The sequence below is a fragment of the Argopecten irradians genome, chromosome 9 (assembly GCF_041381155.1).
Source record: "Argopecten irradians isolate NY chromosome 9, Ai_NY, whole genome shotgun sequence".
NCBI classification, from domain to species: Eukaryota; Metazoa; Mollusca; class Bivalvia; order Pectinida; family Pectinidae; genus Argopecten; species Argopecten irradians.
Window position 1 is genome coordinate 25556065 of NC_091142.1, and position 130423 is coordinate 25686487.

General features: G+C 36.2%; 2 protein-coding genes across 4 annotated transcripts; one reads left to right on the forward strand and one right to left on the reverse strand.

The window, feature by feature from the left end:
• Positions 1-7392: 7392 nt before the first annotated feature.
• On the reverse strand, positions 7393-76648 carry LOC138331878 (uncharacterized). 3 transcript variants are annotated; one of them, XM_069279716.1, is made up of 33 exons: positions 76471-76648; positions 75071-75097; positions 71115-71213; positions 59780-59979; positions 56202-56248; positions 55500-55678; positions 54887-55003; positions 54046-54207; positions 53606-53665; positions 52913-53016; positions 51980-52027; positions 49378-49514; positions 48837-49086; positions 47927-48019; positions 46985-47108; positions 43242-43318; positions 42860-42971; positions 39137-39229; positions 37907-37990; positions 37093-37162; positions 33857-33933; positions 31872-31996; positions 31606-31724; positions 22002-22066; positions 19762-19806; positions 19089-19236; positions 18079-18248; positions 14318-14400; positions 13418-13484; positions 12439-12609; positions 10682-10948; positions 9569-9754; positions 7393-9102 (listed from the first exon to the last, which is right to left on the reverse strand). In XM_069279716.1, the coding sequence occupies exons 1-33, from the start codon at positions 76510-76512 to the stop codon at positions 8875-8877; spliced, it is 3876 nt and encodes a 1291-aa protein (XP_069135817.1). In that variant the 5' UTR covers positions 76513-76648; the 3' UTR covers positions 7393-8874. The 3 variants fall into 3 exon arrangements, with proteins under 3 accessions (XP_069135817.1, XP_069135819.1, XP_069135820.1); XM_069279718.1 differs by lacking the exon at positions 75071-75097; XM_069279719.1 differs by lacking the exon at positions 51980-52027.
• A 307-nt stretch (positions 76649-76955) lies between these two features.
• Positions 76956-108231, forward strand: LOC138331879 (uncharacterized). Its single transcript, XM_069279720.1, has 24 exons — positions 76956-77126; positions 80228-80337; positions 81802-81951; positions 82373-82572; positions 83477-83523; positions 83895-84073; positions 84420-84536; positions 85076-85234; positions 85437-85496; positions 87689-87789; positions 91065-91210; positions 92857-93046; positions 93660-93758; positions 94579-94702; positions 95453-95529; positions 95630-95741; positions 97307-97399; positions 98545-98622; positions 99788-99860; positions 100756-100832; positions 101650-101774; positions 103216-103334; positions 103678-103787; positions 107862-108231. Exons 2-24 carry the CDS (start codon positions 80296-80298, stop codon positions 108042-108044), a joined length of 2661 nt encoding a protein of 886 aa, XP_069135821.1. The 5' UTR covers positions 76956-77126; positions 80228-80295; the 3' UTR covers positions 108045-108231.
• The last annotated feature ends 22192 nt before the right edge of the window (positions 108232-130423 follow it).

Below are 130423 nucleotides of genomic sequence, written 5' to 3' on the forward strand. Positions count from 1 at the left end.
AAGGAGAGAGGTAAGGGTCAGGTTTTCTGTGTACTACAAACCTACTACTCCCACAAAGGAGAGAGGTAAGGACCAGGTTTTCTGTGTACTACACAAACTTCCCTACTTACACAAAGGAGAGAGGTAAGGGTCAGGTTTTCTGTGTACTACAAACCTCCCTACTCCCACAAAGGAGAGAGGTAAGGGTCAGGTTTTCTGTGTACTACAAACCTCCTACTCCCACAAAGGAGAGAGGTAAGGGTCAGGTTTTTCTGTGTGTACTACAAACCTCCCTACTCCCACAAAGGAGAGAGGTAAGGGTCAGGTTTTCTGTGTACTACAAACCTCCCTACTCCCACAAAGGAGAGAGGTAAGGGTCAGGTTTTCTGTGTACTACAAACCTCCCTACTCCCACAAAGGAGAGAGGTAAGGGTCAGGTTTTCTGTGTACTACAAACCTCCCTACTCCCACAAAGGAGAGAGGTAAGGGTCAGGTTTTCTGTGTACTACAAATCTCCCTACTCCCACAAAGGAGAGAGGTAAGGGTCAGGTTTTCTGTGTACTACAAACCTCACTACTCCCACAAAAGGAGAGAGGTAAGGGTCAGGTTTTCTGTGTACTACAAACCTCACTACTCCCACAAAGGAGAGAGGTAAGGGTCAGGTTTTCTGTGTACTACAAACCTCACTACTCCCACAAAGGAGAGAGGTAAGGGTCAGGTTTTCTGTGTACTACAAACCTCCCTACTCCCACAAAGGAGAGAGGTAAGGGTCAGGTTTTCTGTGTACTACAAACCTCCCTACTCCCACAAAGGAGAGAGGTAAGGGTCAGGTTTTCTGTGTACTACAAACCTCCCTACTCCACAAAGGAGAGAGGTAAGGGTCAGGTTTTCTGTGTACTACAAACCTCCCTACTCCCACAAAGGAGAGAGGTAAGGGTCAGGTTTTCTGTGTACTACAAACCTCCACTACTCCCACAAAGGAGAGAGGTAAGGGTCAGGTTTTCTGTGTACTACAAACCTCCCTACTCCCACAAAGGAGAGAGGTATGAGAGGTACCTCCCTACTCCCACAAAGGAGAGGTAAGGGTCAGGTTTTCTGTGTACTACAAACCTCCCTACTCCCACAAAGGAGAGAGGTAAGGGTCAGGTTTTCTGTGTACTACAAACCTCACTACTCCCACAAAGGAGAGAGGTAAGGGTCAGGTTTTCTGTGTACTACAAACCTCACTACTCCCACAAAGGAGAGAGGTAAGGGTCAGGTTTTCTGTGTACTACAAACCTCCCTACTCCCACAAAGGAGAGAGGTAAGGGTCAGGTTTTCTGTGTACTACAAACCTCCCTACTCCCACAAAGGAGAGAGGTATTACCCAGGTTTTCTGTGTACTACAAACCTCCCTACTCCCACAAAGGAGAGAGGTAAGGGCCAGGTTTTCTGTGTACTACAAACCTCCCTACTCCCACAAAGGAGAGAGGTAAGGGTCAGGTTTTCTGTGTACTACAAACCTCCCTACTCCCACAAAGGAGAGAGGTAAGGGTCAGGTTTTCTGTGTACTACAAACCTCCCTACTCACACAAAGGAGAGAGGTAAGGGTCAGGTTTTCTGTGTACTACAAACCTCCCTACTCCCACAAAGGAGAGAGGTAAGGGTCAGGTTTTCTGTGTACTACAAACCTCCCTACTCCCACAAAGGAGAGAGGTAAGGGTCAGGTTTTCTGTGTACTACAAACCTCCCTACTCCCACAAAGGAGAGAGGTAAGGGTCAGGTTTTCTGTGTACTACAAACCTCCCTACTCCCACAAAGGAGAGAGGTAAGGGTCAGGTTTTCTGTGTACTACAAACCTCCCTACTCCCACAAAGGAGAGAGGTAAGGGCCAGGTTTTCTGTGTACTACAAACCTCCCTACTCCCACAAAGGAGAGAGGTAAGGGTCAGGTTTTGTGTGTGTACTACAACCTCCTACCAGTTTTCTGTGTACTACAAACCTCCCTACTCCCACAAAGGAGAGAGGTAAGGGTCAGGTTTTCTGTGTACTACAAACCTCCCTACTCCCACAAAGGAGAGAGGTAAGGGTCAGGTTTTCTGTGTACTAAAACCTCCCTACTCCCACAAAGGAGAGAGGTAAGGGTCAGGTTTTCTGTGTACTACAAACCTCTCCCTACTCCCACAAAGGAGAGAGGTAAGGGTCAGGTTTTCTGTGTACTACAAACCTCCCTACTCCCACAAAGGAGAGAGGTAAGGGTCAGGTTTTCTGTGTACTACAAACCTCCCTACTCCCACAAAGGAGAGAGGTAAGGGTCAGGTTTTCTGTGTACTACAAACCTCCCTACTCCCACAAAGGAGAGAGGTAAGGGTCAGGTTTTCTGTGTACTACAAACCTCACTACTCCCACAAAGGAGAGAGGTAAGGGTCAGGTTTTCTGTGTACTACAAACCTCCCTACTCCCACAAAGGAGAGAGGTAAGGGTCAGGTTTTCTGTGTACTACAAACCTCCCTACTCCCACAAAGGAGAGAGGTAAGGGTCAGGTTTTCTGTGTACTACAAACCTCACTACTCCCACAAAGGAGAGAGGTAAGGGTCAGGTTTTCTGTGTAGTACAAACTACAAACCTCCCTACTCCACAAAGGAGAGAGGTAAGGGTCAGGTTTTCTGTGTACTACAAACCTCCCTACTCCCACAAAGGAGAGAGGTAAGGGCCAGGTTTTCTGTGTACTACAAACCTCCCTACTCCCACAAAGGAGAGAGGTAAGGGTCAGGTTTTCTGTGTAGTACAAAACTTACACTCCCTACTACTTACACAAAGGAGAGAGGTAAGGGTCAGGTTTTCTGTGTACTACAAACCTCCCTACTCCCACAAAGGAGAGAGGTAAGGGTCAGGTTTTCTGTGTACTACAAACCTCCCTACTCCCACAAAGGAGAGAGGTAAGGGTCAGGTTTTCTGTGTACTACAAACCTCCCTACTCCCACAAAGGAGAGAGGTAAGGGTCAGGTTTTCTGTGTACTACAAACCTCCCTACTCCCACAAAGGAGAGAGGTAAGGGTCAGGTTTTCTGTGTACTACAAACCTCCCTACTCTACCACATCCACAAAGGAGAGAGGTAAGGGCCAGGTTTTCTGTGTACTACAAACCTCACTACTCACACAAAGGAGAGAGGTAAGGGTCAGGTTTTCTGTGTACTACAAACCTCACTACTCCCACAAAGGAGAGAGGTAAGGGTCAGGTTTTCTGTGTACTACAAACCTCCCTACTCCCACAAAGGAGAGAGGTAAGGGCCAGGTTTTCTGTGTACTACAAACCTCCCTACTCCCACAAAGGAGAGAGGTAAGGGTCAGGTTTTCTGTGTAGTACAACTACTTACACAAAGGAGAGAGGTAAGGGTCAGGTTTTCTGTGTACTACAAACCTCCCTACTCCCACAAAGGAGAGAGGTAAGGGTCAGGTTTTCTGTGTACTACAAACCTCACTACTCCCACAAAGGAGAGAGGTAAGGGTCAGGTTTTCTGTGTACTACAAACCTCCCTACTCCCACAAAGGAGAGAGGTAAGGGTCAGGTTTTCTGTGTACTACAACTACTCCCACAAAGGAGGAGAGAGGTAAGGGTCAGGTTTTCTGTGTACTACAAACCTCCCTACTCCCACAAAGGAGAGAGGTAAGGGTCAGGTTTTCTGTGTACTACAAACCTCCCTACTCCCACAAAGGAGAGAGGTAAGGGTCAGGTTTTCTGTGTACTACAAACCTCCCTACTCCCACAAAGGAGAGAGGTAAGGGTCAGAAATTGCATGGCTATTTGATACCCTATAAAAGTGGTCTTATTAAGCAGGTGGTCTGTATACAGAGGTGCTTTGCTTTGACAGGCAGGTTTTAATGTACATGTATAATGTCACTAAATCTACTTGCCATGTAAGATAATAACTGGTAATGAACACAACATTTACTTAGGGCTGTTCCAGCAAAACATATATGGTACCCAGGGAAGGCACTTTAAAAATAGTATGTGCCATGGTGTGTTTAAAATAAAATCACTTCTGTGGCAGGGTGGCATTTCAATAAAATCACTTGAGTGGGTGGGTCTCTCTGAAGCACTTTTTGAAATACAAGAGGCCCATGGGCCTTAACCGTCACCTGAGTTAGAATATATAATGAAACAAATAATGAAACAAATTAAAGACATATATACACTATATGCTGGGCCTTGAAGTTGGTCAGTGATTTATAAATTTGACTCTTTAGACTATGAAGAGTATTTGCTTCCATCAGACCTGTGAACTTAGAGGTATTTTTTGAAATTTTAATCATTTTGACCCTGTTTGATCCTGCTCCTCTGGTCCCCCAGGGAGTCATCGAGGATGGATATGGATGTTAAAATGCTATATCTTCGGCTAATAATTCTAATCAAGCTTGACTAATTTCCTACGAAAATTGGGCAAATAATGTTCACAAATATGTTTTTCCTATATAAACTAAAGGAAACTCGACCCCTCCCCAGGGGGTAATGTGAGACCCCAAGGTCATATAATTCACAATTTTTATAAAACACCTTAAGACCTTTCCATCTATAGTTATTTGATTCTACTATATCCAGAATTTTAGAAGATTTTTGAAGTTTTAGCCTATTTGACCCTTTTTTAGCCCCGCCCCTCTGCCCCCAGGGGGTCGGCCAGGACTAATGTGGATATGATATTAAAATGCTATCTCAGGCTAATAATTCTAACCAAGTTTGACTCATTTCCCACGAAAATTGAGCAAAAAATGCTCATTTTCTTTTTCCTATATAAACTATAGTAAACTTGACCCCCTCCCCAAGCGGAAACAGGAGACCCCAGGGTCATATAATTTACGATTTCTTTAAACAAACTTTAAGACCTTTTCATCTTTAAAGTGTATTTGATTACACCATTTCCAGAATTTTAAAAGAATATTTTTGAAGTTTTAGCCTATTTGACCAATTTTTGGCCCCGCCCCTCTGCCCCCAGGGGGTCGGCCAGGACCAATGTGGATATGATATTAAAATATCGGGCTAATAATTCTAACCAAATTTGACTCGTTTCCAATAAAAATTGAGCAAAACATGCTCATAAATGTGTTTTCCCTATATAAACTATAGTAAACTTGACCCCCTCCCCAAGGGGAAACGTGAGACCCCAGGGTCATATAATTCACAATTTTTGTATAGGACCTTAAGACCTTTCTATTTATGAAAAGTATTTGATTCTACCATTTCCAGAATTTCAGCAGAAGATTTTTGAAGTTTTAGCCTATTTGACCCCTTTCGACCCCACCAGAAGGCCCCTGGGGGTCAGTCATAGAAAATTTGTTAAAAGGATTAAATGGCCATCTCATACTGATAATTCTGACAACATTTGACTCATTTCCTATTACAAATGACCAAATAATGCGCAAAAATGTGTTTTCCCAATATAAACTATGGTAAACTTAACCCCCTCCCCAGGGGGAAATTAGAGACCCCAGGGTCATATAATTCACAATTTTTGTAAAGGACCTTAAGACCTTTCTATCTATGAAGAGTATTTGATTCTACCACATCTGTGAGTAGAGAAGAAGATTTTTGAAATTTTACTCAATTTTACCCCTTTTGGCCCCTCCCACAGCCCCCTGGGGGGTGGGGACCACATAATTCACAATTTTGATTGGCCTTATGCCTTAGAAGGTTTGTGCAAAATTTCATTGAAATTGCTTAAGCAGTTTTGGAGAAGAAGTCGAAAATGTAAATTGTTTACGGACATACGACGCACGACGGACGACGCACGACGGACGACGACGGACAAAAGGCGATTAGAATAGGTCACTTGAGACTTCGTCTCAGGTGACCTAAAAATGCTAAATTTGTGTTTTATAATGTTGCTGTCAGTCCTCCTGACTACAAAAATAACTGTTGAGAAAAAACTTAATTTCTAACAATATTAATGTGTTGTTTATCTTCAATAAAAAAATATTTTATTTTCTGGGTGTTTTAATATAATAATGGCCAAATATTTATCTAAAACATATTATATTAAATCAATAGTCATTCAGATCCCCCGCCAATGGAGATATCAAAGCTGAAGTAAGTTTGATTGTGGAGACTTATGTGTATGAAAAAAAAACAGGAAAAAGGAAGTTGAGCTAAAGAAAGATGGAGTATAATTCAAGTAGAGCGGGGCTGCAATTGTTGAATCAGGTATACAGCCTTGACATTTATATTAGACTATATACACAGAGATGGGTGGAGTTTTGCAAAGTAACATTTACCATTTACCATGATATTTTCAGCAATTTTTCCATGGTAACGGAAAAAGTGCAAAAAATGAAAACCTAAAAATAGCAAAAGGTACTACTAAACCATAAAAAGAATGTGTCTATGAAGTTTCGTGGAAATATCTCTGCTGGTTTTAGAGTTGTGCTCCGGAAACGATTCTTACACAAAAATCTGCTATTTTCAGCAATGTTTCCATGGTTACAGAAAAAAGTACAAAAAGTGAAAACCTTAAAATAGCAAAAGGCACTACTAGACCATAAGACAATGTGCTATGAAGTTTCATGAAATATCTCTGCTGGTTTTGAGTTGTGCTCGGAAACGATTCTTACACAAAAATCTGTATTTTCAGCAATGTTTCCATGGTTACAGAAAAAAGTACAAAAAGTGAAAACCTTAAAAATAGCAAAAGGCACTACTAGACCATAAAGACAATGTGTCTATGAAGTTTCGTGGAAATATCTCTGCTGGTTTTAGAGTTGTGCTGCGGAAACGAACCTGGTACAAAAATATGATATTTTTAGCAATGTTTCCATGGTTACGGAAAAAATGCAAAAAATAAAAACCTAAAAATAGCAAAAGGCACTACTAGGCCATAAGAACAATGTTTCTATGAAGTTTCATGGAAATATCTCTACTGGTTTAAGAGTTACGGTATGCTCCGGAAACCATTCGTACGGACGGACAGACGGACGGACGGAACCCATTTGTATATCCCTGATCTTATATCCCTGATCCCCGGATATCCATGATAAAAATTGATTCTATCGATGGGTCTCCCTATTTCAAAGTGCCTTCCCCCCCTACCATATATGTTTTTTCTAGAACAGCCCTTATTCTCTCATACAAAAGCATTGAAATATTGTAAAACAGGTAACAGATATAGGATTCAACCATATTGGATTCACACAGCCAGAATGGAAATGAAGGAAAGACCCAAGATTTTAGTATCATGATACAGGTATTATATTACTTAAGTGATGCAAATACTTTAATAAGTTACCAAGTGGTACAGATATACATATAATGTTTATAGTTAATTCACCATACTTTAGACATTTTTAGTTTTATTCTTAAAAGTTCAATGACCAACATGTAAAAGTTATTGCATGGCTTTCTAGTAATAAGGGATTTATTACCCCCGAGCGAAGCGAGGGGGTAATAAGTCCCGAGTGACGAGAAATCATGCAATAACTGACTTACTGCATACTTCTTAACCTCGAACAAAAAGACAGGTTGATTGAAAAAATACACACCTTTGCACCCCTATACCCCTACTCTCCAATTGTTCTCTGTTTTAATTTACCTGTACCTTTTATGCTTGTGAGCACTTTTCAGTATTAGAGGTTCATTGCTCAATATTGATATATCAGTTTGTCATTGTCCATCGTAAGGAGCACAGGGAGTTTTGCCATGTGTAGAGATAAAAACTTTGATTCTGCAAAATGCTGCATCAAAATGTTTTAAGAAGATATGTACAGTATAAGCAATTGGATTTTTATCAACCTCTGTTCAGCGATTGCAAGAAAAATCAGTAAATGAAAAAAGAAATTGTTGGAAACTTTAAATGTAAGTGAATTTTATTTGAAATTAATTCCATATCTGTGCTTTCAATTGATTAAATGCATTACTAAGGCATCATTTGTTGATAAAAAGGTTCATGAGGAGTGAAAACTTTTCCTTACAATACGAAGTTGCTATTATATGATAATTAATTGGAATGATAATTAATGAAGCGTTTTGATGTACATTTAAATAAATGTGATTTTCTTATTGCATTGTATATTAAAAAAAAATTGTCAGCATTAGTTAGTTGGTCTATTGATTAATCTAATCATTAGAACAAGGTGATAAATGATTATCTCCCCTCTCTTACAACATTTGTTACCATGGTTGACTGCACACATGTTCAGCCCCTTTCATGGTCCTGATTCGCCATGAAAGGGGGATTCAGCCCCTTTCATGGTCAAGTAATCCTAATTAATTCTGGTATTGTGGAGTAAACTGTGGTAACAAGACATTTGTTGGCCACACTTTTCCTTTGTGAGAGGTTGGAAGTATGCAGTAAATATAATGTACAAGCATCCTCATAAACTAACCCATTACATGAACAGTACTGGCTGGTGACCAGTTCTCATCAAATACTACTCAATTCTCTCCAGTGCTTTTTGGGTGACTGTATGCAATCTTTTGGATTGTTTTGTTCGAAACCTTTTTAGTACATGTAGCATCTTATATCAGATCAGTAGATTACTTTTTTGCATCAAAGCTTATTTCAAATCATAAGTCACATACATAAAATGTATATTGATGAGAAATGGTACTTTGAGAAAATTGGTCACCAGTTGATTTACTCCGGTAATAGCTGGAATATAGAGGATGGTGTTCATTATTAATCAATAGCACCAAAGTCAATTATGTTCTCTGTAACAAAAAAGAAATGGTTTGAAAAAAAATATATCAAAATATTTGTTCTGTTATCTCGAAAGTACATTCCAACCTAGCTATGTGGCTACATTTAACAGTACATGCATGTGTATTCCTACACTCCAAGACAACTCGACATGTATTTCATAAGTAAGATAAATAAAATAATGTACCTAACCAAGAAAAGGTTATCATGACCTTGAGTAAAAGACCTTCACTTTCATTCTAGAATAGTGTTCATGGCTTGAGGAGCAAGACTACGTCTGTACATGTTTGGGTCATTCAGGGTCATTGAGGCTACGGAACTTGGCCTTAATTCCTCCATATCTGGTAGTTCAATCTTTTCCATGACTTCCTTAGCTATAGGACTAGCCTCGTGCACGTCATTGGCAATGCTGTCCTGGAGTAGACGTAACATGTGTTTTATCTCCTCCAATCTGAAGAGTGTCTGAAAAAGGGAGATAATTATTTTAAAATGATACAACAACACATGATGAAAGCCTTATCACACTTATCAGCCACCAGCCTTGATCTTAGACTAATGAGTGTATATATAATAACAGGCTGAATGTCAAATGATTTAAAATTTCAGCATCTAAAAACTTAAGACAATATGTTTGCCTAAAGCTAACTAATAGCCCCCTTCCTGTTTCCCCTTATTTCAGCCCATGGCTACCCACTGTTCCTCCATTATGGTTCCATGGTAACAGTTATTGATTAAGCATGTAAAATGTGTCAAATCATAGACATCGACATTTTACACGAATTCACGAGTTTTGAACAAAATTGTTAAACAAGCTAATATGTTATTGACCAAATTTCATTGATATAATTTCTATGGAAGTTTATTTTCATGGAGGTTATGACAGGATTACAAACTTCCAATACCGCTGATTTTATATAAAGCTATGTACCTGATCCTCATATGCAAGGTAAGAGTTGTCCAGATACGGATCCTCCTCAATGGCCGTCCTCAGCTTGGAATCCAGGAAGTTAGCTATCTCCGTACCAGCCATTGTGATTCGAGCTTTACACACTTCGTTAAGTTTTTGTTGAAACACCATTATCATTTTCCCCAGCTGTGCTTCATTAATAGGGCCCTGTAAACATGGTGACTGGGGTATAAATCTACCTTGTGATAAATCTAATTATCAAATATGAACTTTTGGACAACTAACCCAATTTATAAAGATGAAAAAATATTCAAGGGGAAAATATACACGTATTATGCTCAATTATATGGTTACTTTTGATATTATATCACTTGCCAAGAATTTAACCTGTTATCTTAAAATTATTTGCAATTGGTAAAATTTCCTAACAAGATTAAACGGAAATAAAGAAATTAATTTGAAGTTTGAAATAATAACAAAAATGAAATTTATCTAAATTATATTTGAACACCTGAAACTGTTAATAAAATTAACACAGTAGAAACAACAAGAGCTTTTTTAAGAACAGCAAAGCCTGTCTCTGGAATTTTGTTTATTTAATTCAGGTTCCTTGTATTATATAAAATTTATTATAAAAATCATTATGAAATATAGCAATGTCGTTACATATTTTAAATTTTCAGCCCAATGGGCCTCTTGAATTTCTCAAATCCAGCATTTCCCTCTTAAGTAGTTGTCCATACCCATCACAACAATTATAATCCAAAATCATCGTACAAATCAAAATTATTTGTGGTAGATAATATAGTATTACAACACTTGCACCAAAACCTTAACCTGGCTATTTCGGCCCATGGGCCTCTTGAAATTCTGACTATCCAGCATTTGGCTTCCTTTAAATGATAGTCCACACCCATTGTAACAATTATAATCCAAAATGATTGTAGAAATCAATGTCAATTGTGACAGCTAAGAGTATTACAACACTTGCACGAAAACCTTAACCTGGGAGTTCCAACGCCGAAACCAACACCAAAGTGATTCCATTACCCCCTATCTTCGAGAAGCGACCTAAAAATTCTAGATTAATTTTTTTTAATAAAATCTGAAAAATTACCATATTGTATGCCTTACCTCTAACTCCTCTGTAGAACTAAGAGAAGCGGCAGTTACTGGGGTCGCCTGACTACGCTGTGACCTTCTGGTGCCCTTTGACCCCCGACTCGGCTGCTGGGAGGGAGGTGGAGGTTGGCGGTTCCTAAATCTCTCCTGGTTATGACCTATGAACTCCATCATGAGCTGAACAAGGTCCTGTAATGTTTCCACCATGAAGGTGACATACTCTATCTGGGCCGCCATACTGTGTAACATACGCCAACTCTCTGCTATGTGGTTCAGGTCCTTTTCACAGAAAATAAGTAATAAAGATCTTAATTTATTGTCTTAATGACATTTAGTTTCCCCTAGTCATTTCTAATTTCAGACCATAGAGTTAGGCCTCTCTCTCTCTATGTATATATCTATATACACATTCATTTGTCATCATCAATATATAAATTAACCAAGCCCAAGTGAAGTCTACTGTATTGTTAAATTTTGTAGGTGTAAAATTTAATTTCAAGCTACTGTTTGAAACTGATCGGTATTCACAAGGGTCTGTTTTCACTAATCATCCTTTGGCTTCAATCAAAGAAAGTCTAATGCTTTAATATTCAGCTTGTCATCATGTACTAACATTGTGTTCTTGTAATTTCTGTATCAGGATTGAACTAGGTTGATCATCGGCAACTAGGTAGCTTAATCGATTGAGCATCTTGCTTGTGTTTGGAGATTCTCGGATCAAACAACAATCTGACTGTTACATTTTTTCCTTTCCTGTTACAATTTGTAAATTTGGGACAGCAAAAAAAATTGCCTACTTCATATAAGGGTCTCATGAAAATAAGGTAGGAGGAGAGTTGAGGGAAAAATCTTGTCGACTATACTTGAAGACTGGGAAGTGGGAGGGTAAAATCTTGTCGACTATACTTGAAGACTGGGAAGTGGGAGGGTAAAATCTTGTCGACTATACAGTGGAACTTGGTTGATACGAACTCGGATAATTCGACAACCAGGCTTAATACGAAGTACTTTTCCGGTCCCGGCCGAATTCCCTCTTTACTTTGTTTAAATAACTCGGATAGTGGGAGGGAAAAACTAGAAAAACTCGGATAATACGAAATAAATTTTGGTCCGAATCACAAAAATCATACATAAAATGGTCTTGCAACTGGAAGTGAGATTATTTGGATAACAAGATCGCCGAAATGCGATTTCTTTTTCATAAATCTGCTTTAGAACGACATTTCAAAATATCTATCGAAGTTTTCTTGTTATAATTTTGCAACTACCATCGGCGATTTTGACATCTCTCTTGTTCACATTGTTTTACGACATGGAAACTAGTCCATATATACCAAGTAAAGAGATAGTCAGTAGACACACAAACTCGCTTAATTCGAACACTCGGATAACTCGAAGTTTTATCCGGTCCTTCGAGTTCGTATTCGAGTCACTTACTTGAAGACTGGGAAGTGGGAGGGTAAAATCTTGTCGACTATACTTGAAGACTGGGAAGTGGGAGGGTAAAATCTTGTCGACTATACTTGAAGACTGGGAAGTGGGAGGGTAAAATCTTGTCGACTATACTTGAAGACTGGGAAGTGGGAGGGTAAAATCTTGTCGACTATACTTGAAGACTGGGAAGTGGGAGGGTAAAATCTTGTCGACTATACTTGAAGACTGGGAAGTGGGAGGGTAAAATCTTGTCGACTATACTTGAAGACTGGGAAGTGGGAGGGTAAAATCTTGTCAAGTAAAGTTGACAATGGTACGGAAATAGTTAATCCTACCTGATTAAGAAGACTCCTGAGAAGAAGTCCACGATGGACCGTCAGCCAATCACAGTGGAGTTTAGCGTCTCCTAACATCCGATTGAGAAACTGGTGGGCAGTTCGTGTGTTGGCTCCGTTCATAGGATCACCACCATTTCTAGAACCACCATTTTGATAATGGAATGCTGCCTGTTGAAACAAACAAGATTTACTATGTTTCTCTTGTCCAGAAATTAATTAAATTATTAATATAACATTTCAGGGTAGTATGTTAAAGATGCTCCATCGCTGACAAATGGTATTTTTTCACTATCAAAAACAGGAGCAGACGATTTAGTATTTTCTTCATTACAAAAGTTACTTACTTTACACCATTACCACCATTAAAAAGTTTGAGTTTCTAATTTCACTTTTAGCTAATAAAAATATGAAAAATAATTAATTGCATCCCAAAACAATTTGATGGCACTATATCCTATATGGAATGAAGTACTGATTGCTCATGCACCAAAGGCAAATTTTTTATATTTTTTTTTTGTTAATTAGACAATAAACAACAATCATTGTTCAAATGATAAATATCGAATATCATTTATGCTCTGTCGGCAGTGGAGCATCTTTAAAAGCTCTAGAATTCATTTACATATTTTTAATGACACAATGCCAAGCAAAAATGTAAAATTACTTGCTATGAAAAATTCTTATTCAGTGAACTCCCTCCAATATGATAACCTAGCTGCACTGAGAGTGATTGTTTCCAAATTAAAATTATCCTTAAATGTATTCTTCAAATACAATGACAAATGATCCGGTTTTTAAATTCTGTAAGACATGTAATAATAGCTGCTATCAGTAAACAAATAAACACATTTTAAAAACTTTTACTTCATCTAATGAGACAAATCTGACTCTTACTCAAACCAGAGACAAAATTGATACTTATAATTTAAATGATTATAATTAAATTAATTTTAGACTAAACCGATATCATACATACCCGATCTTGAGACAAAAATATAGACTGGTAAAATGCCACTGGATTGTCAGGGTAAAACACCTCAGCCCTAAACGAAACAGGAACAATGTGATTCAATACATCGTCAGTAGACTGACAAGTGACATGGACATCTTTTTCAGCTTCTTATTTCTACCATAGCCAAACCTAATACTATTTGATAATATTAATTACAGATTGCAGTCAGTAGTGGCTGCATGTGCGGCTGGTATAACAGTGCGACTTACATATGAACAAAAGCCTTCTTCTATGTAGGTCAAAACATAGATCACAGTGACCTACATTTGGTACATTGTACCTACTGGTAATGTAAACCACTTCGAGTTATTTTCCTGCACATAAATAATAACTGGCATCTTCATTATTTTCAACATACGTGGATTTGCGAACACAGTGTACATATCAAATTCATAATATTAAGGACTCTTACTGACACATAACAGTGAAGTATTCATGTTTTACTTATTAATTATTTACATAATATTTGAATTCACGTTCAAGCTCACTCATGAATTTCAAAGATAAACACTTAACCTCCTGACAAAGGTGACAATAAGTTAGGAAATTCTCCCTGAATGTGGGCATAAAGCCAGTCTGCATATCCATATTGGATCATAAACAAAATTGATATGTTTGGTTTAAGTAGTTCAACATCCTATTAACAGCTAGGGTCAATAAAGGATAAGCCAGCTAAGTTAAGCTAGTGGAGAAAAGCTGGAGTACCCGGTAAAAAGACCACTGACCAGCGGTCAGTACCTGGCAACTGCCCCACATGGGATTTGAACATATATGACTCAGAGCTCGAGGCGAATATACGTGGGGACATCTCAGCCATCGCACCCAAACAAGCAATTCATAATGGGTAAAGAATCAAGTACTCACTCTACATCATCGTCGGTGAGGAAATGAAACAGGAAGTATTTCCGAACTGGTACATAGCGCCACTGGTCTAGGAACACATATGCCTGTAAAAGAAAAGACAACTTCAATTTTGGTATTTTTTGACAAATCATAACAAGAGGCCCAAAGGGCCTTAACGGTCATCTGACTACCTTGGCAATAATAAAATTAATTTCATATGGTGTCACTTTGTCAGGACCATGTCAGGATCATTTTCCATTTCCTTCAACAAATTTTATTTCAAACAAGAGGCTCAAGGGCCTTAACATGTAGGAAATTAATCAGATATAGTGTCATGGTAGCCTTCTTCTATTTGGGATCAACCAGAGATGTAACAATACTTTGTCGAACCATGTCAGGATCATCTCATGCAGATGAAGTTGCAGCCAAATCACATAGGTAGAACTTGAGAAGAAGTTCAAAATGTGTTTTCAAGATGGCGGCTGTGGCGGCCATCTTGGATTTTGGATCGACCCGAAAAATAACAACACTTTGTCGGGACCATGTCAGGATCATTTCATGCAAGTTTCAGCCAAATCCCATAGGTAGAAATTGAGAAGAAGTTCAAAATGTGTTTTCAAGATGGCTGTGGGCCATCTTGGATTTCGGATCGACCCGAAAAATAACAACACTTTGTCGGGACCATGTCAGGATCATTTCATGCAAGTTTCAGCCAAATCACACTGGTAGAACTTGAGAAGAAGTTCAAAATGTGTTTTCAAGGTGGCGGCCATCTTGGATTTCGGATCGGCCCGAAAAATAACAACACTTTGTCGGGACCATGTCAGGATCATTTCATGCAAGTTTCAGCCAAATCGCACTGGTAGAACTTGAGAAGAAGTTCAAAATGTGTTTTCAAGATGGCGGCCATCTTGGATTTCAGATCGACCCGAAAAATAACAACACTTTGTCGGGACCATGTCAGGATCATTTCATGCAAGTTTCAGCCAAATCACACTGGGCAAACTTGAGAAGAAGTTCAAAATGTGTTTTCAAGATGCGGCTGTGGCGGCCATCTTGGATTTCAGATCGACACTGAAAAATAACAACACTTTGTCGGAACCATGTCAGGATCATTTCATGCAAGTTTCAGCCAAATCACACTTGTAGAACTTGAGAAGAAGTTCAAAATGTGTTTTCAAGATGGCGGCTGTGGCGGGCCATCTTGGATTTTGGATCGACCCGAAAAATAACAACACTTTGTCGGGACCATGTCAGGATCCATTTCATGCAAGTTTCAGCCAAATTCGCAATGGTAGAACTTGAGAAGAAGTTCAAAATGTGTTTTCAAGATGGCGGCTGTGGCGGCCATCTTGGATTTCAGATCGACCCGAAAAATAACAACACTTTGTCGGAACCATGTCAGGATCATTTCATGCAAGTATCAGCCAAATCACACTGGTAGAACTTGAGAAGAAGTTCAAAATGTGTTTTCAAGGTGGCGGCCATCTTGTATTTTGGATCGGCTCGGAAAATAACAACACTTTGTCGGGACCATGTCAGGATCCTTTCATGCAAGTTTCAGCCAAATCGCACCGGTAGAACTTGAGAAGAAGTTCAAAATGTGTTTTCAAGTTGGCGGCTGTGGCGGCCATCTTGGATTTCGGATCGACCCGAAAAATAACAACACTTTGTCAGAACCATGTCAGGATCATTTCATGCAAGTTTCAGCCAAATCGCACCGGTAGAACTTGAGAAGAAGTTCAAAATGTGTTTTTCAAGGTGGCGGCCATCTTGGATTTTGGATCGGCCCGAAAAATAACAACACTTTGTCGGGACCATGTCAGGATCCTTTCATGCAAGTTTCAGCCAAATCGCACAGGTAGAACTAGAGAAGAAGTTCAAAATGTGTTTTCAAGATGGCGGCCATCTTGGATTTCAGTTTGACCCAAAAATAACAACACTTTGTCGGGACCATGTCAGGATCATTTCATGCAAGTTTCAGTGAAATCGCACCAGGCAAACTTGAGAAGAAGTTCAAAATGTGTTTTCAAGATGGCGGCTGTGGCGGCCATCTTGGATTTCAAATCGACCCGAAAAATAACAACACTTTCTTAAAATACTTTAACTAAGTAATTTTCTTTTTAAAAATCAAAATAAGTCACAGAATATATAATGATAGGCTTTATAAGTTTTTTTCCACTTACTCCACTCTTTAAATCCAAAATTTCCTTTTTTCCTTTTCCAATTGTCAGTATAGAAAAAAGCCTGTAAGCTGTTTCAAAACTTTTGTAGTAATGAGCTGTACCCAATACATTTCCCATAAATATGTTTATGCTTACTCAGGAATATATAGGAACCGGGATTTATATATATATTTTTGTCCAAATCAGTATCATTTCAAATCATCATATATCAAGTTCCCATTTTTCTTTTTAACTAGATGGTGTTTTGTTATTTTTCATAAGCTATTATGGTAAAAATCTTTGAGCGTAGGATCACTCGAAAAATGATTTCTAAATTTTGATGGTATCTAGTGACATCATAAGACAATTCTATTTCTTCCTCAAATCCAAACCTGATCTAATGGTCTAGATGTAAAGTCCGAGCTATTGATTCTGGTATTTCTGTGAGGAATTCATTTTGATTGTTAACCAATGGTATTCCCAAACTGACTCTTTTTTCTCCTTCATGGTCATGACAGTTTTTTAAGTTTTACAAATAATTACAATTTTAGCGAGCAAATAAAAGTGTCCAATATTTATCAATTTCAAGCCTCCATTCATTCGATCTCTCTTGATTTTAACTGAAGTAGATTTTTTAGGAAAATGATGTTTTAATTTATAGACTATAAGTATTAATAAATTATTTTTAGTCAGAGTTTTCAACTTTGGAAATTCAATTGAGGATTCTTTTGAACTTTTTGCGACCTATCCAAACTACTTGAATTGTGTTTTTTTTGAATGTTTTTTCAACCTGAATTTTTGAATATTGACCAATTCAATATTGCCCACCAAAGATTTTTCGGATCCATCAAATATCAGTGATGTGTTCGTCTGCAACTGTGATTACTAGTATTGGACAATATCAATATCAATACCTGTAAAAATATCATTATTCTTAATCTAATAGCCAAAATTTTTGCACAAGTATAAAACATATTAAGGAGCGATGGATTCTCCTGACTACAGCCTCGTTTTATATTAAGAGAAGAAGATAAATTACCAATCGTTATCTTCAATTATCCAAAACACTTCTAATGTATGATGTATAATTTCGCCTATAAAAACTGCTTACTTCTCTAAAATGTCATCCTGTTTGTTATAACACCATTATCTGTAAACAACTTAGGTTATAATTTTGGACGTAAAATTTCTGTTCATCTAGGCTAAAAAATAGTTGTACGGCTTTCCCCTTCTACTACCCATCGTGCTCTAGACGAATTACCACATTCCTTTGATGCATCAGTATAGTAATAAACACTTAAGGCAATACGAGGAACTCTTGTATTAGTAGAAAAAATAAGTTTATGATATATTTGAGGAATTTGACCTTGAATGAAGGTCATGGTCATGATTTAAAATTACTGATGAGAAGTTTTTAAAGATTTAAACTTATTTGAGTTTGAAATGAAAATTTTATGCACAATGTATGATGCATGATGGATGTCTCACGGCGGATGGCGGACGGCACACGACAAAAGAGATGGAACATGATGACTATAGGACTTTAGGTCAGATAACCCAAAAATACAAAATTCCAAAATTCAGCAGTCTACACATATTTCATTTTGTGATACTTACCTTCATAAATATGGTTTCTTTGCTGGAACAGATAGCCACACATTCTGAGATGAAGCCACTTTTCTTGGTCATTATATCAGCCCAGGTCCAGCGGGTCTGACCGTCACCGAAGTAAGCTCCCATTACAGGGATTTCCTCTTGTCTGATCAGATCACTCAGGTGGTTGTGTACTATATATAGACACATGGTATTTATTATGTACACTTACAAAGGACGCTCAAGTATAAGTAACACACTTCCTAACAACCTCCTCCTTCTCCAGCGTTCAGGTATCAAGACGCGATAAAATAGAATACTATAATAGCTGCTTAGTTTCGCAAGCCAAAATTTTCAAGCTTTGGACATAAAGTTAGAAAATAGAATCTTAATGAATCAAAATTTCACAAAAATATATCATTCCTGTAAAAATAGCCAGCATGCAAACTGTGAAATCATTTAATTTTGTTTGGGTCTATTTTCTTGGGAGACAATATTTTACAATTTCACTGGGATTGAAATTCGTGGAGACTGTACACAGTATTTATGTGTTCTTGTGTTGACACTGCGATTTTAAGCTTTATCTAAGGCATTAGATAAAACAGCAATTATTTCAAGTTTGGCTTTAACTACTATCAAAATAGAGATGATTATAATTGTTTTGAAAATAGGTTTGCTTTTACTTTTTTACAGATCTAATACTGTAATCAAAGTTTTGTCCCTTAAAACAGATAAAAAATTATGGGGACATATTTTTCGTTGCTTCAAAATAAAAACAAAAACCATGAAAATGCAACCCCCATGAAACATAATGATTTCACAATACTGGGCATTTCTTAATCAACACAAGACCTCTACGGCCTTTTTCAGATGTTGAGAGACTGACAATGTTTTCTTATTATAGTAACAGTGACTTTGACCAAGGCAAAATAATGATGAAACCAATTTGATGAGCAACACACATAATTATCAGGTAAATCCCAATTAGTTTGATGGACAATTCACAGATTTTATGAAGTTTCTGATATAATTACCTATCAGAGCGAACAGCTGCATTGCCTCCCCTTGACAGCCGGGGGGTCCCTGGATGTAGATGTGCTCGTGAAGTTCTATCTCATTGAGATAGGGCTGCATTTTCCCGTACAGAATGCTTGGTCCACACATCGCCATACAGATAGCTACCTATATCATTTATCAGTACACTGGCGATGAATTGGAACTTTTATGCATAGCTAAACATCTTATAGCTTGTTATTGTAAACAATTAATTTAAATATTTTGGTGCAAATTAATTTTAGCGAAAAACTTGATTTTGAATAAGTAAGCGAAATACAACTGTAATAATACATGTAATAGCTCTATCATAGATATCGCAATTAGTTCATTTATATTTTAGGGCAGAGTTTCTTGTATGAAATGTGCTAATATGTGATAACCAATAAAATATGTATATTTACAGTACACTTCTATTACAAACGTAGGTTAACATATTCTGGTTTTCACAAATGCAATGAAGTGGTGGAAATAAGTTCTTCAAATTGACTTCCGTCTTGCTAAAAATGTACTTGTGCTTGTTCATTATTTTCAGCACTGACTGTATTTCTTTATATATCTATAGGTCAGTCTTGATAGCCATTAACAGTTTGAGTATGTATTTAATGAATTATTTGATCACTGACTTCTACACATAGATTGATAAAGACTTACCCGGTAGGAGCCCTTTCTCTGTATATAGCTCTGTTGTTCAAATATCTGCAAAATGAAACTATAGATTAAACTACTGACTTATCTCCCTTTATGAATATTCTGTCATGAAAAGGTCATATGGGTCTGTTAAGATCATAACAAAATAGATAAGGATACATAAACACATTAGGAGTTGGGTATCTAGATCTAGTGCTTTTATTCCCCTTCAAACTGCTTACATGCATCTTTATAAGAGATTCTGTAAGAGGCTCTCTTTTGATTAGGCCAAAAGAAAATGTCTGTTTAGGGTTACATTGGCAAAAAAAATAAGGTCGATAGGTAGGGATTTCTCTTTTTTTAAATAATTTTTAATTGATGTAATAGGGAGCTGTTTACTAAACAGGTATATGGCTCATATTCATCAATAAAATTATCAAACATTATTGTCTTTCATTATTGACTCTTTATTTAACAATGAATAAATGGAAATTTGACTAAGAATTAAAGAAGGTATTAACAGCTCAGATTGGCTTAGAGTAAAACTATTAATAGGAGTATCCTTTAAGGGAAAGAGAAAAATTAGGGTCAGGGGTAAAGTAAAAAATTAAGGTCGGTCGGGTAACCCTAAACAAACATTTTTTTTGGCCTTACCTTGAGAAATTCTGTGAGGGGCTCCTTTAGGATGCTTATATTTAGAGATTTTGTGAGGGGCTCCTTAAGTATGCTTACCTTTAGAGATTCTGTGAGGGGCTCCTTTAGTAAACTTACTTTTAGAGATTCTTTGAGGAGCTCCTATAAAATAAGTATACTTACCTTTAGAGATTTTGTGAGGGGCTCCTTTAGTATACTTACCTTTAGAGATTCTGTGAGGGGCTCCTTTAGTATACTTACCTTTAGAGAATCTGTGAGGGGCTCCTTTAGTAAACTTACTTTTAGAGATTCTGTGAGGGGCTCCTATAAAATAAGTATACTTACCTTTAGAGATTCTGTGAGGGGCTCCTTTAGTATACTTACCTTTAGAGATTCTGTGAGGGGCTCCTTTAGTATGCTTACCTTTAGAAATTCTGTGAGCGGCTCCTTTAGTATACTTACCTTTAGAGATTCTGTGAGGGGCTCCTTTAGTATGCTTACCTTTAGAAATTCTGTGAGCGGCTCCTTTAGTATGCTTACCTTTAGAAATTCTGTGAGGGGCTCCTTTAGTATACTTACCTTTAGAAATTCTGTGAGGGGCTCCTTTAGTATGCTTACCTTTAGAAATTCTGTGAGCGGCTCCTTTAGTAAAAATATCTTTAGAGATTTTGTGAGGCGTTCTGTAAGCATGCTTTCCTTTAGAGATTCTGGGAGGGGCTCCTTTAGTATGCTTACTTTTAGAGATTCTGTGAGGGACTTCTTTAGTATGCTTACCTTTAGAAATTATGTGAGGAGCTCCTTTAGTAAAATTTCCTTTAGAAATGCTGTGAGGGGCTCCTTTAGTATACTTACCTTTAGATATTCTGTGTGGGGCTCCTTTAGTATGCCTACCTTTAGATATTATGTGAGAAGCTCCTTTAGCAAACTTATCTTTAGAGATTCTGTGAGGGGCTCCTTTATAATTATCTTTAGAGATTCTGTGTGGGGCCCCTTTACTTACTTACCTTTAATGATTCTGTGAGGGACTTCTTCTTTAGAGATTTTGTGAGGCGCTCTTTAAGCATGCTTTCCTTTAGAGATTCTGTGAGAGGCTCCTTTAGTATACTTACTTTTAGAGATTCTGTGAGGGACTCCTTTAATATGCTTACCTTTAGAGATTTTTTGAAGGTCTCCTTTAGTATACTTACCTTTAGAGATTCAGTGAGGGGCTCCTTTAGTATGCTTACCTTTAGAGATTATGTGAGAAGCTCCTTTAGTATAATTACCTTTAGAGATTCTCTAAGGGGCTCCTTTAGTAAAATTACCTTTAGAGATTCTGTGAGGGGCTCCTTTAGTATTCTGACCTTTAGCAATTCTGTGAGGGGCTCCTTTATTATGCTAACCTTTAGAGATTTTTTGAAGGTCTCCTTTAGTATACTTACCTTTAGAAATTCTGTGAGCGGCTCCTTTAGTAAGATTATCTTTAGAGATTTTGTGAGGGTCTATTTTGTGAGGTGCTCCTTAAGCATGCTTTCCTTTAGAGATTCTGGGAGGGGCTCCTTTAGTATGCTTACCTTTAGAGATTTTTTGAGGGTCTCCTTTAGTATGCTAACCTTTAGAGATTTTTTGAAGGTCTCATTTAATATGCTTACCTTTAGAGTTTCTGTGAGGGGTACATATGCTCCTGTATCCAGTATGGCTAAAGCACTCGGTGTACCTGTAAAATTTTAAACAAAAGCTATTAATTGTTGACTGTTACATCCATTTACATTGTAATAAATAAATAAATGTAAACAATTCTAGACCTAAAGGTGAAGATATATTACTATAATAATTCAAAATACAGTTAAGACCATTTAATTTCACATCAGATAATATAAAAATTACGGAGGGTAAGAAATTCACAAGTGGCCCAGGGGACCTGTATTGCTTACCTGGTTTATTCAGTAATTATCATAAAAAACTAATAAAATTTGAAATAGCAAACTTGAAAAATGGCCCCACCATTTGTACAATTTTGAATCCCCTTTCCATAAGGATGTTTCGGATGCAATATGAGTGCTATCCATGCAATGCTTAGTTTATGGGAAGAAGTCAATTTTATGGGAATAACCAAATAGCCACTTTTGGCCCCGCCCCTCAGGCTCCCGGCTGTCAGCCCCACACTTTGTACAATTCAAAATCCCTTCCACATAAGGATGCTAACAATGCAATATGAGTGCTGTACAATGCTTAGTTTCAGAAGAGATGTTGTTTGTCATAATAGAGAAATAGCTAAATTGACACTTTTGGCCATGCCCCTCAGGCCCACAGGGGGTCAGCCCACTATTTGTTGATTTTGAATCCCCACTACATAAGGATATTGCCAATGCAATATATGAGTGCTATATCCAATGCTTAGTTTCAGAGACGATTGAGTTGTTTTTATGAAAACAGCCAAATTGGCTCCTTTCGGTCCCGCCCCTTGGGCCCCTGGGGGGGGGGGGGGTCAGTCCAATAATTTATACAATTTTCAGTTAGTGCCCCATAAGGATGCTACTAGTCAAATTTTGTTAAATTTCGACCAGCAGTTGTGAAGAAGTCAATTGTTGACAGATCTACAGACGGACACCAGAGGCCGGACACTGTGGTATTGCATAAGCTCACCATGTGAGCTAATAAAACCAAATTCACTAATTTTTTTAATATGATTTAGAGGTTAAACAGAAACCACAAAACAAAGAATGTTTCCACACAGAGAATCAGTAAATGCTATATAGAATATAGCCAGATGTTTTCAGAGAACATATTATTTGCTATATTTCTCACAACACTGACATGGTTATATATAAGAATTGATCACTGAAAAGATCAGAACTGAGGTAATCATGTTAAATATAATGGTAATTTTTTGTTTTAATTTTTCTCATTTTCTCATTTAAGTGAATATTACCTCAACTTCTGACACACTGACCACAAAGTAACTAAATCAGTAAACCCAATCATTTACTACTTTCAGATGGCCATGTGGTTTTGGTGATCATTAACAGATTCATAAGATATAAACACCTATAAATCTATAAATATTGGGCTGTTTTAGTGTTCCTAAGGTTTCTTCTCTCCAGATTACTCAAATCATAAACTTTTAAGTTGTTTATTTATTTCTTTATTTTTTTTTGTAGTTTTATATTTGAAAAGAGCAAGACACTAACTGTACCATTATCAACATCATAGATATAAAGCATACATTTCCTAAAGACAAGATTGTCATGGCTCCATAAGAAATCCTGGACATGAGAATAGGTTACTGACTGCCTATATAGATATACACACCTTCCCTATACACCCCACTCCCCATTGTTCTCCCTCTACCTATTGTGTCTGTGAGGACTTTTCAGTACCTGGGTTCTAGGCCCAGTAAAGGACTTACCTGTAGCTCTGTACTTGTGAGTACTTTTCTGTGTTAGTCTGCCATTACCCATCGTAAGAAGTACAAGGATTTTTGTTATGGAAAAGATACTATGACTGTATGACCCAATTATGAAGCTCTGTTCAATGATTGGAAGTGTAAAAGTCAGCCAAAGGGTAAGCAAATATGCAAAGAATTTGACTGAAACTTAATTACCACCACCCCCGTCTCATTGCCTCCATCCTACCCCCTGCCCAACCACCATCTCCGGCATACCCACTGCCCCATCCTCGTTCCTCTGCATCAACATCCCCCACATGTACAGTCATTCTATAGCTATAAGTATTATACTCCATACAACTTCCTGGCCGTAATGGGGTAGGGTAGAGGCGGTGGTGTGGAGTTTTGTTTCACTTTATGTTGACAGTCTACAAAACCTCATTAATTTCCAACTGTCATTTGTTGATATATTCCTGAAGAATTAAAACTTTTCCTTACATTATTTTTAAGTTGCTTTTCAGCTATCATATGATATTTTAACCAAATGAACATTAAATAATGAAGCTTTTTGATGTTCATTGATACAAATGTATTTCTTTTTATTGCATTGCCTTTTTTAAACAAGAGGTCCAAGGAGCCTTAACAATAACCCTTGGGTATCAACAAGAAGTTAATTAAAGATTTTAACTTATTTGACCCCTGTGACGTTGAATGAAGGTCAAGGTCATTCATTTGAACAAACTTGGTAGCCCTTCATCCTAGTCTACCAGTGCAGACACCACAGAAACCGTAAACAATGTGACGTCATCGAAATGTGCCACATTGAACATTGTACAAGACATATGTGTGTAAATTACATGAATATTAGTACTGTAAAAATAAACCTTGGGACGATAATATCACGATATAAACTACACGGTTTGGTTCACAGTATTTTTTCCTATCACGGTATGCCCCACCAATTTCCGGATCGGGCAAAATTTGGATTTATGAGCAGTTATGAGTATCTCCCCACAAACAAACATGGCAGAGCTTTAAAGACCCGGAGACATTACAGAATTAAAAGAACTTCCTGCAACTTTAAGATCACACATATGGAAGTATTTTGCATTCCGTATTATTGAAAAAGATGGGGTAAAATTGACAGTGAAAGAGTAGAATTTTTTTACTTTTTGACAGATTAATTTTATTTAATACATATCGTGATACTTATCATATCATGTGACAAGAATTCAATACATATTGTACTGTGGGGGAAGCGTATTGTTGCAATACATATAAATGAATATACCAATAAGCAATAAAATGAAACCTAACAACCCTTATGCAAAGTCACTGACAAACCATTTCCATATTCAAACTCATCCAAAATATTATAGATTTTAGGCAGCAAACAGTTCTGACTAGAACTGGGACTAGAGAGGGAGGTGGGGAGGGTATCATTATTATCGATTGATTGACTTGATAGGCAAAATTAGGTATATTGCAATACTGTTGCTATTCTTATCAGTCATGAAATCCTGATTGGCCATCAAAGGGGAATTAAACCTTATTTAGGGTCACATAATCCCAATTGGCTAAGCTAATACAGATAGTATTACATTCTGAATTCTACTTATTTCCAGTCTATGAATTGGACATGTCGTACATCTGGTGCAGTGTTAGTTTAGAGTTACTTCCCTTTGCTGTGTCAGTGACAATTCATCATCAAACACACTGACAATTGCGACTAAGAACAATGTCAGTGTTAGTTTTTGATTGAATAGCTTGGAGAAAAGGTGACTGTTGATAATGACTGTTAGTCTGTTATCATATTAAACTTCTGCGTGTACTTCATTTTAGTCCACTTCAGTCCGTTTCAGGTAATTCTAACTAGTGTTCTATGGTAGGAGGACTATCCCCTAAAATTTTAACTATTGCAATACTATTGTGTAACAGCATGCAGGATTTATAATAAATTCAATAACTGCCTCTGCCAGGGATCGAACACAGGACCTCTGGATTACTAGTCAGATGCTCAACCGATCGAACTAAAGAGAAGTTCTCTCTAGCGGAGTGTATATTGTTGCTAGTATTGACCAGGGTTACAACTGCTATTGCGAGGGGGAGAGAACACTCTTGGGATAGTTTAACTAATGCAGACTTCAATTGCAATTATAGTATTTCATTCTGAATTCTATTTGATTCAGTCTATGAATTGGATGTCATGTCGTACATCTGGTGCAGTGTCCGTTTAGAGTTACTTCCCTTTGCTAGTGTCAGTGACAATGGGACTAATTCACATACCACGTGATACCTGATAATGGCGTTGAAATGACATTCCCAAGAGAAAATATGACCAGGAATCTCAGCAGGATCCCACTGGGATATTTTCCCAGGACTCCGGTCAATCCCCGTGGGATTCCGGTCATATCCTGGCAGGATCCCGGTCATATCCCGGTCATATCCCCGCGGGATCCTGGGACAAAATCCCGGACAAAATCCCGGTGAGATCCTGGGGAAATATGCAAGTGAATCCTATCTTTTGCAATATTGATCATAAATAATTTTGCTTTGTCAATGAACATTTTTTTTAACTTTTATGCAATTCCAAGAATTAATACTTTTCATCAAATAAAACTTGAGATGTGTTACAATAGCTAGACAATTAACAAAAAGATTCATAAGAACTCAAGCCATTCCTTGACCTTCAAATGTTATTGAATTAAAGCTTTGTTCTTTTCATAATTTTGTAAACTTATAATGCTACACACAAACAAAATATTATTTGATTTTAATTTGAAACTTATAAATAATAATAATTGCCACCACTATATGCCTAATTGTAACTTATTTATCAATAAAAGACTTTCATCACTCAGAAAGATCATGCTTCAAGGTTACTGGTCATTTTTATTAAAACAAAAAAATAAAATCACTGAGAATGCAATGTATGTCGAATTTCTTGTCTTTTTGACTTTTGTAACATTCTGTAGCTTAATACCCAAAATGCTGATATCCTAAAATTCACAAATAAATGCACAAAACTTTGATAACCCTACCGCAGGTAGCCCCATCTTAATTTTGAACAGCCAAAACACAAAAGACTTCCAAAAAGGGGAGAAACTCTTCTGTGACCAGCCCGGATCCCGGTCATGTGAAATCCCGGTTAAATTTTCTCCTGGCGTTAGCACAGGTTATCATCTTTTGATATCATTCCATCTCCAATAGAAACAATAGTCCCGCACACACCTATGTTTGTCTGGTATCACATGGTACATGAATTTAAAAGTCCCATTCATGATCAAACACACTGACATTGAGAACAATGTCAGTGTTTGTTTTTGATTGAATAGCAAGGGGGAAAAAGTGACATTAAATCGATAGTCTGTTATCGTATCAAACCTCTGCAAGTACATGTCTATGAATTGGACTTTATGTCGTACATCTGGAGCAGTTTTGATTTATAGTTACTTCCCTTTGCTAGTGTCAGTGACAATGGAACTAATTCACGTACCATGCGATACTTGTTAACATTTGTGCGGGACTAGTATCTCTAGTGATAATTGTTGTACGTAACTCTTTGTAATATTCCTGCTAAAATGACCTTAGCGTGGGATATCATATCTTTTCACATCATTCCACCACCAATAGAAACATAAGTCCCAACAAACATTATCAGGTATCACATGGTATGTGAATTAGTCCCATTCATGATCAAACACACTGACATTGAGAACAATGTCAGTGTTTGTTTTTGATTGAATAGCATGGGGAAAAGTGACTTTTGATAACAACTGTCAGTCTGTTATCGTATCAAACCTCTGCGAGTATTTCATTTTAGTCCAGTTCCTAGAATTTTAACTATTGCAATACTATTTCTATTGGGGGAAACACTGTTGGGATAGTTTAACTAATGCAGACTACTATTGCAATAGTATTGCATTCTGAATTCTATTAAATTCAGTCTATGAATTGGACTTTATGTCGTACATCTGGAGCAGTTTTGATTTATAGTTACTTCCCTTTGCTAGTGTCAGTGACAATGGAACTAATTCACGTACCATGTGATACTTGTTAACATTTGTGCGGGACTTGTATCTCTAGTGATAATTGAACGTAACTCTTTGTAATATTCCTGCTAAAATGACCTTAGCGTGGTATATCATATCTTTTGACGTCATTCCACCACCAATAGAAACTAAGTCCCCCACAAACCTTATCAGGTATCACATGGTATGTGAATTAGTCCCATTCATGATCAAACACACTGACATTGAGAACAATGTCAGTGTTTGTTTTTGATTGAATAGCATGGGGAAAAGTGACTTTTGATAACAACTGTTTGTCTGTTATTGTATGAAACCTCTGCGAGTATTTCATTTTAGTCCAGTTCCTAGAATTTTAACTATTGCAATACTATTTCTATTGGGGGAAACACTACTGGGATAGTTTAACTAATGCAGACTACTATTGCAATAGTATTGCATTCTGAATTCTATTAAATTCAGTCTATGAATTGGACTTTGTTGTACATCTGGAGCAGTTTTGATTTATAGTTACTTCCCTTTGCTAGTGTCAGTGACAATGGAACTAATTCACGTACCATGCGATACTTGTTAACATTTGTACGGGACTTGTATCTCTAGTGATAATTGAACGTAACTCTTTGTAATATTCCTGCTAAAATGACCTTAGCGTGGTATATCATATCTTTTGACGTCATTCCACCACCAATAGAAACTAAGTCCCCCACAAACCTTATCAGGTATCACATGGTATGTGAATTAGTCCCATTCATGATCAAACACACTGACATTGAGAACAATGTCAGTGTTTGTTTTTGATTGAATAGCATGGGGGAAAAGTGACTTTTGATAACAACTGTTTGTCTGTTATTGTATGAAACCTCTGCGAGTATTTCATTTTAGTCCAGTTCCTAGAATTTTAACTATTGCAATACTATTTCTATTGGGGGAAACACTACTGGGATAGTTTAACTAATGCAGACTACTATTGCAATAGTATTGCATTCTGAATTCTATTAAATTCAGTCTATGAATTGGACTTTGTTGTACATCTGGAGCAGTTTTGATTTATAGTTACTTCCCTTTGCTAGTGTCAGTGACAATGGAACTAATTCACGTACCATGCGATACTTGTTAACATTTGTGCGGGACTAGTATCTCTAGTGATAATTGAACGTAACTCTTTGTAAACTTTCTGCTAAAATAACGTTAGCATGGGATATCATCTTTTGACTTCATTCCATCACCAATAGAAACTAAGTCCCCCACAAATGTTATCAGGTATCACGTGGTATGTGAATTAGTCCCATTCATGATCAAACACACTGACATTGAGAACAATGTCAGTGTTTGTTTTTGATTGAATAGCATGGGGGAAAAGTGACTTTTGATAACAACTGTTTGTCTGTTATCGTATCAAACCTCTGCGAGTATTTCATTTTAGTCCAGTTCCTAGAATTTTAACTATTGCAATACTATTTCTATTGGGGGAAACACTACTGGGATAGTTTAACTAATGCAGACTACTATTGCAATAGTATTGCATTCTGAATTCTATTAAATTCAGTCTATGAATTGGACTTTGTTGTACATCTGGAGCAGTTTTGATTTATAGTTACTTCCCTTTGCTAGTGTCAGTGACAATGGAACTAATTCACGTACCATGCGATACTTGTTAACATTTGTGCGGGACTAGTATCTCTAGTGATAATTGAACGTAACTCTTTGTAAACTTTCTGCTAAAATAACGTTAGCATGGGATATCATCTTTTGACTTCATTCCACCACCAATAGAAACATAAGTCCCAACAAACATTATCAGGTATCACTTGGTATGTAAATTAGTCCCATTCATGATCAAACACACTGACATTGAGAACAATGTCAGTGTTTGTTTTTGATTGAATAGCATGGGGGAAAAGTGACTTTTGATAACAACTGTCAGTCTGTTGTCGTGTCAAACCTCTGCAAGTATTTCATTTTAGTCCAGTTCCTACAATTTTAACTATTGCAATACTATTTCTATTGGGGGGAAACACTATTGGGATAGTTAAAATATGCAGACTGCAATTGCAACAGTATTGTAATGGTATTGCATTCTGAATTCTATTCAATTCCAGTATAAGAATCTTTGAAACTTTGTACACATGAGCCTAGTAGTAGAATAACAAACGAGTTCAAAAATCAGAATTATCGAACAGTAAACTTTGAGATATATATAATCAACTATGAATGCTATCTAGTACATAGTTTCAGAGAGGAAGTAGTTTATCTGAAAATAGTAGCATAATTGACCTTTTTGGCCCTGTGCATCAGGCCCCGGGGGGTCAGCCCCATCATTTGTACCATTTTGAATCCCCTGCCTATAAGAATGCTACCATGGCATTATAAGTGCTATTCCATGCTTACTTTCGGAGAAGTTGTTTATAAGGAAATAGCCAAATTGACACTTTTGGCCCTGCCTTTCAGGCCCAGGCCCTACCATTTGTACAATTTTCAGTCAATACCCCATAAGGATGCTACCAGTCAAATTTTGTTCAATTCCGACCAGTGGTTATGGAGAAGAAGTTGATTGACGGACGGACTGACACCGGATGCCAGATGCTGGACGCCACAGCATTGCACTCACCTTGAACCTTCGAACCTGATGAGCTAATAATTCACTCCTGGCCAATTAACACTCTAATGGTCTTGGGTTCCTACCTGTGTTCAAACTAGTTAATATGCACATCTAAGCCATTCTCTTAGGATTTAAATTCAAGTCGGAAGTATTGAAGGAGGAAAGCTGGAGTACCAAAGAAAAAACACCAACCATTGGTAAATATCAGGCAACTGCCTCACACGGGATTCAAACTGATAACCAAGAGATGTTGGAACATAAAACCACTCAGTTATCATGGCCCCATGTTACAAGAAATCACAAAAAATACATGTCCATCTACCCCAGGGATATATACCGACCGTGTCCATCTACCCCAGGGATATATACCAACCGTGTCCATCCACCCCAGGGATATATACCCACCATGTCCATCTACCCCAGGGATATATACCGACCGTGTCCATCCACCCCAGGGATATATACCCACCGTGTCCATCTACCCCAGGGATATATACCGACTGTGTCCATCCACCCCAGGGATATATACCAACCGTGTCCATCCAGCCCAGGCATATATATCCACCGTGTCCATCTACCCCAAGGATATATACCCACTGCGTCCATCCACCCCAGGGATATTTACCCACTATGTTCATCCACCCAGGGGATATATGTACTCAACATGTCCATCCACCCCAGGAATATATACCCACCATGTCCATCCACCCCAGGGATATATACCCACCATGTCCATCTACCCCAGGGATATATACCCACCATGTCCATCCACCCCAGGGATATATACCAACCGTGTCCATCTACCCGAGGGATATATACCCACCATGTCCATCCAACCGAGGGATATATACCCACCATGTCCATCCACCCCAGGGATATATACCAATCGTGTCCATCCACCCCAGGGATATATACCCACCGTGTCCATCCACCCCAGGGATATATAACTACTGTGTCCATCTACCTCAGGTATATATACCCACCGTGTCCATCCACCCCAGGGATATATATACCAACCATGTCCATCCACCCCAGGGATATATACCCATCGTGTCCATCTACCCCAGGGATATATACCCACCGTGTCCATTCACCCCAGGGATATATACCCACCGTGTCCATCCACCCCAGGGATATATATCCACCGTGTCCATCCACCCCAGGGATATATAACCACTATGTCCATCTACCCCAGGTATATATACCCACCGTGTCCATCCATCCCAGGGATATATACCCACCATGTCCATCTACCCCAGGGATGTGGTAGACAAAGTTGTCCGGGTCCTCCAGCTGCATGTTTTCAGCACTCCACATTCTCTCTGTAATGGTGTCGGACCGCTCAAACCACAAATCCATTCTGGTGTGAGAGAAACAACTCTAACTCAATATAACATTAAAGAGTTTGTTATTAGTATAAGTCTGAGCTTTTCACAGAATTTGATTTACCTCTAGTAAGAATAAATGAACCAAGATGTCAAGGGATGAAGTAAACGCAAAATCTTACCTCATGGCACACTGACGGAGGATACTGACAAGAAGAGGGTACGGGTTTGGAGGGAAGTGTTCACCTGTAGCGATGTCCAGCAGGAAGTCGTGCCACACCAAATCTACGTGTGTGTCCACGAGGTACTGTAAACAGGGAAGAGAGATATCAATCTTAACAATACTGGAATATAGGGGTCTAACTAACAACGGACTACACAGATGTCCACTAGGTACTGTAAATAGGGAAGGGAGATATCTATTTTCCAATATTTCTTTACAATGTTAGAATATATGGTCTAACCGACAGCAGACTGTACAGATGTGCAACAGCTACTGTAATAGGGAAAATAGATATCTTTCTTTAGGACATATGTTTACAATACTGGAATATTAGGATCTAACCGACAGTGGACTACACAGATGTCTGGTAAATATGGAAGGTCTCATCCTCAATACTCCAGGGGTTACTAACATTGTTATTATATTCCATCCTTGATACTCCAGGGGTTACTATCACTGTCATTATATTCCATCCTCGATACTCCAGGAGATACTATCATTGTCATTATATCCCATCCTTGATCCAGGGTTACTATCATTCATATTCCATCCTTGATACTCCAGGGGTTACTATCATTGTCATTTTAGTCCATCCTCGATACTCCAGGGGTTACTATCATTGTCATTTTATCCATCCTCGATACTCCAGGGTCATTTTAGTCCATCCTCGATACTCCAGGGGTTACTATCATTGTCATTTTAGTCCATCCTCGATACTCCAGGGGTTACTATCATTGTCATTTTAGTCCATCCTCGATACTCCAGGGGTTACTATCATTGTCATTTTAGTCCATCCTCGATACTCCAGGGGTTACTATCATTGTCATTATATTCCATCCTCGATACTCCAGGGGATACTATCATTGTCATTATATTCCATCCTCGATACTCCAGGGGTTACTATCATTGTCATTTTAGTCCATCCTCGATACTCCAGGGGTTACTATCATTGTCATTTTAGTCCATCCTCGATACTCCAGGGGTTACTATCATTGTCATTTTAGTCCATCCTCGATACTCCAGGGGATACTATCATTGTCATTATATTCCATCCTCGATACTCCAGGGGTTACTATCATTGTCATTTTAGTCCATCCTCGATACTCCAGGGGTTACTATCATTGTCATTTTAGTCCATCCTCGATACTCCAGGGGTTACTATCATTGTCATTTTAGTCCATCCTCGATACTCCAGGGGTTACTATCATTGTCATTATATCCCATCCTTGATACTCCGGGGGTTACTATCACTGTCATTAAATTACATTCTCGATACTTCATAGGTTATTATTACTATCATAAGATCCTCCCCTGGGTTACTATGATTCATTATATAGTAAAACTAAAGGTATTTTATGACATAATGAGATTATTTGAAGATTTAAGAAAGCAATACCCAATTTCAAAGCCATACAGTGTACTGTTAATATTTGATTCTTTTGATGTACAAGGATCAAATTATCTGCCTCATTTATTGTCCATTGCACACAAAGTCCTCAGTTTTGCTATGACATAGATCAGGGGTGGATATATTGACAGTTATAGTATCCCCAGGAGGTGGGGTAGTCAAGGGGAGGGTATTACAGCAGTGATATTAACCCCTAGAATATTGAGCATGTGAGGATATATTAGACAACAAAGCCATATATATATATATATTTATTTCTCTGGCATGGGAAGGGTCCAACGAATAGCAGACTTTTATATACAACACCTAGTTATTGCATACTCAGTTTTTCACCGACATCATTCAAAATTTTGTTGGTAACTGTATTTTTTTGGTAAACTCAAAAATTATAATTAGTATTAGAGTTCTACATGTCTATTGTGTTTCTATTAATATTTTTTATCAATTATAAATCTTCTCACAACAGACCCTTCAACAGTATTAAATATGAAAAAGTTGTTCAGCTTTAAAATCTAGTATAACATTTAATTACTAACCCGAAGCAGGACAGCCTCTCTTGCTATCTGTTTGGATGTTGACGTGTCTTTGTTCATGCAAGATTGTACGTCTATCACTTTGAAGAGAAAACAAATATTTTTTTCAGAAATCAATGAAAATAAAAAGTTTGGTTACCTGATAAAGAACCTTAATTGCTTGGAACGTAACTTGTCAGGGGTGGTGTAGAATAATTAATTAACCTTTGAACTTTGTGATATGTATGGGACTTTAGTAATCAGGTCCTTAATTTAGATTAGTTTGTGTTAGTAGAAAGAGTCTCCCCATTAGTTTGTGTAAGTACAAAGAGTCTCTCCATTAGTTTATATTTACACTTGCTAGGCTTGGTCACTATACGCTAATACTAGCCGATTTTGTTTACCATAACTGCATGGTAACATTGAACTTTGAACTTGCGTAAGGAAATGTTCTGTGCAACGTAAAAGGACTACTTTTTTTAAAAAGAAACACATGGCTTTGTTTACATTTTGACGCAACATTACGTGTATATTGTTGTTTTTCATAGAATTTTGGAAAAATGTAAACAATATATACATGTTTTATATTTATATATGATTCAAACAATTTTTAAATAAACAATTGTATAAAGAAACGGAAAAATATCCCGACCGGGGCGACGTGCTTTCATTTTTGTTAAAAATGATGGGTGTCAAATGTAAACATTACCTCTGTGCCTATGTTCGTCCTACGATCGAGCCTTTGGGGTGGACGGGTGTGAGACACTCTGATAGAGGTCAGTTATAAACATATCCTCTTGTCTTTTGTTCTTTGAGTATTTAATCATGTGTATTATAAAACATGCACCGCTAATAATCCACGTGTTTACAGTTCCGCGTCACCACAAATACATTGTATCCATTGAACACAAGTGAATTTGTTTCATCTATCGATGGCGATATGGATCTAAGCGTAGATTATATAATCACATGGCTCCCAAGGATGTAATACCGTCAAGTCAGACGACATCTCAAACACATTGAGCTACTTGAAAATCGGTGTGTTTTGCCAACTTCGGCAAACTAAAGTGTGTAAGCGTGCGTCAGCTTGGCCTTGCTGCACAATAACGGTCACCGAGTTCACACATGTGGCCGTGTACAAATTCTTTATGTTATTACGCTATATATTAACTTTTAGCAAAATTGAATATATATTTAAAGTTCTGATCTGATTAAATAAAATTATCTCTGAAATTTACTTTGTTTGTCATGTTTATTTTACACTAAAATATTGAACTTTTTTGTCGTCGCGGAAGAATAATTCTACCTTACGTGAAGCGTCACCATTCGCTGTTCAAATGAGTAAGCTCCTCCCACTTTTGACCGACTTTTATTGAATAATTACGTCACTTTCAAATGACGATTTTATTGCATAAAATATAAATAAAAAGTCGTGTGAGTGTAAATATAGGGATTGGATTTCGTTTTTATGTTAACCATGCTTGTATGGAGCAATTCCTCTAAGAATATATTCAATATGGGGCGCTAACGCGCCCCATATTGAATATATTCTTAGAGGAATTGCTCCATACAAGCATGGTTAACATAAAAACGAAATCCAATCCCTATGTGTAAGCAGAAAGAGTCTCCCCATTAGTTTGTGTAAGTAGAAAGAGTCTCCCCATTAGTTTGTATAAGTAGAAAGAGTCTCCCCATTAGTTTGTGTAAGTATAGAAAGATTCTCCCCATTAGTTTGTGTAAGTAGAAAGATTCTCCCCATTAGTTTGTGTAAGTAGAAAGATTCTCCCCATTAGTTTGTGTAAGTATAGAAAGAGTCTCCCCATTAGTTTGTGTAAGTAGAAAGAGTCTCCCCATTAGTTTGTGTAAGCAGAAAGAGTCTCCCCATTAGTTTGTGTAAGTAGAAAGAGTCTCCCCATTAGTTTGTATAAGTAGAAAGAGTCTCCCCATTAGTTTGTGTAAGTATAGAAAGATTCTCCCCATTAGTTTGTGTAAGTAGAAAGATTCTCCCCATTAGTTTGTGTAAGTAGAAAGATTCTCCCCATTAGTTTGTGTAAGTATAGAAAGAGTCTCCCCATTAGTTTGTGTAAGTAGAAAGAGTCTCCCCATTAGTTTGTGTAAGCAGAAAGAGTCTCCCCATTAGTTTGTGTAAGTAGAAAGAGTCTCCCCATTAGTTTGTGTAAGTATAGAAAGAGTCTCCCCATAAGTTTGTGTAAGTAGAAAGAGTCTCCCCATTAGTTTGTGTAAGCAGAAAGAGTCTCCCCATTAGTTTGTGTAAGTAGAAAGATTCTCCCCATTAGTTTGTGTAAGTATAGAAAGAGTCTCCCCATTAGTTTGTGTAAGTAGAAAGAGTCTCCCCATTAGTTTGTGTAAGTAGAAAGATTCTCCCCATTAGTTTGTGTAAGTATAGAAAGAGTCTCCCCATTAGTTTGTGTAAGTAGAAAGAGTCTCCCCATTAGTTTGTGTAAGTAGAAAGAGTCTCCCCATTAGTTTGTGTAAGCAGAAAGAGTCTCCCCATTAGTTTGTGTAAGTATAGAAAGAGTCTCCCCATTAGTTTGTGTAAGTAGAAAGAGTCTCCCCATTAGTTTGTGTAAGTAGAAAGAGTCTCCCCATTAGTTTGTGTAAGCAGAAAGAGTCTCCCCATTAGTTTGTGTAAGTAGAAAGAGTCTCCCCATTAGTTTGTGTAAGTATAGAAAGAGTCTCCCCATTAGTTTGTGTAAGTAGAAAGAGTCTCCCCATTAGTTTGTGTAAGTAGAAAGAGTCTCCCCATTAGTTTGTGTAAGTAGAAAGAGTCTCCCCATTAGTTTGTGTAAGTAGAAAGAGTCTCCCCATTAGTTTGTGTAAGTAGAAAGAGTCTCCCCATTAGTTTGTGTAAGTATAGAAAGAGTCTCCCCATTAGTTTGTGTAAGTAGAAAGAGTCTCCCCATTAGTTTGTGTAAGTAGAAAGAGTCTCCCCATTAGTTTGTATAAGTAGAAAGAGTCTCCCCATTAGTTTGTGTAAGCAGAAAGAGTCTCCCCATTAGTTTGTGTAAGTAGAAAGAGTGTGTAAGTAAATTCCTGAAAATTTATCTCCACAAATAAACATCAACATCATCATCATTTTATTACATTATTGATAGAAATTTCCATTTTTTGAAATGCAAATTGTGAAATTTTGTAGTTTGCGAAAGAATGTTGGTTATAGTGAAATGGTAGTATTTTTCCAATGTTTTGAAGTCCAGTGTTTTTTTTGGATTGGCAATGGTCGTGTTAGACATACATACCATAACGTTCATGATTTTTGATGTGGTCATTTTCCATGCCATGTTCTACCTGGAGCTGCATATCAGATCCCTATCACAAAATAAAGGTTAACTTTGATTAAAATTGAAATTGGAAATCATTGTTGCCACCACGATTTACCTTTAATCATAAGAGGATCACAGAGTTGATGGATAAATTAAATGATAAATCAACACCATCTTTATGCTCATTTACCTGGTGTAATATTTATACAGTTTAAAGTTGTATTTCTTGTAATATTCACTATCACAAACTGTAAAAAAACATACAATGTGTGAATATGGATGCTTATATATGATGGTTCAGATCCATAAAAGCACCAATATACTTTTGACAAAGTGGTAAATGTCGCATGAAATGTCACACATTTTGAAAGAACGGTCATGTTTCAAATTTTCGGGTCACACCAGAAAACTGATTTTCATCACGTGACTGACATTGGCGATACCCGTATAGATCGGAACCTCCCGAGTTGTATCACGTGACCAACATCGGCATTACCTGTACAGATCGGTACAGTTCAGAGACTTCTGAGCTATTTGAAATGTGTATACATTAAAAATCAATATTTCAATTTGAATGTTTAATAACTTTCCGATTATGAAAAATACAAAAGTCAGCAAATATGGAAAGTTTAATTAAAACTTAGTGAGGTGAAGAAAGATATGAAGAACACTTTAAATATTTTTTCTATGCCAAAAATACAGCAATTCACAGACCATACAGCTTTAAATGCTTATGACTCTAGAAATCTTTATTAAAATCTGACCAAGATATACAGTATAATATACATACCACAGGGTCACTTCGTTGCCGTAGTCTGGTAATAGGGCGCGGCGCTCTCTCAGGAAAGGTCACTTGCATCTTTACGACAAACTCCTAGAAGAACAAGACCATCAGTATAGGATTTTATTATTAATCTATTGTTATGAATTAAACTTTATACGAATTAAAAATCATGTCAGTAAGGATATTATAACATAAGGTCATAACATAACAGAAATTCATAGTCTCCTCTACACTACATACAATGACAAACACGCAAATACCATTTGCCGACTAGCCCACCGTGTATAGGACAGCCGAAGTTTATTCAAAGAGTACAAGCAGCAATTGAACAGTACACAAAAGAAATTCAGTACGTGGAAACAATCTGTCTTTATAACATTTGAAGATCAAAACTAAAGCCCTGACACATATAAAAAGCCTATAAGGAAATCAAGCGAGCCACCCAACCTGAAACTCCTGTTGTACAGGAGGACAGGAGGTGCACCAACTCTCAATGCTTAAGATTTCAAATGCTGGGTTTTGTTAGGCCAAAATTACACTAATATGTTCAAGGACTTAACGAGATTATACCCGACATAGCTTACGAGCGGTCACATACGGCATAGCAAAAAATACACTGAAATGTTTAACGAATTAAAGAGATTACACCTGCCATGACCACCCTATTAGTGACCCACAAAAACAAAAAAAGAAAAACCATGACCATACGGTATGGCAACGGCGGCTAGGAATGACACACACACCTGTGTACCCCGACACGTCGACCACTCTGACGTCAGCGCACGTGCAACACTTGCATACTCGTGCCGACAGAGACAAATTATTCCCGCTATACTTAGCGAAACGCTGAAATATTTGAATAATGACTGTGTTGGTTGACCTTGAACTAAGGTTTATGAACAAAGAGTCAAAATTCAATGATCTTATAATTATATGACCTTGATAAATGATTGTACTGATTTATATAATTACTTTCAATTTATTGATAAGGATAACTATTATGAACACATTTGACCTTGAACTTAATTATCAATTTTCCTATCTGTTCCCTGGCACAATGTATTTATGACGGATTGAGAATTTTCCGTACTATCAGAATCAGAATAATTATGGATCCATCAACTGTTTAATTATTGTTCCGAGCCTACAATCTTCATTTTGTTATTCTAAGAATCTTTGATTTGATTTTTCTCAGAGTATTTGAGTTTAACGCATAAATCTAATGTCTGACCATACCTTAAATATCGGAGCTCGTGGTAACGTATCCTCAACCACTTGGATCAGCAGTGTTAGACAGTACCAGTTCAGGTTCTTCAATGTCTTCATAGTCTGAATCAGTGATAATCAGGTTTCAACACATATAAATAAGTCAAGCTCCAATTTCATCAATATCCCTTGGCTTTAAGCCATTCCCAAACTTAGAATATTCTCCAAAATAAATGTTACATTACACAAGCTAAGGCAAAAATCTGAAAAGGAGCTTTCTTAACTTTTTGCAATGTTCCCTATCAATGTAAAGTTAAGTAATTCCTTAAAGTATATGAAACTGGACCCTTGAAAGACATGAAAAATGGAAAGGCAAGTGGGCATGACCACCTCGTAGCAGAACATATTAGATATGGGGAGGAACATCTTTTGAAGGCAATTACATGTCTTTATAATGCCATTATTGACATGGAAGACTATCCTGTGAGCTTCAAGCATGGTATCGTTACTTCACTATTCAAAGGGGGAAAAAAGGACAAATTGGATATGAACAATTACAGGGACATAACCCTTACCCTGGTCCTACAAAAACTATTTGAAAAAGAACTCTACCAAAGAATAGCGAAAGTTTGTTCTGAGATAAGCTTTCCCCATCGCCTTCAGCAAGGGTTTAGGGAAGACTGTGGTAGTATTGTTGCTGCCTTCACGGTGAGGGAAGCTGTAAGTCATCATCTTGACCGCAACTCGAAAGTGTACGCGGCGTTTTTAGATAACGCGAAAGCCTTCAATAGTGTCTGGATAAATGGTCCTTCTCACTAAACTCTATAATCTTGGCTTTAATGGTAAGATATGGCGGATCATAGCGAACTCTTTTAAGGGTGTCACATCATGCGTTCTACATGAAGGCAGAACCGGAAGTCCATATCCTGTCAAGCAAGGCATGGGTCAAGGTCGGAAACATTATCCGCATGGTTTTTTCTAGTCATGATCAACGACCTTATTCTAGAGCTTGACTCGTGTCCGTTTGGACTCGCTATTCATAATCTACACATACCAGCAATATTTCTAGCAGATGACACTTTACTTATGGACTGTTCCATTCGGGACTTGCAGTGTCTCCTAGAATTAGTGTATAGCTTCTCGCGAAAATGGCGTCTTAATTACAACCCCTGGAAAAAGTTCTCTGAATACAGTTTCAAAGGGGCCACACAAAGCGCGTTCCACGAACTCAATGTGCACTCGGAGGGCAACCTATTCCGTGGGTCACAACCAAGGAATACGCCAGTATAGTCTTGACTCAGAATTTGCATTGCGACGAGAGCATAAAAAAAGCTTGTCAGAATGGGAGACAATCACTGAATTCATTGATAAGCGTTGGTGTTCACGGTGGCGGCATGAATCCGTTGATAAGCTGCAAGCTTATCAAAATGATAGTCCAATCGCGTGTGTTGTATGGATCAGAATTGTGGGCTAACCCTATGCAATACTCTCAGCAGGAACTCTGCGTCGTTCAAACGATATGCTGCCCGGAGATGCCAAGGCTTCGAACAAACTTTCACCTACACTTGTAACAACTCGTGCTATTGGACTACTTGACATTGCTGGCGAGGTTGATAAAAGGAAGATAAAATTTTGGAACAAACTATGTGCTGCAAGTAGTAAATACGTGTGTGGAAAACTCTTTTCATTATTCGTGTTTGTGCTTTCATATTCGGAAACAAGATGCTCCTCGCGGAAACTTTATTCAAGATATATTTGCAACCGCACACAGGCTTAATGTAGCATCAGCTCTGTTTGACTTTGTATACGATGGTTTTTGTCCCACTCGCAACTCCTGGCGAAACTTTACCATGAAAATTGTAGAAGAGTTCTACTTCAATAAATGGGCGGACGCTAATGGATAATTCGATTGTGCTCAAAACCTACGCCAGCATCCACTCTGTCTGTGGTCCTAATCCACTCTGGATACTGATCTTGCTTATCCTAACCACACATGGAAAATGGGCGAGTTAATCAAACTCTCGTATCGGTACGAACGTAGTATTGTAGTATGTAGACTATGTGGGGAAGAATTCTGACAATATTACTACGCACTTTCTTATCCAGTGCCCGCACTGTTATATATTTACATATGCCTCTATATAGCCAACGGGAGGGGCGTTCAAATTAGCGTAAACGCAACGACGTATGAAATACAAACCCAAAGTAGGATCGGACGATTTCTAGTTCACGCTTCGGTAAGATTTTGCAACATATGATAATCTTAATAAACTATAATTACTTAATTTACATTTAACTTTTCACAGATTGTGACAGATTTGCTTTGAATTAATAATAAACTAAAAAAACGATTTCGGTCTTCTATTTGTCTCAAGACTGATCCTTAGGCGGCACAGACAATAACATGCTCGTCATTAGCCTACTCGGTTGGCCTACTGTATGAAATGTAAACAAAGTTTCATCGTTATCGGATTCAAAATAATAATAAAGAGTTGTTATTAGATCCAATTAAAATGTACGTATTTGACAACAAAACAGGATCTAAGTTTTGTACAAGCATTGTAACGGTAAATAAACCAACAAAAAAGAATCGCTTGCTCGGGTCCTACCATACCGCGGGTCTCTTCACTCAGGAATGTTCAAAGAATTCCATAGTTAAGTCAATTCACAAACACCATGCAAACCACTTGACTGTCCCCCCCATCCGAACAATAACAATAAAAGTCTTGACTATGATGAACAGAATTTAGTCACACATATCGCGTTGCGTATAGATCCAAAACATACATTAGAAACATTCAACAGCTCAACAGTCATACCATTTTGGGTCAACAGACATTTCACAGGTTTACTTTCCTCGGTTTTGAAAATCAAATATGGCGTGCTCTCGCCTCCACTTCGGAACCGGCAACACTACACCTGGACAACGATACCGGTAGTCGGCTCCGCCTTGGTTTAGCGAACTCAATTTTTATTCGAAATGGACATTATTGATACATTATATAGTCGCGATAAATATTAGACTTTCAGTGTATTTTGATTGCGTTTGTAAACTTCCTAGAAGTTACAGAATATGTAACATTCGACCACCTTTTACAGAATATGTAACATTCACCTTTCAGGAGGAAAAGCAATGCCAATTTCTACTGGGAAGCCAGGTGGATATTCCTCTTGATCATGATAGATGGGAAATGATGATGATAAACATTACTGACCTACTTCCATCACTAATTGTACATATGAACACTTTACTTTGAAAATGTGATTTTGAAATTCTAAACTGAATATCGATTTGTTTTAATTAAAATGTAAAATAGGTATAAAATCTCTGAAAAGAGGAAATAAAGAAAATCTATCTATCTAAGAAAACTGTTAAGTGATAAAAGTAGACAAGGGAAACGTGCTGTCTGTTGTAATTCTGTAAGTTTTAGTCCTTGAGGGCCTCTTTTCTGTCTTCTTAATTGATTTGATTATTTTTTTTTCTTACGTGAAAATGGTTTGTTTTTGTAGACAAGTACCTGTTTGTGGGTATCATACATTGTATTATTTCAGGAGAGAATTCTAGACTTTTTTAAGTCAACGCTTATTCGTGAAAAGGGTTTATTGGTATGAATCATACAAACTGGATTTGAGGAAGATTATTTCAATAGCTAGGGTACAAACCGTCTGTATGTGGAGGGAGGTTATTTCAATAGCTAGGAAACAAACCGTCTGTATGTGGAGGGAGGTTATTTCAATAGCTAGGATACAAACCGTCTGTATGTGATGGCCAGATCCAAAGGGAATAACAGAACCAGGCATCAAGTCGTCGACCTGGGATAGGATCACTTTACCGGCCGTCACCTGATCAGCACTCCGGACATTCCTGTAGGAGATAGAATATGGCATTCCTTTATTATTTATACCATGATAATTAACAAAATAATGCCTGCAATTACTGTTTTTATATATTTACAGCAAATTAAATAAAAGCAGCAAATCATTTTAGTGAAATTAGCTTGTCCAAATCTGATATCACTGGTACCAGCATAACGTTTAGTTGGTATGATCAGGTTTCTGGATTATATATACATATCAACAATGATTATACATTCAAGTTAAAACAAGAGAAATATTATATGATACGTATACTAACAGATCACTGTCCAGTAGGTTGACCACAGCCTCTCTGTATTTTGCCATTTGTTCTTTCATTACATTTGTTTCCTTAGTCTGAAATATAAGAATCATTTAGTCATATTCCCATTAACAATAACTGTAAGGAATCGATATGATGTTGTATTTGATATCATATCATATGATGCCTTATATTATATCATTAACATTTACTACCTCATATTCTTTTCAACAATAACATGTGTATATTAATTGATCTGGTTACTATGGCAACCAAAAGGTTGACCAACAAACAAAAACATACATGCACATCTACACATGACTGCTAAGTTTCATTGAAATTGATCCAGTAGTTTTATAGGAGTTGTGCAGACAAAGTTTGAAACCTGTGTAAAGTCAAGTGATCTGGTCACCATGGTAACCACATCTTTATATGGTCCCCAACATCACTGCCAAGTTTCACTGAAATTGATTCAATAGTGCAGGTAAATTTGTAGATTTTTCTCAACAAAACCCTGTGTATTGTGACCTGCTTACCAAAGCAACAAAAAATTTGACAAACGAAAACCAGCATGCACATCTACACATGGTCCAAATATTACTGCCAAGTTTAATTGAAATTGATCAAGTAGTTTAGGAGAAGATTTCCATACAAATCTTAAAACCTGTTTATTGTGGAGGGAACTAAATACCATCAGATGGTACAACAAATTCATAGTTATTTTCATTTCCCTTCAATATGTTTCTGTATAACGTTTGTAATATGTGTAACAATCTATGCTTAAATTTAAGTGAAGTAATTTTGTAGGTCCTCAGAGGAATCTAAAAAATACACAGAACAATTAATTCACAAAATTCGGAGGACCTACCACATCATATCTCTTTGAAAGAGGATGACAGATTGCAAAAATATTATAACCATGTTTTACCGTATACAGTTAACAAGAGGCCCAGAGGGCCTGTATCGCTCACCTGCTTTTTTGTTAGTAACTATCACAAGATTCTGACAATTAGAACAAGAGGCCCAAGGGGCTTAATGGTCATCTGATTACCTTGGCAATAATCATATAGGAAATTAATTAGATATCGTGTAATGGTAGCCATCTTCGATTTGGGATCAACCAGAGATGTAACAACACTTTGTCAGGATCATGTCAGGATCATTTCATGCAAGTTTCAGCCAAATCGCAACAGCAGATCTTGAGAAGAAGTTCAAATTGGGTTTTCAAGATGGCGGCTGTGGTGGCCATCTTGGATTTTAGATCAACCCGCAAAATAACAACACTTTGTCAGGACCATGTCAGGATAATTTCATGCAAGTTTCAGCCAAATCGCACTGGTAGAACTTGAGAAGTTCAAAATGTATTTTCAAGATGGCGGCTTTGGCGGCCATCTTGGATTTCGGATCGACCTGAAAAATAACAACACTTTGCCAGGACCATGTCAGGATCATTTCATGCAAGTTTCAGCCAAATCGCACTGGTAGAACTTGAGAAGAAGTTCAAAATGTGTTTTCAAGATGGCGGCTTTGGCGGCCATCTTGGAATTTGGATCGACCCGAAAAATAACAACACTTTGTCGGGACCATGGCAGGATCATTTCATGCAAGTTTCAGCCAAATCGCACTTGTAGAACTTGAGAAGAAGTTCAAAAGTGTTTTCAAGATGGCGGCTGTGGCGGCCATCTTGGATTTCGGATCGCCCCGCAAAATAACAACACTTTGTCGAAACCATGTCAGGATCATTTCATGCAAGTTTCAGCCAAATCGCACCGGTAGAACTTGAGAAGAAGTTCAAAATGTGTTTTCAAGGTGGCGGCCATCTTGGATTTCGGATCGGCCCGAAAAATAACAACACTTTGTCGTGACCATGTCAGGATCATTTCATGCCAGTTTCAGCCAAATCACACTGGTAGAACTTGAAGAAGAAGTTCAAAATGTGTTTTCAAGGTGGCGGCCATCTTGGATTTCGGATCAACCCGAAATATAAGAACACTTTGTCGGGACCATCTCAGGATCATTTCAGGTAAGTTTTAGCTCAATCCCACAGGTCAAACTTTAGAAGAAGATTGAAATGTGAAAAGTTTACTGACGGCGGATGGCGCACGGCGCACGGCGGACCGCGCACGGCGGACGGCGCACGATGACGGACGAAGCATGATGGCCTTCTGGTCAGATGACCTAAAAATAAGCAAAACTGACTCCCAAAGTTTAATTTTGGATCACAACCATACAATGATGCTATTAATTGATACCATACAAATATGCTATCCAATACATGGGTTCAGAGACAAAGTAATTAATATGGAAGTAGTAGCCTAATTGACCTTTTTGACTTCACATCTATTGCCGTCTAAGGCCCTGGGGGTCAGCCCTATCATTTGTACAATTTCAAATCCCAAACCTATAAGGATCGATGCTACCATTGCATTATAAGTGCTCTTCCATTCTTAGTTGCAGAGAAGAAGTCGTTTATATGGAAATAGCTAAATTAACCCCTTTTGACCCCACCCTTCAGGCCCCCGGAGGGTCAGCCCCATCATTTGTACAATTTTGAATCCCCACCCTATAACGATACTACTATTGCATTATGAGCGTAATCCCATGTCAAGTTGCAGAGAAAAAGTCATTTATATGGAAATTGACCACTTTTGACCCCGCCCCTCAGGCCCCCGGGGGGTCAGCCCTATCATTTGCACAATTTGGAATCCCCACACTATAAGGATGCTACCATTTTATTATGGGGCTATACCATGCTTAGTTTCAGAGAAGAAGTCATTTATATGGAAATAGCCAAATTGGCCCCTTTTGACCCCGCCCCTCAGGCCCCCGGGAGGGGTGCCCCATCATTTGCACAATTTGGAATCCCCACCCTATAAGGATGCTACCATTGCATTATGGGTGCTATACCATGTTTAGTTTCAGAGGTGAAGTCGTTTATATGGAAATAGCCAAATTGACCCCTTTTGACCCCGCCCCTCAGGCCCCCGGGGGGTCAGCCCAATCATTTGCACAATTTTGAATCCCCAACCTATAAGGATGCTACCATTGCATTATGGGTGCTATCCCATGCTTGGTTTCAGAGAAGAAGTCGTTTATATGGAAAGAGCCAAATTGACCCCTTTTGACCCCGCCCCTCAGGCCCCCCGGGGGTCAGCCCCATCATTTGTACAATTTTGAATCCCCACCCTATGACGATACTACCATTGCATTATGAGTGCTATCTCTTGCTTAGTTTCAGAGAAGAAGTCGTTTTTATTGAAATAGCCAAATTGACCCCATTTGACCCCGCCCCTCAGGCCCCCGGGGGGTCAGCCCCATCATTTGTATAATTTTGAATCCCCACCCTATAAGGATGCTACCATTGCATTATGGGTGCTATCCCATGCTTGGTTTCAAAAAGAAGTTGTTTATATGGAAATAGCCAAATTGACCCCTTTTGGCCCCGTCCCTCAGGCCCCCGGGGGATCAGCCCCATCATTTGTACAATTTTCAGTAAGTAGCCCATAAGGATGCTACCAGTCAAATTTTGTTGAAATCCGACCAGCGGTTATGGAGAAGAAGTCGATTGTTGACGGACGCCGGACGCCGGACGCTGCGGTATCCCATAAGCTCACCTCGGTCCTTTGGACCAGGTGAGCTAATAATACCATAACTAATGTGATAATTCATTTCGATATGATCACGGTGAATTAATCTATGCTTCAGTAAATTGGCCACCTTACCTATCATAATAACTTATGTAACAACAGCAATTTACTTACACCACCGAAGCCTTTGAGGAAAAAGCGTACACTCTTGTTCTGTTCCATTAGATAGTACAGTCTTCCAGCTGTGCTGTGTAGCAAACGGAAAATCTCTATCTCCAGTCCATACTCAAAAGAATCTCTAGCCACAAAATAAATAAATAAATAAATGATAATATCAAGGTTATCTGATATCAAGATTTAACTTTTATAAATTAATTACCTGTTTTTCAACAAAATACATTTTGATAATGTAATTAGGTACATGCATGTATATGAAATTTATATAATATCTACATGTATATGCAATAATTTGTATGATGAAAGATTTGCCAATATTACTAATATACTGTCATGTTTTCAACATTTAATATACTGCTACATTTTTAATGTTAGAACATTTAACCAAAATAAAGTATCTGCTCTTTGAATAGAGATACACCAGTCCAGGTGTAAAAGTTTGGTCGGATATATACTTTTTCACAAATTCACATATCAACCATACCTTTGAAAACTTCTTAGAATAAAACAAATATTGAGATGACATTCAGGTGAGATCATAGATAAAAGAAGTTCATAATGTCAGCTGAATAACGAGAAGAAGTTTTCTGTCAATACTAGCAAGCTTTATGTTTCATGAGAAGAAGTTTTTGTGTCTATATTATCAAGCTTTAAGTTTAATGAGAAGAAGTTTTTGTGTCTATATTACCAAGCTTTATGTTTCATGAGAAGAAGTTTTTGTGTCTATACTACCAAGCTTTATGTTTCATTAGAAGCAGTTTTTTTGTCTATATTACCAAGCTTTATGTTTCATGAGAAGAAGTTTTTGTGTCTATACTACCAAGCTTTATGTTTCATGAGAAGAAGTTTTTGTGTCTATATTACCAAGCTTTATGTTTCATGAGAAGAAGTTTTTGTGTCTATACTACCAAGCTTCATGAGAAGAAGTTTTTATGTTACCTTTCCAGCAGTAGAAGAATAATGACACAGTAACAGGATTCAAACAATTCAGCATGCATGTGATGACCAGCTAGTTTTTGTTGTAGGTAAGACCTAAAAAACAAACAAATGTATTTAGATTCACAAAACAACTGTTATACAGGGGTTTCGAGGTCAATTAGTCTTATCTGACGTCACGAAACTCAGGTCAAATAATGATGTTATATATAACCACCAGATGGTGGGACTAATTGATGGTAAGTTGTTCTTTACCCATGTTATTTTTAGATCTCAATTCATTAAAACACTTTTATTGGTAGAGATTATATGATAACGATTGAAATTAATTGCATGCACTATTAGTTCATGTATGTTCAATATGACAATCATGACACTGATGTAATCTTAGGAAAAGGGTGTGACAGTCTTTCCATGTTGATGGCTGCTAATTACTATTCATTCTCTCTTCATATTGTGGATGAACTTGTTGAGAATAATGTTGTTCTAAGTATCGTTGGACAATTTTGAATCCTCAACACATAAGGATGCTACAATTTACATAAAAAATATTAATTACATAATATGAGTGATATAGATACATAGCTTTCTAGGAAAAAGATGTACATGTACTATCAACTTGTGCTGTTAAATATTTGTTTTCTTTCATTGTCCCGTTTTACTGTTGGTGTCATATTACGTAATCGTTTTGTGTGTCTTGATAAAGGGGCAGATCGCCTTGAAAATTTGACAATTGTTTTGTCCACACGGTTGGAATAACTTCTTTGTCCCATACTACCAAATTAATATTTATAAACTTAAGGTGCTTCCCAAAGCATCATACTCATCTTGGGTTGAAAATTGGGCTCATTTCATCAACAAAAGTTATACAAATATTATGGTATCAAGACATTAAATCTCTTAATGATCTCACTTTAATGGAGCCGTGATCTGCCAGGCGTACGGCCCATATGTTGTCTCATCCCCAAGTTTAAAACCATCAATCCGTATCTTCTGTGGTTTCAGATGACTGAAACGGTCATGGACATGACGTCTTACTGTGCTGACATCTTTTTCCTGCTTCCGTGTGAATGGTCGATTTGTTTGACTCTGTGCCGTCGCACGACCATTCTTACTTCCAGCACCAGGGGTGTTTCTTGCCTTACTGGCTGATGCATGTGGGACTTAAAGATAAAGGAATTATGACACAGATAAAAATAGTTTGACATTGAGATACATATACTTTCCTTTAAGTTATAATAGATTCTCTATATTTGCAGTTAAATTAATTCCTGATACTTGAAATAGCCGAGAACAACAAAAAATCCATTAAAATAAAACTAACACTAAAATAAGCATGTTAACAGTAAAAGCCATTTAATAGCTTACTATCTGATGATGGCTAATTAAAAACACCAAAAAAATTAGTGTATACACTGACATTGAGAGAACAAAGGCCTCATAAAATCTTGTACCTGGGGCACGGGTCTCCGCCTTTTGGAAAGAATCCACTTGAGGTGAGAAGATTGACAAGTAAGCTTCTGCATGACTGCGATTAAGAAAGACTCCCTCGTGTAGAGATGACATAGGATATTCACAGAAACTTGACAAACTGAAAAAAGCATTTGGACACAAAAGCTGAGATGTTTTATTGAAAATAAAACCTAAATAATATACCGGTAGCTGAAAATTACACATAATTTTCAGAACACTACACTGTTAATTGTAAATACAAATCATATTTTCAAAACAACATAGCATACAAACTGAAGTCATATTTTTTTATTATTTTTTTTCCATCTGAAAAATAGCAACAGTCTGACATAAGTTCAGAGAGAAGGCATGAATTTAGACATTTTCTTTCATATTTACTTAAAAATGAATAATATATATTTAATATGTATATATACTCTTTGAAGATTTTCTTGTTCTTGTCATGAGTAAAAATTAAAATAAATTAATTATCTGCAGCAAATCTTCTGTATAATCATATAATCTGAAAGTTGAAATTCTTCTTATTGATATTGCATGAATACCACAGTATACTTTCTGTAAAAATGGCAATATGTAGACAAAAAGTTTTAATTAAGCCACAGTTGCTAGACAATGTTTTTTTTCTTATTTTTTATTTCAAGCCTAACAAAAGAGATGTTAGAACTACTGGGTAAATGTTAATCATTTTAAGGGAATTAACAGCCAATTGTCTCTATATACAATGTAAGTGACAGATTTAGCACAGATATAAGTTGATTTATATGTAATATTACCTGTCAATAAAGGCCTACTGACGGAAAAAGGGAAAGTGGACTTTATATACAGGTGGTCTATATACACAGGTGGTCTTTATACACAGGTGGTCTTTATACACAGGTCAAATTGTGTGGATATTTGGGACCCTTTTATTAATAAGCAGTTAGTCTTTATACAGAGGTGGTCACTAAAGGCAAGTTTTACTGTGCTAGTAATCAATATATCCCACTTAATTAGCAATTTACAAATCTAAAGCATTTACATAAAGAATTCTCATTGTACAAATGTTTGTCATACTGTCAATGTTTTGTTTATGTATGTTTAATGTTTGATGAAAGCGTATGGTATCTCATGTATGTAGAATGTAGCTTTCTGGCAATGATTTTTCTAATGAAAATATACATACGTAAAAGATTTCATTCATGTAAGGATTTGGGGCTAGTTCATTTAAATGAATGGCATATTTTATTTTTAAGTTAAAGTTACTAAAGCTGAAAAAAAGAGATATTTCATTTATTCAGTTATTAAAATTGACAAAAAGAATTGGGCACAAGCTCTACAATGTAATAAGAATTGGGCACAAGCTCTACAATGTAATATGGTAACTCGATAAAACCCTTCTGTTCTGGGCCAGTTGTGAACATTGTAGAACCATAAAACAATGATAATAATGATTTTAAGTGTCTGATTACCTAGAATATTTCAATATTTTATAATCATTTAAAAATGTATGCTTCCTGCAACATTGTTCCAGAAAACAAGAGTTTAAACAAACACCAAACACTAAATATTTATGGGAGAAAAATAATCCAACATGAATCTGTCAAGAAAATTTAAGGAAACATGCATCTTAACCCTCGTGATGGATTTCGACTGATCAGCATTAGGCTCGCTGAGTATGGAGCACATTGTTTTCATTCTTGTAGAAATCCCTATCTTAACTATGTTTTCTATCCATATTGTCCAGCAAAAACAACACATAAATGGACACACAATCAAAACTTAATGGGAGAATAAACATGCTATTAATTGGGTACAACTATATAATGTCATTCAAACATGTTACTAAATAAACTAGCTATCAACTACCATCTCAAATACTTTAAAGTCTAAATTCATGATAAGCTAAATTGCACATCAACCAGAAAAGAAAATAACTGACATTTTTCTAGATTTGTAATCTTGGCTTTTTTCCTGGTAAATCATAAGATTTTCGAGTTGTAATTAACTGGGGAAATATAGCATGGTTTCAGAAAATTAGATGTTGAAATGCATTTTGTTTAAAAAACAATTGAGTTGCTGTTACAGTATATATCTTCAAATAATAAAAATAATTATTTCTGTCTATATCTTTCCTGATCAATTATTGTACATATATTTAAAAGTTCAGAACGTGTTTTTAAGATGATGGCTATATAGTGCAGACATCTTGGATAATGAATCGACTCGAAAAATAACAACACTTAGTTGGAACCATATCATGATCATGTCAGGAACGTTTCAGCTTGATCGCACTCATAGATCTTGAGAAGAACTAAGTTCAAAATGTATTTTCAAGATGGTGGCTATAGCGCCTATCATAGATTGTGGATCGATCCGAAATATAACAATATTAGATAAGGATAATCTCAGACAAGTTTCAGCCAAATCTCACTGGTTGAAATAATTAGAAGAAGTTCAAAATGTATTTTTTTCAGCGTAATTATAGTTCTATTTCATTAATAATTATGATATTAAGTTTTAGCTAGACTATAATATATACCCTAGCAAAAAAACACAACATGTTTTAAACATTGTTAATTGTATGAACATAAATATTATTTCTACCCTGATTCATTGTTTGTACCGCTGACGATGTTTGTCTCCGATCCAGTCCTGTCAGAAATACAACCGTTTGTTCAAATATTTGTTTACAACACTGTACAGCTGTTTATTTTTGCAGGGGTAATATTTTCGCAATTTTGTGGGCTATCGAGAAAATTTATAATATGAGAATATGAGAAAATATTAAGAATAAAATGAATAATATATATTCACTTCAAGTCAAATAATGAAATTTTAATTCCCTTAAATAAAATTTTCTAGTTTTGGGTCCAATGAAATTGTGAAAATTTTGACCCCCAAAAATAACTGCCTGTATGATATATATTAGATAATGTTCTACTGTTCACAAATCTTAGATGTAATGACAGTAATTCAGAGTTATCCCTTAATCAAATGAAACAATGATTTATATTACCGAACAATTCATTTCTAAATTCAACCAAAGGAGAGATATATGGTTGGATCAATGCAAAAAGATTATTTTCATTTAATTACCGGGTATTTAACAAAGTAGAAATTCCTGAAGAATAAATGGCTCTCCAGCCTCAATTCCACGATGGGACAGTGTAACAATTCGTGATTAAATGCAACTCCTTTTATGTAGTACAGACATAAAAATAATTAATTTCTGATCCGAACGATAGTGAACTGCCATTGTTTTCTTTCTACACCTATAATATTACAGCTATATAAAATAGTCTCTAACTACAAAGTGTAAGTCAGATCATGCAAATGGGTTCCATGCAATTGATTTTCTTTCTTCTATCTCATTTCTTATTTGAATATATCGACACTATTTTCTAAATTTATTTGACTTCGACATAATTCTTAAGAGTTATCTCCCTTCTTCAATAATAATCGCCCATGGGTATCACATTTATCTCCCTTATTTTGTTATCTCCCCTTATAGAAAGTTTCTGGTTTTTTAATACGTACCCTTCATTAGCGCCAGCTGACAGAGACAGAGCTATGAAGTTGAGACCAAACTGAATCTGTCCTCTCGTGTAGGCTGCCACATCAGGGTCAGTACGAAAAATACACTGCCGAAATAAACAATTTTTATTTCTCTTTAAAGATATGTTACATCATTGACAAAAGGTATTTTTTCTCTCTCAAAAACAGGGGCAGATGAATTAGATTTTTCTTCATTTACAAAAGTTACTTACTATACACCATTACCACCATTAAAAAGTTTGAGCTTCTTATTTTACCTCAAGATAAAAATATTAAAAATAATTAATTGCATCCCGAAAAAAATCCATGGCACTATATGTCCTATATGGAATGAAGCACTGATTGCACATGCACCAAAAGGAAAATAAATCATTTATATTATGTTTGTGTTAATTAGACATATACGATTAAACACCAATTATTGTTCAACTGATGAGTATTGCTTATACTGTGTCCACGGTGGAGCATCTTTAATGATTTAAATTATATAAGTTTATCACTTAATTACATGAGTACACATCAGTTCCTCTAATAAGGCTTTATCTGTATCACTAAAACCATGTGAATGGGCCCCTCAGTGTTAAATGGATTAATTTCAAACAATTCTGTAGGTCCATTGAGTACAGCACTAGGAATGCCCACATTATAAAGATTTATCACATTATACATACTTACATCCATGTAGATATACTTGTTGGACAGGACAGTATCACTCATAGCTTGTAAGAACATTTCCTACAGCAGAAGTAAGCACATGTTATAGATACAATACGTTGTCTTTAAAGATAAGTTCCCTGTCAAAAACTTCAAACTGAAGTTTAAAAATAAAATAAATTATCAGCAAAAGGTTTTATTTTGGAATTCACAGGGGGACACCGATTTTTTGTTGTTGAATCTGATAATATAAGTGACTCTTAAATAAATCTTAATGTGATTCAGGATTCCAGGTATTGTGCAAGAAATGTTTCCAGAGTTTATATTTAGAAAAAAATTCAGCAGAATTTCAATTGTGAATTGGATCAGTTTTCCACCATGAAAGCCAACACTATCATTTTCTCCCTGAAAAGTTAACAGTGAGAAACTGACCCCCTCTTGCGATGATGTCCGTGACTTACCTTTTCCTGTTGGATACGGTCCGGGTCCCAGAAATCCATGAGTGTTATGTGAGAAGATTCACCGTCTCCAAATGGCAGATTCACCCCAAGGATAAGATGACGGGGGTTTGAATACATACCATCAATCTCAGACATGACAGAATTCACAAAGATGGATACTCCCTGTTGTAAAACATACACAGGGTACTAGTTATTGTTAGCAGGTAGAAGTAAATGTACATTTTGTAATTTTAAGACTGAGGTATCTTTTATAGATAGGATGTAAAATGTGTTCATTTTTTTTGGTTGTTATTCCTGTGGAATAATGAATATCTTAAGCGGCCAAATTAATAAGTGCCCGGGGCAGTTAAAAAATTGAAAAATGAAGGGGCACTTTATTCGGGCTAACAAATTTTACAAAATCATTTCACAGTCTGTAAGCCATTTATCAATTTAGAAAAAATCAAATAGAGAAATCTTCATGATTTTTAGTCTGTGTTTAATTAAGTCAATAAAAGTGAAAGTTAGGCCTCAAAAAGGAGGAAGGGCACTTATAGAGACGACGGTGCTTATAGGGTTAAATACGTAAACAGTATATGTAATAGGAATGGTATAGTCATATACTGTAAACATGGAAGTTTTCGGGAGGGGGAAGTTTACTTTACTTACGAGAAAGCCACTTGATAACGAAAAATTTCCCTGTACATAATATTTTGTATATGACATGAACTTTGTTGTTAAAAGTGTGAAAGTGTATCTGTCGCGAAAATAACAACACTGCGGTAAGGGGCATACATACAATTTGTGAAATTAAGCACTCACAAAAATAACCACGTTTAAAGTAAACAAACAATTTACTTACCATTTTGACATCCTCACCAGTGACTAAAAACTCTTTTCGCATCTGAAGATTGTAGACGTGTTGGTAGAAAGTACCTTCAAACACACACGGGCCAACCAAGGCTACCGTCACCTGGTTCTGTAACCATGACAACCACACATCAGACAGTTGTAAAGGATCGTTACCATGATGACCACATATCAGATATACATATATAGTGGATTGTTACTATGGCTATCAAAACATTTCCTATTTATTTTGGAATAATTGTAATAAATGAAACTATATCTGAACAATTCTGTAACCTTTAATTCAAATAATATGTAGATTTTCATAAATCATTTTGTGGCCTTTAGTTAATACTTACCAAATCCAATGTTGATGTATCATTGAAATCTGAAGTTTTATTTCTAATCACTTGCTATTGTGTGGATTATCATGATCCATTGAAATAATGATTGGCAAAAAAACATTTCCTTTCAATCAATTTGATTTTATAACACTAATAAAATAACCATGCACCACAGATATTGTGAACTTTGATCTGACACAGATATTGTGAACTTTGACCTGACACAGATATTGTGAACTTTGACCTGACACAGATATTGTGAAAATTGACCTGTAAACTTACTGTGTAGCCTGGTTCTGAGAAGAGATCTTCTGGTTCAGGAGTCATATTGTCCACTAGCCATTTATAGCGAGACAATCGCTGTGGGTTAACCACACGTAGGACACTCGGCAGACCCCAAAGTGTGTCATACCCTCGAACCAGGAACAGGTTCTGCATGATCGACTCCTGAAGGTCATTGTCTGAAAACAGCCATTTTTACAGTGAAAATTTATGAATCTAGTATTCAGAACTGTAACTTAAAGTGATTAAAATTTCTGATTTACAAGTACCAACATTTTTGCAGATACACTGTAAAGTTTTACTAATAAATTCCATTCCAAATCAACTTCCTGGAGATTAAAGGGACTAAATCGTTAAAAAGTCATATAATAAAAGATAAAAAGAATTATAGAACTAAAATTAATTGTATAAGTTGTGTACTTTGTGTTAAAAACAATATTTAAAAGTTTGTATAACAATTTTGTTCAAAATGGAGAAAAACTGAAAATAAATAGGAATGACCTAGTCACTATTTCATATTATTATCTTTCGGCGAGTGTAAACAACCCCTATGTGCATGCGCGACGCGTGAACATTCCACTTCCGAACTCAAAGATGCACTCGGTTCTTTCAGTTGTAAACAGTCAATGCCGACAGATACAATTTCTTGTTGTGAATTATTTCAAGTTTTTCTGATCTTACGATAATGCCAATAATACATACGTAAAAGTTGGTGAATTCTTTCGTCTGAAATCTGGTCCAGATGAAATCTGAAGTAATGAAAATATCATTATATAGTTCTATTTCAGTCTACAAACTGCATGATATTTCTTTTTCAAATCAGCCCTGAGGTAATCAGACAATTTGAACATAAAAAAATTATCATTCTCATTTATTTTAGGATATTAAATTCTTAAAATTCAATATGAGAGAAAATATGCACACAAATGAGAAGAGATCGAATCACTGTACATAATTCATAATCTGAAACTTGTCAATTTAAAAAAGGATATTTTTACAAATTGGTGATAAATAATAATCTCATATACTTTAAACACATTTCTTGTTAAGATTTTTTATTCTGTGTACGAATTAATAAAAGTTAAAGAAAATTGGCAACAAACTAAAACGACTAAAAAATTACGACAAAACTATATTGTGAATATGATAACTGTTAAGGTCCAGTCAAGTGTTTATTATATACCATACTCTTTCACACGTACAATGTTGCGAACGGATGTTAAACATGTAAATTTTACAATAAACATTCACCGTCACAAAAATAGGTTAGAGCAGCTTTAATTATCTTTAAGATCTGACCATATGGTCGGACGGACGGTAGCAAAAACGTATCATGCTAACGCGTACTGGTCAATCTGATCAGTAATTAACCTGGTGTATTATCCCGCCTCAGACAAGAATCTTGTATTCCTATTGGTTAAAATGACGTCGAGTTGATATTGATATCCAATATATAATCGTATCAGAATATTCATATTCACATGTACCAACAAATTATGAATACATGTATATTCCAATGCCTCTTGTTTAACCATAATTTGGGTTTTAGTCCTCTGGTCATGTTAAATCTTCAGTTTTAGAAAAAAATTATGTAGCCCTATAAAAAAAGTTTCTTCTATCCCAAGGAGACAAACAACAAAATTCCACAGTCTCCCAAAATCACCAAATGATCAGGGTTGTTGGCTTTTATGGATAAAGTTTAATAAATCAATGCTTCACATATTATCCCGCCTCAGACAAGAATCTTGTATTCCTATTGGTTAAAATGAAGTCACGTGATATATCCAATATATAGTCGTATTAGGTTAGTAAAAATCGTATCAGGTTTGGACGATAGAGTTATCGTTCTTTGCCTCTAACGTCATTAGCAACAAGATGGCGGTCAAGTAACGCTTCACGACGACGGCACTCAGCGAGATGGAGACAAAATGTTTGAATGATAGCGCTGATGACCACATTCAAAGCAAACAAACCGCAACACTTATTTAGGATTATTTAACAGAAAGGGACCATGACAACGCATTCAAGTCTTCAATTAGGTGAAAATTGTTTAAAGTTTTGAGTTGTTTTGGTTTCAATACTCAGTACACATAATGCATTTTGCAGTTACTTCATTGAAAGGGTCTTCGACGGGATAAATTCGTTACACAGTTTGTTAGTGACCTAATACGGAAAAATATTGGGTCTAAAATAAACTTGTATCGGGCGAGGCGAACATTTATTTTAGACCCAATATTTTTCCGTATTAGGTCACTAACAAACTGTGTAACTAATAATATTATGCTTTGTTCATTGGAAATTCTTTTTAGACACGTCTGTATCATTCCTGTAATACAACTCCGTCTCTATCTGCTAATTAACACACACATTAGGTTAAAAGCAAATTATGTCAGATATGAATACAAAGACACACTCATGGTTATGGCAGACCTATTGCAACTTTAATTCTTATAAATACAATAATATTGTTATTATACATGTAATATTATGTACATTATTAGACAAATAGGCACCTAAAATAACAGACAAAAGCCTTAATAAATAAATAAATCTGCATTACTGCTATTTTACAACAATGAGATAATTTTATTGTGGTTATTTCATTATTAGTTAATATAATATTGTATTTATCTTGCGATAATACAACGCAAAGCCTACAATAGTTCCATGCCTAAGATAAAAATGAAGTTCCATTCTGAAACTGAAAAATATTGACCCCTCCCCCTTTTTTCATCCCCTACTTCTCCCTATCAATAGATTTTTGCAAGATAAATACAATAATGCAGAAGCTTAGTATTAGTCTATCAGCACCAAACTAAAGTGTTTTTGAGATCATACCAGAAATCTGAAATTTAAAAAAGTAGAAACCCTTTCCAAGGGCAGATAACTCCAGTAGCTGAAAGGAATTGGGAAAATGAATATTGTGCAGGAAAATATATAATATGGTGTGAAAAAGGAATTAATTAATTAAAACATAAGAAACTAAAACACAAAGCAAGAAGATAATTATCAATTATTTTTATATAATACATTTGAAGTAATTCATAGACTTTTAGTTAAGATGCATTAAAAGAAACTAAATAAAAAGAAAGCATGGATTTAAAATAAGAAATAAAATTTTAGGATCTAGTGGTCAAAGAAAAATAAGGTTTTTATTGATTTTAGTGGGAAAGAAAAGTATAAATATGAAAGAAAATGAAAACACTGATTAACACCTTGACATTGCTCATGCAATAGGATTTTCATTTTGTAAAAAATGTATAAAGCAAAGAAAAAAAGGTAAGGAAGGATATAACGTTAGACAGGACAATATACAGCAGGATGGATTAGGATGCTAGGAATCCTAAAATGACATGTCTAAAAAAAAAAAATAAATAAAACCAGCAAGGGCCTTGAAAAGTCTACTTCTATTTTCCATGTTACACATTGGCAGTTTGCCAGCTGTCTATCAAATTGCATATAGGTCCTTATAAAGAATTTGCATTTTGTTTCGACATTGAATAGGTTCGTGTGCATGTGCAAGCACGAGGCATGCATGCTTCATACTGCCTGACGATTGGTCCATTAGATATATAGGGATATGATAATAATTCCTACCATATATTTGATTCAAAATCATAGACTACAGTGGAACTTGGTTAATACGAACTCGAAGGGACCAGGACAAAATTTCGAGTTATCCGAGTGTTCGAATTAAGCGAGTTCTCATGTCTACTGACTATCTTTTTATTTGGGTATATATAGACCAGTTCCATGACGTAAAACAATCTGAAAAAAGAGAGATGTCAAAATCGCCGATGGTAATTGCAAAATTATAACAAGAAAACCTAGATATATATTCTGAAATACTCTTCTACGGCAGATTTATGAAAATATATCGGCATTTTCGGCGATCTCGTTGTCCAAAAAATCTCATTTCGAATTATAAAAACATTTTATGTATGATTTTTGCCATTCGGGCCCAAAATTTACTTTGTATTATCCGAGTTCTTCGAGTTTTCCGAATTCGAATTATCCAAGTTCTTTAAACAAAGATGAAGAGGGAATTTGGTCGGGACCGTCAAAGTACTTCGTATTAAGCCGGGTTGTCGAATTATCCGAGTTCGTATCAACCAAGTTCCACTGTATGTGTGGGATTTATCGGAAGCATGCACCCATAATTTATCTAAAATATTGCTAATTCCTAATTTGGCATCCTCAACACATGCATTATCATTACAGGTGGAGAAAATCCGTGAGGATAGTGTTCAATATTATTATAATTGTCTGATTATACTCACGCCTCAGCATTCTGTCTAAAGCGCTGGACAAACCCCGGATAGGGGTTGTAAGGAAGTTCTGGTCGGTCGAGTAATAGAGTCATCAGCCTGCGAAATGATTCCACAAGCTCAGTCTCCTCTAAGTAGTCCCGGAATCGCTGCATTGTAACAGTATCATAGCCAAGTGGAGGATTATACAGGTCCCGCATAAGAGTGGAGCCCTATAGGATTGTACACAAAACAAAGTTACAGTGGAGGATTATACAGGTCCTACATAACAGTGGAGCTCTATAGGATTGTACACAAAACAAAATTACAGTGGAGGATTATACAGGTCCCGCATAACAGTGGAGCCCTATAGGATTGTACACAAAAACAAAATTACAGTGGAGGATTATACAGGTCCCACATAACAGTGGAGCCCTATAGGATTGTACACAAAACAAAATTACAGTGGAGGATTATACAGGTCCCACATAACAGTGGAGCCCTATAGGATTGTACACAAAACAAAATTACAGTGGAGGATTATACAGGTCCCGCATAACAGTGGAGCCCTATAGGATTGTACACAAAACAAAATTACAGTGGAGGATTATACAGGTCCCACATAACAGTGGAGCCCTATAGGATTGTACACAAAACAAAATTACAGTGGGGGATTATACAGGTCCCACATAACAGTGGAGCCCTATAGGATTGTACACAAAACAAAATTACAGTGGAGGATTATACAGGTCCCACATAACAGTGGAGCCCTATAGGATTGTACACAAAACAAAATTACAGTGGGGGATTATACAGGTCCTCCCACATAACAGTGGGAGCCCTATAGGATTGTACACAAAACAAAATTACAGTGGGGGATTATACAGGTCCCACATAACAGTGGAGCCCTATAGGATTGTACACAAAACAAAATTACAGTGGAGGATTATACAGGTCCTCCCACATAACAGTGGAGCCCTATAGGATTGTACACAAAACAAAATTACAGTGGGGGATTATACAGGTCCCACATAACAGTGGAGCCCTATAGGATTGTACACAAAACAAAATTACAGTGGGGGATTATACAGGTCCTCCCACATAACAGTGGAGCCCTATAGGATTGTACACAAAACAAAATTACAGTGGGGGATTATACAGGTCCCACATAACAGTGGAGCCCTATAGGATTGTACACAAAACAAAATTACAGTTGGGGGATTATACAGGTCCCACATAACAGTGGAGCCCTATAGGATTGTACACAAAACAAAATTACAGTGGGGGATTATACAGGTCCCACATAACAGTGGAGCCCTATAGGATTGTACACAAAACAAAATTACAGTGGGGGATTATACAGGTCCCACATAACAGTGGAGCCCTATAGGATTGTACACAAAACAAAATTACAGTGGGGGATTATACAGGTCCCACATAACAGTGGAGCCCTATAGGATTGTACACAAAACAAAATTACAGTGGAGGATTATACAGGTCCCACATAACAGTGGAGCCCTATAGGATTGTACACAAAACAAAATTACAGTTGGGGATTATACAGGTCCCACATAACAGTGGAGCCCTATAGGATTGTACACAAAACAAAATTACAGTGGGGGATTATACAGGTCCCACATAACAGTGGAGCCCTATAGGATTGTACACAAAACAAAATTACAGTGGGGGATTATACAGGTCCCACATAACAGTGGAGCCCTATAGGATTGTACACAAAACAAAATTACAGTGGGGGATTATACAGGTCCCACATAACAGTGGAGCCCTATAGGATTGTACACAAAACAAAATTACAGTGGGGATTATACAGGTCCCACATAACAGTGGAGCCCTATAGGATTGTACACAAAACAAAATTACAGTGGGGATTATACAGGTCCCACATAACAGTGGAGCCCTATAGGATTGTACACAAAACAAAATTACAGTGGGGGATTATACAGGTCCCACATAACAGTGGAGCCCTATAGGATTGTACACAAAACAAAATTACAGTGGGGGATTATACAGGTCCCACATAACAGTGGAGCCCTATAGGATTGTACACAAAACAAAATTACAGTGGGGGATTATACAGGTCCCACATAACAGTGGAGCCCTATAGGATTGTACACAAAACAAAATTACAGTGGGGGATTATACAGGTCCCACATAACAGTGGAGCCCTATAGGATTGTACACAAAACAAAATTACAGTGGAGGATTATACAGGTCCCACATAACAGTGGAGCCCTATAGGATTGTACACAAAACAAAATTACAGTGGAGGATTATACAGGTCCCACATAACAGTGGAGCCCTATAGGATTGTACACAAAACAAAATTACAGTGGAGGATTATACAGGTCCCAATAACAGTGGAGCCCTATAGGATTGTACACAAAACAAATTACAGTGGGGGATTATACAGGTCCCACATAACAGTGGAGCCCTATAGGATTGTACACAAAACAAAATTACAGTGGAGGATTATACAGGTCCCACATAACAGTGGAGCCCTATAGGATTGTACACAAAACAAAATTACAGTGGGGGATTATACAGGTCCCACATAACAGTGGAGCCCTATAGGATTGTACACAAAACAAAATTACAGTGGAGGATTATACAGGTCCCACATAACAGTGGAGCCCTATAGGATTGTACACAAAACAAAATTACAGTGGGGGATTATACAGGTCCCACATAACAGTGGAGCCCTATAGGATTGTACACAAAACAAAATTACAGTGGAGGATTATACAGGTCCCACATAACAGTGGAGCCCTATAGGATTGTACACAAAACAAAATTACAGTGGGGGATTATACAGGTCCTCCCACATAACAGTGGAGCCCTATAGGATTGTACACAAAACAAATTTCAGTGGGGGATTATACAGGTCCCACATAACAGTGGAGCCCTATAGGATTGTACACAAAACAAAATTACAGTGGGAGGATTATACAGGTCCCACATAACAGTGGAGCCCTATAGGATTGTACACAAAACAAAATTACAGTGGGGGATTATACAGGTCCCACATAACAGTGGAGCCCTATAGGATTGTACACAAAACAAAATTACAGTGGAGGATTATACAGGTCCCACATAACAGTGGAGCCCTATAGGATTGTACACAAAACAAAGTTACAGTGGAGGATTATACAGGTCCCACATAACAGTGGAGCCCTATAGGATTGTACACAAAACAAAATTACAGTGGGGGATTATACAGGTCCCACATAACAGTGGAGCCCTATAGGATTGTACACAAAACAAAATTACAGTGGAGGATTATACAGGTCCCACATAACAGTGGAGCCCTATAGGATTGTACACAAAACAAAATTACAGTGGAGGATTATACAGGTCCCACATAACAGTGGAGCCCTATAGGATTGTACACAAAACAAAATTACAGTGGAGGATTATACAGGTCCCACATAACAGTGGAGCCCTATAGGATTGTACACAAAACAAAATTACAGTGGAGGATTATTACAGGTCCCACATAACAGTGGAGCCCTATAGGATTGTACACAAAACAAAATTACAGTGGGGGATTATACATGTCCCACATAACAGTGGAGCCCTATAGGATTGTACACAAAACAAAATTACAGTGGAGGATTATACAGGTCCCACATAACAGTGGAGCCCTATAGGATTGTACACAAAACAAAATTGGAGCCCTGGAGGATTATACAGGTCCCACATAACAGTGGAGCCCTATAGGATTGTACACAAAACAAAATTACAGTGGAGGATTATACAGGTCCCACATAACAGTGGAGCCCTATAGGATTGTACACAAAACAAAATTACAGTGGAGGATTATACAGGTCCCACATAACAGTGGAGCCCTATAGGATTGTACACAAAACAAAATTACAGTGGGGGATTATACAGGTCCCACATAACAGTGGAGCCCTATAGGATTGTACACAAAACAAAATTACAGTGGAGGATTATACAGGTCCCACATAACAGTGGAGCCCTATAGGATTGTACACAAAACAAATTACAGTGGAGGATTATACAGGTCCCACATAACAGTGGAGCCCTATAGGATTGTACACAAAACAAAATTACAGTGGGGGATTATACAGGTCCCACATAACAGTGGAGCCCTATAGGATTGTACACAAAACAAAATTACAGTGGAGGATTATACAGGTCCTCCCACATAACAGTGGAGCCCTATAGGATTGTACACAAAACAAAATTACAGTGGAGGATTATACAGGTCCCACATAACAGTGGAGCCCTATAGGATTGTACACAAAACAAAATTACAGTGGAGGATTATACAGGTCCCACATAACAGTGGAGCCCTATAGGATTGTACAGGTCCCACATAACAGTGGAGCCCTATAGGATTGTACACAAAACAAAATTACAGTGGAGGATTATACAGGTCCCACATAACAGTGGAGCCCTATAGGATTGTACACAAAACAAAATTACAGTGGAGGATTATACAGGTCCCACATAACAGTGGAGCCCTATAGGATTGTACACAAAACAAAATTACAGTGGAGGATTATACAGGTCCCACATAACAGTGGAGCCCTATAGGATTGTACACAAAACAAAGTTACAGTGGAGGATTATACAGGTCCTCCCACATAACAGTGGAGCCCTATAGGATTGTACACAAAACAAAATTACAGTGGAGGATTATACAGGTCCCACATAACAGTGGAGCCCTATAGGATTGTACACAAAACAAAATTACAGTGGAGGATTATACAGGTCCCACATAACCAACAGTGGAGCCCTATAGGATTGTACACAAAACAAAATTACAGTGGGGATTATACAGGTCCCACATAACAGTGGAGCCCTATAGGATTGTACACAAAACAAAATTACAGTGGAGGATTATACAGGTCCCACATAACAGTGGAGCCCTATAGGATTGTACACAAAACAAAATTACAGTGGAGGATTATACAGGTCCCACATAACAGTGGAGCCCTATAGGATTGTACACAAAACAAAATTACAGTGGAGGATTATACAGGTCCTCCCACATAACAGTGGAGCCCTATAGGATTGTACACAAAACAAAATTACAGTGGAGGATTATACAGGTCCCACATAACAGTGGAGCCCTATAGGATTGTACACAAAACAAAATTACAGTGGAGGATTATACAGGTCCTCCCACATAACAGTGGAGCCCTATAGGATTGTACACAAAACAAAATTACAGTGGAGGATTATACAGGTCCCACATAACAGTGGAGCCCTATAGGATTGTACACAAAACAAAATTACAGTGGAGGATTATACAGGTCCCACATAACAGTGGAGCCCTATAGGATTGTACACAAAACAAAATTACAGTGGAGGATTATACAGGTCCCACATAACAGTGGAGCCCTATAGGATTGTACACAAAACAAAGTTACAGTGGAGGATTATACAGGTCCCACATAACAGTGGAGCCCTATAGGATTGTACACAAAACAAAATTACAGTGGAGGATTATACAGGTCCCACATAACAGTGGAGCCCTATAGGATTGTACACAAAACAAAATTACAGTGGAGGATTATACAGGTCCCACATAACAGTGGAGCCCTATAGGATTGTACACAAAACAAAATTACAGTGGAGGATTATACAGGTCCCACATAACAGTGGAGCCCTATAGGATTGTACACAAAACAAAATTACAGTGGAGGATTATACAGGTCCCACATAACAGTGGAGCCCTATAGGATTGTACACAAAACAAAATTACAGTGGAGGATTATACAGGTCCCACATAACAGTGGAGCCCTATAGGATTGTACACAAAACAAAATTACAGTGGAGGATTATACAGGTCCCACATAACAGTGGAGCCCTATAGGATTGTACACAAAACAAAATTACAGTGGAGGATTATACAGGTCCCACATAACAGTGGAGCCCTATAGGATTGTACACAAAACAAAATTACAGTGGAGGATTATACAGGTCCCACATAACAGTGGAGCCCTATAGGATTGTACACAAAACAAAGTTACAGTGGAGGATTATACAGGTCCCACATAACAGTGGAGCCCTATAGGATTGTACACAAAACAAAATTACAGTGGAGGATTATACAGGTCCTCCCACATAACAGTGGAGCCCTATAGGATTGTACACAAAACAAAATTACAGTGGGGGATTATACAGGTCCCACATAACAGTGGAGCCCTATAGGATTGTACACAAAACAAAATTACAGTGGGGGATTATACAGGTCCCACATAACAGTGGAGCCCTATAGGATTGTACACAAAACAAAATTACAGTGGGGGATTATACAGGTCCCACATAACAGTGGAGCCCTATAGGATTGTACACAAAACAAAGTTACAGTGGAGGATTATACAGGTCCCACATAACAGTGGAGCCCTATAGGATTGTACACAAAACAAAATTACAGTGGAGGATTATACAGGTCCCACATAACAGTGGAGCCCTATAGGATTGTACACAAAACAAAATTACAGTGGAGGATTATACAGGTCCCACATAACAGTGGAGCCCTATAGGATTGTACACAAAACAAAATTACAGTGGGAGATTATACAGGTCCCACATAACAGTGGAGCCCTATAGGATTGTACACAAAACAAAATTACAGTGGAGGATTATACAGGTCCCACATAACAGTGGAGCCCTATAGGATTGTACACAAAACAAAATTACAGTGGGGATTATACAGGTCCCACATAACAGTGGAGCCCTATAGGATTGTACACAAAACAAAATTACAGTGGAGGATTATACAGGTCCCACATAACAGTGGAGCCCTATAGGATTGTACACAAAACAAAGTTACAGTGGGGGATTATACAGGTCCCACATAACAGTGGAGCCCTATAGGATTGTACACAAAACAAAATTACAGTGGAGGATTATACAGGTCCCACATAACAGTGGAGCCCTATAGGATTGTACACAAAACAAAATTACAGTGGGGGATTATACAGGTCCCACATAACAGTGGAGCCCTATAGGATTGTACACAAAACAAAATTACAGTGGGGGATTATACAGGTCCCACATAACAGTGGAGCCCTATAGGATTGTACACAAAACAAAATTACAGTGGGGATTATACAGGTCCCACATAACAGTGGAGCCCTATAGGATTGTACACAAAACAAAATTACAGTGGGGGGATTATACAGGGTCACCCAAATACAGTGGATAACAGTGGAGCCCTATAGGATTGTACACAAAACAAAATTACAGTGGGAGGATTATACAGGTCCCACATAACAGTGGAGCCCTATAGGATTGTACACAAAACAAAATTACAGTGGGGGATTATACAGGTCCCACATAACAGTGGAGCCCTATAGGATTGTACACAAAACAAAATTACAGTGGAGGATTATACAGGTCCCACATAACAGTGGAGCCCTATAGGATTGTACACAAAACAAAATTACAGTGGAGGATTATACAGGTCCCACATAACAGTGGAGCCCTATAGGATTGTACACAAAACAAAATTACAGTGGGGGATTATACAGGTCCCACATAACAGTGGAGCCCTATAGGATTGTACACAAAACAAAATTACAGTGGGGGATTATACAGGTCCCACATAACAGTGGAGCCCTATAGGATTGTACACAAAACAAAATTACAGTGGAGGATTATACAGGTCCCACATAACAGTGGAGCCCTATAGGATTGTACACAAAACAAAATTACAGTGGAGGATTATACAGGTCCCACATAACAGTGGAGCCCTATAGGATTGTACACAAAACAAAGTTACAGTGGAGGATTATACAGGTCCCACATAACAGTGGAGCCCTATAGGATTGTACACAAAACAAAATTACAGTGGGGGATTATTACAGGTCCCACATAACAGTGGAGCCCTATAGGATTGTACACAAAACAAAATTACAGTGGGGGATTATACAGGTCCCACATAACAGTGGAGCCCTATAGGATTGTACACAAAACAAAATTACAGTGGAGGATTATACAGGTCCCACATAACAGTGGAGCCCTATAGGATTGTACACAAAACAAAATTACAGTGGGGGATTATACAGGTCCCACATAACAGTGGAGCCCTATAGGATTGTACACAAAACAAAATTACAGTGGGGATTATACAGGTCCCACATAACAGTGGAGCCCTATAGGATTGTACACAAAACAAAATTACAGTGGGGGATTATACAGGTCCCACATAAAACAGTGGAGCCCTATAGGATTGTACACAAAACAAAATTACAGTGGGGATTATACAGGTCCCACATAACAGTGGAGCCCTATAGGATTGTACACAAAACAAAATTACAGTGGAGGATTATACAGGTCCACATACAGGTGGAGCCCTATAGGATTGTAACAACAAAATTACCCTATAGGATTGTATAACAAAACAAAAATTACAGTGGGGGATTATACAGGTCCCACATAACAGTGGAGCCCTATAGGATTGTACACAAAAAAAAATTACAGTGGGGATTATACAGGTCCCACATAACAGTGGAGCCCTATAGGATTGTACACAAAACAAAAATTACAGTGGGGATTATACAGGTCCCACATAACAGTGGAGCCCTATAGGATTGTACACAAAACAAAATTAGCAAACAGTGGAGGAGTGTCCCACATAACAGTTTGAGATCATTAACAATCAACAGCAATCAGCTAGCGGATAAGTAGTTTAGCTTGCAACAAACAGTGGAGCCCCTAGGATTGTACACAAAACAAAATTACAGTGCACAGTGTGCATAATTTGTCAAGATTTGTAAGACAAAATATTCTTTTCCACCAGATAAGATTCTAAGTCATGAAGGTAGATTGAAAATAGGAAGGGAGATAAAATAACCAGATAAATATTTGTAGCAGGATCAGACTGGGTTGATCATCGGTGATCAGGTAGCTCAGTCGGAAGAGCTACATTTTCTTCTCTCCTACCAACGGCTGTGGTGTTTGAAAGGGTATCGTATGTATTCAAAAAAGTTGGGAGGAGTGTAGCGGGACTGGACTGGGTCGATTATCGATGACCAGGTAGTTCAGTCGGTAGAGCACTCAGCTAGTGTTCGGAGAGTCCCGTGATTGAATCCCGGTCTTGCCGCTACATTTTCTCCTCTCCTGTTACATATGGTACCATACTGTGCCTGTAGATATTCAAGGTAAATCAACAATGTTCGCTGATCTTACCGAATTGCCTTACAGTGTTATAATGAGTGTAGTAAATGTATGTCTTATTGGTGTGATTGAATTAAAGGCAGTTCATGTGGTGACCGAAAAAAAAGGTAAAATCAATACTTTCAGAGTGATCAGGGAACATTGATAGTCAAGGCGGGGAAAACATAAGACGACCTGTGTTATACAAATCAATGTTTAATTGATTTTCATTAAATTGTTTCGAAGGTGATGATTAGTGTGTTATGAACGATAATTAAGCTTAATATGTTTTTGACAAAAAATATAAACAGCTAATGTCATATTGTGTTTTAAATTTAAATAATCTTTTATTTATTCATTTCATTTCAAGCATGTACATGTCAAAGAATATAAACAAATATCAAGTATATGCTTAAATCTTATTACAGTTAAATTCACAATAAGGAATTTGAAGATGATGATAGTAATTATTTTCGGATTGAAAATGATTACAATATTAAGCTTCCACAGTTGAAAATTACTTCTTTTTGTTCACAAATGTATTAACAGAGTAATTACTGAAATTACATTGTTCATACCCTAAGATGTAATCGCACTAAAAGCAGTGATCATGTGGGCTTTTGTACGATTGCATTTGTAAGACTGTGCCAGGTGGTAGAGATTAGTTCCGCTCGAGTGATCACACAATGCAGTGAGAGTCGGGAATATGTTTATGTAAGTTTTAATTGCTAATCTCTGATGCTTGTTGGTAAAATATAACTCAGGATAATTGCTAAACAATTAACAGCTTAGCTTTTTAAGTGCCGTTTTACGGAGGTATTACGGAAGAATTATGAAAAAGAAATCGACATTTTCGTCGATCTAGTAGTTCAAAAAATATCACTTCGAGTTATATGAACATTCCATATATGATTTATGTCATTCAGCCAAAAATTTACTTCGTATTACCTAGTTTAATGAATATGCTGTATGTATATGATCAGAACGTCAAGCTCCTGTGGTGAAAATAACTAAAATGTTTTAAAAGTATGGTTTAGTGGTAATCTCTGAACGTGCTTTTACATGTGCTTATGAAATTATCGATAATTATGGATGTGGTAAATATTCATACCTTATTAACTGCCGTTAGTTTTAAGATTACGCCACCTTGGACATTTACAAAATGTTCACCGTCTGTCACATGCTATTTATCAGTAGACCAAGTTTGTCCAAAATTTTGTTACAGTTGTCTTTCTTCCATTGTAGTAAGGCCATGTGCCATAACACAGCCGTGATAAATGCTTCTCCATTTCGCCATGGAATGTATTTGCTCCGAGACAAATTTGATTCAAATTACAAAATTCATTATGGTATCAATTTTGATGTTCGAGGTGAAATATTGATTTCATTTTTTTCCGTTGCGGAAAAAACCGTCTCTAATAGGGAGTAAACGTCTGGGGGGAACCAGCTTCGGAGCGAAGCATTTTTGGGACAAAACGTCTTCATTCATTGTAAACACCATTTTGGGGACGAAAAGTCTAGATACTTTTGTAAACAGTCAGGTGAAAATTTTCAAACAGAAGATGTTTTGGATAGTGTATATAGTAAGGATATGAAAGCTGTAATGATACTATTCCTATTTCAACGTTACAGATACGGCTTATATCAGTAACTTTCATATTCAAAAATTTGCTATTTATAAAATTCCCGGTTATAAATCAAAAGTGTGTTGAATACACTGTCAGCGTAGGAGCGCTCAGTATTGCGAGCAATTTCTAAGCAATCAATCATATTGAGGAAAATTGACTGTAAGAAGTAATATTTGCAATCACGAAACAAGTGGCGAGGTTGACCCTCGCCAAAAATAAAAATTTGTCTGATTCAATTAAGCTTGTAATGATTCCCTTCTCTTTTCTGAACTAACCCAGCCACTGGTAAATTGTCTCCCTTGACTGACTTTGGTGTAAAAAAATTATTTAATATACGTTTTACAGCAGACGTAAATCAATTGCAAAAGCTATCCTTCGACTTAACTCACAACAATGAATTATCTCCCTTGAATTTCAGTATTGTATGGAAAATATTGCAGATAAGCATGGATATACACATTGACAGACCATGAGTAAACCACCCCCTTCCCTATTACTTGCTGTAGTAGTACATTATATGAACCAATGTTTAAACCAAATCACACAACAGGGATATTCTGATGAGTTAGCTCCCTTTGACTTACTGTGGTGTAGATTGAGACGGTGTCCCTGACAGACCCGGCCCTGTCGGGGGGAGCTCGCTGTCGTATTCCATCGATAGCTGCTAATTTGAACTTGGCTTTCTGTAACATATTCACAAATCTTAATATTTCATCACATTTGAATCATGCATTTTAATATTTCATTACATGAATGTCACAGTTGATAAAGATATATAGTACCAATTAAGAAATGAAACTTTATGTTGTTACCTGCAGAGAGTTTTCTCAGATAGATTTGTATATAAACATGTAGTAAAGAAATGATAAAGACAGAAATGTTTTGACCTTCAATGGCTTATCAAAGGACGCATATCATTAATATCCCTCAAAACAAGCAGATGACATTTTGTTTGTTAACATCTGCATGGATGTTAGAAATCCATTCACAATCATTAAGATATTACATTAAAATGATGTTTTGTTAAGAAAATAATCACCAATGAGAGTTATAAATGTCTTATATTTTAGCATTATATTTAATCCTTGTGAGACTGAAATCAAGTTTAAGGTCAAAGCTCAAAGGTACACTGCTTTACATCAAATCAATAAGGCAATTGATATCCAGAAGCTAGCTATAGCTTTAATTGTTATATGTAATTACGAAATACCTATTCACTGAATCATTGTATTGTAAGTTCTTACTTTTAATGAATAATATATTGTTTAAAATTCAACAATATAGATCTGGATTAAAATGTAACAGTTTAAATCTTTATTATGTTCCATTAAGTCCTATATAAAGCCCGGCCATCAATTTTCCAAGGTATCCTTGTAGCTCACAGTGAGCTTAATCCTTGAAAATTCTAGAAAAAGATCGCCTTGGAATCCTTGTAGAAAGATGAAATTTTCTCTAAGAAAAGCTCAGAAAATTCCTTATAGATACTCCTCATAAATCCTTGGAAACTTGAGAGTCGGGTGCTAAGTATGATGTTCTAGACATGCATTACATCAAATAGAAAGAAAATGGTATATACACATGTAATAAAGTGAAACTGCAACATATAGATTTTAAGTACCGGTAACTGAAAAATAATGATTGTGCAGTAAAGAGTAAAAAACATAGAAATATATGAAAAACTCATTGTAACAGCGATATTGAGCATGCATCACTTACATAAGAGGACATGCGACCAGACCAATTTCGTCTTTGCATATTACAGAGTTAGCTCCCCTGTGGGTAGGTATTGATTGTTGCGTCATTATTTTGTAAGTGCAATTCAAGCTGGAGTTTTTCCGAAACGTATGACGTTGTGCTCCCAAACACACGACATCACAATCAATACCTACCCGCAAGTGCAGATAACTCTGTAATATGCAAATTTGGAATAAATGTGACAGTACAATATAGATATCATAGCATTATAAACACATAAGGAGAAGATCAAATCTTTTCACACATAGTTATAATCCGATTAAAATATACTGCCGGAGGCAGGGAGGGCAGGGGGGGGGGGGGGGGGGGGGGGGGGGGGGGGGGGGGGGGGGGGGGGGGGGGGGGGGGGGGGGGGGGGGGGGGGGGGGGGGGGGGGGGGGGGGTGGGGGGGGGGGGATTTACTGGGGAAAAAATGTTCATGTTGATATATAGATCCACAATCCCAAAAGTGAAGTAAAGGGAAAAAACTCCTTCACCGCGCCTGGTTTAGTAAAGATACACGATCACTAATACCAAACATTTATTTTAGAATGTTGTTATTGATATTATCTTCATTTCTTAATTACTGATACTGTTCTGCTCATCTGACATCATATAGTTATCAATTCACTTGTTGTCATAGAAATGATGAAGTTTAGACCACAACCAAATATGGACACCCACTATAAATAAAGCCACCCAGTTGATTTACATAACCCTATTACTCAATATAATTAAAATTAGACTTGTAATTCCGCTCCACTGCAAGATTTAACAAGCCCCGTTCGGGTCACCTCAGCATGACCCCTGGCCTAGAAACTGAACATCACGTGACACACTATTAACCGTTTATACTTCTGAGAGAATCAACCACACTGATTGGCTAACCACAAGGGTTATGCTGAGGTGACCCCTAACGGGGAGTTGTTAGATCTTGTATTGTAGTGTAACGAATAGAGCATCGTAGTGGAGCAGAATAACAAGTCTAATTTCAATTAGATTGCCCTGTTACTGTATTATCCATATTTTTAACAGATGCGATAGAATTAACGATCCTTGAATATCTTTAATCAATTCTTAAATCATTCGAAAAACAAAAGTAATTTGATATTTTGGGTTAATAGTTCTGACAAAGTTTGTGTAAATTTATTATTAATTAAGGGTTAGATATTGGATTAATGACCGCTGATTAGGCTTCCATGTCTAGTATTTAGGTTTATATATCCAGGCTGAATTAATAGCATGTTATTCTCTTCAAGCAGCTGAATCCTGTTTTATTATCTAAATAAATTTTAGTTTAAAAACCTGAATGGTTTAAAAGGAAATAAAAATACCAAGTAAAGTTATTTTAACAGAAAAAGCCACATTGAAACAATAATTCTGCCATATATATAATATTCAAGCTTCATTTGGAAATCACAATGTCATACAATAAAAAGCTACAGATTGTTTTTTTAGATTTAATTTGGATCAATACAGTCATGCAGGTACATATGCAGCATTATGTATACAGCCTTTTGTGACTAACGTAAGAGCATGTGTCTAATATAGTGTTTTAATAGATTGATATCTTACTTATAAACTGACAGAAATAAAAACAATTCTATGATCAAAATTATTAGTAATAAAGCTTGAAAATATATAATTAAAAATGACAGAAGCAATCCAATCTTAATAAATCATATCTTGGTTTCTGTGTCTACTGTGAACATTTCCAGCTACAACATGTATGTCAACACATTGCAGTGATTTTTCTCCTGGGGTAACTGGGGTAGGTAAATGACCCCATTCCAAATGCCAGACCCCCTAATTTTTTCTCAATTACAATGAAAAATTCACAAATCAAATTGCAGAAAAACAAATAAAACTCGGAAATCTCCTCCCTCGTTGTTTAATCCAAAAACAAACGACTCTGATGCTGTTGTGATGGTCATCACCCTTTGATAAAATGAAACAGTTTACTGTTTTACATTATTTAATCATCTATAATACCATATTCAGTAATGGGTAACTTTTTCCCAAAACTGCTCTTTTTGCGATTAAAAATTCCCAATTTGTTACAAAAACTTTTTCCCCAAATTACCCTGAAAAAACACTGCATTGTGATCAAAGCTGTCCATAAAGACTACAGGGAGGGGGGGCCACAATGTCCTAGAACGTGGAAAAAATAGATGAACAAAGATCTCGATGGAACGGGCCATGGATCCAAATAATTCAGATTCCTCACAGGGGATCCAAGTAAATATGTAAAGGAGTGAGACAAACATGGTATTTCCTTAGTAAACTCTTTCCAGTTTACATGAAGGAGCTACCTTATTGGACTCCCTCTTTTTGTGAACTGTTTATAGAGAGTAAATCTAACGGACAGGAGGGATTAAATGGTCAAAATAGCCAGGCAGTCTTTATACACAAGTTGAATTATCAGAATTGTGCTAACTTGGACCCTAGAATATAGTCTGGAGGCTTATGTTATTCAGTGGGCTTTTCTTGAAGATGAAACCACATATCAAAATGTTCAGTAGGCCACCTGGTTTCAAAAAAAATGGTATGTGGCGTCATTTAGCTCTATCAAAAAACTAAAATAAAAATAAACCAAAATCCTACTTAAGCCAGCTTTATACAAAGGTGATCGCATAAAGGTAGGTTTTACTGTATAGAGCTAAAATTGACCCTGAAGCATCATGCTGACATTATCAAGATATGATTTAAATCAGATAGGTGGCAGTAGTATTAAAGTACAGTCTGTATGTATAAATAAAGAAACAATAAACCATATCAATATTTTCTTTTAGGTTAATACATCTACCTGTATCTTCCTGTCAGCTCGCAAAGCCTGAAAACATCATTAATATAGCTATATCATTCTTTTTTAATAAATTGCTATGCAGTATGCACAGACTTCACAGACATAAACTTATTGAAAAAAGTATACATACATTTAACACATATATAAACCTATTATTTTGAACAAAATTATGTTAAAATGGGAAATATTAGATTGGAGACATAACAGCTAGCTATAGCATACCTCTCCCCATTCTAAACTGTAATGACTAATATACGCTAAAAGCTGACTAAACAATGAACATGTATATGCTAGTTTTCTTTAATTTGCACCACCACATCTAGCTCGCTCAAGCTATGATGTACACATTGTGCTAATTGCACTTGGCAAAGTAAACATGTTTTTTCTTTCTCTTTGAAAGTAAATTTGAGATTATCGGAACAAAACCTACTGGTATATAATTGTGGCTTAATTAACTGAAATGTTAGTTATAATAGGGCAGCTCTTTGGCTGTGCTGAGCGAAGCTCGAGATCTATTATAACCATAACATTATGTGTGAGCATAGATTCCAAATACATTATATTTAATTCAAGTATCCCTTAGATTTTGAAATTGTGTCCCACTGGAAAAGTCTTGCGCCTCCATGTAAGCAGCCATGTTTTAATTGTTGTTATCAGCATGACAAGATTTTAAATTCCCACTTTATATACAGATGAAACGTGTCATCAGGACATACACTTTGTTTTAGATAACTTTATACACAAAGACATGACACAATGTACTGGTCAAAATGATATAGTCTGTGTGTTGTCGAGCGCACAGCGCACATCATGAATCTTGTAAATGCCAAAGATGACGGCACATATATTCTCGCACATTTTTGATACATTGGCATGTTGGCAGCCAAGTTTTCCGCCTTTGAGAAACAAGATCAAAATGTTTCTTAATTCGCCCTGTATATGACGATATTTGATATATCGCTTACCATAAAATGTCCATCAATCAATGACGTTGAAGAATTGCATTTTGAAAATACTATGATCTCAGAAAACAAATTAATTTAAACAATTTTGATTATAATCCTAACTTTATTTACCATTGTTTACACATATAAAAAGCTTCTCTCTGTTGAGGCTTTGCCCATAATTCATTTATTCTAGATACAAAAATGAAGCTGCAATTAAGCAGCAAATTAAAAAGCCAATAAAACATTATTGGAAACTGACAGACTGAGTACAGTACAGTAAATGCATTACTCAGTAAAATTATCTGTTTTTATTACTGCAGAAACGTTACCAAAAATGAAGCTGCAAATTAAAAAGCCAATACAATGTATATTGGAAACTGACAGACTGAGTACAGTACAGTAAATACATTACGCAGTAAAATTAAAGTTATCTGTTTTTAACGTTAACGTTACCTTCCATTTTGAAGCACCTGCTCTTGAAGACTGCCGAGACATTTTGTAAGTTAAATATCGTCGAAACCGTTTTATCTTTCACATTATGATTTGTTTTTTCTGATTACTACAAAAATACTGATCGTATCTCTTGAAGTTTATGTCAAGCATGTGCTCGTATCAAATGTAAACAATAATGGCGGGGTGGCAACTCATGCGTACCGTGGCTTAATTGGCTGCCTAGCCCTTTCCCGAGACAGTTGTTGCAACACTTCAAAAAACAATCTAATGAAAAAAATATTTTCGTATATAATTTTACTTTATCAGACACACACCATCACATATATAATTTCAAAACATTTTTTTTGACATGTGAAAATTCTAAACTACATGGCGATAGACATATTTTACACGTGTCTGCATTGTGCACAGCGAACTCACTATGGGCTGTCGACCAATTTTGACACACATCAAATTGAAGCGTCTTGGCGTCCATGAATCCTCTTTCAAGCGCTTAGGTGAACTTTCACTTTCACAAGTTAGTGTTTGGAGGAAGTTTGAAGTGTAGCCCTACTCTGGAGGAGCGATGGATGTGGAAAATCACTGTATATTGATTGTTTTATCTCTTAAATAAGCCGGGACCTACATTTTCCAATAGAAATACCAGTTTGCACCAGGTAAACAACATATATCGGCCAACGTTACAGTATACATTGTACATTGTAATGGGTACCAATTTAGGCACAGGAGTTTGACGTTCTGTCAATAATATATAGTATAAATATATATAAAAATATCTATATATACTGTTTTATATAGAATAAAGCGGTATTTTTTTTTAAATATTTATACTAAATAATATGACTGAAGGCAAGGCCTTAAAGGGCGCAGCCAGATGTTTCAGTAGCCACTGTTGAAAAGTTCAATTTATGGAAATAATGGAACAGAATTTTCTCTTTATCTGTGATTCATATATTCACACATTCACACCCAAAACCTGCATTTGAGAGGGAAATCCAAATAGGAGAAGGAAGAAAATTTTATTTCCATAGCAGATATTCCGTTTTTGGTCAGCTGATTATATTGGAAGGTGGTCTATCACTTGAATGCTTGCAAATAAAGAACAATAGACAATGTTTATTAAACCAATCAAGGTCCCGCACAGGGCATTTACATACAAAACATTTGTGATTACATAAAGTAGACATCATACAGGACAACTTTGAAAGTGAAAACGCACTTATTTGACTAGAAATTCATAGCTAGATAACTATAAAGGTTATATAATAGTAGATATACAACCAACAGTAGATAGATAGTTAAAATGTATACAATTTGATAGTTAGCTTCCTAACTGTTAGCGACAACGAGAAGTGGCTGTGTCGTTTCAGTGGGAAATTGAGTTATATAATTACCGCCGAAGGTTCTGTGAAATAAAATCGGACAGATCGAGGCACGAGGATACTCATGTTTTCGTTGTTCATGAGCCATATAAATTGGTTAAGTGAATCTAAGTGTAAAAAATTTGGACATACGTCATGGCATACATTGATTAATTTCTGACGTTGTGCTCTATATTAATCACACGCAAATAGAAAATGGACTTCGTCCTCTATGTGTCCATCATTACAATTTTTTACGATGTCTTTCGTCCCGAGGGATCTTTAAATAACGTCCAGCTTCTATCATCAGTCTATGGGCGGAAATGCAGAGTTTAGTGAGAGATCGTCTCGAATTGAAATTGGATAGAGATGACAGATACTGTTCTGTACCAAAATTACTTTTTAAATGACATTAAGTTGAAAGCTTGCTATCCTTCAACATACTGCATGTTGTGTGCCACATTTTAATATAATGTTCACGAAGACTTTTAAAAAGAATGCGTTTGAATTGATATTCAGATTTATTGATTATGCTCTTATTTGTGTTAGTCATTGAAAAGATAGAATTGATACAACTGAACCATGAAAATTTTCCGCTTTCACATAATAATTTAGAGCATAATACAGCCTCATGTAGCAGGGGAAATTGGTGCGCTGTATGTTCAAGATGATACCAGCTAGTACATGCCCATCCCCTTGATTATATTAAAATGGATCGGAAAGCGTCCAAGTTCCGATCGTACAGCAAAGTTCGTACTTTTTTTGTGCTTACACCAAGGAGAAATTTGCAAGTTCCAAGTTGTAAATGCAGAAGCTCGCTTTCCCAATTGTTGTAGATATCATCTAGAGTGGGCGATTTTCTATTAAATCTTAATTGGTGCATTCGTATCAAAACAGCCCCAAATTTCAGAACCATATAGCAAAATCGGATTGATTGTATGGTCGAACACATTCAGACTAGTTTTTATTGAAGGATTAAATGATAAGAAGTCTTTACGGAGTTTTAAGTATGCTTTCCAGGCTTTATTACAACATTCTTTTCTGGCTGCTGAAAAAGTGTCAGAGGCAGAGAAGATCAATCCTAAGTATTTATTAGTGTGGACACATTCAGTTGTATTGTTCTGTAATGAAAAAGGTAATTTGATCAGACGACCTGAATGATTGAATACAACCACTTTGGTTTTTTGAATATTCACATTAAGACACCAGTCTGTACATTATGAATTTAAAAGATCGAGTTTCTTCTGGAGGCCTGCAGCTGAGGCTGAAAGAAGGACAATGTCATCTGTGTACATCAGACAATTAAGAGGTGAAGACTGAAGGTAGACTAGATCTAGAGAGTCCTCCAAATATTTAGGTAGATCATTTAGAAATATTTTGAACAGGTTAGGACAATTATCTCCCTGTCGGACACCTAGTTTACAAGAGAAGGAGTCGGTTAAAATGTTGCATACCTTCACTCGTGACTTACTATGTATATACATCTTTTTAATAAGAGTGTAGAAGTTGTTACTGAGACCGAGGTTCAATAGCACTAAGCTTCTGCCGGATGAAGATTACGTTAGTTGGATCATAAAAGCATTTGAACCACTTGATTACATTATGAGCTGACTTCACGCTGATTGGATGGCCGCAAACTGAAGCTGTCAGTGTGTAGGATTGAATTTTGAAGATTGAGTTTTTTTCTTATATTTTCATGTATGTGTTGCCTTATAAGTGCTTCGCACTTCATGCCCTTTGGGCACGAAGGGCTGCGCCCTTATTGTTGACAGAACCAAATTTGGCCGGCATTGCCATAGCCATGCATAGTCTTCTAAACCAGCCTATATAATTAGGAAAAAAAAAAAAAAAAAAAATTCAAAAAGCCTAATGATATAGGCAGGTTTCCCGAGCCAGATTATACAGTAAGCTTTTAATTACAATGATAAAAGAAAGTAAATGCCAAACAATCAAACAATTATAGACATGAATTTTGATAAGATGAGGACCACTTTTGATAAGTTTTATAATTACTGTACATTAGACTGCCAACCAACCCTTAATTTGATAAGACTTTCTCTGCAGAATTATAAATACATTGTATACTAGATTATTTCCCCCTTGTTTGAAACTTTGGATCAGACATGTAGAGACAAAGATAATCAAACCAAATTTTAGAGATTTTTGAAAAATACTCTAAAGAGACTGCATGATGGCCAGTCTAACTGTACATACACATAATAATTTCCACTTTCAAGGTGACTATGATACATGTACATGAGTATAAACATTATACAAATGTATGCATGTAGTTTTGTATTGATAAAAGGAAGTATATACATAGGGCTAAAGAGGTTTTCCTTCTAAATATCAAATCTGTTATGAAACTTAAGACTTTTTTATATTTTATTTTCCAGGATGTCCTAGAGAAGGTTTAGTACATTAGTTCCATTACTGGTCACCATTAGGATAGCCTCTAGACAAGATGTCACAAGCGAAACCAGGACTTAAACAACAAAAATGGAAGGTATGTTTATTAATTCTATTAAAATTTCTGTGAAGCTGATTATTTTTCTTATTTGTTTGTGTATGTTCATTTTGATGACCTTGTCTATTGAGGCTGTATACATATCATTTAAACAACTGGCATTTGTTGTATCAATACAAAATTGACTCGAAGGCTATGTTTTTTATGATATTGATCATAACATGTTTTCTTTCATAAAACTTGAAAGAAAAAAATGTAAATTTTAGGAATATGCTATTAAAAGGTAAAAAAGATTTGTACTTCTGCTGCAGCACAATAGTATTATTGCAGATAAGGGTGTTCCCACTACGCCCCAGGGATCAATCTAGCTCTGATTTATTACCGTTTATGGGTAAATTTCCCCTCAAGGAATGAATCCCCTCTGGCCTAAAATTCCCCTGAAGATATAAAAATTCTCCATTTGAAGCTAAAAAATTACCGTTTTTGTAACAAAATTTCTCCTGTGACTTATTTTTCATTAATTTTTTTAGACTTTTGTTTGCAAATTTCTTCATATTCATCATACAGCTACTGCATATTTTATGATTAACTCAAATTTTTCATTATTAAGCTTAAAATCTTGCTTTACTAAATCTAAAAATAAAATTAGTTGTTTTACAGCACTTTTTCGTCAAAATGCATATAATTTTGGACCAAAATAAGAAGATTCAAATTCCCCTATATTTCACGAAACTTTTCCTCTATTTTGATAAAGGGTAGTTTCCCCCAAAACCTAGATTGATCCCTGACGCCTACATCCTACATGTATAACAGTAGGTAAAAATATCAAAGGAAGTATAATCATAGTCTGTATCATACAAGTGTCTTACTATACTCATTATTCTTCACATGCTATCATGCATGGATAAGTGAGATTATGGCATATGGTGCCACATTTGTTGTCCATCTGGTCATCCTTCCACCTTATGGTCATCAACCTTTTCCTTTAAAACTAAGTAGGATTTACACTTGCAACAAGTTAAGATGTAGGGCTGCCTTGTTTGTTGAAATGAATGACCTTGACCATCATTCAAGGTAACAGAAGCAAAATATGTCGGCTAAATATTTTAAAAACTTCTTGTCAATAACTAAGATGCCTAGAGACATGGTTTTGGCCCCTATTGGGCCTGTGACATGCTGGTATGAAGGCATGTATATGCCAGGTACTGCACTGATTTAATGGCTCGGTACAGTGGGAACTGATACATACAGCTGTGGCTAACATATGATTCTGAAACATGGTACTTATTTATCAATATAACCATGGTATAGATTACTAACAGATGTTTTCATCTATATACATATGTTTTGTGTTTAAAAGCAATTTTGATTTTGAGTTCTGATGTTCATTGACTCAATTAAAAGGCTTACATGTATGAAACAATGACGGTTGAAAAACCTGTCACACCCATTGCCATGTCCTGTCATTTTGTGGTAAATGTGAATACATTTTGTATTTTCCAGAAAGCAACTTTCAAACTTGCATCGACTGTTGGGCTTCAGCGAAGGAAACCACCGACAAGACTTTCAGGGACAGCCAAATCTGGGACCATCGGACAGCTGGGAGCGGGATCTCAACTAATGTTCCGTGACACAGCTTCTATCCATACCTCGGTAAACAGGCGTCAACCCTTTATCTTGATAGAGTGAAAATAAAAGCCTTTTCACTGAAATTATTGAATTGTGATTGATTTCTTTTCTGCCCTTCCTCGACAAACATATTTATTCATAATTGTTATAATAATATAAATGACACACCGGAAAACAAATGAAAACAACAAATTATCTATAAATAAAGCAAAGAAAAATAATCAACATCCCCCATTAAAAAGAAAAAAAAACTGTTGATTTTAGTTGTTTTTTTTTTTAATAATTTATACAGAAATTGAAATGTTGTCCCAGATGATTACAATCACACGTTAATTATTTATGCACATCGGGCAATTTTAAGATCAATTATGGTATTTGATAGGGTTGTAGCAGAGAGGTTTTGTCATTGTAATAATGGTATAGTTTTTTATCTGAATTTCTACAGGGTTCTACCATTGTGCGGGAGATGTACCAGCCTAAATATGGCTATGATACCAAGACGATGAAACGGTTTACAGAATATCTGAAGAAAACCGATCTGGAGTCGGTGTTTCAGGTGTTATTAACAAGACTCCTGAATCGTAACGAGCTCCCATATAATCCATACCCAGGCTTCGCAGAGAAGATCTACCCCTATGTGGAGAGGTAGGCACCTTTTTGTTGGACATCAACAAAATATTATCTTTTTTGTACATCAAATGTTTGCACACTAACAAATCACTTAACTTCTGTAGATATTTGCTTTGCTCGCCAACAGATCACTTGCTTTTGTTGATGAGACAAAAGCTAGGTATGAGGCGGTGTTATGTAGGGGGTAAACTAGTAGCTAAGAAACTTAATATTTGTACACTTATAAATCACCAACTCCAAACAAAACACTATTTGTACACCAACACCAAACAAAACACCATTTATACACCAACAAATCACCAACTCAAGCAAAACACTATTTGTACACAAATAAATCATCAACTCCAAACAGAACACCAATTGTACACCAACAAATAACGAACTCCAAACAAAACACCATTTGTACACCAATAAATCATCAACTCCAAACAAAACACCAATTTTTACCAGCAACAAATCACTCCAAACAAAATACCATATGTACACCAACAAATCACGTACTCCAAACAAAACACCATTTGCACACCAACAAATCACCAACTCCAAAAAAAAACATCATTTGTACACCAACAAATCATCGTACTCCAAACAAAACACCATTTTTACACCAACAAATCATCAACTCCAAACAAAACATCATTTGTACACCAACAAATCATCAACTCCAAACAAAACACCATTTGTACACCAACAAATCATCAACTCCAAACAAAACATCATTTCTACACCAACACCAAACAAAACAACATTTCTACACCAACAAATTACAAGCTCCAAACAGTGACACCATTTGTACACCAATAAAATATGAACAGTTTGTACAAAAATAAAACACCCAACTATCTATATACCAACAAATACACCACTATGTGTTGATTGTAAATGTAAAATATGTAATGATAAATGATCTATTTGACAGGTTTCACCTCTATCAGATTTCTGAAGAGAAAATGCAGCACATGTTGCGTAAGTATTCCAATTTCAATGTATTATAAGTAGCCACAGGAAAATAGTTACATACTAAAATCTTCCATCATGAAAGGATGGGATGGAGGGACTCTAGATCTTTGATATTTTATTGACTTTTTATCTTCTAGATCTTTGATATTTTATTGACTTTTTAGGTGTTTCTTCTCTGAAAACTACAAATTAAAAAAACCCAGCTTTAATAATTTTTGATTTTATAAGTTCATAAATAAAAGCTTCATTCTGTGTAAAGATGTTCTCACACTCCACTACACTAAAGATATTGTGTTTAGCTGTGATTTTATGACTTCCAGTTGTAATGATGTCCTTGCTAATTTAGAGATAAGCTATTATTGACCTTTGACCTACAGGTAATAGCCTAAAGGAGACCAGAGTAGCACATCTGTATACAGTGCGTAACTTTGAAATGGTTTGGGGATTGTCCAGTATCCTTCGAGTGGTCAGCGCACAGAGACTGAGTCGATTTAAGTGGGTCGTGGACGACTTGGTCATCGACCCTCAGAAACTGACCGTGGAGGAAGGTTATACCGTAAGTAATCCAAAGGAACACTTAACCTCAGAGTTTGAACTGGTTAAACCTACCATATTTGTTGTAATGAGCGCTTAAAAATTTGTAACCAAGGAGAGCTGGGAATGCTTATTACTTAACCAAAATATAGGTTGTGGACAATTAAAGTCAACCATATTTTTACTATTTCGGTACTCATGGAACATTAATCTGTTACTTTGAACATGCCCTTCAACATTTGAGAGTATCTTACACTCCGTGCAAGATCACAAGTTGTACATAATTTTACTTTCATTTTGTAAACAATGTTATGATCATGTTATTATTAAGTGTGTGTTTTAATCCATTTGTGATGTTTTGATTATAGGCAGATGTGATTCTGTCTGTGGTGGGACCCTGTGTATTTGAAGGCACATTCTTCAGTTCTGCTCATCACCTTCAGATCCGTAAAGAATATGTTTTGTATGGAGAAGACAGCTCCAAGGTTAGACATTGGATGTTTATATGTAAGAGGAGAGGTCCCTGGTTCCACTCCCAGACTGGGATTGGAACCAGGGACCTTCTGAACACTATCTACAATGTAGATGTTCTACTGCTTGAGCTTATACTTGGTTGCCAATGATGTGATCAACAAAATTATGCTACCCTCCGAGCTCCCTCCTTTCTCAAATTCCTCACCCGCGAAGACATAAAATACCCTTATCATACAACCATTGCAGGTATTTAGTTATGATTTCGAAACAGCTATATAAAGAAGACAAGAAAATGTAGCAGCCAGGCCCGGGCTTAAACCTGGGACCTCCACACACTAGAACTGGATGCCCTTCTGCTTGAGAACCTTATCGCCAATGAACATCCCATGCAGTCTAATAATAATGCTGATACATATATTTACTACAAATAAAACTGAAGTTTGATTAAAAAAGATTATAGAAGTTGAATTTATAAAAAATGTCAAAGTTTTCTATACTTTTAGCAAAGAATTGTGTGTATCTAACATGACCCATAACCCATTTTATCCAGGGTGTGACAGAATTTGTACAGATCATTGAAGTTGAAATAAATGAGATGTACACATCCAAACGGCACCAGATCTTGGGTGTGGATGTGTTTGTAAGTGATGGGACAGGAGCAGGAGGTCATCAAGAGTTCTGGGAGCCCGACAGGATTTCTCAGGAACAGGTCACAAGCTTTTAAATGGCTCTTTATTAAGAAGCAGATTTCCGAAATCATTCTTATTTTTACAATCTGATGATAACAGATCACTCACTAATGTTTGAACTGAATAATTTTAAAAGTAATGTATTCTTTTGTAAATAAAAATAGTCAGTTGTCATTTGAACCTGTAATGATTTGTAATTTGCTCCTTATTTCTTTATTATAGGAGATGTTTGAGAAACATCTGACAGACACTGTGCAGGGCAACAAGTTCATCAAGATTGAGGTAATTCTGGCCACAGAGCCTCGTCATATTCTTGATCTGGACATAGTTTCCAACTCTGTATCTAATGACTGATATCTATAAATGCTGTGTGGGACGTGCTTGTTTTGTGCCTGTGGCGCCAGTCTTCAGTGAGATAGCACTATAAAAAGGATAAGAGTTCCACTAGTACTATAATAAAGAGACACAACACAAAAATACTGCAGTTTCCTATTGTATATGTATGCATGCACTTCACACACATCATGCTGCATCCACGAGAGGCTGCTCTTCATTATAACCATCAAATACATGTAGCTGTTAATTGAATGTTGATTTAATCAATCTATTACCAATCTAGATGTGTCTTTGTCAATAGAATTATTGAAAATTGAATCTAATGTTGAATTAACCATGTCATTTTATGGATATTATCTGTGTGCTGACAATTTATCAGGTGTATTTGTCCTGACATATCATAAAATACTTGACAGAGGGTTTTAAAGAATTCATTCCTTTATCTTTAACAGCAAAAAATAAACTTGTTGAATTATTTGTCATGCTTATAAGAGCCATACAAGGGTGAATTCTAGCTACAAGTATGATATTTCTATGTATTTTTTTTTTGTCTGATGGAGATGACAGGGTCAGGATGACCTATAGTCATCGTGATTTGTCCGTCCGCCGTGCGCCGTCCGCTGTCCGCCGTGCGCCGTCCGTCGTGCGTAAACTTTTTCCTTTAAAACGCTACTCCTCCTTAACCGCTAAGCGGATTTCAACCAAATTTTGTTTGAAACATCATTGGCCAAGGACATTCATATTTTATATAAATGAGCCTGGTCCGACTCCTAGGGGCTGATGGGGTGGGGCCCCAAAAGGGCAAATTTTCTTAATTTTAGCTTTACAATCCTACTCCTCCTTCATCCTTGGATGGATTTCATCCATATTTGGTGTGAAACATCATTGGGGACGGACTATCATATTTTATATAAATGAGCCTGGTCCGACCCCTAGGGGCTGAGATGTGGGGCCCCCAAAGGGCAAATTTTCTGAATTTTAGCTTTAAAATCCTACTCCTCCTTCATCCTTGGATGGATTTCATCCATATTTGGTGAGAAACATCATTGGGGACGGACAATCATATTTTATATAAATGAGCCTGGTCCGACCCCTAGGGGTTGAGATGTGGGGCCCCCAAAGGACAAATTTTCTTAATTTTAGCTTTTAAATCCTACTCCTCCTTCATCCTTGGATGGATTTCATCCATATTTGTTGTGAAACATCATTGGGGAAACACAATTATATTTTATATAAATGAGTCAGGTCCGACCCCTAGGGGCTGAGGGGTTGGGCCCCAAAAGGGCAAATTTTCTTAATTTTAGCTGGCCCACATCCTGTTTTCAGGTTTCGGTCTCCGATCTCAATGAAAATTGGTCTATAAGGGTTTTAATTGATGCTGAACAACATGCAAACATTTTCGTAAAGATTTTGGTATTCCAAGATGGCCGCTGGCCCACTTCCTGTTTTAAGGTTTCAGTCTCCGATCTCAATGAAAATTGGTCTATAGGGGTTTTAATTAATGCCGAACAACATGCAAACATTTTCGTAAAGATTTTGGTATTCCAAGATGGCCGCTGGCCCACTTCCTGTTTTCAGTCTCCGATCTCAATGAAATTTGTCTATAGGGGTTTTAATTGATTCAGAAGGGGGAACTTTAGGTAAGGACAATCATATTTTATAAAGGATCGAGGTAAGACCCATGGGGATAGTACGACGGAGGTCCAAAATGGGAGCTTTGCTGAAATTTGGCTTTAAAATCTGACTCCGCCTTATATTAATCCTTGAATGGGTTACAACCATATATGGATGAAGGGCTACCAAGTTCAACAAATGAGTTGACATTTACCTATTTCAGAAACTTATATATTCAACTAAGGAGTTCCTTGTATTGTTTATATTAATCATTAACCAATACTTTATACTGTGACTTTGTTGTTTTGTGCCATGAGTCAGATGACCGTTAAGGCCCATGGGCCTCTTGTATTTTTTTTTTGTCTGATGGAGATGACAGTGTACCCATCGTACTAGTCATCAAAATTTTATGTGATATATTCACTGGTTGTTTACTGACTGTTGTTGCAAAAATGATGGTTGTTTAAATATATTTTAAATTGAAACTACTTTCTGTTATGACTATATTTGACTTATTTTTGCAGTGCGTTTTCCTGCTAGATCCACACTACCCAAAGTACATCCGGGGTCAAATCCAGTACGGCCTCAACTTTGTCACTATTGATGAGAAGAAAGGGGAGGAAAGGTATTTATGGGGTCAAGGTCATAGATCCCTAATGTCACAAGGTCATAGACTCAGATATTTATAGTATCTAGCTGGCTTTATTGTCACAAGAATTCTTTGGATTATGGTAATTATTTTCAAGGTGAAATAGTTTACCTACATCTAAGGATTTGTTTTTACCATAGTTAAAACATTCTTGATCCTCCAGGGGTTACTATCACTGTTGTTATATCTGGAATATTTCATAAAGAACTGAAGGCTCTGTGGTCGACACTAGATGATACAGGTTGTTGGGTCCTTTAAAGACTGTGGTCGGCTGTGTGGCTTTTAAGTTGGGCATTGCTGTTTCAGAATCTATAATCTTCAAAGGAAGTTCTCCTGAACTGTTTTCAGAACTGCCATGAAATATTCCAGGGATGGATATACAGAACAATAGTGATAGTAACCCCTGAGGAGTAGTCAATATCTGATATAGATCTGCAGTCAACCTGCCTTAGCTACCTCTGTAGTGTAAAGACCTGCTTAATAAGACTACTTTAATTTTCTTAGAGTCACAAATGTTCATTTGCTACACAATTTGACTTGTTGCTTATTTTTGTACTATGACCCAAAGGGTCAGGATGACCTATTGTCGTCATGCACCGTCCGTCGTCGTGCGCCGTCCGCCGTCCGCCGTCCGTAAACTTTTCATTCAAACGACTTCTTCTCAATAACCGGAAGGCCCAGGGTACTCATATTTGGCCTGTAGGTTGCTTGGATGGAGGGCTACCAAGTTTATTCAAATGAATGACCTTGACCTTCATTCAAGGTCACAGGGGTCAAAAAGGCTAAAATCTTTAAATGACTTCTTCTCAAGAACCAGACGGCCCAGGGTACTGATATTTGGCCTGTAGGATGCTGGGATGAAGGGCTACCAAGTTTGTTCAAATAAATGACCTTGACCTTCATTCAAGGTCACAGGGGTCAAATAGGCTAAAATCCTTTAAACAACTTCTTGTGAATAACTAAGAGGCCTAGAGACCTGATATTAGGCCTGTGGCATGCTGGGATGAAGGGCTACCAAGTTTGTTCAAATGAATGACCTTGACCTTCATTCAAGGTCATGGGGGTCAAAAAGGCTAAAATCTTTAAACAACTTCTTTTCAAGACCCAGAAGGCACATGGTACTGATATTGGGCCTGTAGCATGCTGGGATGAAGGGCTACCAAGTTTGTTCAAATGAATGACCTTGACCTTCATTCAAGGTCACGGGGGTCAAATAGGCTAAAATCTTTAAATGACTTCTTCTCAAGAACTAGAAGGCCAAGGGTACTTGATATTGGGCATGTAGCATGCTTCGATGGAGGGTTATCAAGTTTATTCAAATGAATGACCTTGATCTTCATTCAAGGTCACAGGGGTCAGATAGGCTAAAATCTTTAAATGACTTCTTCTCAAGAACCAGAAGGCCCAGGGTACTGATATTGAGCATGTAGCATGCTGGGATGAAGGGCTACCAAGTTTATTCAAATGAACTACCTTGACCTTCAATCAAGGTTGCAGAGGTCAAAAAGGCTAAAATCTTTAAACGACTAAGTTGTATTGTACTAATAGTCAATTGACCGTTAAGGCCCATGGGCCTCTTGTTTTTGTACTATGACATATCCTATACCAAGTTTGACGATTTGATACTGGGTACCTGTAAGAAGAGCTAGACATAAAATGGTTTATAATGTATTGGATGTTGTCAGATTCCATAATACTTGCTATTTATAACCTCATACAGTGGTTTTGAGATACCAAAACAATGTTAGTAAAATACAATTTACCCCCGGTAAGTCCCACCTTCTGGTGATTGTGACATCAATTTTGTGATGTCTTAATTACTGGAAAGTGGGACTAACCGGCCGTAAAATGAATTGCACTTCACACTTACGGCGTTTTGGGATCTCGAAACCTCCATATTGAAAATCAAAATTCATTATAGTTATAACCTTTCTTGTTGTGATGTGTGACTTATTAAAAACATTAAACAAATTAGAAAGAAATATAACTGATCCAGTGTTGCATACTAAGAGTAGCTAGGATATGTATAATTATGTATCTAATACTAAAACTCAAGCTTCTTTTAACCAATCAAATGCAAAGTTCATTCATGCATCCTCTTTGTACTATAAAACATCAGCTTGCTTTTCAAGCCAAATTATCAAATTTAAGGTCAAGGTCACTTGCTAAAAATAGAATATATACGTTGCCATGCTATACATTGAATACAAATCCGATGCAGATAAATGCAATAATTCAATTTCTCCTGGGCTGATCAAACTCAAACTATATCCAAATCTCTCCCCTCTTATCATTCTCCAAACTTCTTGTAATCCGGAATCCATAGGATGAAGATCAAGTCACTGTTGCTGTAAATAAGGAAAACAATTTTAGTATGATAGTTTTCATGTGATATTACTGATGCAGGCAGCACATTTCTTGGAGTTTTTGTTTTTTTAAATGGATTTTAATAAATATAAATATTGATTTATTGTTGTTGTAATCTTTGTTTGACAGTTGCAGTTGGAGTGTTGTGGCAACCTAATTACTGATACAAGCTTAAACTAACACGGTAATGATTTCATAATATACCAATAATTTCAATTTGTGTCTATAATATCATACACTAATTAGGCCATATCATTTCAAAGATTGTATACTCGAAACTTTTCAGACTGTACATTTAACCCGTTAAACAAAGGATTTCTTTTCTGAAATTTAGTAGGACTGACCAGAATATGATGGAGATGTACATGCCCTTTCAATATTTTCCGAACGATTTGGTTGCTATGGCAGCCTATTAGTGGACAACGGACAGACATGTGGATGGACACAATGACTTAGTGACTGACTGACTTAATGAATAATTGAATGAATACATTTTTGAATAATAAATAAATAAATGAATTTGTTGAATGAATAATAAGATGGGAATATGTGTGTAATCTACATGGAAACAAAATACTTCCACCTTTTCTAGAGTTATGTCCCTTTATTACAAAACGACTAAATGGCTACTCCTTAAAACTACTGAAGGGATTGCAATGTGGCATTAATCCTTATACAGTGTAGATATGTGTAACTGGCATGTTTATTTGGGGATACAAGTTGGCCAAGGCCTACTGGACAGGAGTTCTAGTAAGGTTCATCTCTATTATAGAAAATTGGCATAGTATGATAATCATCTTTGTCTGATAATGTGTTTTAACTGTCACTTGATATTGCTACAGCTAAGTTCATGTGGGTAACGTATTTGGAAATTGCAATTGCAGTGTAACAAGTTTCTGTGAGTTTCCAATGGCCACTTTACATGAGGCTGTGTTCCTGAAGCGAAGTCATGCTGAAGCGTACATGGCGCTATATATGACCTGGTTAGCATCTCATCAAAAGGACCAGAACACCCGAGATCAGTTGTTCTGTAAGTATGGCAGCTTGTGCCAGGCTTATACTAATAGCATTATATACACATGGTTGTAATTTTATGTTGGAGTAAAACAGGGTTACTCTAAACCATCTTACATGTATATTTGCAACGACTTAATTTTGCATTTTATACGTAACAACTATTTCATGAGGACTAAAGTTAACTTTTGTGGCCGCTTTAGTTCTGCTTTACCTATACACTATTTGAAACATGGTTATTGCCCGCGAAATATGTGAAATTATATCACACAAGAAAATAAGTTGGCTAACAATATAAGGAATCCCTGGGGACTAAGGAAGTCACTCTTTATTAACTTCTTTATGCATTAATGAATTAATTGTGAGTATATTGTGATATATAACGATGTCTTACTTTATATTTTCATACAAAACAAAATTATAAATAAATGTACCACTTATTTTCTGTAGAGCCCAGGGAGTTTACAAATATTCACAAAGGGGGTGCTTATTAGGGAGTTAAAATATAAGTTAATTGGAGACCAAAATTTTCTCAAAAAAAAAAGGCAGTCATGCATATTTTAACTCATTTCATACTTCAGGCACATTAATCTGTCACAGTGAATACTTTCCTTTGTGACACTTTACGTTGTGATCCACATGTAAAAGACTCGCAAGTTCACAGTTGTATTTTTTTTTTAAATATTGTTAAATACACGGGATGAGGGGCTTTTATACAATTTCAGCTCCTTCTCCAGAAGAGGGTAGGGGCTCTTATAGGAGGAGGGGTGCTAAATTCCGGCAAATATAGTATCTGTATCTAATTAGTGGATTTCAATTAATACAGAAATGTGTCAAAAATAATAAATTTTAGTGAAATATGCACAATTTTCAGAAATGTCTAAAAAAAATCCATTACAATTTACAACTACACCAGTACCACTGTTTTTTATGAGTTATAAGCATCAAAGTTGTAAAATTTCATGAAATCCGTCAGATGAAGAGTGTTTATATACATATATTTACAGTTTGCACTGACATGGACTCAATAACCATGCTTTCTAGTATTATCATTATCAGTGTATAATGTTAGCACAACACGCGCAGCGATTCGATTGTTATGTGAATAGTCGATGGCGTAGCTACGTGGGATCATGACCCCACTTTTGGCGGGAACGTATGAATGACTCGTTTCCAATCAGCTGTTCAATCAAATTCGTTGACGATGACGGGAGAGAGAAAAATATGTGTATTTTAATAAAAAAATATGCAACTGCCACCGTAATTAATAATATTCATTTACTTGAAAAACTGTAAATATAAGGAATAGATGTTTATTTTGTTGAGGTTATGAGGGTATAATGATAATGGAGCCCGTGTAAATTTAATGGAGCCCGGCTTCGCCGGGGTTACATAATTTACACGTGCTCCATTATCATTATACCCCCATAACCTCAACTAAATAAACATCTATTCCTTAAGTAATTTCAAATCCTCCATATTAGGGGAGGGGTGCTAATTACGGCAAATATGGTATCTATATCAGCTAGCTTATTGCATATCAATTAATACGGAATTGTTTGAAATGTCATAATTTTTAGTGAAACATACTCAATTTTCAGAAATATCTTAAAAATTCATTACAACAACTTACAACTGTATGACTGGTTTTTTTCCCCTCAGTTGTTAAGGGAAAGGACGAGACTGAGGACAAGGAGGAGACCTTGGTACTAGAGGACCTTGACACAGCTAGAGAACACATATTTGACAGGTTTGAGGCTGTAAAACCTAAACAGGTGAAGATTGATGGGTTTACAGGAGCTCGAGACATTCAGGACAGTCCATATGCTTCTCATATTATCACCCCTCTTAGGTTAGTAGGTATACAGTTGTTTTTTTCATTTTTTGGCTAGTTCATTTGCCTTTCACGTTTTTCAAGTTTTTGATTATGTTCTTCAGTCAGAGGTAGAAAGGCCTGGGATCATATTAAATCAGGTTGAAACAAAAATACATATTTGTTGAAAAAAGATATTCAAAAGTTAACATCGTTTGGAAAAATTTTTTGATATGATATAATTGTCATTTTTCTTAATACCACAATCAATATCTAGATTCTATAATTTTAGTAAATTATGTACAAAAGGTGCAATTTAAAACATATCAGTGAATAAACTGGACTTGTTGCGAACAAGTTTTATGTTCTACTGCAGTTTGTATGGTGAGGATGATCCTTGTATGATTTCATAGCTAGGACATTAATTGATCATGTATGTAATACTATGTATTCTTATAGACATATGTGGAATTTTCATTAAAATTTCATTTTCTGGAATGTGTTTGGAAAACTTTTGATCAGCAAAAATGTAACCATCCATGTACAATAATTCAAGAAAGACAACACAATGTGTAATGTTCCAATAACATGGTTCAATAATTATAGAGGCAAAAGAAATTAATGTTTATGGAAACCTGTCACTGATTACTAGGTCTATGCTGGAGATGAGAGCGGCCTCCGAGAGCGTGAAGACAGCTACAACTCTAGATGCTTGTTACACCTCCATTCTCCTGCTGTTGCTAAAGAACAGGTAGTTATGGCAACTGTTTGATAAGACATGTGTCTTAATGCTGGTAGCAGGTATCAGTTACTCACACCCGCTATTAATAAAAAAAATATATAAAACAAAAAATAAGAAAATGATGTTCTTTCATTGTTTACAGGGTTAAGGTTGAAAAAAATATAAATATAACTTGGTTTACCAGTAGTTAAATTGCTTGGGAATTAAACAATGAGGATATCTGGTAAGAGTTTCAAGGTTCTAAGTGTTCAGTTTTAGATTGATCTCTAACCGATTTCTGGTGATCGATTATGATCAACATTAATGATCATTTTCATAAACAGGAGGTATAATAAGTATGACACAATTTAATAGCTTGTTCTGATACTGTGATGATGTAGCATGTTTACCTAACTTTGTAGACTGTGGCATAAATAGGTATACAATGTACTTAGGCATGGATGTCAGTAAGTTTTAATTTCATCGGGGTATGAAAGAAATTTTGTTTGCAAACTGTGTGAATCTGTGTAGCAGATTTTCACTTATAGACGTTAATTTATTTTTCATACTACTGGACAAAATAACATTTAAATGTTTAAATCCATTGATTCTCAAAGGGATTATTCAAAATCAATACTCCGCGACAGTGACTCTATTTTGATGTCATGATAGCTTTTCTTTGCACCCTTCTTGACTTTTTTCTTTATAGAAGTATGAAGAAAAAGATTTGACCAATCAGAAAGTCAGATTTAGTATGATAACAAAGAAAAATTTATTATTGTACAATTTTTGTATCTATGTTATGTCATTATTTCTTTCTCCATTTACTGAGATTTTCCATGCTTTGTAGAAACACAAATGACAAGAAGTTGGAGATGGAGATCTATCGCTTTATACATGGGACAGCAGGCCGTGTGTATGACTTAATGGAACAGAACAAGAGTGTACGATACATAATCAAAGGCTTTGCTAATGTAAGATACTCATCCCTTCTGAAAAATACTAAAAAAACTTTCAAAGTCGGTTTGATCAAGATTAAACTTTTAATTTATCAATTATTATTAATATATTTGTATTTGAAAACATAGAAACAGTGAAAAGCTTGTTTGTGACCAAAAAAATATATCAAAGTAAAATGTTCTGTATGTTTCTGCCGTAAAAGTATACACAAAGAAAAATATTTTTCTTCAGCTTTGAAAATTATTATCAAAATCTTAGACACTTGATATATACATATTAGCCCTGAATAGTCATGGCTATTTTAATTCTTCAATGTGTATATATTCACTCCTTATAATAAGGCTAAGCCAGACAGTAACATTGTTCCTGATTCAAAATTTAGATGTTATCTGATTTAAACTAAAATTTTACCAATTGGGAAGCCAAATGTAGTGAAAAAACTTTTAAAAAGTCTAATTGACATGTTAATCAAATGTCTTGTAAACAAAAAAAAGAATTTGAGGATACTCACTAAAATTTGCTTAATTATACCCATAATAATATGTAAAACAGTGATTAATATACCTGATATTGGGAAAATACTCAAAATTTTTGGCAAATTTTCCTTCTTAAATTCTGTATTTGGAGAAAATCATGTGATATCGGGAAAATACAGTAGCACAATTGCTCATGGAGAAGAGGGTATTTAGCCCAAAATAAGACACTGACAAATATTAAGAAAAGCTGTTGCACAACTAATGCTATCTAAATTGATTTCCTTGCAGACAAAAGAAGTAGGTGTGATACGAGAGCACCTGACATCATACAGAGATTCCATACTGAGTTTGTTTGATAGTACTCTGTAAGTAAAGGATTCTTTTCTTATTTTTGTCGATGTCTTTCTTTGTTTCTGTCTTTCTTCCCAAAATAGATTATGATTGAAAATAAATTCTGTCTTTCAGGAATGTTCGAAGTAGTGAATACATCACAGCTGGAAGGGCCATGGCAGCACAAGTTGAGGATTTGATTCCAGAAAGGGCAGACATATTTGCTACTGGCCCTCACATAGAAGTGGTGAGATTTATCATCTGACCTTTCATATTAGTATTAAATTAGGATTCCTGTTGTTCCCAGAAAACCTTTTAAATTTACTAGATATGATAATGGCTCTTTTTGGCCCCTGAATCTACCAAATTTCAAATTAAGTATTTAGAAATTAAGATGCCGCGTTTGAAATATTGAATACACCCCTGATAAAAACTTAATGATGTTTTTGTTGACAGAAAGTATGTTTTTGCTATATAACCATGGTAACTTTGCATAAATTATGCAAATTTGAAAATTTTGTCAATTTTGGCATATATTTTGATAGTTTTTCTTTTAAAAGCAATAGAGCGCATTCTAGAACAAACTTTATATTTTAAGAGAATTAGCAGACTCGAAGAATACATCATTTTGAGAAATATAAAGTTTGTTCTAGAATGCGCTCTATGTTAACTAGATGAAAAACTGCATAAAAAATGCCAATTTTTCATGAAATTTTCACATTTTGCATAATTTATGCATAATAAAATGGTTGCCATGGTAACTAGAACTGCTATATTTAAGGATTAACTTGAATAGATTTTTTATGTTATGGAGATATAACACAAAAATCTGAGTGTACTCTAAATAAACCGCGAAGCGGTTTATGATGAGAGTACACTCAGATTTTTGTGTTATATCTCCATAACATCAAAAATCTATTCAAATTAATCCTTATAATTCAATTTACTAAAGATAATCTCTTCAACATTTAAAATTCATTTTGGGACTCTTTTGTCTATGAAATTATTACGCCGTCATCTCAGCCAATCAGAAGCGACGTTACAAACGGCGACGCCATTTTTTCCTTTATGGGCTGATAAAGTAAATTTTTAAGCCAATGAAAATGCTCGTAACAAGCAAAATTGAATTATTACCTTATAGCACTATCAAATATGTCAGGTATGTAGTTAATATTTGAAATGCAAGATTAACATCTTAAAATAACAGATTTTGAAAAATAGCGGATTTGTGGGCCATAAATCACCCTTAACATACCTAGTCCTTTAACGGTTGGTGCCACAACTATATGTGTTGCTTTGGTGCCACAACTGTGTGTGGCAAACTCATTTGCATACAAAAATGATGTATTTCAGCAATATTGCTGCAAATATGTGCCAGAGGCCTTATATTTCTGTAAAGGGAAGTTCTGACAATTTAACAACAATTTTTGGGTCTAAGCTTGTTCCACTCAAGCAAACTTGATGCTATAGGTACCACAGTTTCACTTTGGGTGAAAAAAGTTATGCAAAAAAAACAACTGTTTAGTAGTTAGGGAAAACATATCTGTTGTTACGATATTGATTTTAAAGGTATGGAAAGACAAATCTGGATCTATGATGTTGATTTTATGGGTAAGGAAAGACAACTCTATTACTTTGATGTTGATTTTATGGGTAAGGAAAGACAACTCTATTACTTTGATGTTGATTCATAGTGTAAGGAAAACAATTCATGTATGGAAAAAATGGTTTTAATTGTCAGAAAGAGAAAAAAACAACTGAAATGATTTGGTTATATAAGTGTGAGTGACTAAAAATTCTCTTTATTTGTAGGCACTTCAGACCCTGAGCAGTTTGAACTGGTACTGTCAGGCCCTGTTTATACAAGTAGTGGGAGACACCTTACCCGAGTTACCTGTCCTACAGGTACGTTATATTATCTGTCTAAAGGTATGGAAAGTTATTCTAAAGGTATGAAAGGTTATCTCACCTATCTAAATGTATAAAAGGTTATCTTACCTGTCTTAAAGTATGGAAAGTTATCTTACCTGTATTAAGGTATGGAAAGTTATCCTAAAGGTATGGAAAGTTATCTTACCTGTCTAAATGTATGGAAAGTTATCTTACCTGTATTAAGGTATGGAAAGTTATCCTAAAGGTATGGAAAGTTATCTTACCTGTCTAAATGTTTAAAAGCCCATCTTTCCTGTCTAAAGGTATGAAAGGTTATCTTACCTGTCTAAAGGTATGGAAGCTTATCTTACCTGTCTAAAGGTATGGAAAGTTATCTAACCTGTCTTAAGGTATGGAAAGTTATCCTAAAGGTATGGAAAGTTATCTTACCTGTCTAAATGTTTAAAAGCTCATCTTTCCTGTCTAAAGGTATGAAAGGTTATCTTACCTGTCTAAAGGTATGGAAGCTTATCTTACCTGTCTAAAGGTATGGAAAGTTATCTAACCTGTCTAAAGGTATGGAAAGTTATCCTAAAGGTATGGAAAGTTATCTTACCTGTCTAAAGGTATGGAAAGTTATCCTAAAGGTATGGAAAGTTATCTTACCTGTCTAAAGGTATGGAAAGTTATCTTACCTGTCTAAAGGTATAAAAGGTTATCTCACCTGTCTGAAGGTATGGAAGGTTTTCTCACCTGTCTAAAGGTATGAAAGGTAATCTCACCTGTCTTCATCTGTCTGATCTATTTTGGAACAAATTCACAACATGGCTGACTTTGGCAATAGTTAATTTTACAGTTAAATACAAGTTGTTGCTATTCAAACAGATTTAATTTGTGTGTACTTTCCTTGTACAGTAAAACATGCTTACTTTAAGTTCGTGGTTAAAACATATTAAATTTCATTTCCTGACAAGATTCCTATACAATATCTACAATATGAACTATGCATATAACGAAGTGATTTTGTTGGCCCCTAGAGGCTCATTACAGCTGTGTTTTACTGTGTCTACAAAATATTTTAGAGGGAGAACAAGAAAAAGAGGCGGGGGGGGGGGGGCATTATTTTTTTTTACTGTGTCTACAAAAAAGCAATGGTTTTTTTTTTGTGTATTTTATAGAGTTATCTAGAGAATTTGCGCCTGGAATCCACTGAGAGCACAGCTGTAACCAGGATCCGTCAAAGACCGGATGCTTTGGTGTGTATATCTTTCATAATCATTGGCTTGTATCGAACTTTTTTCATGGGCCATTTGTTATAGAATCTTAGGTAACTGATCATGACATTCGATGATTCGAATAAAAAATTTATCTGTACAGATCAGGTGTTCACCAATGCCCCGCGGCATGCTGTCACACCTGTCTTGCGACGGCCCTTTGCCGGACAATAGGGATTATGACAGCTTGTGTTTCTTGTTTAATATTGTCAAGATAATTAATATCACGGATCAGGCCGATACCAGGTGCTTTGCTTTTGCAAGCTACCTTATTAAATAATTTGTATGGCAAAAATACTGTTTTTTATGTTCGTCGCCGACATTGCTAGCGGTTTGTAGAATTTAAGGAATGGTAAACAGCGAGCCACATAATGTAACTTATATTCAAAAGTGTTAGATTCCAAACATCGGCATAAATAGTGGAGCAAATCCATCATTCTAAATTGAAATATTTTTGTAGGTGTTGTAGCACTTTCGGTTCCTCCTTTTTAGTTTTGTTTTTACTGTGTGCTTTCGTTTTTATATTCAATCCGTAATATTAACCAATAGTTAGCTTCAATAGTCACCACATGTACACATGTACATGGGTTAGGCCTAGTAAACGTAAGTCTTGTTTATAATATATTGCTAACGATAATAATATTCGTGATTTATTATATAATTGTTTTTATTTTTTTTTTTATCTAATTCTAACCATGAATAATTTGAAGTCTCGATGTTTCGAAGTTTTTTTGTCGGTCCCTTGAACTTCGATACATCAAGGTTTGATTGTAACGAATTGTTCCTTTGTTATCTTATCTGACAATGAACGCCATTGAGAGATCCTTAATGTCGGAATGTTGCTGGTGTTCCATGGAGACAAAATTTAATCAAAGCATTTTGACATTTTACTATAAATTTCCATTTAGTGGAAAAATATCTGTTATATGAAACTATGTAGTAAAAAGTTGTATTATTCTGAAAAAAATAGCATCACGAAATGTGAAATCCTATAAATGCTCGCAAAAATATCCATGTTAGTATCTATGGATTTTCTTGATAAAAACACCTGTAAATATTAAGGGACAGAAAAGAATGTCAAATCAACTAACTATAAAAAAAATTATTTTATTTTGGGAGGATTTTTATTTGTTAATTTTTTCATTAGGGGAAAAACTTTGACCTCAGTGACATCACACATGGTCAAGAAAGTGAAAGGATTCAGAACCACGAGTTTTATGGTAAGTTAACCTTGATTAATATTTTGTCGTTTTTATGGTTGTTCCTGATGTCTATAAATTGGCATTTGTCAATGATTTTCCAAACCAGACTATTTTATGACATGTCATAACACTAGTGCTGAGTTGGGATAGGTAGTACACAGGTTGCAAAAATATGAAGAGCTTTTTGATTTTCAAATTCACCAACTTACCATAAACACGTAAATTAAAGCTACCTTTAACAGTTTTAATAGGGTTAGAATCATCATGTTTCATGTAGTTGTTCCTGGCAGAGTATTCATTGAGAGGCTGCAAAAAGATGACAAACTTGTCTGATATTAAATATTCCATGTTCAAATTTTTTGTGAATATTTCCTTTTTTACCGCTGGCATTTAACATCCTGTATGTATAAAATGTGGCCGGTTATTTTCACAGAGATCCTATTTTAGTGAATTTGTGGATCAAATTTTGCTATGATTGCTAAGTTTTGATCCAGGATAACATTGACTAGTTAAGATAACTGGTGTGTTAACAACATTTCTTACTAGTAGGTTCCATAGATGATTATCATTCAAAAACAGCTCACTTTTAACTAGTATTTAATTAGTCTTTATTAAAAAAAAAATAAGATTTAGCTACATTTTTATCATATTTGTGACAACTATTTTGAGGAGTTATGGTCCCTTTCTTTCCCTTTGTTGTAACTAAATTCTTAACCATTTTCCTCTTCCATTAAAATCTCTTCTGAATCAGCTTCAAATTTCATGTCTTGGCTTCAAATCATCATCAACAATCTGTAACAAGTTTAATTGCCTATGATTTTTGCTTTTGAGTTAATTTCTTCATACATGCCCTGTGAGCCTCTTGTTGATTTGCCTTGATAAGTAACATTCAAATAATGTCATTCTGTTGCAGTGATTGATGTTGCTGCCAATATGGAAGAGAACTTATCTGTATCAAAACTTATTGCCAAGGATTCTGTTCTCTTAAAGGTAAAATATATGCATTTCATCATCAGCTGCAGACTTATTTTTTATTAGGGTCTCATGCAAACAAATAAGTTGATCTATTTTGTTACTTATGACACGGAACAAAAGTTGATTAATTTAAAGTTTAACATATGTCTAATATTACTGGAGATACAAACCTGATACACAATTGAAAAACTCAAAAATTGACAATTTTAAGTTAAATACACAATTGAAAAACCCCAAAACTGGCAATTTTAAGTTAAAGCCATCAAAGAGTTTTAGGCCCTTCCAAACTCGGAAATCAGATGTTTACATGCACAACTAGTGTTTTTTTGGAGAAACAGCTGGTTGTTTTGCATCTTTGTGTTTATCTGCCAAGAAATACACCTTATTACAGCAGTTTATTGAATATTCGGATGGTTTTAAATACATACACATGAAATAGATATCAGCCAACAATACACCCTCACATTGCAATCAAAACACATACAAGGGCAAGACTTTATTTTTTTAACAGCATCGAAAAAAGAACAAAATAATGATGAAAAGATTCACAATATTTCACAACACGTTCAAGTCTCTTTCGGTACCCTTGACGCGTTAATCCGTCACAGAGGGGATTGTGGGACTCCTAACCCATTGGTTTCCTCAGTACCATGTGTTGTTGATATATATTATACTAATAATTGTGATTGTTTAATTTGTCTTTGGTAAAGTTTATACACTGATAGGGTTAAAGTAAGTTTCTTCAGATAATAAACAGATTTAAATGCATTTGTGACCTATTTGTGACATGCTTTTAAGAATTTTCAGGATATTGTACAAATGTTTGTTACAGTATGTTGTGGATACCCACCTAGATATGGTGTGGTATGATTTCCTGATAGAGATATCAACAGACGACCACTTTCCTCCAAATCCGTACCCTCATTTCCTGTCAGTACTGCGGAGATCAGCCTTTAAGTATGTACTGGGATTTCGTACTTTATTGATTGTGTAGTACAAAGAAGGGTTTCCTCTTTGCACTTATCACTTAATATGTACCATGTATATTCAATTTGATTGTTCATGCAGTATTCACATGAATGTGGAAAAAAAAGTCTCAAAGGGTGAAAAAATCTCAAACAAAGTATAGCTTATTGTCAATTGGGATATTGTCTGTGTGGTCATATTTTGGCTTATTTGGCATGAAAGTGCCAAAATTAAACATTAAACCTAAATTTGACTACATATTGGTATCAAAAGCTGGAGTTTTAGTTTCTTACTCTATGTTTAATTAGGTACAAAGAGTCTAGAAAATATTCTGTTATATTTTCTGGCTGGCTGTTTGGCACGAAAGCCCCAACCTGTCTATAAAAGCAACCTGTCTAGATATATAAATATACTGACCGTTTGTCTGTCTCTCCTTCAGTGGTCGTTATAGACAGGTTTGATTGTACTGTAAATCAACATTTTGTTTTGCATATACATCTTTAAGAATTGATGTCACTATTTTCTAATTTTATCAGGGTATGAAAGAAATTTTGTTTGCAAACTGTATAATGCAAGTAGCGTATTCTCACAAACGTTTTGCTCTGGTGTAATAAATTCCTTATTACTAGAAAGCAATACTATAACCTAAAGTTACTTTCATCAATAAGCAGAGTGAAAATCCCATTCATTGTGATTTGAAATGTGTTCAATATCTGATTTGGAGGTAGGGATATCCTTTTTGAGAGGGGTATACCCTTGGATCAACATTAACTTTGATTAAGCTTCTTCTTCTCCTTTCAGATATACATGTACATAAATTCTGACCAATGGCTTACAATCGGGCTGCTGTGTAAAATACATGACATTGTACAATATCTAGGGTCATAGTAATTCAAAGAGACTTACTGCATGTTTAGCTTAGTTAAAATTCACAAATTTGCATTTAAGTATTGATGTCACTATTTTTTAATTTTATCGGGGTGTGAAAAAAAAATTGTTTGCAAACTGTGTGAATCCGCATAGCGGATTCTCATAAAAGTTTGCAAACAATTTTTTTTTTTTCATATTCCGATAAAGTTATAAAATAGTGACATCAGTACTTTTAATTAATTTTATACTCTATTTGATAAAATGAAGTATGTTCAAGGGATTCTTTTTTCCGAATCAATACGCAACGTCAATGCCTCTATTCTGACGTCACGATAACGTCGGGGTTTCGCGCCATTCTCGGATTTTTTTTTCATAGTGGTATGCAAAAAAAATATTGGCCAATCAGAAAGCCAGATTTGGTATGAAAACAAAGAAAAATAAATTATTGTTAATTATTTAATGAAGTTTGTTTTAAACAAAATTTGTTTATTAATAAGGAATGAAGTTATCAATCAACATCAACTTAGTAATTGTTTATGTATTTGTATTGCCTATGTTGAAGGATGGACTTGTTTTTTGAGCGGACTAATGCTATCACAGAGCGGATGTGGTCGGCAGAGAATATGAAACCCGAGGACTGGGATACGTACGTCTTCCACATCCCCGGTGTGGATTGTCACGGTATGACCTTGTAACCTGTTGTAACCTTCATATTTTTCTGTTATAAGGACCTGTTATAATGCAGTTGTTTCAGAAAAAGTCTATGTGATTATGTTTTAACAACTGTGGGACACTAACTGTGAATAGTCCATCATAAATATTTGCCATTTTCAATTCCTGTATGATTGATAAGCACAGGAGTCATGTAGGCGAATCTGAATATTTAGTTTTTAATGGTTTTAAATCTCAGTTAATTGTTTTGGATCTTTTGTATCCTGTAGGTTGCCCCACTGTCCTGGGCTACCCCACTGCACTGATTGTATTTTGATTGTTTTTAGCCCATGGATCATTTGTATTTCCCTAGGCTGCCCCACTGCCCTGATTGTACTGGACACAGGAGCCTACGTACCTCTGAGTGAACTCATCAAGACTTTCCAGCAGACCAAGTTTACACAAATCAAAGGACCATACAGAGTGAGTATTTATCAGTATTACAACATAGAGTTATCTGCCCTTATAAGCAGTTATGAATTACAACTTAGTACATAACGTGACAGACTTCTGGATTCTGATTGGCTACACACATGGGTACTATTTGCACTACAGGCACTGTTGAAGTGGCGTAAAATTTAATGTGAATGTATTGTGACGTCACCATTACATGACGTCATTATAACATTGCACTTCGACCAAGATGTCAAGATGGCGGGCAGGCTGTTGTGTATAGGGATGGAAGCAAATGTTGCTTTTCTACAGAAGACAGTTTTCTGAAGCTGAATCCCATTTCATAGACATGCAGATTGCTACGAAAATTCATATGTTGTACTTTTAATGTAATAACGTGGTGAGGAAATGAAGATGTAGCGTTGCGAGAAGTCGGTTTGACATGCTTCTGTTACGATGACATAAAAACGGGTCTCACGTGAGGATGATGTACTAAACCCATTATGGCCTGGTTGAAATGGTACCATTGGCTCATAGTATTGTCTCTTGATACATGTAGGATAGTGCCCTTAATAATACTTCGACTATAGGAGATTTCAGAAAAGATGGCGATGACGTCACACAAAGGTACATCCGGGCGCTCAAAGGTACAACTCCTATATCTGTACACATAAACATTGAGGGAACACAGCCGCTTGCGATGTTTGTTTACATTTTATTGTAATAAATAGTACGACAATCCGAGAACTATTGCGTTATTTACATTTCGAAAAGTGTAAATAAAAATATTTTACAATAATTTACAATTTTAAACATATGGTATTCATATATTTTACTCTGTTTATACTCCATTTTCGACCGCCACGAGAAAACACGGTCGCCATTACGTATAAACATTGACAGATATATTGCAAATATCAATTTGAAATTACAAATTAAATTCAAAGTCACCCAAAATATAATTATAAGCAATTACTGTTTTCGAAGGGTTTCTTGATAAAACACCTTACGATGTGTGATTAGTACAAAATTAAACATTTGCTTTCGTAGATTACCCCAAGCCCACGGCAGCCATTACAGTACAACCGAGAACCCGAATTTCGTCCGTTTTCAGTGTCATAAAATTACGTATTCTGGTTAATATTTTTGTCATCAATTTTGGGATTTAGTTTATAACATACAAATGAGTCAGTTTGTAGGTTCATTATATCATATTTTTAAACAAAACTTTGAGTATTTAGGATTCTCGAAGCCGTGCGCAATGTATCCTGGTCGGCATTTACGTACAGTACTACGATCTGTAATTTATATCAATTTAAATGAAGTCTACCTAATATGTATTCAAATTATATAAAATTAATACCATTTCAATTGGAGACTTAACACAGCAGTCCATGGCATAAAAGCGGCTGAAAATGAAATATTAAAAATGAAATATGCAGCATGAAAACTGAACGATTTCACCATATATTATTTTTCGAGATCGGCAGCCATACATGTACGTGTACGTGTAACACAGTAGTTGATACAAGGGCATTCCATTAAAACAACATGTACATATTAAATAACGAAATATATATATCTTAAACAAGTACTTTTTTAGATAAAAGTGTTGGTAATCATTCATATGATTTATTTCTACCAGCGATGAAGCCATACACGAGCGGCCGTGGTCTGGTCAGGTGGTTCACGTTTTGTTTATATCATATCGTGTTGTGAACAGCTTTTTCATGTTTAACAGAAACATGATACATTGAAATAAATCATTTATTCATAAACACCTTTTTCACAACCTCAATTTATACGTATGAACAAAATCGGGAACGTGTGATGGCCCATCAGCGCTTCGATATGTGGCTTCGACACTAAATATACACTTGTTATATTTAGCAATAAACAAATGAAATATAAAAAAAATGTTAACATCCGTAACACGTGAAACAATAAGAAACCATTTCAAAATCAGAATTTGCAAGTGTGAAAGTATAAACTTTTGTCAAAGTATCGATTATGAAGCAGGGATGTACGTATCTGTTATTGTTTTTATCAGTCGCCATACTGTGTTTGTACCTTTGAGGACCCGGATGTAAACTTTCTGTGACGTCACGCCATCTTTTCATAATACCTCGACAATACTATGAGGCAATAATGCCCTCTCAACCAGGCCATGATAGATAAACAGAGTTGTCTACTCTTGTAAGCAGTGACATTGCTCATTGGAGTTATCTAGTGTTTAATGGTTTTAAATCTCAGTTAATTGTTTTGGGTCTTTCGTTTTTACAGAAGCTGCAGCAGACTTAACTACTCTTGTAAGCAGTTATGAATTACAACATAGTTATCTACTCTTGTCAGCAGGGACATTGCTTATTAGAGTTGTCTACCCTTGTAAACTGGTATATAGGCCTAATACCACAATAACACTTCTGGAGTGTTGTAGGAGAATGTAGTTTTGGGATGTTACAAAATTGTTTTTGCTGGATTAGCTATTACAGCGATGTGTTACTTTTTGCATTTATTTTTTTAGCCCACCATCACCAGATGGTGGGCTATTCAAATCACCTTTCGTCCGTGGTCCGTCCGTCCTTCCGTCCGTCCGTTAACAATTCTTGTTACCGCTATTTCTCAGAAAGTACTGAAGGAATCTTTTTCAAATTTCACATGTAGGTTCCCCTGGGGCCCTAGTTGTGCATATTGCATTTTGGGACTGATCGGTCAACAAAATGGCCGACTGGCGGCCATCTTAGATTTTGATAGTTAAAGTTTGTTACCGCTATTTCTCAGAAAATGCAGAAGGGATCTGTCTCAAATTTCATGTGTAGGTTCTACTAGGACCCTAGTTGTGCATATTGCATTTTGGGACTGATCGGTCAACAAAATGGATGACCGGCGGCCATCTTGGATTTTGATAGTTAAAGTTTGTTACCGCTTTTTATCAGAAAGTACTGAAGGGATCTGTCTCAAATTTCATATGTAAGTTCCCCTAGGACCCTAGTTGTGCATATTGCATTTTGGGACTGATCGGTCAACAAAATGGCCGACCAACGGCCATCTTGGATTTTGATAGCTAAAGTTTGTTACCGCTATTTCTCAGAAAGTACTGAAGGGATCTGTCTCAAATTTCATCTGTAGGTTTCCCTAGGGCCCTAGTTTTGCATTTTGCATTTCGTAACTTATTGGTCAACAAGATGCTGATCTGCCGCCATCTTGGATGTTGATAGTTATTGCTATTTGTCCGAAATTACTGTAGGGATATCTCTCAAATTCCATGCAAAGGTTTCCCTTGGGCCCTAGTTGTGCATAGTACCTTTGGGACTGATCGATCAACAAGATGGCCAACCAGCCTCTATCTTATATTTCACCGCTGTTTCTCAAAAAGTAATGAAGCGATCTGTCTTAAATTTCGTATGTAGTATGTTTGAAAGAGTTTGAAAAGCAGGGAAAAGATCCCTCTTTCCATTGTCAGACATCATTCTTTGGTGGGCGCCAAGATCCCTCTGGGATCTCTTGTTTAATAATAATAAAAGTATCAATACTTCTGGATGAATTTTGTTTTAACCCATTTTTCGAGGTTTATTGTGCGTGAGGACACTTAAACTGACACAAACTCAACAGGTCTATGACAGTGGTCTAACAAGAAGTCTTCTCATTTAAGTTTGGAAAACACAAATAAAGATGGGTTCACAAAGGAGAATAATAAAATTTGTCACCCCCTATGGGGTCAGACAGGAAAATCTTAAATCGAGGGTAAGATTCTTTAGTTGTCAAACACGAGGCTTTGACCGCTGAAGAATCATATCCCGAGGATAGAGATCTCCTGTCTCATCCAAAAGAAGGTGAATGACTATTTTTTCTCTTACCCTATGTGAGCACGTGCAAAGATGTTGTGTAGCTTGTCTTTACCCTAGGGTGAGATAGAAAAACTCACATCGGTAAAACTGGATATCTCTGTCCGGGGTAAGAGAAAGGGTTAACGTTATCTCAATCTCAGACTTTGGTAAGTTAACACTCGGCACGCCTTATGCTGACCTTGTTTACATTGTTCTCTCAGGATAAGATTCATTGACAAATCGTTGAAAAATGATGATATGTTATTTCACTACACAGATTGCTGTCTGTATGGCCTTGTCTGGCTCTAGTATTCTGTATGGTAAGATGCAGCAGTACCTCAACGAAATAGAACTACATGAGCACATCTACATCCAGGGGCCACGGGGACATCAGCGCCAGGCAGTCAATATGTTTGTTTCTATAGGTAGGCTTGGTTTTAGTGTACTACATTATTTCTAGTACATAGCTTTTTTAGTATATGTCTCTTGTCCAGTCTTCAGGTCATGTTTCATCCTCATGCAGTGAATACATATTACCTATATATACCTATAACGATCTGTCTATTTGTTGCACATACGGCATTGGTTGTATGGAAACACTGCATGTTTTTATGATTACATATCAGAATAATACAAAAAGTCAATCATGAGTTTCTTTAGCTGTATTTGTGTTTTAGACGCCATATCTCAGCATGTTCAGTGTGCTGGAAAGTATGAGTTTGGTAGTTATGTTGGATCATTTGATGTCAAAGTCACTATAATTGTTTGGTAGTTATGTTGGATCATTTGATAACGCCATATCTCAGATGTTCAGTGTGCTGGAAAGTATGAGTTTGGTAGTTATGTTGGATCATTTGATAACGCCATATCTCAGGATGTTCAGTGTGCTGGAAAGTATGAGTTTGGTAGTTATATCATTTGATAACGCCATATCAGGATGTTCAGTGTGCTGGAAAGTATGATTTATGATCATTTGACGCCAAATATCCCACCATATCTCAGGATGTTCAGTGTGCTGGAAAGTATGAGTTTGGTAGTTATGTTGGATCATTTGATAACGCCATATCTCAGGATGTTCAGTGTGCTGGAAAGTATGAGTTTGGTAGTTATGTTGGATCATTTGATAACGCCATATCTCTGTATGTTCAGTGTGCTGGAAAGTATGAGTTTGGTAGTTATGTTGGATCATTTGATAACGCCATATCTCAGTATGTTCAGTGTGCTGGACTAATCCGGTGAAAGAATCATATCTATACAAGACATTTAAACCTATTCTGTACATACCAAAACTATTTTGATAAGCGTTAATTGTATACAGCACGTGTTATATTTACATCAATGTTTATGTGTCCATGTTGTGTTCTTTCCTATCATACTATTCTAATGAATGATTAATTATTATGTTTTATTTAATACATCAAAATTGAAAATGTGAAAACAAAAACAACGATGATCATTGTATAAAATGAGAAAGAATTAACATATATCTACAATATATATTTGTATCCAAAGGTAAGGAGGACAATCATTTTACTGATCACAAATCACTATAATATAATAAAAATATCTGATATATAGGATAGCTCAGTAATGCTAAATGAACCAGTAATTCTCATAGCAGTATTCCATTGGCAATCGTTTTATCATAATTGTTGTATACAATACTACTATCGTCATAATATACGTTATAGCTATAAATACTAGCATTTATTAAGCTTTTGGACATTTCCTAGAGAGCGTTTGCCTGTGATGTACATGTTATCACTCGCACAAAATTATCTCATAAAAATAGGTATTATTTAGCGTTTCTATAACCAACCATCAATACTGGAGTCGGGTTGTCCGTCTGTTTGGTTGTAGACACAATTTTATCCAACGAACTCCTAAACTTCTTGACAGATTTTGATACTATTTGTGATACAGAACCCTGACATAAAGGGGAGTTGAGTAAAATTATATAGGGTTCTGCAATGACTCCTATTAATGGAGTAATTGCTAAATAGGTGCAGCGAGTCGGCCATTCTGGCGACAACTCTAGTTATATCCTGCAAACACACGATATTTTGTTTCGGTGCTCTATCTGACACATAGCTTTTACAGCCATTTTCTTTAACATCTCTGATGTTTCATGTTTTAATTATACTTTCTTCGTTTATGAAAATTACTTTGTTAAAAAGTCCGTAAATAAATATTTAGACTATACAATTGTAAAACATATATTCGTACATGTAAAGATTCTGCATGAATGACAATGACATATATTGTCGTTTATTTTTATGTAATACAAATTTGAATGTACATATTGACCTTCAACATTGCTTATTACACTTTTGAACTTTATGAATATCATTAAGTAATGCAGATTTTATTTGTAAATCAATGTAAAATTGATAAGTTTGTTACCATGAATATTTTTAAATTGCATTCACATTAAGATAATATTTAATTACATAAACTGTGAAACGTTGCCGAGATAAATACCTGAATTTGTAATTTGATATACCACGACAGAGGGAGTGAAAAAACTATTGTTATAGACAAAACTTCAATGCAAATAACACTTACTCAACACTGGTAACTTTTTTCGAATTTTGATATTTTTCCATATCAAAGTTGAACTTTTGTTGTCTTTTTTATGCGTATATTGAAATGTACACTGCTTTAACGTGTTATTTTACATTGTCATACATGTATCAATGGTAGGTTATATATATGCATAACACCAGGTGAGTAAGACTGAAAGACGAAAGCATGCATTGCATAAAAACTGAAAGCAAAATCAACTATGAAATACATGTAATACGTCTTATGTTCAAAATATTTTGATGTGTTACTTTCCGTTATCACCATGAATGCATCAAATATTTAATACCGGATGAGGAAATAGCATTACAACGTTAGAAATGGAAATAGTATTGATATTAATATACATAATTGCGTAAATTCTAAGTTTTTTTAAATATGAATTTTATCTATAATGCGAATCATTTATGAAATGGTTTTTGGTCGTTATATTTGTATGCTTCTAAATGCATGTCTATATAGATTAGCATAATCACCTTACAAAGATATGTGCCTTTTCCGGACAATCTTGCTTGTTTTGTATAAAACTTTTAATGTACATTGGTATCGTTTCTATCTTTTTAGTATACAATTTTGTCAGTAAAACCTGGAATAAAAAACTGTCTCCAGATCGCCGGTGTTTGTTCATTATTCTACCTTATCAAAGTGGTTACACGCCTTCATAAACTCCTTTGTCTGTCGCTTTATGTACTTAGCCTTTTAGTCCGCTAAAACTGACCATAATCGCAGGCTCAAAATTCTGACTGATCGCCTGTTTATGGTCAGCTACCTACTGCTCTTAAAAAGCCGGGGATTGTAGTACAAATCTGGCGACAGCGATTGTAGGACTTCTGTAGGCTTAATTGGGGTCAGAAAGGTATTGACAGTTAAAAGAAAACATTTGGCACTCACTTTAATACATGTCACATCCCAACTCATCACATAAATGATGCTATGTCCCTAGTTATGGTCGAGACGTCCTAGAATCAATGTTTGGGTAACCATCTTTGAAGACTGAAAGTTAATTTTAACACTCAATCAGACAGCTGGGATCGATTTCCGGTGAAATTCGACGATTCTAATTGGCTGTTAAAATCAACTTTTGGTCTTCAAAGATGGCTACCGAAACACTGATTCTTGGACGTCTCGAACATAACTAGGGACATAGCATCGTTAATGTGATGAATTGGGATGTGACATGTATTAAAGTGAGTGCCAAACGTTTTCCTTTAACTTTAAAGCCATATTTGACCCCAAACCAACATGCAGAATTCTCATAATCGCTGTCGCCAGATTTGTACTACAATCCCCGGCTTTTCAAGAGCAGTAGGTAGCTGACCATAAACAGGCGATCAGTCAGAATTTTGAGCCTGCGATTATGGTCAGTTTTAGCAGACTATTAGCCTTTATGATCGTTACCATACCAACAAGGTTTATCACAGTGATTATAGACATTGTGTGTGGTGTGATCGTCTCCATCAAAAGCAGTTTACAACATGGCTTTGTCTAGAAATGTGAACTAATTGACCGATATTCGACGGAAACCAATTAGCAAGGTGAGCTGCAGCCATAATGGACATTTGTTGTTACATAGCTAATGGACATTATATTCAGTGGACTCTATTGTATTATAACAATTGGATATCTCAATTATTGTCTTACATATGTATGCAAGGATTTAATAGCAATGGCGGAAATATAAGCCAGCAACCACTGACTAAATGTGCTCGGAATTGTAATTAAAATAGACATTAGTGTATTAAAATATTCATAGTAAGGGAATGTATGCTACTTAGGCACATTTTTCGAAGATCCAGCGTTGCGGTAATGATGCCCATAATATATGTTCCTACAAAACAATAAAGTTCAGTTAGGTGTATATACTCTTCATGTCATAAAACAATTTGGGTTCATGGGAATCAAATGAAAATGATAATATACATGTATGTATATAGCAATGTCAATTATTTTCACCTGAATATATTTATTTAGAAATGTTACTTTTTGCTCAATGTCTATTATTATAACTAATAAGCATTTTTAATTATTCGTCGAGCAAATAAAATATCCATACATTCTTGTTGCGTATGGAAAACCATATGTAGTGTCCTGATCTTGTGAGTCGTCCACAAAGTTTTGTTTGCAGAATTTGTAGAACATTTATATATATAGCTCATACCTGTACTCCCACATTTATTGTTAGTATAGTATCATTAAAATCCAGTTTGTACATGTTAAACACCCTGCGTGCTTTGCAGATTATTTACAGGTCGATATCCTTTAAAACCCTTCCTATATTACAATGTGCAATTTACTGTGTTGTGCCTAACTGACACGCAATCATGTCGTATCGACATACAATCAGTTGCACATTTTAGCTAATGCACTTTCTAACACTTTCTGATAGGATGTGTAGTGTTCTCAGTAGGCTTTGGCATTGTTCTAATAGGATGTGTGATCTCGAGTAGCTTGGCATTGCACTTTGGATTGTGCGATTCATTCTCCTGGCCTATAGGATGGGTGTGAATCTCAGTAGGCTTGGCATTGTTCTGATAGGATGTGTGATGTCTCAGTAGGCTTGGCATTGTTCTGATAGGATGTGCGATCTCAGGATGCTGTGCTTCATTGTTCTGATAGGATGTGTGATCTCATAGGCTTGGCATTGTTCTGATAGGATGTGTTATCTAGCACTTGGCAATTGATCTGATCAAGGAGTGTGAATCTCAGTAGGCTTGGCATTGTTCTGATAGGATGTGTGATCTCAGTAGGCTTGGCATTGTTTGGATCTCAGTATTGGCATTGTTTCTGATAGTGATGATGATCTCAGTAGGCTTGGCATTGTTCTGATAGGATGTTATCAGTAGGCTTGCATTGTTTGATAGGATGTGCGATCTCAGTAGGCTTGGCATTGTTTGATAGGATGTGCGATCTCAGTAGGCTTGGCATTGCTGATAGGATGTGCGATCTCAGTAGGCTTGGCATTGTTCTGATAGGATGTGTGATCTCAGTAGGCTTGGCATTGTTCTGATAGGATGTGCGATCTCAGTAGGCTTGGCATTGTTCTGATAGGATGTGTGATCTCAGTAGGCTTGGCATTGTTCTGATAGGATGTGTGATCTCAGTAGGCTTGGCATTGTTCTGATAGGATGTGCGATCTCAGTAGGCTTGGCATTGTTCTGATAGGATGTGCGATCTCAGGAGGCTTGGCATTGTTCTGATAGGATGTGCGATCTCAGTAGGCTTGGCATTGTTCTGATAGATGTGGATCTCAGGAGGCTTGGCATTGTTCTGATAGGATGTGATCTCAGTAGGCTTGGCATTGTTTGATAGGATGTGTGATCTCAGAGGCTTGGCATTGTTTTGATAGGTGGATTAGGCTTGTGCATTGTTTTGATAGGATGTGCGATCTCAGTAGGCTTGGCATTGTTTTGATAGGATGTGCGATCTCAGTAGGCTTGGCATTGTTCTGATAGGATGTGCGATCTCAGTAGGCTTGGCATTGTTTTGATAGGATGTGTGATCTCAGTAGGCTTGGCATTGTTTTGATAGGATGTGTGATCTCAGTAGGCTTGGCATTGTTCTGATAGGATGTGTTACCTCAGTAGGCTTGGCATAGTTCTGATAGGATGTGTGATCTCAGTAGGCTTGGCATTGTTCTGATAGGATGTGCGATCTCAGGACGCTCAATCCCAATCTCTTCCTAACTTCATTGGGATATCCAGTGGTTGTTAAGGAAACGAATACCATAATCTGACGTGGGTTTATAAAATGGACACTGGAAACAGATATCACAACCAGAGTATACAATTTTGGCTCTTCACATGACTTGCCGAGGGTTTGATATTATTTTTTGGTTTTGCGTTCAAGCATTTTTATCCGCCACGTGGCATTCATTGTTGTTGACATCATTTAATATGATGAATAACGACGTTTTGTGATGAAAATTAAAAGAAATAAACCCATTTTATTTCATTAATGCAGGTTAAAAAGACTTAAAAAAAAAAAACGTCATATCGGCAGAGTACCTGTTGCTGTAATTAAGGATTAACTTGAATAGATTTTTTATGTTATGGAGATATAACACAAAAATCTGAGAATGAAAAAAGACAAACATTTTTGATAAATAAAAAATCTGATTTTTACAAATATTATGAACATTTACGGCAAAATAAAGCCTATGTCCTTGCAGCAAAAAAATATACGAACTGGTGTTTGGATTTTCTTTGTTCATACTTTTTAAAATGAAGCTATGTTCACTGTAAATGTATGTTATTAAGATACATGCTCGTGAAATCGACCCCTGTTTAAGTACTTAACGTTTGCAAGTGAGTCATATAGCTACTCCTTAACAAAAAGTTTCTACATATATGTATCTGTCACTTGGTGTTGAGCCTTTATGTTGGTTGTCCATGGGACCAATGTTCGATACTGTAATCAACACAACTCAGTTTAATATGTTGTGCATAAATGCAGAGAATCCAGCCAATGGCAATACAATACAACGCTATTTTAAAACAATATATTGTTATTCTGACTACATTATTACATGTAGTTCAACCGAGGCCACATAACTTTTCTGAAATTTTCAAATAAATTCAATTTTATTATTATGTTTATGCAAATTACATATAGGATAACAAACGAAATCTACATATGACATCATATTATATTTTTGCAGTATGGCAGAGAACACAGCCAATTACATGTATAATACAACGCAAGCTATGGTATGTTTTAATAGAAAAGAAAAAATCTGTTTTTAAACGACATTGTAGATGTCTGTGTCAAATTATTTACTTCATGGTAAAAATGGTCTTAGGACACCCTGGTGGGTCCATGATTATATAATCTGTAACAAATTCTCAGATCCCTGTGACTATAACTACTTTTTAATTTTGCAGATGTAGTTGCCATGATGTAGTTGTCATGGTAACCATCCAAAAAATGCATGCTTTATGAAAAATGCGAGAATTTGACAGTTTTGGACATTTTTTGTTTCGGAAACCATAGAGCAGCACATCTTTGAACGTATTCTCAGTAAGTACCAGTAAGTTTGTTCAAGGATGTTCTATAGAACTTGCATAAACAAAGTTTCCACATTTTCACAGTGTATGTATATTTTGGATGGTTACCATGGAAAACTACACCTGCAAAATTACAAAACAGTGATTATAGTTGAATCAGGGATTTAGTAAATATTTCAAATACAACAATTTAATAAGTAAATAACAGTTTTGAAAATTTGATGGATTTGAGTGCCAAAAAGGGCCCAAACCATACATAGTCCTTTGTTTTATTATATGGTTGTGTGTTTTACTCATCTTCTAATTGGCTGAAACTACATTTTTCATCCACAATGGTATGTTTTAATAGAAAAGAAAAAATCTGTTTTTAAACGACATTGTAGATGTCTGTGTCAAATTATTTACTTCATATGTTACATTCATGACATCTCTATTAAAAGTTTGAGGTTATTTTTGCATAGGCAAACGACATTGTAGTTGTCTGTGTAAAATAATTTAATTTCATATGTTACACTCATCTATTTTAGTTAGAAGTTTGAGGTTATTTTGAGGGATTCGGACGTCGAGTATTATGACGTCATACATGATGAATGTTTTTGCGGTAAAATTTAAGAGCGGCAAAGTCATTGACCAAACTCAAATATGGGCAGAGATATCAATGCATAACATCTCAATTTGTTTGATGGTAAAATTTAACAAAAAAAGCAAGAAAATTAATCACCTCAGTCAAACCGTTCACATTTAAAAAAAAAAAATCCATTATTTTGAAGTCGCCTAAACAATTCACATTGTTAAACATTGTAAACCCATCTTTTTAAACATAACCACTTACCAGTTCATCACAAGGTTGTAAAATTAGAAGCAAAAGAACTGAATGTATTTGTCACTTCTGTTTAATAATTGTCCCTCCTGTTAAAATGGAAGATATAACAGAAGGGACCATTACGGGAGGGATATTTTATGTTTTTTTCTTAGAAATTCAAGAATGTTTAATTACACAGACATGTGTTTTTATTTGAAGTGTGTTAAGTATACAACCCAGGCAATGTATCTTTTTGTCTCAACATCATTAGTTTTTAGAACACTTTAGTAACAGTAGTGATATTTTAAAATGTACCCATTTTTTATTTTCTTGTTGCATTTAAGACTTAAAGTTTTTGCTTCCAGTAACTTCAGTAATTTGATGCAATGTTTGGCAATATTAAGCACTTAATGTATAATATCATTATGACATACACCTGATACGCTATATAAAGACGTAATCTGAATTTTGTGTTCCTTTTATCAGATATCCTTGAACATGAGTGGCTATTGTAATATGAAACTTATCAAATGAGTTGAATAATTTGATATGCCACGAGCCCGTCAGATTCTACATGTATTTATCATATAACTTCACATTCCATACAAAATTTGTACACTGTTCCCTTGTATAAAAAAATCTTTCTTCTCGGGACGTTCTACATCTATATATGGAGTTCGCCGTTACTATTCAAACATATACATCTGCGGACTTTTTATAGCCGGCCAATGAGATTGCAGCCGAAGCCTCGCTCATGCATATTTTTTAATTAGATGGCTTCAAGATGTTTGCCATAATGGGGCTTATATCGTCTTAATGACGGCACTTTGTATAGATGTATAGGATGATTTGGAAAGGAAAATTATCGCTCTCTCCAGCGGTAGTAATGCTAGGTTTACACTATGCTCCCGGCGACCACGGTAGCCCCGTTTGCCCGAAACGTGGTGCGCCGTGGAAATTTGGTTATTTTTGTCACTGTATTCAAGTTGAGCTAGGTCTTGTGAAGTTTTGCCATGGTCTTTTACGGATTACGTAGTGGACCGTGGATATAGGGGAAACACTATGGTTTCAGCATGGTCTATCAAGGATACCACTACGTTCTTGTTACGATCTGATGAGGTCTGCTAAGTTTTAAACGTTTTGATCAAGCTCCAAAACGTTTTTCACGGTCCGCCAAGGCTTACTACGGATGAAAGTCTGAGGCCGTTTTTTTGGAGCAAATGAAACAATGTTTATTGCCGAAAATGTCATTTCAAACACGTTTTAATTACAAAATGTGTTTAAAGAAAAAGAAAATCTTAACTATATTTGGTATAGATATATAATTATTATAGCCAAGTTTCTACGCAAATATTTTTGTCTTTAATTGTTTTCACTTAATCTGCCTTTTGCAATAATAGCTTTGGTATAATTTAATGGTTTAAATGTGTTTGATAATGACTCTTTCTATTTATTAATACAAATAATTCCATGAAGTAGCAAATATGTACCAGGCCAGGCAATGATACTCCATCATATATTGCTTGCAACGTAAGACCGTAATAAAACGCAACACGCCGTATCACGTCGGGCTTTCAACCGCTACAAGCCGTGATGTGCCTTGACAGAACGCATCAAAACGGTTATCATCCACCTTGGCTTGCCGTCAAAACCTTAACAAACCTGGACAAAACGGCACAAAACGTGCAGCCAATCGGCATCAACCGTGATAAAACGTGGAAAAACGCAACAGAACGTCACAAAACTTGAAATCACCGTGAGATTCTGGGGAACGTGCTTGCTTCCCGTTCCACCACGGAACGTCTGGAAGTTTTGTTACGGCCTAGTACGCGCTGTTACGTTTTGTTACGTCAATCCCTTTTTATTACGTCCTGCGGCGTTCGCCATCTGTACCGTGACTGCCGTGGCAAATTTTTTGACAGTTTAAAAATTTGGCACGGCATCCACGGAAATCACGACCGCTCACATTTGTCTATCACGTCCTTCTGCGTTGTCTCACGTTGTCGCGCGGTCACCACGTTTTGTCCACGGTGGTGCCGTGGCCGCCGGGAACATAGTGTAAACCTAGCATTACCGTTTTTATGACGATGTACTAGGAATCTGTTTTATGTGTTTTTATAGCCGCTAAAGGTAGGCGGGTTAGAAATTTTGAGTCTCTGAGTTTCCACCCTTTTCGTATAAAGTATCATGTAGAGTATGTTTTTTTATCGTTTTTTTTAATCTAGACCTCTTAAACGTCTAAAAAATGGTCTTAGGACACCCTGGTGGGTCCATGATTATATAATCTGTAACAAATTCTCAGATCCCTGTGACTATAACTACTTTTTAATTTTGCAGATGTAGTTGCCATGATGTAGTTGTCATGGTAACCATCCAAAAAATGCATGCTTTATGAAAATGCGAGAATTTGACGGTTTTGGATATTTTTTGTTTCGGAAACCATAGAGCAGCACATCTTTGAACGTATTCTCAGTAAGTACCAGTAAGTTTGTTCAAGGATGTTCTATAGAACTTGCATAAACAAAGTTTCCACATTTTCACAGTGTATGTATATTTTGGATGGTTACCATGGAAACTACACCTGCAAAATTACAAAACAGTGATTATAGTTGAATCAGGGATTTAGTAAATATTTCAAATACAACAATTTAATAAGTAAATAACAGTTTTGAAAATTTGATGGATTTGAGTGCCAAAAAGGGCCCAAACCATACATAGTCCTTTGTTTTATTATATGGTTGTGTGTTTTACTCACTTCTAATTGGCTGAAACTACATTTTTCATCCAAAATGTACATGTACACGATATGGATCAAAAGAAAATTCCAAACTAAATAATTCCTTGATATAATAGTTGATATAAAATTCTCATAGATCATTTACCCAAATACAGAAATCTTACATTGCATGGCATCACAATCACTTTCAGGGTTGATGTAAAATTCTAACAGGTCCAGGTTGTTGCCAAATATGCCCTTGTCCCTATACATCTAAGATCTTACTCAAATTCTATGGCTTAATTTTCATGGGTCAGTAAGTACAGTAACTGATTCTATAACTAAGGATATTAAAAGGTATTATATAGTGTAGTTAATATACTTGTATTGTACCAGGACAACACACGTGAAAAAAAAAATTTGTATTGTTACATTAACGAATAACAGAAAGGAGAAACCAGCAGCTAAATTCAAAACACAATTTAATTATATATACAATATTATACAGAGATGGTTTACAATATCTAAAGTAATTGGTGGTGGTACAAGAGTAATACGATGATTTAAAGTGTAACTTATCTGTATGCGAATGTCCTGGTATAATCCTTGATCCTTCCAGGTTTCAAATTCACAATAATCACAAATCCACAAGGAAATTGAATGTCCACCGATGATTTGTAAAGTTCCAGGCAATATGAATAAATCCACACAAAGTGTTGTAATAATCCACAGATAAAGTCACAATAGCTCTCCCAATAGAATCTTATATGGCGCTGTACAATTCTTGATATGTCTTATTACAGGTCTCATTACAGTTCTGATTAGCCTTGGACAGCTGGAGTATATATAGCTAAATCCTAATTCAAGAATATTGGAGAACCTTCTACATCTAGAAAACTCTCACCACACACGCATTTACACCCTACCATCACAATTATTTTATTTCACAACACACTTTTCAGGAAATAGAATCCATTACTAGATCTCAACTTACACACAAACATTATTACCAACATATTTGTTAATACATGAAATAACATCAACTGAAAGAAACATAAAACCTAGCTATACATCAAAAAGACCAATATTAGGATGTAATTTTGATATAAAAAAAGCTTAAAGGATTATTAACTCCCTAATCCACAAGCATACGAAGTAACATAACGAGTCAACCCAAACACCCCGCCTCGCAAGTAACGACAAAGAAAGATAATACTTTGAAAAGTGATACTTTCTTGACATATTCGATTTCAAAATAAAAATCCATTGACAAACACATGCAGCAAGAATACATTGATTCTTACCCTAAGATATGTTTGATGTCAAGATTGTACTCTTGCAAAGTCAAACTCCACCTGAGAATTCTTTGATTTTTGTTTTTCATTTTTCCAATGAATGTTAAAGGGTTGTGGTCGGTGAAGACCAACACAGGCACAACTGTAGTGCAGAGATACACATCAAATTGGTTCAAGGCCAAAATCAATGCTAAACATTCTTTCTCAATGGCGGAATAATTTCTCTGGTGTTTGTCAAATTTTTTCGACAAGTAACAAATTGGATGGTCAATTTGTTCAGTACCTTCTTGCATCAAAACAGCACCAACACCTACATCACTGGCGTCAACAAACAGTTTAAACTGTTTATTAAAATCTGGAGCAGTCAGAACTGGTGAGTTTGATAGTATGGCTTTCAATTTCTCAGACTTACAATCGTCTGACCAAACAAATTTGACATTTTTCTTTAACAAAGCAGTAAGTGGAGCTGCTATAACAGAGAAATTTTGACAAAATTTTCTGTAGTATCCAGCCATACCAAGAAATCTCATCAGCTCTCTCTTGCTTCCAGGAGATGGAAAATCTATAATTGATTCTACTTTGGCCTGAACAGGTTTAACCTGCCCCTGTCCTACAACATGGCCTAAAAATTCAACAGTTGCATGACAAAATTCACATTTCAATAAGTTTACTGTCAATTTCATGGTAGTGAGTCTTTCGAAGAATTCACGAATCCCGCGTAGATGGTCTTCCCACGTGTCGTGGTAGTTGATGACGTCATCAATGTATCCATCACAGCCTTCCAGGTCTGATATATCACGCTGTTAAGAAGACGTTGAAATGTTGCCGGGTCATTCTTCATACCAAATGGCATAACTTTGTACTGGTACAAACCTTGTGAAGTTACAAATGCAGACACTTCTTTGGCTCTTTCTGTTAATGGCACCTGTCAATATCCTTTCAACAGGTCAAACTTGCTAACATACTTGGCTTTGCCAACTTTGTCAATGCAAGAGTCAATCCTTGGAATTGGATAAGAGTCTGTTTTACTGACAGAGTTTACTTTTCTGAAGTCAGTACAGAACCGGTATGTCTTATCTGGCTTTGGCACCAGAACACATGGAGAGCTCCATTCACTTTTGCTTGGTTCAATAATATCATTGTCCAACATGTATTGAATTTCTTTCTTTAAATGTTCTTCTTTAAAAGGATTGACACGGTAAGGATGTTGCTTGACAGGTGGCGCATCGCCTACATCCACGTCATGATAGATAGCATCTGTTTTGCCTGGTGTATCCGGAAAAAATGTTTAAACTCAAGTATCAAATCTTTCAGTTCATTGCGTTCCTTTTCTGATAGATGACACAGTTTTTTGTCCAAGTTCGCGAGCACATCTGAATTCCGTAACTTAACACCACAGTCTAAACCTACATCTTGTACACCACCATCTAAGTCTAATTTACAAATATCAGCTGTACTTTCACTTTGTGATGGTACAGAGGCCAAAGTAGCAATAGGTTGAGAGGTCTTGCTCTCTTCTCTATCTACATATTTCTTAAGCATATTAACATGACATAATTGAGTTTTCTTGCGCCTCCCTGGAGTTTGTACAATGTAGTTAACATCATCGGCCTTTTTCTCAACAACATAAGGTCCAAAATATCTAGCTTGCAAAGGCTGACTCGGTATTGGTAATAAAGCCAAAATTTTGTCACCTGGATCAAAATTTCTTGCACGGGCATCTTTATCATACCATGTTTTCATTTTGGTTTGAGTAAGGGCCAAATTTTCTTTTGCCAATTCACATGCCCTTGTCAACCTTTGCTTAAAGTTACACCACATACTCTAGGAGATTCACTTTAGAATCTTCGTCCAAAATTTTGTCTTTCAAAATTTTCAAAGGACCACGTACAGTGTGTCCAAACACAAGTTCAAAGGGACTGAAACCAAGAGATTCTTGTACAGATTCTCTAACGCCAAACAACAACATGTGTATACCTTCGTCCCAATCTCTTTTGTTTTCAAAACAATAAGATCTCATCATATTCTTCAATGTCTGACGAAAACGTTCTAAAGCACCCTGAGACTCTGGATGATAAGCACTAGACTTATACTGCTTGATCTGGAGCTGGTACATGACTGGTTGAAAAATACCAGACATGAAATTCGAACCTTGGTCCGATTGGACAGCTTTTGGAAGACCAACCAATGTAAAGAATTTAACCAAAGCCTTGACTATGTTAGGGGCTTTAATATTCCTGAGTGGAATGGCTTCAGGGAAGCGTGTGGAAGCACACATAATAGTTAAAAGATACTCATTCCCAGACTTAGTTTTGGGTAGAGGACCTACACAGTCTATAATAACTCTACTAAATGGTTCCTCAAATGCTGGAATGGGGTGCAAAGGTGCAACAGGGATTTTCTGATTAGGTTTCCCTACCACCTGACAAGTATGACAAGACCTACAAAAATCAGCCACATCCCGTTTCAACTTGGGCCAAAAGAAGTGATCTAAGATCCTGTTATAAGTGTCTTGGTCACACCTAGATGCCCTGCCATAGGTACGTCATGAGACAAACTTAGAATATCTTGCCTATACCTCGTTGGGACAACTATTTGATTGACAACCTTCCAGTCTTCCTCGGGAGACACATCAGGGGGACGCCACTTGCGCATCAACACACCTGACTGACGGAAGTAACAAACTGGGGACTTTCTCAGCCTCTTCCTCACTCAAAGCCCGATTACACAATAAGGAGATTTCAGGATCTTTCTCCTGTTCTACTATAAGCTCCTCTCTAGACAAAGATGATTTACTCATCATGTCAGACAAAGAAGTACCCTTGTTAGGAACAACTCTATCACTATCAAAGTCTACAGGATTGCTCAAAAGATCACACTTGCTCCCGACATCCTCTATATCATGAGCCAAGAAAGTGTCACCTAACCCTGGACTATAATGATCCTCAACTACTGCAACATCAGAAACCTTCTTACTCATTGAACGAGTTACAGCACAAGAAGGGAAAATACCAGGAAATTCCTGTTGAATAGTCTCAGCATCATCTGTTTTATCAGGGATACTGGACACTAAGGGATCTACCCTAACTTTCTCTCCAGCCAAGTCATTGCCTAAAATGAGCGACACGCCCTCTATGGGAAGTTCCGGTCTAACACCAATGGTGACAGGCCCAGTAACCAAATCTGACTTTAAATAAACACAATGGAGAGGCACATTAACAAAACCTAACTCTACACCTTGAAGCAAAACACTACTACCAGATGAGGTCTCCTCAGACAAAGGCACTACGCCATCTAATATCAAAGAATGAGAAGCCCCAAGTATCTCGCAAAATCTTCATCACAGGTTTCAAGTTGGTAATATCACTAGTAAGTGAAACAAAACCTTCAGAAATAAAGGGAGAGTACTTCTCCAAGACACTATCAGACTCTGAGCTCTTAATCTCAACAGACACTTTAGAATCTTCCACAATATCATTAAGTTTCTGACTAGGCTTTGACAAAGCTAACACAGAAGGAACTGACTGTTTACGCCTTTGCTCCTTACGCTGGAGAGAATAACATTCAGACATAATATGTCCTATTTTCTTGCAGTAATTACAAACAGGACCAGAAGGAGACCCCACACCTGCCCTATGATCTGTTTTAGAATCAGACTTAGTCTTATCACCTAATTTAGGTTTGTCGTTAGAAGGGCCACTAAAGGTTGGGTTCCTAGGCTGACCAAATTTACTAGTACCTGTGGTACTGTTTTTTGTCTTTAGAACTGTTTTTAACAAATGAGCCTTTGTGGGTGAGAGCGTAATCATCAGCCATTGTAGCTGCTTCACTAAGTGTTTCAACTTTTCTCTCATCTAAATGAGTTTTTATGTTTGTGTGGACACAACGTTTAAACTCCTCTATCAACAATAATTGCCTCAATTTACCGAAATCGTCATCAATTTCTTTAGAATCACACCACCTATTAAATAATTGTTCTTTTTCTCTGGCAAATTCTACATGAGTTTTTTCATCTCTCTTTCTCGAGTTTCGAAATTTCTGGCGGTAAGCCTCAGGAACTAACTCATAAGCTTTCAAAATAGCTTTCTTGACTACTTGGTAATTTGAAATCTCATCTACAGATAAAGAAGAATAAATGTCTCTAGCTTTACCAATCAGGACACTCTGGAGAAGCATTGTAAGCTTATTTTCAGGCCATTTCATACTGTCAGCTATTTTCTCAAAATGTAGAAAAATACTTGTCAACTTCTTTCTCTTGAAAAGGAGGAACTAACCTAATATTTCTACTGACATCAAAACCTCTGTTTCCTTGTAAACCCCTAAAAGCTAGATTACTTGAACCGTCTTGAGAAGCTAGTTCTAATTCTTTCATTCTAAGTTCTGTTTCAGCTTGAATTTTTTGCTTCTCTAGCTCTAACATCTGATCTCTCTCAATTTCTTTTTCTCTTAACTCTCTTTCTTTGTCTATTTCTTTTTCTCTTAACTCCTTTTCTATTTCTCTTTCTCTCATTTCTTTCTCTATTTGTTTCATTTTCATTTCATGTTCAAGTTCCATTTGTCTAATTTGGATTTCTGAAGTGACTGTTTCCTCTATACTATCTAATGCACTAGAGTCAAATTTGCCATTGTCAACAAAATATCTTGTAATTACATTCCTAATTTCAGCTTTCCTCAAATTAGTTTTGATAGTAAGGCCTAAATGTTTACCCAATAACAGTAAATCCTTCTTACTAACTTGCAAAAGAACTTCCAGGGATGGCGCTTTAACAAACTGTTCTACCTGCATAGTAGTCATATTTATCTAGCTGTTGGTTTCAAATGTAAACTCAAAGTTTGTACACAAATTTTGAAAATTTCTTAATTAATTTTTCAAAGTTAGATTTCACAAATTGAATATCGATCTCGGACACGAGCCCCCAATTCTGTTACATTAACGAATAACAGAAAGGAGAAACCAGCAGCTAAATTCAAAACACAATTTAATTATATATACAATATTTTACAGAGATGGTTTACAATATCTAAAGTAATTGGTGGTGGTACAAGAGTAATACGATGATTTAAAGTGTAACTTATCTGTATGCGAATGTCCTGGTATAATCCTTGATCCTTCCAGGTTTCAAATTCACAATAATCACAAATCCACAAGGAAATTGAATGTCCACCGATGATTTGTAAAGTTCCAGGCAATATGAATAAATCCACACAAAGTGTTGTAATAATCCACAGATAAAGTCACAATAGCTCTCCCAATAGAATCTTATATGGCGCTGTACAATTCTTGATATGTCTTATTACAGGTCTCATTACAGTTCTGATTAGCCTTGGACAGCTGGAGTATATATAGCTAAATCCTAATTCAAGAATATTGGAGAACCTTCTACTTCTAGAAATATCTAACTAAAAGCAGTAAACAAATAAACACACATAACTTTCTGGAAATAGATCATTCTAGATCTCTACTTAAAATCAACATGTTTACAAACATATTTGTTTATACATGATTATATTCTAGAAAGTTCTATAACCTAGATTAATGATATGACCTTTATAGGATGTATTGATAAAAAAGCTATAGGAGTTATCTCCCTTATCTCATAGCTACATGTATTTAGTGTCATACATAACAACATCAAAATTTGTATGTATGTTTTATGTTTGTCAATTTTGTTGGTAAATTTACAAGTTGAAGAATAAAAGCCAGGGAATTCTCCAACTTATATATAAAATTAAGTTCTCCCATAGTCATGAATATTGATTTGTTATATTAACATTCACTTGCCATATGTACTATATAAACTAACCAAGACAAAATGAAGTCTATGGGGGTATAACTGACACCCAAAACGTGACCATTATGACGTCACTGATGCTGACGTGGTAACATCAACTGATTACCGTCAAAATAGCTTTTCCATCTTGTGGATTAAATTTTGTGACCCTCGGGTAGAATATCCCTATCCTTCATATCCACATATGAAAGAGAATTATAATCATTTACATAGGACACCCTTTTCTGGGTTTTCATCTCTTTGTTTCATTCGACAAAACAAAGCATTGTATTGCTTGTCAAAATAAAAGAAAATAAGGAGACCAATCGCTGATTATTTCGACTACACGAGTTATGTATATACCAGATACTCAAGTTTAATACGCAGTCTACAGCCAATACTGAAGTAAAATACTTTATCAACTACATGTACGTTTTCTCATTTTCTGGTACGAGCGCATCGCATCGGAGAACTTTTTTTTAGGAGAAGGATTAAGGTTATTTTGCTACACTGAATAAAATGGACCATAGTAAAAGATGGTCCTTTGGTGCGTTCTATCAAAAGATGAATCTTAATTTGGGAAATCCTTACCGAAAGTCACAAATTATTTACTGTAATTAAAAACTACATTTGAACAAATAATATCATTCATATATTAGATATAAATCATCATCATGATATTTTTTATTTAGGTCGCAATTGTTCGATATGTGCCACGCCTCTTTCACATCAAATATTATATTATGTACAATGTGATGAATACATATAATTGCATGTCATATAAATATATCACTTTGTTGTTTTCCCCATACATCGCCGGTATAACTTTTTATCCCACCATCTAAATAAATCGCCTTTCGTCAATGGCCCGTCAACAATTCTTATTACCGCTATTTCTCAGAAAGTACTGAAGGGATCTTTCTTAATTTTCATATGTAGGTTTCCCTAGGGACCTGATGTGCATTTTGCATTTTAAGGCCGATCTTTCAACAACGTGGACGCCAGACAGCCATTACAGATTTTGAAAGTTGAAATTTTTTACCACTTTTTCTCAGCAAGTCTGACGGATCCCTTTAATCAAGGACGTATATGAGAAGGATAAGTCACACTGGGTTTTGGGGGAGTACAAGAGTGCACTGACCGTGACGTTGGGCGACGACCTTTTCCCTTTGATATCCGCCGGCGCAGCCTTTGATGTAGCTTGCGGGTGCGAGGGTTACCGTCTTACTTTCTGAAGCGGGGCCGTCATTTTATGAGCAGTCGTATTTTTTAACGAAAATTTAAGACATATCTTCTAAATCTTCCGCCCTTAAAGCAAGTAATAAACGTTGTGAAATTTAATAAACTTTACATTGGTGTTTCGTTTGACTTGGTAAGACAAGTGCTTGTTGAGAAAAACGGTTTTTATTCCCGGTTCATAGGCGTCTCGCGTGGTGTTTAGTAGTATAAAGAGACTGTCACGAATCCTTCTCACTTATAAATCCTTGCTTTAATACTTGCTGAGAAAAAGCGGTAACAAAAGGGATCCGTCTCAAATTTCATACTTAGGTTTCCCTAGGCCCCTAGTTGTGTATATTGCATTTTTGGACCGCTCGGTCAACAAGGTGGCCGACAGATAGCCATCTTGGAATCACTGGGATCTGAGAATTAGTTACAGATAAAATGATTTTTATCGTTTTTTAATCTAGACCTCTAAAATGTCTAAAAATGGTTTTAGAGCACTCTGGTGAGTGCATGATTATATAATCTGTAACTAATTCTCAGATCCCTGTGCTTGGAATTTGATAGTTTAAGTTTGTTACCGTTCAACAAGATGGCCAACAGATTTTACTTTGATAGTTAAAGTTTTAAAAGGAGTCATAAGATCATTCTTTGGTCGGCGCCAAGATCCGTCTGGGATCTCTTGCTTTTTTTATGTGTTCATGTACGTATATTTTAATTTGTGTAAACTTTACGGTGTAGATGTACAAGTATTGTACCGAAAATTTCAGCACTGACGACTGATTAAGATGCAAACAAATATATATATATTACAAGAGGCCAATGGGCCTTAACGGTCATATTTTATTTGCACAATACCACACCTCAATGAACATACAGGTAATTCTGACTGAATCATGTACAGCTTAAGATGGGATGTGATGTATGTATATGAAGTATTGGCAAACAATCAAGGCAATACAAAGAACTCTTTAATTTGATGAATTTGACCTTGAATGAAGGTCAAGGTCATTCATTTGAGGAAACTTGGTAGTCCTTCATACCAGCATGTCCAAGGTTCAATATAAGGTCTCTTGGCCTTTTAGTTATTTACATTAAGTCGTTTAAAAATTTTAACCTAATTGACCCCTGTAACATTCAATGGTAGTCAAAGTCATTCATATGAACAAACTTTGTAGCTCTTCATCCCAGCATGTCACTTGCAAAACATCATGTCTCTAGACTCTTTCGTTATTCACAAGAAGTCGTTCAGATTTTAGCCTATTTGTCACCAGTGACTTTCAATGGTAGTCAAAGTCATTCATATGAACAAACGAATTGGTAGCCCTTCATCCCAGCATGTCACAGGCCAAATATCAGGTCTCTCGGCTTATTCACAAGAAGTCTTTTCAACCTTTTAGACCCCTGACCTTGAATGTGAACAAACTTGGTAGCTCTTCATCCCAGCATACTGCAGGCCAAATGTCCGCACCCTGGACCTTTTGGTTATTGAGAAGAAGTCGTTTGAATGAAAAGTTTACGCACAGCGGACATATACATATGATTTCAAAGATATACATTGCCACTGCAGGGTATCTATATGTTACAACTAAACCTAATGTATGATAATTTCCAGAACTGATATCGTCAGTTATGATCTGGTGTACTAAGTACCAGAGTTCAAAAGGTTACGAGAAGACTGGGTTCACATCAATGTGCAAATTCACTGAAGACCATCAAAATGTCAATCATTATGATAATATATGTACATGTCTTGCGTGGTAATGAAATACGGTTTTCTCAAAAAGTGCATAAAAGAAAATTATGTAAATATTTTTAGCTGAAAGTGTAGATAATTTTCTACAAGTATGCCAAATTTGATTAAAATCCACACCTAGATGAGATCAAGAAAAATTGTAAAAATACATAGAATATATTGGGAAAATAAAAATTACGAAGACATTTGGCACACAACTGTGTATTCTAATTAAAATATTCGAAATGGATTTAAGTATTGTATTAATCTTTGTATATTCAGATTATCGATGGGAATATTTCATCTACTATTATTCTGAAGTCGGTTGTCCATGGCAATACATGGGAAGCGACTAGAATCCATTATATCCTGTCAAATCATCTCATATTTCAGCAAATGTTATTTTGAGGGGCAGGGCTGATTTGGCCAAACTTCTCTGAATTTTATGAATGGGAATCATACGTTTATCAAAAACTCTCTTTAAATTTTTTTAATTTACATGGCCCTATTGTGTCAAGTCCAAAGTGTGATAAATGTTTGTTAGATATGTTTCTTAAAGATGCTCCACCGCTAACAAATGGTATTTTTTCACTATCAAAAACAGGAGCAGACGATTTAGTATTTTTCATCAGGTACAAAAGTTACTTACTTTACACCATTTCCACCATTGAAAAGGTTGAACTTTTAATTTCACTTTAAGTTTAAAATATAAAAAATGATTAATTGCATCGCGAAAAAAATCTGTGGCACTATATTCTATATGAAATGAAGAACTGTTTGCGCATGCACCAAAGGCAAAATAATTTATTTTATACTATTTTTTGTGTTAATTAGACATATATATATAAGATTAAACACCAATTATTGTTCAAATAATGAATGTCATTTATGCTCTGCCAGCGGTGGAGTATCTTTAAATAAACCAGATGAGCGATACAGGCCATCTGGATCTTATTTTTTTTTTTTTTTTTGTTAAATCAGATGTAATACTAGTTACACAGTTTGTTAGTGATCTAATACGGAAAAATATCGGATCTTAAATAAACTTGTCGTATTAGGTCACTAACAAACTGTGTAACATATTGATCCCGTCGAAGGCCCTTTCAATCAAAGAACTACAAAATGCTTTATGTATGGAAACTAAAATGACTCCAAACTGAAGTAATTTTCACCCCATTGAATGACTAAAATATTTGGTCAATTTCTGTTAAATACTGGTAATCCTAAATAAGCCTTGCCGATTTTGTTGGGGTTTTCAATGTGGTCATCAGCATATCATTCACATGTTTTGTTTCCATCTCTCTGAGTGCCATTGTCCTGAAGTGTTACTTGATCGCCATCTTGGCCAAACCCAATAGGATTTCTACTAAACTCATATAGTACTATATCTTTCTTTGATATCATTTGAAATCATTTTAACCAAACATAATATAAGATTCTGAGGCGGGATAAATGTTTGTACTGTAAACTGTATAGTCCGCTAAACCTGCCTATATTATTAGGCTTTTTAAAAAAAATTTTTTGCCTAATATATATAAGGCAAAAAAATTTAAAAAAAAAAAAAGCCTAATAATATAGGCAGGTTTAGCGGACAATATACTGTAGAGCAATGTTTAATTGTACAAATGATTCAGAAGGAAAATTCTTGTATTTTACTGTTAATAGAAGTAGAGGCAATAATGTTTCGTTATTTGATATTAGTTAACAGAAAGA

Coding starts and splice junctions, on each gene's coding strand:
- LOC138331878 (XM_069279716.1), bottom strand. CDS start 76,512: ATGTCTCGGCAGTCTTCAAGAGCAGGTGCTTCAAAATGGAAG. Junction 31,997..33,856: donor GAGAGGCTGTCCTGCTTCGG/GTTAGTAATTAA, acceptor CCCTGTTTACAG/TACCTCGTGGACACACACGT. Junction 12,610..13,417: donor TATTTTTGTCTCAAGATCGG/GTATGTATGATA, acceptor TTGTTTCAACAG/GCAGCATTCCATTATCAAAA.
- LOC138331879 (XM_069279720.1), top strand. CDS start 80,296: ATGTCACAAGCGAAACCAGGACTTAAACAACAAAAATGGAAG. Junction 83,524..83,894: donor GAAAATGCAGCACATGTTGC/GTAAGTATTCCA, acceptor TTTGACCTACAG/GTAATAGCCTAAAGGAGACC. Junction 97,400..98,544: donor CCGAGTTACCTGTCCTACAG/GTACGTTATATT, acceptor TGTATTTTATAG/AGTTATCTAGAGAATTTGCG.